General features: G+C 38.1%; 1 protein-coding gene across 6 annotated transcripts; it reads right to left on the bottom strand.

The window, feature by feature from the left end:
• Nucleotides 1–57,535: 57,535 nt before the first annotated feature.
• On the bottom strand, nucleotides 57,536–140,206 carry LOC126248764 (zinc transporter 2-like). 6 transcript variants are annotated; one of them, XR_007545530.1, is made up of 8 exons: nucleotides 139,786–140,206; nucleotides 123,784–123,921; nucleotides 120,757–120,919; nucleotides 114,454–114,607; nucleotides 91,338–91,515; nucleotides 81,950–82,079; nucleotides 81,516–81,697; nucleotides 67,732–67,825 (listed from the first exon to the last, which is right to left on the bottom strand). XR_007545530.1 is itself a non-coding variant. In XM_049950119.1 (7 exons), the coding sequence occupies exons 1-7, from the start codon at nucleotides 139,984–139,986 to the stop codon at nucleotides 57,694–57,696; spliced, it is 1,224 nt and encodes a 407-aa protein (XP_049806076.1). In that variant the 5' UTR covers nucleotides 139,987–140,199; the 3' UTR covers nucleotides 57,536–57,693. The 6 variants fall into 6 exon arrangements, 4 of the variants coding, with proteins under 4 accessions (XP_049806076.1, XP_049806077.1, XP_049806079.1 ...); XM_049950119.1 differs by lacking the exons at nucleotides 81,516–81,697; nucleotides 81,950–82,079 and adding an exon at nucleotides 57,536–57,842 and having other exon boundaries at nucleotides 67,585–67,825; nucleotides 139,786–140,199; XM_049950120.1 differs by lacking the exons at nucleotides 81,516–81,697; nucleotides 81,950–82,079 and adding an exon at nucleotides 57,536–57,842 and having other exon boundaries at nucleotides 67,585–67,825; nucleotides 140,021–140,198.
• Between the last annotated feature and the right edge of the window lie 3,973 nt (nucleotides 140,207–144,179).

Here is a 144,179-nt window from a genome sequence, read left to right as displayed (position 1 = left end):
AAAAAACTTGCATACTTCGTTTACTTTCATTCTATTATGTCATATGGGATCATATTCTGGGGCAACTCATCAAACCGAGCAAAAGCTTTTAGAGTGCAAAAGCATGTGATTAGAATCATTTGTGGTGTAAATTCAAGAACATCTTGTAGAAACCTGTTCAAGGAACTTTGTATTCTAACCAATGCTTCTCAGCATATTTATTCCTTAATGAAATTTGTTTCAAGTAATACATCTATATTTCCAACTAATAGCTCAATACATAGTATCAATACTAGGGATAAGAACAATCTACATAAAGACCTAAAACCACTTTCCTTGGTCCAAAAAGGGGTCCAATATTCAGGAACACACATTTTCAATAAATTGCCAGCAACCATTAAAAACTTGGTTTCAGTTAAAGCATGGTTTAAACAGAGTTTGAAAGACTTTTTGATAGGCAACTCTTTCTACTCCATAGATGAATATCTTAACAGAGACTGTTAATTTAATATAATCCATTATGGAGTCAAGGTAGCAGTTGTCGTTATACTGGTTATCACTGTTAGCATTCAACCGTGGTTGAATGTTAACAGTGATAACCAGAGACTGTTAAGACGGCTTAATTAAAAATATCTGTTAGAGTTCAGTTTTGACAACACTTGGTCACAACAGTCAAGATTAGGTATTTTGTGCATGATAAATTTATTAATAGTGCATAACAGTGTCTCATTCTGACTGTTTGTTAATTCTGTAAATATTAGCTGTTCTAGTTTACTGCATTGTAACCTATTTTGACTATCTCCTGAAAAATTATCACGGTAGTAATTACTATATTCAAATGTTTTATGTTTCTGCGTTATACTTTCTGACATGTTCCACACCCACAAGAATCATCTCATTTTTTGGGTCTATGGAAGGAAAACTGAATCTAATCTAATCTAATCTAAAAATCTTAGCTGAGTGGTAATGTGCGTCTCTGCCATGCAGCGGGCCTGGGCCTGGGCCCGGGTTTGATTCCTAGCTGGGTTGGAGATTTTCACCGCCTGTGGAGTGGGTGTTGTGTTACCCCCATCATCATCTCATCATCACCAACACGCAAGTTGCCCATTGTGGCGTCACCTGAAATAAGACTTACACCTGGTGACTGAACTTCCCAACCACCTATCCCACATGATCATTTCATTTCATTTTGTACTTTGTTAATCATTGTTGCCATAACTGCCTCATGGTTACTAATACCAGTTTCAACATGGTAATCTCCAAAGATGTCAGATTTATTTATTACCACTAGATCTAATATATTTCCATCCTGAGAGGGTTTTGAAACTATCTGTTCTATCTGATTTTCAGAGAAGACATTATGTACTGTTTTGTAAAATGTCTTGACACGCATACCATTTACAGAACTGTAATTATCCCAACTGACTGCTGGATGACTAAAGCCCCTTCCAGTAATGGGATTTCCTCAGAAGTTATCAGTTACATCTATATGTTTCATACCTTATTGCAAGGAACATTTGCTTCCTGAAGCACTCCAAAATGTCTCCATAAATGTACCCCTTTCAACTAAGGAATCAATAGGCTTGGCACTTGTGTAACTAATACCTTGTTAAATTGGAATACATATTATATAGTGTGGTATGTTTCAGTTTTGGTCAGTATAATGGCAGTTTTGCAGCCTTAATTACTACTATGTTTTAAAGAGTAAAAACTCAATGATGAAATCTTGATTTTAGAATGAACAGTAGTTACAAATTTATTACTCCTTTTATTGTGACTGGTATACACTGACATGTTGAATTATGAATTTGTGTAGGAATTTCTTCCCATTCTCTGGTCTATACCCGAACACTAGAGTACTGTTTTGTTTGGCACCTGTCAGATGAAACAGCCATATTCACTTTTGACAATAGTTCATCTGTAGTTTATGGTATAGAGAACACTTTGCATGATAATAACATTGGCAACTTACAGCATAACATTCTCAATTCTTTCTAAAAGTCAAATGTTAGCATTTGTCATACGCCATAGTTAACATTACTTTTCTCTTTTTGCATCTCATTACCTCTGTTCCTTTCCTGTTGGTATTATCAACTCCTGTAGCTTTGCTTTGACTATGCCCACTATATTGTGCAGACTCCTATCTGATTTAAATTTCTGAGACCACCACTTTTTGGTTCTCATTTCTGCTGTTTTTACAATTGTAACCTTTATAGTCAGTTGTTAATATGTTCAGGCTACCAGTTAAGACTGCATTACCATGTACTCCTTTTCTCTTATTCTATGTATTGTCCACTTATAAGACAAAAGTCATTTAACAATTGTGGTACTGTAACACAATAAAATGCATAAAATTTTTAAAATAGCAAACTGTTCCATACAGACCACAGTGACTGTTAGTAATTAATGTACAGATAAACGATTAAAGGTTGCATATATGGCCCATGGTAGTCTCTCTCTCTATTAAATATTTATGTATTTATGAATGCATCAATGTATATTTCACATTCATTAAGCAAGAACCAACCAGATATTTGTAACATAATGTGCTTATCTGTATTTTGCGTCTATTAAGAGAGAACAAGCTGTTTGTAACATGATGTCATAAGTTTTATGTAAACAGGGAGTGGTAGTGGGTGGGAACTACTGAGGTTATCTACCTCCTTCAGCAATACATAGAGAATACTTAGAATTTTGTTTGCAAATGATTTTGACTTGTACTGCTACTAGCACTGAACTTAATTTTATTTTTATTTTCTCGAATAGCTTATAAGGAATTGTTTGATGTTTCCGGTTGTTGTGATTATAGTGGCTCCTAATGTCTATATAAACCTCACAACAGCACAATATTGAAGAATATGCAGTATTTTAATATGAATTTCATTATTCTTTCTGTTTTATTATTCAGTGTAAAAAATATGCCCACACTAGACTGTATTATATTTTGATTTAATAAATTTTGTTGTAAATTTGGAATGTGTAGTTGCAAAAAAGTAAGACACAGGAATATATACCTAAATATCTAAGTTTAAGAATCATTTATCATTTCTATCAGTTCCAGATAAAAGGAGGGATAGAAGTGTTAAGAATTTACAGAAGGCACAAGCAGTCAATGTAGACCCTGAGCTTAGAGTGATGGTAAGATCTATGATGAAAGAAATACAGTGCAAAAGAAGTGAGTAGAGAAACACAAGAGAGGGGTGAAAGAGACGGTCAGATCTATTTCAATTTTAATGCTGGTACAAAATTATATTGCCATTCAGGATCATTTAAGACCAGTCTTTAAAAAAGAATTTTGTCTGTATTTAATGCTATGGGTAAATTTCAGTTATGTCTCAAGGGAGTCATGTGTTAATAAGAAATATAAACGAATGATGTTAATTCAGTATTGCAAATTTACTCTGAAATATCAAGATGTTTGTATCAACATGGCATTGTCCAACTTAAACTACTGTCACTAGAAGCTCTCTTCACAGCCAACACAATGGAAGGATAATCACAAGGCTAATAGCTTCTAGGAAGCAGGAAAGGCAACAGAAATTGTAACTAGAAATCACAGAGGTATTAAAACTGTTACTTTTAGTACAAAAAATGCAAGTAGAGGGAGCAGCAGCCATTTGTAACAACAGTGGTAAGTGGTACAAAGATACCCTGAGTGGTAAAAAATAATCCTGATTGACTGTAAGAATCATTTTAACAATTATTTTATAGATGCTGTTGAAACATATGTCTCGATGAAAAAAATTAACAACAGAAATATGAGGTCAGTGATGGAGAATACTATTGCAAGCTACTGGTAGTACACATTAAAACCACCCTGCACATATTAATATCCTCAGGAAAGTAAAAAAACACTTACGCACATCTGTTCACTTGAACAAACTATCTTAATTTCTATTGTAGAAATGTAACTATGAATTAGGTAAACCAAGAGTGCATATAATGTGTTGTGTTCTTAAAGAAACATGTATGAGAGGAAAAAAGAGAATATTCAGAACTGGGATCTTCTGTGAGCTTGCGAAAGCTTTCCACAGTGTAAATCATTATACATTATTCAGAGAGCCACCATAATATAGCATCAGAGACAACCTGCTTTCTTCACAAGAATATTAATTACACAACAGGAAACAGAGGTGTCCTAACAGGTGTGTAACGCTAAATTCAGAATGCGGAAGTTTATAGTATAGAGGCCTCAGGGCTCAACCATTGGGTCACAGATTTTCTTGGTCTACATTAATCATCTACAAATCCTAATTAATAGTGGGGAAATATTAGTGATGTTTGCTGGAGCTGAAAGTATTCTGATCACTGGGCACAGCTCTTCAATGTAGGTTACAGCAAAAACAATAACTAACCACATACACAAATTGTTCACAGAAAGTGTCCTAACCCTAAATATGTCAAAAACTAATATTATGCAGTGTCAGGCAATAAATAAAAAACTTTAACTTCTTGAAATGGATATTAATGATCAGAAATGTAATGGAATTATATATATAAAATTCCTAAGCCTCCATATGGACAGTCTGTTAAGATGGAATGAGAAAACTGATCACCATCTTTTGCACTAAAGGCTATATCTCATTTTCTTGATAGGGGATATCATCATATTTAGCATATTTCCATTGTGTACTATTCTATAACATAATATCCTGAGGAAATACTGTAAAAATTGAAAAAATTTTTAATCTTCAGGAAACAGCACTGAGAGTAATATATGGGGTTACTAAGAGAACATGCTGAAGGGACAGGTCTCAATATATAGGCCTATATACTTACAAGTCAATACACATAATTACTGATGATGTTTATATGAAAAAATTGGGAATTTTTTCCGGAAAAATTGGGACATTCACAACTGTGATACAAGAAAAAAGAAAGAAAATTCATCAGTGCTCTGTGACTACCACAAAAGTACACAAGAGATTTACTGAAACAGGAAGAAAGTATACAACAAACTCCCTGTCAATATAAAGGAGTAAATTAATAATGCACATGTGTTGAAAAGGAAATGAATAACATTTCTAATAGATCCAACTTTCATAAAATTAATGATCTCTTAGAGTTATAAGGTAAGTCCGAGTATAAGAATGGAAGAAATCAATTTAACATGTACATAAAAGAGGGGAAAAACATCACAAGTAGAAACATGAAACTCAAATAATGAAACATGATAGAAGTGTAAAAATGCCATTAAAAAAACTTGGTAATTTTATTCATTATATGGAGATAGAAATGGTATACTTTTACTTTCAAAGACAAAAATGTGCTTTTTTTAGATCATGAAGATAAATATGTGTATTCTTACTTATTCTCCATTGCTAAGTATTTGCACACAATTGGTTTTTGTAAATTACAGGTTGCAATCTTAAACATGGCCAACTGCGCTTAGTGAACAAGTAATGTTGGATCTTTATGAAGTATAAATGTTTCTTGTAGAAAAAAATGGTATTGTAAAATTGTATTCCCTAATATTGAATATAAACAGTCACAACCACAATAAACTTTTTTTTTAAATATAAGTTTACTGGTTTTGGTCTATTTTAGACTATCTTCAGACTGACACCATGATGTAGATGGTGCCTACGAACTAAGCAGGCATTGCACCTCCACACACATGCTAGTGTGGACATACAGGGCCTGCTTAGTTCAGAACCACCATCTAAATCATGGTGTGGGTCTGAAGATTGTTTAAAACAGACCAGAACTGGTGACCTTATATATATATATATATAAGTCTGTTGCAGTTGTGACTGTTTATATTCAATTTTAAATAATAAATAAACCACTGTACTCCAGAGAGACATGTTCTCTAAAATTACTGTATTCCCTGACAGCTCCATAGTGGTGCGGGCTGTGTTTGCATGGAATGGACTGGGATCTCTCGCCCAACTAAACTAATCAGTGACTGGAAATGATAATGTTCAGCTACTTGGAGATCATTTGCAGCCATTCATGGACTTCATGTTCCAAAAGAGTGTTGGAATTTTAATGGATGACAATGTGCAATGTCAGTCACCACAGTTGTTCACAATTGGTTTGAAGAATATGCTGTAAAATTCAAGCAAATGATTTGGCCACCAAAGTTGCCCGACATGAGTCCCTTCAAATAAATACTTCCCCATAACTGATACATCAGTTCATGCACAAAATCCTGCACCAGCAACACTTTCACAGTTATGGATGACTATAGAGGCAGCATGGCTCAATGTTTCAGCAGAGGACTTTCAACAACTTGCTGAGACCATGCCATGTCGAGAACATCAAGCTGCTGCACTACAACAGCCAAAAGAAGGTCCAACAAGATATTAGGAGGTATCCCATGACTACTTTTGTCACCTCACTGTGTTAGATAACATCTAGACCAACTTCATAAGTGATTAGAGTACTATATCTGCAGTAGTTCAGTTTGTCTGCTGTGTATAAATGTCTAATAACAAGAATCAGTAGTACTGTATCCTCTTTTCTCTCTAAAGCCTCTGTCAAAGTGTTTCAAGGTGTATTTTTACAAGGCTTTGCAAACAGTTTTCTCAGTGAAAAACTCATGCTTTTACCAGAACAGTACATATGAAACATACATGACAGTATTCAGAAATTATGTATGATCATAGAAAAGTAACAGAAAGGAAAAGATCCAGTTTATTGATTTCCAATGACTTTGCATATGCTATAGGCAATAAACACCTCCTTTCTATGAAATGTATGATATTTGCTGGTCAGACAGAGCATTTGGTTTATGCAGAGAGATGTAAAATTGTATCAAACATGCAAGAAACTCATTTTCTGAGTGGCAATGTAATAGTTAATCTAATCTATGTCAATGTCATGTACTTAAACCCAAGGGTACCAAATAAACGAATTGCTGTTGATGAAGGTAGTCTAGTAGCAACCTGTTCTACCTGTATATGGAAGTTTTATAGTTTACTTGTAGATGACAAATTCTCAGGAAAACAGCTGTGCATGTGATAAAATATATCCAGTCTACATCTATTAAGAAAATGAGCTATTATACCTTAATATTGAAACACCAAGGGTTTGTTGTTTGGCTTATTATGTATTTTGTTCCACCATATGAAGTAGTTTGGAGGGTTAGTACATGCCAAACTAATATAAAAATGGCTTTTGTCTTTTATATTAAGTCCATTATTATTATTTAAAAACTGAAATCAATGCATCCCATCCAAATATATTGATTAGTTTTAATTTTGTGACTGTGCTGTATACATATTCCAAACAATTGTTATTTAAAGGAGGCACTAAAGTAACCAATCACACATAAAAAATTCATAACCATGACACAAAGCACATTGTAGATTTGTCTGTGACCGTTATATTGAGAGAACAAACTTACACAAAGTGCTATATTTTCAACTGAAAATATTGGCTGAAGGAAGATTCAAATAGCAGTTTAACCTGTGGCCTATTATGATATTCCCGCATACTTCAAAGTTCGTGTGAACAGAAATTTAGCCAGAAATTTTGTCTTGGCTACAAATGTAGAAATAAATAGTGTGTGTGATATGACTGAAGCATGATATGACTGAAATATTGGAGTATTGTATACACCTACATAATTTTAGTTTGAAAATGACATGGTGATTGTAAATAAGTTTCTGACATTGACCTTGCATGTAAAATTTTGTTATTATCACACAATATTAAATAAAAATAAATAATATAAACAAGGTTAAGTCATTTCAAATTAAATATTAATAGAAGTATGTTTTAAAAGACATTTCCACTGAACAAGACAACTGTCATTTGGTTCAGTACTCTAAAACTGATCACATAATATAACAACAGGTATGACTCAGTTGTAAAAATACTACACCTGAAACATTCACAGAAATGCTCCTTGATTTTGGTGATTAATGCATATCACAGCCTACATATGTTAAATTATGGTCACTGGATGATTATACAAAACGCATTTGATACTATACAATTGTATAAGTACATCAATGAGCTGCCCTAACATATTGCTCATGGCGTAGACAAGCAATTACACATCACTAAATAACTCATATTTAGAGTTCCTAGAGAAAATTTAAAAAACTGATCTAACAGAATCCATACAGACACAGTATTATGTTACATTCATGTGGTGCAACATCCATTACAATCCTAACTACAGTGGTCAATAAAAACATGTTCCACGAAGACCTCAGAAACTTTCCAATATCTTTTAAACTCTGGAGACTTATAGAGAAAGCTTGATACTTAGAACAATGGGATATTTAATGGGGAGTGATGTCTGAAATTATTAATAATGTTTCATATTTTCAGTACCTTTTTTGCTGTTTTCCAAGGTAAGAGATATTGTTGTAAGCAAACTGATGATAACAATTAACAATAATAGTTGTAGTTGCAGTAGTGATGAGAGGGGAAACTTTCATGCTAAATCAATCACCATCCACAGGATCAGCCACACAGTGAATTAGATACAGCAGCATTATCTGCTACAACAACAAACAAGAATGATAGCAGCAAAAAATTTCTTTCAGCTGACATTTAAATATGGAGGGATAAATTCTGATGCTGCATCAAGTATACAAGGTTTCTTTCACACACCACATTATTCTGATATGATACAGTGCCACATAAATATTTCTATTCTAAAGGGTTTACTAGAATTTCTTAGTGCAAAAGTATGATATTTATCTGCTTCTCTAGAGTGACCAGATACATCAGCATATATGCTGTATCATTTAAAGAAAACACAGATTTCCACTTTATGTCTTACAATATTGAAACTGGTTGACCTACAATTCCTGTAACATATTTACTATAGGGTCAACAGAAGACCAACAATATAACCCCCCCTCCCCCCCCCCCCCAAAAAAAAGCAAGCTTAGAACATTTCACTTCAAGGAGTTTGAATTAATGCATACAGCATTTCCAATCATATTCCGCTTGTATATTATCAGCTGTACCCTTATGTTGGTGTAAAGAACCTAAGACAGATGAGTCTTTTTAGCATTAGCTTGTGTGTGTGTGTGTGTGTGTGTGTGTGTGTGTGTGTGTGTTTGTGTGTGTGTGTGTGTGTGTGTGTGTGCTTCATCCAAACTGAATGAAAAATTATAAACATTGTCTTAGTGTTAAAATCCACCTACATGAACTTATTGAATTGAAATTATAAAATAAAGAGGAATGAGACAATTACCTTGACAGCACAATAAAATCTCCATTGGTATAATTTAGGAAAAAAAGTCAGAAAATCTTACAATTATTACATCAACTAAAATTAAAAGTCGATTAAACTGTAAACCAGCCTCTGAACTCTTGTCTGAATATAAAATACAATCACTCCAAATGTGGCGAAATGAAAGTTATACTCCACAAACACTGCACACTGGAGGCTCATGCCAAAAGTTACTGAGGGCATGTATCAAAGGGCAGTGCCCAGTTCACAGGTATTTTAAGAAAATTTTATCTTCCTTGCTTGAGTGTCAGAAAGAAGGAATACTATTGTCAAATCATTGATATCAGCTGCAGTCTGTTGTCCCTCCTTTCTAATCATTCTTCTTCTCAGTAAGGCATGACACAGTGCCTCAATAGCTAGGTCACAACCTGCACATAGCACCACATACTGTATTTTTCAAAGAGATAGTTTTGGCTGCCACAATTGCTTATTTACTTGCCTGAACTTTTGTAACTCCCTTTCCCCTTCCCTTAACATATCCTCCCCCCCCCCCCCCAAATGTCTCTCTCTGTGTGTGTGTGTGTGTGTGTGTGTGTGTGTGTGTGTGTGTGTCCTTCCCTCCTCACTCTCTTCCTCTTTTCTTTGGCTTCCTCTTAGCAGAATCATACTTCTGTTGATAGCCTTTGTAGACTGAGATAGGAATCCAAGATGTACTGTTCTCATGTTTAGGAGTTGTAGGTTTCAAATCGCCATCCAACGATTTGAAATCAAGTTGTCTGAGGCTTTGCTACATCACTCCATGTAATTGCTGCCCCACTTCAAAGAAAGTGTTTATTATAACTATTAATACAGGCTTTGGGAGGCAAACATAGCATTCCTTACTCACAAATAACTTGCCCACATGCAATGATGAGCAAAACTATTGTGGCCACCTGATTAGTAGTGTGTTGATCCACCTCTGGAATGCTACACAGCGGAGATTATGTGTGGTATACTTTTTTTTTCCCCTTGATAGTTTTCTGGAGGTATGTGGCACCAGATATCTATGAACATGCCACACAATTTTCATAAATTATGATCCAGTGTTTGGGCCCTCAAACCACTGTAGTATGATTCTGGTCTTGTGACACAGACTGTTATCCTACTGGAAGATGCTATTGATGTCGGGTAAGACATGAAGCAAGAAGGAATGCAGGTGTTCTGCAATAATGTTCACATATTTATTTATTTATTTATTCATCTGTGGAACAATAAATATTGTATGGATGTCACCAGTTTATAATACATAAGCACACATTTACATTTACAATAAAACAGATTTCTTATATTTTGTGTGGTTTTTATAACTAGTCATACACACATTTATAATTACATAATATTTTGGTGATAATGTCATATGTTGCTAATAATCTACATCTATGTTAAATATTCTTTTACAGTATAACAACTTTTACTTACTAAGAAGGTTTTAAGCTTTTGTCTGAAAGTGAGGGGCTCATTTATTTCTTTGATTTCCTGTGGTAATTTGTTCTACAGTTTTATCCCATTATAAAATATACTTTTTTGCGTCTTTGCCTTGTTCTTTCTATCTAGATGGAGGTGGTGACAGGCTCTTGTTTCATGATCATGTATTAGGCTGTTTGTGTTGTACATGTTGAGATTTTTCTTAATGAACGTTATGTTCTGAAAGATATACTCACAAGAAACAGTTAGAATGCCTAGCTTTCTAAATAATTCTAGACAGTGGGCCCTGTTGGTGCTGTTTGTTATTATCCTTATGGCTCTTTTTTGTACTTTGAACACAGTTTGTATGTTACTGGCACTTGTTCCCCAAAACATGATCCCATAGCTGAGGACTGAGTGTAGATATCCGTAACATGTTATTTTAAGATAGGTATTATTGCATACCGGTGCAAGGATTCTAAGAGCATAGCATGCTGTGGATAATTTCTTTGCCGAAATGTTGACATGGTTTGTCCATTTCAATTGGCTGTCTACATTCATCCCTAAGAATTTGGTACTTGTTACACATTCTAATTCATTATTATTAACTTTTATTCTAGTGGCATTGTGTTTTTTGTTCAATTGGAAGTTAATATAGTTAGTTTTCTTTACATTTAGGGTTACTTTATTTTTTAATGACCAGTTGTGGACATCATTGAGAGCCTCGTTTGTTCTTTCTGACAGCTGTGTTGGATTTTCACCTGTTATTACTATGTTGCTGTCATCAGCAAAAAGTATTTTTTCTCCATGTCTGATACTTTGTGGGAAGTCGTTAATGTATATAAGAAACAATATTGGGCCTAATACACTTCCCTGTGGGACGCCTATATTCACATGTTCTGGGTCAGACAGGTGTTTTACAAGGGAATTGTTTGAAACTTGTGATATCTCAACTCGTTGAACTCTGTTTTCCAAGTATGATTTGAACCACTTCTTTGTCAGACCTCTTATTCCTATTTGCCCTAATTTATGAAGTAAGATTTTGTGGTCAACTGTATCAAAGGCCTTGGACAAGTCTAAAAAGATACCACTTACATTTTCAACTTTGTCCAGTGCTTCTAAAATTACTTTAGTGAACTGTGCTGTAGCAGATTGTGTGCCTTTTCCGGGCCTAAAACCAAATTGGTCATTGGAAAGAAGGTTATATTTATTCAGGTAATTTAGCAGTACACAGTTGTCATGGAACTTTCAATTACTGCTACAGGCCCCAATGGAAGCCCAGATGAATGTTCTCTCTGTAGTGTCATACTGCCACCACTGGCCCATTTACATGGTGCAGTGCATATTTTGAGCATATCTGGACCTGACCTGATCTATCAGGAAACATGATTCATCTGATATGGCAACACATTTCCATTTATCCATGGATCAAACTCTATGATCCTGTGCCCACAGCAATTTTAATTGACAGTGTTGTTGGATGAACATGTAATGGTTGTTTGTTGTGGACCTCCATGTTAAACAACATGCACTGAACAGAGTAGTCCAAAGCACTTGTGCCTGAACCAACAATGTACTCTGTCATCAAATCTACCACAGACCATGGTCTACATGGTTTTACAGAATGGACTAGTGTTACACCTCCATATCTTGTGATGAGGTGTGGACATCCATCCAACATTTTGTTCTCTAGACATGGTTTGACCATCTTTCAACCCCTTTCCAAAGGTGCTCACAACAGTAGCATGCAAACAGCACACCAGCTTCATCATTTTCGAGATGCTCATTTCCAGGTGATGGGCCATAACACTCTTCCCTTTGTCGAAGTCACTTATGTCCATGGATTTCCTTATGTGTGGCCTTGTGACTATTATAAGTCTCCATTTTTCTCTGCTTCACTTTGTGCCACCTGCCTGAAATGCCACCAGGTGGCATTCAGTCAGGCAGTGTGCAGTGGTCTTAATGTTTTTACTTATCACTGTGTGACACACATTGCCAAACCCTCACTTTCCAGCACAGCATAACCAAATCACTGGTGTTTAAACTGCTACAATGGATTTAATGAGTAGGTCACAGCACGCAGCATATAAGGCCTGCTGTAAATGCAGTGAGTGCAAAAGTATTGGAAAATATTAGAAATGTTGCTATCTTAAGAAGGTAGTTCTTTATCTTTTTCGTAATATACTTTCATTAGTGTCAATATATGCTTCCCATTCTCATACCAGTTCAGTTGTCTCTATATATTTGAGGTTGAGTAAGAGTTTGTCAAACCTGGTTTGCCTGAGCAGGATGCTGGTGAAAAGTATTAGTTTTCTATAGCTATAAGCAGTTTTGAAGTACCACTATTAAGCATGCAGTGAAATGTTATGTGTCCTAAAGAGTGGTATTCCTGGCTTAACTATCTGTATTATGTGGATAAGAGCAATCTCTTAAATAAATAGGAAACATCAGTCTTAACATGAGCTACGTGTTGTGCATTCTGATTAGTATTATGCAGTTACAGCTTCGACTCTGATGACAAGGCAAGGGCATGAGCACTTTCAGAATCAATGCCTTTCAACAAGATCCATGCAAGGCACTTTGCTGTTCCACTCAGTGACCATGTTCTAGTGCTACAATTGTGTCTGACAAGAAAGGTTCCCAAGCTAAGAGAAATTATGCAGACATGTATTTATTTATTTATTTATCTTTATCCAACATCAACTGATTAAAAAAAAAAAAGGTTTCTTTGTTCCAGTCTTCTGGATAAGTCAGAGCCTTACTTACTAGGGTTACATATTATTGGTTGGCACTTTTATCTACACAACTTTTTCTAAATTTAGTTCAGAGAACAGAGTTACATATATGGACTATACATAAAAGAAATTGTTATTGCCATACTTAGATTAAGGAATCTACAGTCTGTAACACAGTATTCATATCTGACATTCAAATATTTACAGTTTGTGACACAGTCTAAGATCTGAGATTACATATACTTTTAGATAGATGGTCTTCCATCATACGAGTGTACTAAATGTAGAAACTCATCTATTGAATATACAGGATTGATTAGGAGCCATAATTTTAATTTCATTTTTAGTTTTGTAATGGGCAATTTGGAGATATTAGGATGGAAGCAATTCAGTAGTTTTATGCCTGCATAGTGAGGGCTTTTCTCATAAAGTGTTGTTCTATGAGAGATGATGTGGGGTCTCTCTCTACCTCTATTGTTGTGATCGTGTATTTCTTCATTAAGTGTTGTGTTACTGTTTACTGCCATAATGATTATCTTCAGCACATACAGGCTATGAACAGTTAGTATTTTAAATTCTTTAAACAAATTTCTGCAGGACTCCCTGGCACATTTCTTTCCCATAACTCTAAGTGCCTTCTTTTGTAAAGTAAGTACACTTTTCATATTACCTTTACTGCTGGATCCCCATTCCTCTATCCCATAACTTAGATGGGATTCAAATAGTGCAAAATAGATTTGCCTCAGAGTGCTGATGTTACAAAAAGGTGTCAGTGGTCTTAGGACATATATGGTAGTACATAGCTTTTTGCAAATACCATTCACATGATCAGACCAGTTTAACTCTGCATCTAGTGTCAGGCCAAGAAATTTGGTCGAGTATTGTTTTTTAATGTATTCGTCACCCATTAAGATTTGGTTTTCATGAGTTTTTTGCCTCCCAAGATCAAATTCAATATAGACAGATTTATTTGTGTTTAATTTTAGTTTGTTTTCATTAAAATACTGCAGAATTAAGCCTGCTGCAGTATTGGATTCCACTTCGAGCTGTGAATAGCTTGGATTGCTGCATATTAACGTGGTATCATCTGCATATAAGATAGCTGTTGCATGGTTTGTTATGGACTGAATATCATTTACATAGATAATAAAAAGAAGTGGTCCTAATATTGACCCCTGTGGAATACCAAGCTAGCAGTAGATGCTAATCTGCATATACCAGCTCTAACATACGTATGATGTGAAGACCTATCAGCAATTATGACAGTGAAAACACAAGAAAAAGCAAAAATGAACTTATTAAACTCGATAGACCACTACACCTTCATCACTCAAAGAAGTCACAGCAAATCAAAACTACCATGAACTAAACCAGGCTGTGATACCAGCAAAAGTATCTAACCCAAAAATAGCAAATCAACCAAGTTCCACACCCAAAGATATTCAAGATACAACAAGAAGAACTGTGCACTGGAAACCAGAAGCAGTACCTACAAGAGACCCACTAAGGACAATAGCAGATCCAGTCTCAAAAGTACCACCAAGGAATTCTAATTTTACATGTATCAGTGAACTCCACCAATCAACTACTACCACTCCAGCAACAGGAGGACGATCATCAATTCCAGTGAGAAGAAATGTGAGGTGACCATGTCATCTGCGATTTTTTATTCCCAAAAGGCCTCAAGACCAAATTAGGATAAATAGTACACCTATCAACAACACCTCCAGCAGCAGTCCTTGCAGCAAAAACAGAAACCACATCAACAGCAACCACACAAGAAGAATAACCAAAGAGATGGAGAATTGCCTCTTTTCACCATCAGGACATTTTCTTGTGTCCAACGGAGAAAACCAACTCGTGCTTCAAGATGAGAAGGAAGATTTTCCACATAATTTAAATTCAGGAATAAAGGTAAGTGGTCAACCACGTACAATCAGAACAAACCTAAAATATCACCAGGTCACTCTTCTTCATTAGAATATACAGTCACTTTAGGAATAAGGTAATGGAGCTGGAAATATTGCTATCAAGTGAAATCAGATCTGTTAATATACTTTTCTTAACTGAACAATGGCTGAAAGAAAATTAATTAAAGACAGTGAAAATAATGGATTATGTGTTAGCAGCACAAACTTGTAGAAACCAGTTTACACATGGACGGAACTGCATATACACAAAGAATGATATCAAATTCAATAACTTAGACAATGTTGAATCCTTAAATACTGAGAAAGATTCTGAAATATCAGGCATAGAAATTCCATCATTCAAGTTAATTGTAATTTGTTTATATAGATCTCAAGATAGCCACTTTAAAAAATTCAATACTCAGCTTGATACTTTACTAAATAAAGTAGTAACAAATCAAAAAACAATTCTTATATGTGGAGACCTAAATGTAGACTTTAATAAGCAAGGCAATTCAAAATCTGAGTTGATGAACATGTTAGCAGCCAATAATTTGGAGATTACAAACCACTCCCCTATACGTGAAATGAACCATTCTAGTACTATGATAGACCAAATAATAATTAGCTCCAAAACAAAATATAAACCAGTTGTAATTAAAGGTGGACTGTCAGACCATCATGCACAGGCTATAAGCTTTCGTGTAAACACTAATCCATCCTATAATTATATGAGGAAGACTACACACATGGGCAGAACTTTCTGTGATGTTGCAGTACAAACATTCCAAAATTATCTCCAACAAGAATCCTGGGAGCTAGTGTATAGTACAGAAAATATTTCTGATAAGTTTCAGACATTCTTGAATATATTTAAATATCATTTTGATCTTGCTTTCCAATTGAAAGCTCAAACAACCCAAACCACTAAATGCAACAAGTGGATTACTAGTGGTATAATGAAATCTTGTGCTAGAAAACGGTACCTACACAATATTGCAAGAAGTTACAACACAACTCTGGAGTTTGATAGTTACTTCAAAAAATATAAATCTATCTTAAATAAAATAATAAAGGAGGCAAAGAAACGAGACAACGCAAATACATAGGAAATGCTTCAAACAGACCCAAAGCAATCTGGCAAGTTGCAAAGAAAGAAACCCAATCTGATAAAAATAGAGTCAATAATATTGTATTAAAGGCTGGCTTGGAAAACATTAATAACTCAGAGGAAGTAGCTAATATGTTTAACAACTATTTTATAAATGTAACAGAGAAACTATTACAACAGACCTCTGATAGGCAACAGCATACAGAAACAGAGAAAAAAGTCTGAAGTAAATCAGTGTTTCTGCGCCCAACAAATGTAGAAGAAATACAGGTTACAATAAAAAGTTTCAAAATGAAACAGTCTGCAGGTGTAGATGATGTACCTGATTTCATTATAAAGAAATGTGGGGACTTGATTACGGAGCCCTTAACTCACCTATATAACCTATCTTTTGCTACAGGAACTTTTCCTTCGTGTTTAAAAATAGCAAAAGTAAAGCCATTGTACAAGAATGGAAACAAAGATGATATTTCCAACTACAGACCATTGGCACTTCTGCCTGTTTTCTCAAAAATATTAGAAAAGCCCTTCAATAAGAGACTAACAGACTTCTTAGAGGATAATGACATTCTGTCAGAATCTCAACATGGATTTAAAGCAAACCGTTCAACCAAATCAGCAGTTCACTCCTTTCTGTTAGAGGCATTGACAGCATTAGACAACAAAAAACTTACCATGGACATATTATTACATTTTTCAAAGATGTTTGACACCATTAATCATGTAAAATTGCTACACAAGCTAGAAAAGCTTGGCATTTGGGGAACAGCTAACAACTGGCTCAGCTCTTATCTTAAGAACAGGGACAATATGTGGAAATATATCAGGAAAGGGATAATGTCATTAGGAAATATAGTCCCAAGCTACTGACAGTTAAATATGTTAGGCCACAAGGATCAGTAACGAGTCCTGTTCTGTTCTTACTTTATGTAAATGATCTAAACATAAGAAATGGCAGCAGTAAAATATTTCAATTTGATGATGATACAAGCATTCAAATTATGGGAAACTCAGAAGAAACTCTTGTAAAAAACATAACAGAAACCACTTACAGGCTGTGTTACTTTGATAACAATGACTTAATAATAAACACTGGAAAAACTGTAGCTATGGATATACACACAGCACAAACAAAAAACCTGATATCACCCAATCTAGAGCTATATGGACAGACAATTACCAAAATAGACTGTACCAAATTCCTTGGACTTCATCTACAAGACAACTTGAAATGGAAAGCACATATTGAGCAAATGAACAAAAAATTAAGTACTTCTTGTTTTGTGTTGTGTACATTTAAAAAAATTACCATGTACAACACTCTTCAGTGTGTATATTATGCAGTTGTACAAGAGATTATGTTTTGGGGAAATTCTGGAGATGCCATCAAAAAAAAAAAATTATAAGAATAATGGAAGGGATAGATAATCACAAATCATGTAGACCATTGTTTCGAAAAAGGATGATCCTGCGTCTTCCTTGTACACTCAATACACAGCTATGATACAAGACAAAAATTTGATGTACATGTTCAAAATGCCAACACAAAGGTATTTCAAAACAGCCTTATCCATCCTAGTATCGAACTATACCTTGCCTTACCAGATACCATTAAACACATTCAAAACATTGGCCACTTCAAATTCAAATTGAAGTCATACTTGGATGAATTAGCCGAAAAGTTACAGTTGCCAGGTGATCCAGTAATTTAAAGTTTTCTGTCGTCTGTGACTCACTGTCTGGACATTATAGGCAGGAATCTAACATTACAGCCATGAAGAAAAAAATGTAATAAGTGTGGAAAAAGCCATATCAGCCTTATGCAATATGGGCCATGGAATTTCAAAATATCTCTAGACAATATAATTTTTTGTATGCATCATGCAACATGTAGGCATGGTCCCTCAGTTTTGATGTCATTATCATGTCATTGCATGACAAACAAGTTAAGAGTAGAACATTAGGTTCCAAAAAGCCCTTTCTTGATGAGGTCTTGTAAAATGAGCAAGCATTTGAAGTGGCTGTTTCTGCTCAATAAACATTCAAAGACCACATTGATAACTATAAACACAGTAACAGTTGATGTTTTGATTCAACTGATAACATGCAAGAGTCATTGTCCTGGCCATCAGTTACTGTTTCTTTAAATATGCTACTGCAGAATGTCCAAGCAGTATGGTACAATGTAGCAAGAAAGTTGGCTATAAGCTGCCCATCAAAACATTGACAGACACTTGCAAATGTAATTTTGTAGTGTACCATTGGCCAACAGTTGTCAGTTTGGTACACAAATCATGCCTAACCACCAGATGAAGCACAGCAACTATCAGTGCCCACATAATGATACAAACCATGATGGATGTAATAAACTGTGCATAATAGCCACTGTGTCTAGACAATTAACCATCAGCATCATGGTGCAACATTTCACAGAATATTTAATTACCTATGATACTTAATAACACATTGATGCCACACATCTCCTGAAACCATAGCATCAAGTAGTTTGCTACAGTGGACAGTGGATTCCAGTAAGAGATCAGATCAAAATTAAAGCAACTGATATACATGCAGCTCAAACTTTAAGACAGACCAGTAATTAGTTCAACAATAGAAACTAGCATATGCAGTTTAGAAACAATTATGTTGTTATGGTTTCAAGATAATGACCAAATGTTGTTTCTCTAAGCTGTCATATCATTTATTGATTTAGATAAACTTGAGACATGGCAATGCTATGTTATTTCACTGACCACTCTCAATTAAGAAAGAATACGTACATAGTGTAGTAAGAAGCATAATAGAATGATATATGGTATATCATATACTAAACATGGTCTATCTATAATTTACAATTCATTAGTGCAGACCACATCAAAATCAGTCAAGTGGATAATGAGTAATATGAATTTTGAGTAGTACATCAGGATTCATGGAGATGCACTCAGCTGGGTTTGGCTACTGTTACACAAGTTGGGTCAATGCTGCCTCTAAAGACATGAGGCCTAAACACCAGTCGTGGTTCCACATTTCAAACAAATATTAGGCTCATGCAGATACCATAATATTATGGTATATAAAAGAGATCCACCAGGATATCCTCTTCTGCAGGAGAAAAGCAGGTGGGGAGGATTGGAAACAGTGCTTTCCAAATCAACATGTGGGAACACTCAACATGTGCTACATGCATTAAGGAGTATGAAAATGTATTGTCAAGTTGGAAGAAATGGACATTTTCAAAAATATGTGGAAGTGGTTACAAAAGAGAATCATATGTGATCAGAGCCAGAGAGTGAGTGCAGCTTTCGTACCAGTTCAAGGTCACAGGCAGAGTATTCAAGTGGGGGCACTGAGACAATTAGTTCCCATCAATCTTTTTGGTCCATTGTTGGTGTCTAGAGGAAGTTGCATATACATTTTCATTATATTAGATGTTTTCTCCAAACACATGTGGTTCCATTCAGTCTGCAGAGTGAAAGCCAAAGTGTTATTATTTTGTGCAATCAAAAAACAGTTCTTATATGTGGAGACCTAAATGTAGACTTTAATACTATTGTTAGATAATGGCCCACTGTTTATAGCAAATAATTTTAAGAAATGCTGAAAATAAATAACACTCAATATATCAAGATTTCAATAACCAGAGTGAGTGGGTAATGAAAGAATTGAGCTGGTTATGCTGAACATTTAACCATTTTAGAAACATTGCCTGGGTAAACTTTATTATGGGCTGTGAAGATGTATTTAATAACCTGTGGCAAGAGGCCATGGGATTTGCACCATGTGAATTAATATTTAGTAGAAAACCCATGAATGTCATTGGAGAGGAAGTCAGTTCCCCTTTTGGGCAGTTATCAACCTGAGACTAAATACAGGAATTATCAAAGGAGATAATGTTAAAGAAAGGAAAAGAGAGAAAGAAATGGAATGATGACAAACCGAGCCTACCGTAATTCAGCCTTGCAGTTTGGTGCTAGTGAAGACCAAGAAGCAATCAAGCAAGGACTTGTAAGAACTTCAAAAGGTTTTGTTAGGTTATCGTGATTCTTTCCTGTTAGAAAGTTCTTCACATCCCAATGCCTGATGCTTAGTGTATCCCAAACCAAAAAGGCTTTTTGGTTTGAGAACTTTGCTATACTTAAAAAGAAATATTCAGTAAATGTAGAACCAAAGTGTAGAGTGTTTACTTAGCTTTGGCAAATCACACAGTTGGCTAACTGTGCAAACTCCAGCTGTGTAGAACAATTATTCTTCTCTTTGTTCTACTCTCTTCCATGGCTATTTTCTTTTCTTTTATGTATGTCATAGCAAGTTGTGTTCAGTTTTGTTGTTGAAGGTATGATAAATTTAAAGAATACAATTTGTATTAGTACAAATTTTTGTGGAATATGCATCAGTGTAAAATTCCTATAGTAAGAAAGTGATGGTAAGTAAGGTGCTGGATATTGGTGGTAGGTCAGACAACCTAAGTTGTAAGTTGATTGAGTACTGACCGACCTAAAGATGGTAGTGACCATTGATGTGAACAAGGTTCGAGCATACCAGTTAAAGAATATTGCAAAACAGTTCATTTTAATAGGAAATGAGGCAAGAAACTAAGGTACAGGTAGAATGTTACATGTAGTTACAGAAAGAGTTTTTTGATACCATAAAGCTATCCTTGTTGAGCAACTTGTTAAATGACAAATATAATTATGGAATACATGAAAACAAATTAAGGAGCTATGACAATATATATATATAAGATAATGTGACTTACCGAACGAAAGTGCTGGCAGGTCGATAGACACACAAACAAACACAAACACACATACAAAATTCAAGCTTTCGCAACAAACTGTTGCCTCATCAGGAAAGAGGGAAGGAGAGGCAAAGACGAAAGGATGTGGGTTTTAAGGGAGAGTGTAAGGAGTCATTCCAATCCCGGGAGCGGAAAGACTTACCATCACTTTCTTACTATAGGAATTTTACACTGATGCATATTCCACAAAAATTTGTAGTAATACAAATTGTATTCTTTAAATATGTCTGCTTGTGTCTGTGTATGTGCGGATGGATGTGTGTGTGCGTGCGAGTGTATACCCATCCTTTTTTCCCCCTAAGGTAAGTCTTTCTGCTCCCGGGATTGGAATGACTCCTTACACTCTCCCTTAAAACCCACATACTTTCGTCTTTCCCTCTGCTTCCCTCTTTCCTGATGAGGCAACAGTTTGTTGCAAAAGCTTGAATTTTGTGTGTGTGTTTGTGTTTGTTTGTGTGTCTATCGACCTGCCAAACTTGTTTTCATGTATTCCATAATTATATTTGTCACTTAACAAGTTGCTCAACAAGGATAGCTTTATGAGCTTTATGGTATCAAAAAACTCTTTCTAAGTTTATGTATGTAAGAGAATGGACTAAGCACATATGTACATGAGTGTTAAGTATAAAATAGTTAGGAAATGGCTGAAAGCACTAGTGTAGGTTAAAATCAGTTTGGTGCTGTTGAAATTAAACGGACTGAGCAGTAATGAGTGCCTGTGTAGAATAACAAATTTTGATGTACCTGTAATTAAGGACTGAAGTAAGATAAAAGTGAGCAACAAGAAAGTGTGATATTTATTAAATCCAAAAATTTAATCTAAAAAATGTGAAGTACTCAGGTGAACTGAGTTGCATTTATGGTCATTGGTTATAAAGGTTGAAAATAAACTAGGAAGACTTCTGAATTTTTCTAGATTAGGATGAGTAAAGTCGAGGTGATATCAGGGAAGATAAGCAATGGAAAGTAAACTGGATATAGTTTGCAACTAACTATTGTCACATGGATTGGCAATTAGTGACATTAGGGCACCACTGCAGCACCCAATGCTAAGGTTTGTAAACCTAGCCCACAGCTGCATCATAGGCAAGAAAGATAAAAGATCACAGGCATAGGTTGCAATGATGTGAACAACAGTACTGCTATTGAGTGGCTTAGGGAAGAATAATTCCCCCTGCCATCTGTATTTAAATGCATATTGCCTCCAAAGGAAAAAAAAACAGCTGGAGAGACTATGTCTGAGTAAGAGTAAAGTAGTGCCAATTTATTCAAGGGAATCCCAGAAACTACCAACATATAACATTTTTCCCTCCTGTTATCAAAAATTGTAGAAATAGCTATTAAAAACAAAATTAAGGAACTCATAGAATAATGAAATATCGTGAGTGAAATGCAACATGGATTTAGGAAAGGAAGATGTACAAAAACAGCAGCAGCAAGTTTCATTACACACATAATCAGAACTTTGTAAGAAGAAAAGAAAGTTTCCAGCATATTTCTTGATCTCTAAAAAGCCTTAGGCTGCACATGCTGTACTACTCTGGCAGAAAAATTGCATAGATATGGCATGAAGGGAAATGCATCCAGTCTAATAAAAATCATTTAAAGAAAACAGAGAACTAAGTGTAGAATTAAGATACATTGTAAACAATAAGATTGAAAACTTTTACTCTGATTTTCAATTGGTAAAGTATGGGGTAGCACAAGGCTCAATACTTGGTCCAGTAATGTTTAAATTGTATATGAATGACATGGCAGTACAAGTAAACGAAAATATAATAATGTATGCAGATGATATGTCCGTATTGTAAGAAGTGGCTCAATGAATGATTTAGAAAAAAAAAGAACTGTCATGGACATAGAAAGGGCAAATTAATATTAAAATGAAAACAATCTATTTGTAAATCAAAAGAAACCTACCTACATGGAAACACTTGCAATGAGAACAACAAATGAAGAAAAACTAAATATAAGACTTAGGGGTACATTGCTAATAAAAGGTGATAGCAGCAAGTCCCTGGATTGACAACAGACAGACTTATGACCTGGGAAAATCATACAGAAAAGTTCAGATCAAAAATAAGCAACATTGTATTTTTAATGAAGAAAATACGCCATACAGTTGATGTAGATGCACTGTTAAAGATATACTGTGGACCAATTCATCCACATTTACCATAATGTATAACAATATGGGGTATGGCAGTAAATGTGCATATGAACTGACTGTTACAGCTGCTAAAAAAAAAAGTCAGATGTATTGGAAGGCTATCAGCAAGAGAGTACAGTAAAATCTAATTCAAAGCATATACAAAGTAAAATTATGACCGTACCTTCTATGAATATATATTTGGAAGTATCATGTACCTCAGATTAAACTGTACACCAATGCTAAATGCAGAACTGCAGAATTCCATCACAAGTGCCAAAGATGACTATCATATCAACAGTAACCAACTGGAACTGGATGATAAAGACCTTACAAAAGCTGGGAGCTTACCAATCTGTTCAAACAATATAAAAGCGCTACCAGTTTTCAAAACAAAGCTGAAATACTATGGTACTTAAAAACAGCATGTTTGTACAGTGGTAAGGAATATTTTGAGACCTGTCCAAAAGTATTAGAATGAATTTTCAGTACTAAAGCAATATTTTGAGAACTGTACTACGTACACTGTGTAAATGAAAAATAGACTTCAAAATTGTCTTATGTTTCATCCATTGCAGCAGAAACTGATATTGGTTGCCTACATGTAGAAAATTCAATTAACACTTAAATTTTTGTTAAGCCTGTTTTCATTAATTATTTTGCATATATGCATGAGTGAACTGTAAATAATAATATATGTGCTCGGACTGTAATTTCCCCTGTAGCTGTAATTTTATGTGTATCCTGATATATTTAATATTACTCTAAACAGAAATCAAAGGATTAATGAATGAATAAATAAATAGATAAATATTTCCTCCATAAACTTCTCTACATACATACAATAACCAAAAATACAGGAGACAGAGAATGTTTCATTAATGTGTTATTAGCAAATGAGAGTGCAAAAATAAGTGACACTGCAAGTGTAGTGAAGCAAAAAGAGAAGTAGTGGGAAAGTGGTGTATAGCATTTGAAACTTTGTATATGAGTTGTTATGTGGTTGTTGGTAGTCAGGCCCAGCCTTAGGCATGTGCAGATAGTGCAACCATATAGGCCTCAATGCTTCTAGGGGCCCTGCAAAAAGTATTAGAGATTAATTTTAAAACTATCACCCAAAATGTTGGTATTAAAGATAAACTGAAAAGGTTAAGTGTTTTTAAAACAACTTTTAATTTTAATAAGAATGTAATGTAACTGAAGTATATATCCATTGCAACATGACCATATAGCTACTGTTGTACATCACAGAACACTATCGCTGCATCAGAATTAAGGGAACCATGAACTATGACAGAGATATGTGATAGTAATGTCTATTGTTAACATTTGGTTACAGCTCATCTGTAAATTAAGAGATATGCAAGGCTTCGCAGCTTACCTCTGTGCCTTTGCAACACATTGTTGTGGATAACAGTCAAGCATTGCATTCATCAGTCACTAGGTGACTCACAGTATAATTTGTCCATTTTCACAAGTTTAAAAGTATGTTTCCAGTTCACCCTGCTTCATGTGTTGTGTGTGCATTCTGTGTAAGATATAGAATTTTTCCTGTACTATGGAGTTTAAAGTGCTGACACGGAAATATCTCATGAGAGGCGCAGATTTGGGAAATGCAGTTCAGGTTCTCAGAAGAACAAGAAAAAGACATGTCATGAACAATTTTTGAACTCACAAAAATGTGTTTTCGAAAAGTTTCTTCAACCAAAATCTTCACAAATTAAAAATAAAACTAAAATATGCTTAAATGGTGATGGCATTAACAACAGCCTCTCATTATGTACTGCTTTAGATAAATATGAAAATGAAGTGTTGGAATGTGAACCTCCTGCTATCCCATATTCAGGTATGTGTACTAGCAGCAATTGCAAAATAATCACAATTCTCGACCCATACACATTGTATAATACATTAATATCCTCCATGTCAGATGAAATTGTACAGAAGGGCCCTACAGAATTTTTAAATTTTGATTATCCTTTAAATGAGAACAGAAGATAATTATCTCCTCATTTTCATGTAAGAACTTTACCCAGTGGTGAAAGGAAAGGACTGAAAATGGTTTGTGTATTCGAAATCTACTGACTTTTTTTGTTATTTTTGTAAACTTTTTGGATCTCCTTCATACAAGCTGTCAAGTGATGAGTTTCTGATTGGCTTCATTTAAGAAATTGGCTTCAAGAGCATAAACAATCATTTAATCATACAGAGTGTAAAAAAGGATAGAATGTGAGATACAGTTGAAACAAGAAAGTGTTATTAATCAAACTGACCTTGAACTACTAGGATGAGAGAAGGAACATTGCTATCAGGTTCTAAAGAGAATTACATTCACCATCAGGTACCTGGCTCAGCATAAGAAGTCCTTACGAGGAACCAGTGAAAAGATCTATCAAGATAATAGTGGTAATTTTCTTGGTTTGACTGAAATGAAAGCAGAATTTAACCCTGTTTTGTGGGAACATGTAAGGCAGGTAAAAACTCAGGAAATTCATGACAATTATCTTGTAAAAAATGTTCAAAATAAAATCATAAATTTGTTTGCCAGCAAAGTAAAATAATTGCATTGTTAATTTTATAAAAGAATGTAAATATTTTTCAGACATACTTGAATGTACTCCTGATGCAAACCACAATCAACAAATGACATTGACTGTTAAGTTTGTAACTGTAGAAGAACACTTTCTTGACTTTCTGAAAATCACTTCAACAACAGGAGAAAGTTTGACTAAAACACTTTTGTCGATACTAAATCAACCAGGTCTTAATATTCATGACTGCAGAAGCCAAAGCTACAGTAATGGTTCCAATATGAAAGGTCATCAAAGTGATGTTCAGACACAAATCCTAAAGTGTAATCCAACAGCATTTTATACATCATGTACCAGCCATAGTTTTAATGTTGTATTATCAGATGTGTCAAAATTTACAGCAAAAACAGTCACAATTTTTGGTGTAATTCAAACAGTATACATTGTTTCCATTGCAATCACTCAGAGATGGGAAATCTTACTGCATAGGGTACCAACTTTATCAGTGAAGAAGCTTTCAGATACTCAATGGGAAAGTAGAGTGGAGAGTGTCAAAGCTATAAGGTGAGCAATAGCACTAATGAATTGAAAACAAAGAGTAAAGCACACTCACTTGCTGTGAAGGAATAAGTAAACTTTGAGTTTGTTGAAGGCATTGTCGTATGGTATGATCTCTTTGCCATTAACACAGAAATTAAGGTACTTCAAACAGAAAACATGGATGTGAAAGTAGGAACTATATCCCTCAAAAGTTTAGTGATGTGTATTGAGAATTTCCATGAGGAAGGCTTTGATATTGTTCAGATAACTGCAAAAGAGAGAGCTGAAAGTTTACAGATTCAGCCAAAATTGCAGGAAAAGTGAATTGGCAAGAAGGAAAAGCAGCTGGGTTATGAAAGAGACAACATGTTTTGCAGGACTCACCTTCCAGAGGAAAGATACAAATTGATTTTTTATACCCTGTAGCTGACACAGTGTGAAAAACGTTTGAAAGAAAGCTGTCAGGCTACAGCAGTAGGTCTGCTGTAGTAATAATCTTTTGATATATTGGAATAGAACAGAATAGAATTTAAACTTTATTGCCACATAATATGTCATTCCCAATAAAATGATTGGGATATAGGTGACTCGTCAGTTTAAAGCTACTTTCTAATCAAAAGCATACAGAATAATTAGCAGCTGTTTTGTAATTTTAAGTACAACAGAATGATGTAATATAATCATGTTGAAAGTAAAGTAAAATTAAGAATAAAGGTAGTAAGGTAATAAGTCAAAGACAAGTCATACAGTTCTTTTAATATTTTTTTAGATGTGCTTTTAGGAAATGTCAGCAGGCATAAAACACTACTAAAAAAACAAAAGGAGCATCTCTCTTTATCCCTTCTTGAAGAGTGGTTTGACTTCAGCATATTTCAGTATCTCTGGGAAACAGCACTCTTCAAAACATTGATTTACTATTTGAGCTAGTGGGTTTGCAATTCCATTGTGTACCACTTCAATAACTTTGGTTGGCATATCACCCCAACCAACATATATTTTGTTTCTTAATGTTAGAAAAGCATTTTCTACATCTTCCACAGAAACTTTTGAGAATTTTGTAATGTTTTCAGAGTTTTCACCTAGCCCAAAGGGATTTACTTTGTTGAGATAATCTGTTACATCTACCTCAGACTTTGCTACATTTATAAAGAATTTATTAAAGTACTCTGGTATTTGAGTTGGATTACAATGGTATTTCCTTCAATGGCAATTTTTAAAAATTGTTCATTACAGGCTTTAACTCCTAATTCAGATTTAATGACTGACCGCACAACCTTTGTCTTATTTTTATGTTTTAAAATTAGCCTGCTATTTGCCAGTTGTTTTGCTGCCCTGGCATCTCTTTTAAATATGGTTTTACAAAGTCTAACTGTGGTGTCACCGCCAGACACCACACTTGCTAGGTGGTAGCTTAAATCGGCCGTGGTCCATTAGTACATGTCGGACCCGCGTGTCGCCACTGTGTGATCGCAGACCGAGCGCCACCACAAGGCAGGTCTCGAGAGACTGACTAGCACTCGCCCCAGTTGTACGGACGACATTGCTAGCGACTACACGTACGAAGCCTTTCTCTCAATTGCCGAGAGACAGTTAGAATAGCCTTCAGCTAAGTCCATGGCTACGACCTAGCAAGGCGCCATTTGAACCATTGCATGTATCTCAAGATAGTATCACTTGTATCATCAAGAATGCTGTATACCAAAGGACGATATAAAAGTTAAGTGTTCTAGTAGCTACATTCTTTTCTTTATCACATTCATCACGTATCCTGTTCCAGACTTCGCGCCAGTCGGCGTGTGTGTACGTGTGCCCTTTCGGCTACCCGTCTCTGTGGACTGGCTGCCTTGTCAGTCCACTACACTAACATTATTAAATAATACAATTCAGTTCAATAACAATTCAATAATACAATGGTTATACAAAAGGCTACTACAGTTTATTATTATATAAATGGTTTTTCGCTCTCCTGTCTGCCCAATATGTCTTCATCCTTTCAGATTTTTTTCCTCTTCTTGTAAAATCACTTTTACTCTATTGTTTTTATTGACCATTGTTTATAATCTGGAATGTTTGTCCTGAAGTGTTTTGGTTTTGTTTGTTTTGAATTTTAGGAGTAGTTTGGAGTTTTGTTACACTTTCCTTAATTACTGTCAACCATCATATGTTGCTCAACCTATTCCACAAGTTTTCTGTTATTCTCTTATTAATTTGGTTTTTCTAGAGTTCCAATCAGATTTTGAAAGACTGTGATGCTTTTCTTCCTGATCAGGTTCTTTGTTGCTTCTATTTCCTTGAATACTGTTTCATTTGAAGCTATTCTACTATGCCTGATTACTTATATTGTTTATTTTTACATGTCCTACTTATTCCCCTTTATACACTGCTGTGCATTAAAATTGCTACACCAAGATGAAATGCAGATGATAAATGGGTATTCATTGGACAAATATATTATACTAGAACTGACATGTGAATACATTTTCATCCAAATTGGGTGCATACATCCTGAGAAATCAGTACCTCTGGCCGTAATAATGGCCTTGATATGCCTGGGCATTGTGTCAAACAGAGCTTGAATGGCATGTACAGGTACAGCTGCTCATGCAGCTTCAACACAATACCACAGTTCATCAAAAGTAGTGACCGGCGTATTGTGACGAGCCAGTTGCTCCGCCACCATTAACCAGATGTTTTCAGTAGGTGAGAGATCTGGAGAATGTGCTGGCCAGGACAGCAGTCAAACATTTTCTGTATCCAGAAAGTCCCGTACAGGACATGCAACATGCGGTCGTGCATTATCCTGCTGAAATGTAGGGTTTCGCAGGGATCGAATAAAGGACAAAGCCACGGTAAAGTCCACTGTTCAAAGTGCCGTCAATGCGAACAAGAGGTGACCGAGACATGTAACGAATGGCACCCCATTCCATCACGCCGTGTGATACGCGAGTATGGCGATGAATACACGCTTCCAATGTGTGTTCACTGTGATGTCGCCAAACATGGATGCAACCATCATGATGCTGTAAACCAGGGCTTCACAACATACGTGCTCGCAGAAAAAGCTGTGAGCAGCAAGGTGCAAGCACGGAGCAGTGCGAGCACGCTACCCCCACTACCGGACCATAGCGGAGAGTGGGGAGAGTCACGTGGGGCACACAACAGCTGCCGCCAGTCAATGTAAATCCGCAGCCACCTGCAGGGATATCACTCACGAATTATTACTGCGACAAATGAAACAAATAAAGGAGAATGTACACATGCCACATAATTTTATTAGCTTAGTGTATGCCTCTACATTCGCATTAATTTGTGAACTGTTACACAATAAAAGGTGTCACTAAAGTGTGGGATTCTCGGTTATCTTGTACTTTTTGCCCTTTACAATTGCATCTATGTTCGGAGTAATTGTTCTTGTGCATTTTAGGCGCAGCGTGCAGTTTAAATTTCAATCAGACAATGCGTTTCTCAGGCGCGTCTTGTTACATTTCATTGCAGAGAACAGTTGTTCACAAACATATGTGGAACCGAACATTGATATTATTGTAGCCGCCAGTTTGTGCAAACGAGGAAATCTATCCTGAGGGAAGTGTCTGTAGAATTCCAAAATATTTTTCTGGTTCTGAAATTTGTCTCTGTATTCTCTGTTGCACTGCAGGTCAATAATTTCTTGCTGCAGCTCAGGACGAATCTCTTAAATATTTGCTGAATATGGAGAGAACAGATCAAAATCACTGTCTAGTGCTGTCAGATCTTGAAAGTGATGATCAATTAAACTATGTGAATAACGTTCACAGTCTTTGTGAACATCTTGCATGGATGATAATTTAGGAAAATGAGCTAGGTTTCCTGTTTCCAGCTGATTCACCCAAAGTGTCAATTTCATTTTAAAAGCTCGTATTCGATCTATGAAATGAGTAATTAGCAGATCTTTACCTTGTAGTAAAATGTTCAAAGCATTCAGATGGCTAGTTAAATCTGCTAAGAACGCGAGATCACATTCAAAGATACGCGTGCATTTCCCCTCCCTCCATACTCCGTGACCTTGCACCTGCTCGCGAGCACGTGCCTGAGCAGACGTGAGTACTCGTGCTCAAAACCGACCAGTTGTTAAGCCCTGCTGTAAACAGAACCTGGATTCATCCGAAAAAATGATGTGTTGCCATTCGTGCACCCAGGTTTGTTGTTGAGCACACCATCGCAGGCACTCCTGTCTGTGATGCAGCGTCAAGGGTAACCACAGCCATGGTCTCAGAGCTGATAGTCCATGCTGCTGCAAACGTCGTCAAACTGTTCGTGAAGATGGTTGTTGTATTGCAAACGTCCCCATTTGTTGACTCAGGGATTGAGACATGGCTGCACGATCCATTACAGCCATGCGCATAAGATGCCTGTCATCTCGACTGCTAGTGATACAAGACCACTGGGATCCAGCACGGCATTCCATATTACCCTCCTGAACCCACCGATTCCATATTCTGCTAACAGTCATTGGATCTCACCCAACATGAGCAGCAATGTCACGGTACGATAAACCGCAATCGCGATAGGCTACAATCCGACCTTTATCAAAATCGGAAACGTGATGGTGTGTATTTCTCCTCCTTACACGAGGCGCCACAACAATGTTTCACCAGGCAACGCTGGTCAACTGCTGTCTGTGTATGAGAAATCGGTTGGAAACTTTCCTCATGTCAGCACATTGTAGGTGTCACCACTGGTGCCAACCTTGTGTGAATGCTCTGAGAAGCTAATCATTTGCATATCACAGCATATTCTTCCTGTCAGTTAAATTTCGCATCTGTAGCACGTCATCTTTGTGGTGTAGCAGTTTTAATGGCCAGTAGTGTATATTGAGTATTCTGTTAGTTGCTGCTGTATTGGTAGTTTTGAAGGTGATTTCATCGGTATGTGTTCCTTTTGGATGTCTACGTGTTTTATAATGTTTAATTTTGCAGCTATCAATATACTTTCCCTGTCAGTTGTATTCTGGGTAACTTGATTTGTTTTGTTCAGTTTTTTAAATTCTGTTTTACCATGTTGGTTTCTCATTTAGGTTGTATGTTATTGCCTAACTTAAACATTTAAATTTATCAACAATTTTGATTTATTGTTTTTCTGTTGCAATTTTGCTTGTAAGTGGTGGATAAGTTAGCAAGATTTCTGTTCTCTGAAATGATATCCAAAGCATGATTTTCTGTGCTATTAAATTTAGTGATTTAACTTCTTCTTTCCAGAACATTATTTGCTAGGAGAGCAAATTCATCAATAAACCCCATGTAGTTAAAAATTTTAGCACTTTTCAGAGCTTCTAATTCTTATGTTCTCCATGTTACCCTTTTACCAGTTTCTCATTATATATTCCAGTGATAATTGAATAGTAATGTCCTTAGTCTGTCTTTTCTACTTCAATAACATTCATGTTAATTACAGAAATTTTATCATCAGTGTCACATTTAAATAATTCCACCTTTCTTCTGAGCTTTCTTTTACATCAACAATACTTGATTCTAGTTTTCTTCCTCAAATTTTATTACTTCTTTGACAATTTCAAATTAATTTTTTGTCTATTTCTTTCAAGTTTAGTTCAGAAGTTTCAGTCCTACTTTTAACTACTTCCATTTGAGAATTTAATAGTTTTTACCCTGAGTTGGCAGTGAGTTTTGATTTATTAATTTATGTTCTGATTTCTGCAACTTGGACACCATTATTCTGAAGTTTATATTTTTAGTTCAGTGGTAACTTGTGAAATTTTGTCATTTGTTTCTACTATCTAACAAGTCAGTTTATTTTCCTACTTGTCAGTTTTTTATTAGTTTCTTCTACCTGATAACCCAGTTCACTTTTTGTTTCTGTAGTTTGAATACCCAACTTTTTGTTAATTTTGTCCGCTGACTCATTACTCGATTTCTTCTTTAATTCATCTTTTGATTATTAAATATTATCATTCATTCATCTCAGTTCTCTCATGATTAGTTCTCATATTGCACTCCCTTCTCAAAACAAGCTTCTAAAACTTGACTCCCCCCACCCCCCACCCCCCTCCCGCCCTTCAACCACAGTTGTTGCCACCACATATAGAAACTTTTAATTTCTGCATTCATCATTTTCACATTTCTCTAGTTTCTACAACAACAAAAAAATGAAATGTAATATGCAATATCTTTCCCCACAAGTTTTCACCTCACAAAAATAAAGATATAATGGCTAAGAGAACTTACCTTTTTTATTTCACATGAGCTGACAGGTATTCATACTATCAATTTATTGTCCATCTTTCCCTACCATGTAATTCATTTTACATATTTTAGTTGGATTATGATTTTTATTTTGTCAAATAAATTGTCATTCATTTCTCCTTTTCTGAAAACATGTTGCACGTGGTTAGTATTTCAACTCCATTTTGATGAGAACGCAGATAAAGTGCACATATTCAAATGTAACTCCTCCTGTCTACTGTCAATACATAATTACAATCATGCAGCAGATTATGTTAAGTAGTAGTATTATTCACTTTTCATTAAGACAAGAGGAAAACATTAAATTTTTGAATAACATTCATTGGATGAATTTGGCTCAATGCCTATTTTTAAGTGAAAGGTTCAGATCATATTTTCAAATTACAGAATGGAACATTGATCTTTCTAGGTTGCATAGTCCTGTATTGCCATACAAATTTTTGTCCCAATAAATAATTTGCACTTTTTCATTTCAAACTTTTAAAACATCTTAACAACCACTTCATCAACTCTCTCTACAACTAAATCTTTGCTGTCTCACTGTCCATGTGGTTACAGTTACTGTCACTTATACAGCACCTTTAAAGTGCCTTGAGTTTTCAGTATTATTATAATCTATGTTGGATATTAAGTACAATGAAAAAAGATTAATACATGTAGTTTCACATGGGACATCTACGTCACATTTTAAATAAACTATTTTCTAAAATACAGGGTTTTCTAATGCTAAATTTTGTAAGATATATATTTTTAACAATTAATATTACAGGAAGTATGTTGTAATTACAAATAAATTAATAGTCCATTTGCCTACAACAGTGATAACTCCATTTCTCAATCATCATCATTTTATACAAAATACACTATTGAAAGATTTCATTATTTAATAAGTCTGTATTAAGTTGCTATCTTTTGAAGTCTGATTATTATTTTCCGTGAAATTACACAATGATTGGTGTGAACTGAAAGTTAGAACATGGGCATATGTATGTTTTTACATTGCAAAATTGTCGAGTTTTGTGAGGTACACTGTGAGGGTGATTCAACTATATATAATAATTGCACCAATGTGCTGCACAAGCAGCTCCAAGTGGGACGTTGGAGATGACGGTTGAAGGTTGGTGTGCTAGGGAGGGGGAGCCAGCTAGGGTTGCTGCTGCACTGTTTTCTGGCCTCAGTACAGCCATGAGTGATTAAGAGGTTCCTTAATCTGTCTCACAGCACATAATCATAAAGTTTTTATTCCATGAAGGGGGTCAAGCCATTGGAGATTTTAACTCATTTGAAAACACAGTTTGGGGCCACTACACCATCCCAGAACTGAGAGTTTACTTGCACCAGAGAATTTAAAGGCAGCCAAGGAATTGTAGATAATGTAGGTCATGCTCGACACCCATAGTCAAGTTGCACAAATGACAACATTTGTGCTGTATGAGAGCTTATTGAAGGTGATTGCCAGTGCACTGTTGAAGAAATTACAGCAGAACTGGGTGTCAGCATTGGGAGTGCAAATACCATTATCAGTAAACAGCTTGGCTTCAGAAAAATTGGTGCTTTTGGGTTCCAAAGTTGTTAATGGAACAGCAAAAATGGGTCAGGTTGGAGATTTATGAGAGACTTCTGAATCAATCCTGACAAGAAGAGGAGGATTGTTTGAAGCACATCATCACATGTAGTGAGATATGGTTCCATCATTACACTTTGTTATCCAAAAACAGTGAGTAAGGAGTGGCCAACCCAGTGAAGGCCAAAATCCACCTCTCAACTGGAAAAGTTTTTGCAGTGGTGTTTTTTGACTGCAGACGAATGATACTCAGTGAGTTCCTTCATAATCAGTTTATGGTGAATGTAGCTTATGACTGCATTGTTAATGTCAGCAAAAGCTGCCTACCAAAATAAAAGCTGAGGATGTGTTTCAGAGATGTTATCCTTCCCTTTCACAATGCTAAGCCTCACACTATATGAAACTTCCTGGCAGATTAAAACTGTGTGCCGGACCGAGACTCAAACTCGGGACCTTTGCCTTTCGTGGGCAAGTGCTCTACCGACTGAGCTACCCAAGCATGACTCACAGCCCATCCTCACAGCTTTACTTCTGCCAGTACCTCGTCTCCTACTTTCCAAACTTCACAGAAGTTCTCCTGCGAACCTTGCAGAACTAGCACTCCTGGAAGAAAGGATATTGCGGAGACATGGCTTAGCCACAGCCTGGGGGATGTTTCCAGAATGAGATTTTCAGTCTGCAGCAGAGTGTGCGCTGATATGAGTCGTGCCTGGGTAGCTCAGTTGGCAGAGCACTTGCTTGCAAAAGGCAAAGGTCCCTAGTTCGAGTCTCGGTCCGGCACACAGTCTTAATCTGCCAGGAAGTTTCATATCAGCGCACACTCCACTGCAGAGTGAAAATCTCATTCTGGAAACATCCCCCAGGCTGTGGATAAGCCATGTCTCTGCAATATCCTTTCTTCCAGGAGTGCTAGTTCTGCAAGGTTTGCAGGAGAGCTTCTGTGAAGTTTGGAAAGTAGGAGATGAGGTACTGGCAGAAGTAAAGCTGTGAGGACGGGCCATGAGTCATACTTGAGTAGCTCAGTTGGTAGAGCACTTGCCCGTGAAAGGCAAAGGTCCCAAGTTCGAGTCTCAGTCCCGCACACAGTTTTACTCTGCCAGGAAGTTTCATATCAGCACACATTCTGCTGCAGAGTGAAAATCTCATTCTCACTCTATAGTCCAGATTTGACCCTTCCCCCACCACAACTATTTTTTATTTGCTCCCATGATATAATCACTTGGAAGGGAATGATTCAAAAACAATGAATAGGTCAAAGGCACATGTGTGCAATTGGTTGATGACAAACACTCAAACTTTTTTACGAACAAGGCATGTTCAAGCTTCCAAATCACTGGCAAATGTTGTACAGCATGCAGGAAGCTCTGTAGAGAAAAAATGAAGGTTCCAGTTGTGTAAATTATTAATCAATAAATGTATAAAAAAGAATTACTGCTCCTATTTGAATCACTCTCATAGGAGGACATATCGTAAATCTCAGTATGTTATATTACAATGTACATGGCAAGCCAAACTTGAATGGAGAGCACTGAGTCAAGAAGGAATCAGGTCAAACTACGAGCTGAATCAGTGAATAAGCCAAGAGCCTCACTAATTCCCATTTTTTAAAAATTTGTTGCCTGCCTTTTTCACTTTTGATGAACATTAGTTAAACATATTTTTCAACTGTGTGGTTATTGTAGATAACGAACAAGCTTTTCTCAGTTGTTCTGATTTCTTCTGTCAGATGCTCAGTTTCTAGTATCAACGTATCATCAATGAATAAAAACATACTTGTGATTATTTTACTGCTGTATTTACATTATTATTATTGATCCATTTTGTCAAATGCATATAAAATTTAATCATATATGATATAATTTCAGGTCACCAGCATTGAACAGTGTCATATCCATAATCACTTTAACAATAAAAGAAAGTGAACTCTGAATACAACTCATGCTTGCAATATGGAAGAAGCTCACACAAAGCAATTTTTGTTGCTCAGAAAACTGCTAACAGCTGTAGCTTGAGGTCACTGATTGTGACGAAGCAAGCTGGGATATTTTTAATTCCCCTCTTGTTTTGTCATCTGCCTCCTTAAAATTAATTTTGTCAGTTGTAACTAATTACCATTAATATATGTGAATATAATTTGCATTTCCATAAAAAAGAAAGGTTGGCCCACAGATTTAAAGAATATAACACCAGATCTAATTTCGCACTTAGTTCTATGCATGTAATTCATTTTCCAATTTATTTTGACTACTATTGGTTAGTATCTTTTGTTATAGGGCAAAATCAGTGATTGTTTCATAACTTAAATTCTATTGTTGACATATAAACAAATATAAATTCTGTAATAACAGTAAACATTTGGAAGACGAAATGCTAGCAGTCTTTAAGTATCTATTTGGCTCTATTCGAAAACATGTTAGCAAAACCAGCCCTTCATTAATTCCAAAGTAATTAACAGTTTCCTCAAAAGTATTGTTTGCATAACTACATGTGTTAATTTCATGATTAAAACAAATAATTTGGCTTAATCCTTGTAGTAGAAGAAACTGTTAAAAAGACCCAATTTTTCGATGTATTCAGTTAATTGAGTGAGTTAAGTTTTAATTGTAATTTCTGTTAATTTAACTTTGAACAATGTGTAGTTTAAGCACCTATTGTTGTGATGATATATAAGGGCCTGATTTTTTGGTCACTAGACAGTCAGTCCACAGCCGAGTTTCAGACAAGGAACCTGTGCCGGTTAGAACAACAACGGTGCTTGAACTTAACAGTGTAATAAGTGTTAAACAATTAGGCCACATGTAAAAACAATTAATGTGACTGTTTCCATGTGTACCTATTTATTCTTCAAGAACTGTGAACTTTGCGGTTAGGTTTTATTGCTTGCAGATGTTGAACAGTAAACTATTGTAGCAGTATGTGGAGTGTCGTCTGCTACCTATTAATGAGGCTTATCAAAAGTTAAACAATAGTGCACCGACCATATAACTGTGTATTATTAGGGGGTTGTGAACAGTGAAATTAAAGTACTGAAAAACATAACTGTGCATCTGTTGGCTACAGGATTTACAGTAGTCTGTGTCGGAATGCACAACCCATTTATCAGCCAGTGTAGCATTGCAGTACGATGACGCTGAGGACAGTCAACAACAAACAAAGAAATAAAAGCAGATGGAACCGCCACATAGTGCATGGTGACCCAATCATGAAGGAACCAAAGTACCGTATAGAGTCAGGTAATAAAACTTAATTTGAAAGAAAATAACAAGATATTAGTACAGTGTAGATAATAATAAGAAGAAGAAGGTGATGGCAAAGCAGTGGGTCATATCGGTGACTGACAAAGCAGTGAATTGGCATTTAAAGTGGTGCTTACCTCTCTGTAATACAGATCACATCACACACTCAGGTAACAGTATCGCACAGTGACAGAAAAGGGGGGCGGGGGGCAATACTCACCATATCCATGGTAATCAATACTCCAAAAATACCCAAGCACTTCAGGAAGCCTGAATGGTTTCAGCTAAATATGGGTATAATAAACCCAGTCCCTGATACTTGTAAGCAACCACCATTAATCATGACAGTGTAATCTCTTGGGCACCTACAGCACCACAGTTGTACTAGACTTGCTCGAGTATGTAAGAGACTATGCTTCAGCTGATATGTATTTCCCCTGTACAGTCCTTAAAATACAAGAAACAAAACTCTCAGTGGTTTGTGAGGCGTGACTAAGAGCACAAATATTCACATACTGAAGAAGAACTGACAAAATAGTTGACAAGAGAATTTCAAGTTAACACATCAGTAACACTAACAGCACATAATAATAAAAGCGGAACAGTTGAACACAGGTCTCAGAATCCTTCCTAACAGTAGCTACATACCTACAGGGCGTTTAACTATTGCCTTTTGAGTTTTGAAGTCTAATCCTGTCTTGTGGGTCTGTCTTTATAAAAGATATATAATCTAAAGAGAAGAGGGAGCATTTGAAAAAATGTCCTCTTCCATATTTATAGGGGTTTGTAAAGTATTGTGAGTAACATTAAATATACAGAATGATAGCAAAATGACACCTCGGTGCTACAGTACGCCAAAGGAGCATGGTCCTGTGGATGAAGAATGTAGGACAGTGTCCCTATAGTAGTGAAGAAGCACAACACAATTTACTCCAGCATCGGTGTTGTAAGTAGTAGCAAAATCATGCTGATACACACAACTGAATTACATAAGGGGTTAAAAGTTGAAGGCATCACAGCAGTAAAGAACATAATTAACAAAGTCAGTAGTGATTTACAGGAAGCTGCTGCTTCAATTTTAATTTTTAATTCACTGATACTTCTGGACACATAAAGTCTCCATTCCTACAACTGGAGATAAGGCCGTATGAGCCAAATACAATGTGTTGCTATACATGTCAGAGTGAAACATTCCTTTCATCCATCCTTGAAGCTTCTGTAGCATCATGCAAAATCATAACAATAGACAGACCAGAATCCTTACCCTTTTGGCAGTGTGTGGCACATTAGACAAATCATGTGACATCCTACTCCTCAGATTTAATCAAAAATGTTTATCAAAAGAAGTGAATTAATTTCCTACACATGTAAAATCATTCTAAATAAAAGTCACCACCCTCACTCTGACCCACAAGACAGGGTTAGACTTCAAAACTCAAAAGGCAATAGTTAAACGCCCTGCAGGTATGTAGCTACTGTTAGGAAGGATTCTGAGACCTGTGTTCAACTGACTGATAGGATTTGCAATTGAGAATCACCACAACAACAAAACAGATACAGAAGTGCCCAACTAACAAAGAATTTCATTACTTGAAATTGGTTGTAAAGTATTTACAATGCTACTGCTAAATTCCATGAAACCATTGTTTGAATGAATTTTAAGCCCCTATCAATGTGGCTTCATCCTTGGACGGCTGGTTCTTGACCACATATTTACCCTGAGGTGGCTGACAGAAAAGTTTTGAGAGTTCCATCAGGAATTACATTTTATCTGCATTGATCTTTTATAAGCTTATGACAGCATTAACTGCACCATGTTACAGAAAATATTCCATTGAAATATATCTGACTGATTGCAGCTTGCTACTCTCAATCACCTTGTCAAGATATGGTTCGGCAACCAACTATCGCCACCTTTCAGTAATCAAAATGGACTGAGACAATGATATCCATTGGTACCAACGCTGTTCAACTTGGACTTGGAAAAAGTAAGCCATCACACTGACTGAATCAGAGAAATGGAGATGATGGGAGCAGAAACAAGCATGTGCTCATACTACAAATTTTTGAAGAGATTTCAGGTTTGCAGCCAGTTGTCATAAAATTCACTCCATGATATTTTGACTGGATACCTACTAGTCATCTTCAGGTGAACCATGAAAAACTGACAAACATGTTCTCTGCTCCACCCTGTATAGCACGCTGGGAGTATTGCTGTGTACATGTCAGAGTAATGGTGACAGATTGACCACACAGCCTGGCAGCAGTGTCCTCACTAGTGGAACCATGAAATCAGTTGTCTTTGGCATTGCCACTCACTGCAACCATAAGAGTATTCTGGTGCCTTTGTCTGGAGCAAACCTCAGATATGATAGGATTCCATGCATTACTCAGCTGGTAGCAGCTTTCATGGTTCATTAGATTTTACATGATGCATATTTCAATGGATTCTTTTATAATGGAGTCCTAAAAAGATGTTGCTGTGACCAAAATTAATGTTTTGTCATACTCCACTGGGTGTGCATTAAATAAACACTGTTCCACAACCGCAGACTTTCTGGGTTGCAAAAGGCGAGTGCAACATTTATGTTCTGTGCATCGTTCTTCCACTGTTCCTGTCTTTGTCCTATATAGGCCATACCAGAACTGGCAAGGTATTTCATAAATTCCCACCTTCCACAATAACAAATTATGAATTATCCTTCACTGATCCCAGCAGGTCTGATTCTTAGATAGTTGGTAGAAAATCACTCTCACCTGAAACTTACTAAGGGTTCTTGCTGTTTTAAAGGAAATATTTCCAATGAAGGGAAGAAAAGCTAGGAACATTGTTGGCATGTTCTCCTTTTCATCCCCTTCCGAGTTCTTGGTTTTAGCTGAGAATACCCTGTTAATGTGCTGGGTAGAGTATCCATTGTCTCTGAACATGGTCTTTAAATGTGCAAGCTCCTTAGTGAAACTATCTGCATCCAACACTGTATGAGCTCTGTGTACAAGGGTTTTAAGCTCACTCATCATTTGGGATGAGTGCTGGCAACTTGAAGAGAGTAATTACAAATCAATGTGACTGGGCTTACAATAAACCGAACATCCCAGAGAGCCATTGCTCTTCCATCTAACCAAAACATCCAGAAATGGGAGACAACCATGTTTCTCTAATTCTATAGTAAATCAAATGTTCTCATGAATGGAGTTAAGATGATGTAACAACTCCATTAACCTATCTTCTCCACAGGGCCACAATTTGAAAGTATCATCAGAATGCCGCCAAAATACTGTTGGTTTAAAAACCACTGATTCACGTGCTCTTTCCTCAAAATCCTTCATAAAAAAACTTAGCCACCATGGGAGACAAGAGGCTGCCCATGGTGATGCTGTCAGTCTGTTCAAAATATTCTTGGTTGAACATAAAATGAATTGAGGAAAGAGCATGTCAAAACAAAGCAAAGATACCTACCTGAAACTGTTTAACAATTAGTGCCAAGGAATTGGCAAGAGGCAAGTTTGTAAAAAGAGATACTACACAAAAATTCCCTAAAAGATCTGAGCTACTTAGATGGAGAGCCCCCAGTCTGTTGACAAAATTGGCAGAGTTCCCTATATGATGTGGACATTTACCAACCAATGGTCTCAGCAAGAAAGCAAGATGTTTGGCTAAATCATATGTAAGGGCATCAGTATTACTCACTATAGGCTGTATACCAAGACCATCTTTGTGCACCTTAGGAAGCCCATACAGACTTGATGGTATGCTGCCAAGACTAAGTACTTAGTGATACTATGTACAGGAAGATTGATCATGACCCTACAGCAAGTGTGCAATGTAAGATGTGTACACTTCTGAGTTCTGTCTCATTACCCCAGAGATCATCAAGTTTTTAAGACCATGTGGCAGCATACGACCAAGACTATGGTCTTCCTAAGGTGCACAGAGATGGTTTTGCTATACAGCCTATGCTGAGAAATAATGATGCCCCCCACATATGATTTAGCCAAACATCTTGCTTTCTTGCTGAGACCATTGGTTGGCAAATGTCCACATCAGATACAGAACTCAGCTGATTTTATCAACAGATTAAGAGCTAAGTAATTTGGATCCCTTAATGAATTTTTATGTAGTATCTGTTTTTACAAAGGTACCTCTTGCCGATTCCTTGGCACTAACTGAGAAACAGTTTCAGGTGGGCATCACTGCTTTGTTTCACCATGCTCTTTCCTCAACCTATTTTACGTTCAACAAAGAATATTTTGAACATACTGACAGCATCACCATGGACATCCCCTTGTGGCTAACTTTTTATGGAGGACTTTGAGGAAAGTGCACTTGAATCAGCAGTTTTTAAACCAACTGGTTTTTGGAGGTATGTTCATGATACTTTCGTAGTGTGGCCCCATGGAGAAGATAAATTAATGGAGTTTTTACATCATCTTAACTCCATTCATGAGACCATTTGATTTACTATAGAATTAGAGAAAGATGGTTGTCTCACATTCCTGGACATTTTGGTTAGATGGAAGAGTGACGATCTCTGGTACATTCTGTTTATTGTAAGCCCACTCACACAGATTTGTACTTACTTTCTTCAAGTTGCCATCACTCATACCAAATGACGAGTGAGCTTAAAACCCTTGTACGCATAGCCCATACAGTGTTGGATGTAGATAGTTTACCTAAAAAGCTTGTACATTTAAAGACCATGTTTGAAGACAATGGGTACTCTACCCGGCACATTAACAGGGTATTCTGAGCTAAAACCAAGAACTGGGAAGGGAATGAAGAGGAGAACATGCCAACAATGTTCCTCGCTTTTCTTCCCTTCATTGGAAATATTTCCTTTAAAATAGCAAGAACCCTTAGTAAATTTCAGGTGAAAGTGATTTTCTGCCCAACATCTAAGAATCAGACCTGCTGGGATAAGTGAAGGATAATTTGTTATTGTGGAAGGTAGGAATTTATAAAATACCTTGCCAGTGTGGTATGGCCTATATAGCACAAGTAACAGGCACTGTGGAAGAACAATGCACAGAACATAAATTTTGCACTCACCTTTTGAAATTCAGCATGTTTTCAATTGTGGAATAGTGTACCTCCAATGCACACTCAATGGAGCATGACAAAACACTAACTTTGGCCACAGCAACATCTTTTTGGGTCTCCATTATAAAAGAATCCATTGAAATATGCATCATGTAAAGTCTAATGAACCATGACAGCTGCTACCAGCTGGATAATGCATGGAATCCTGTCATCTCTGAGATTTGCCCCAGACAAAGATACCAAAATGATGGCTGTGGCAAGTGGCAACACCGAAGACAGCTGATTTTCACAGTTCCACCAGTGAGGGCAGTGTGTTTGATCTGTCACCCTGACTCTGACACATGTACAGTAATACTCTCAGTATGCTATATAGGTTGGAGTGGAGATGTCTTTGCCATTCTTTGATGGCTCGCCTCACAATGACTAGCAGGTGTCCAGTCAAAATATTGTGGATTGAAGTTTATGACAACCAGCTGCAATTCTAAAATCTCTTCGAACATTTAATTTGTTTGGAAAATTTTAAATTTCACACTTCCCAACTTCTCCTAATGCAATGAACTTGGGCTGATGGTGAAAGATGATAAAACCAAATATCTCACTGTATCATGCCATCAAGGTCTCCTGCCTCCCATTGTCGTTGATGGGCACATCGTTGAACAAGTTCAAGAATTAAGGTATCTGGGATCCAAATTGACTAATAAGAGTGATGCAAGAAAGAAGTGTGTCAATGAATAACAAGTGCCAATTGCACATTGTTTAGTCTGAACAATTTATTTGAGTCATGACTGATATCACTAAAGAATAAGATCCAGCTGTACGTGACACTAGTATGGACAATGCTTTTATATGGTTGTGAAACTTGGGCGACATCAGCGACAACAGAAGAAACAGTCTGTGCCTTTGAGAGGAAGATACTTCAAAAGCTCTATGGACCCACCTACAATATTGGTGGAAAGTAAATGGGAAAGAATAACTGTACCAGTTGTTTGTAAAGCCATAAATATTAGGACACAAGAGGCTACAGTGGTTTGGCCACATTCTTTGAGTTGGTAGATCCCTCCCATACTCAGTCCTCTATTCTCAGCCTACTAGAAAATGGCCAAGGGGATAGTCAATGTTGTGGTGGAAGGACCAAGTACTGGCAATCCTTAAACAAGTTTAGCTGACAGCAGTGGAAGATGAAGCTAGAGACCAGCAGCAACAGACTACCATCTGCATTACATATCTCCTCTGTTGTGACTGGCTGATCTCCTTTCTTATAATGCTTTTTTGTTATGTGGTCCTTTATAATTCCTTATAATCTGCTGTTTTTTGCTTTGTAGTGTGGTTATTTCTTTTGCCTTTATGCTGTAGGCCTCAGAGCCCCATTAATGCAATAAATGTTATCGATTAACTCTAGCCATGTCCATCACCCTTATCGACCTCCATTCTATAGTCTGTGCCCTTCTTTCACTGCAACACTCACAGAGATGAACAACAATGTAGCTAACCAGAATTCAATGCGTGTACATGGGAATGCACTTTTAAATACTTTGTAGGCTTTCTGTACTGGAAAAGTAACTTGTTTGATCTTGAAGTATCATTAACTCCAGTCTTCAAAAATGATAAACACTTAAAAAACTCAAACTCCACCAACAATGATTTACAACTTGACATCCTAACTCCATCAGGGTTCTCAGGCAACTCTTTGGCTTCATGAGCTCTCCACCTGCTTCCTGAAACTGTTTAGCTTATAGTAATTTCCAGCAGTCAGAATCAGGAGCAGAATGTAGGCATTGTCATTAGTTATTTTCTGCTCCTGCTTAATGTGGTTCTGTAAGGTGCTGCCTCCTGGAAGGACATTAGGAATGTTTCCTGCAATAGATGTAGGAAATATCTGGCATCATGGGCAACTGTGTGCTTAACTGAGACTCAAACCAAAAATTGGTTTTTTACAGGCAATGCTCTTACAACTGACCTATCCAGCCATGGAAGCCATCTGTAAAACATGATAGTCCTTCTCTCAATCTTTCTTTTCTAATAAAACATTTTAAATGGGTGTTGGAAAGGAAAGGTAAGGGAACCTAATAGTTCACCTTCAGAGATATCAAGTTCCGTACCACTCTTTTCATCATCATCAACATGTAAGGCTTCAGTGACTGACTAATCAGGGGGATTTGGGAAATTCTGGCCTATCAGCTGCAACCTAAAGGAAAAATCCCTGTACCGGACATTAGCCCAAGTGACAACAATACAGTTGGGCAGCTAGGAAAAGATATTTTACAAGAGGTATTACCACAACATAACAGTATTTCAAAGAAAGACAGCTTAGAGATGACGCCTGTGAAGAAAGGTCTTCTTGTTTAGCTGTAACCGTCCAGTGTACAGGGAAGAAAGGAAAATTCAAGAAATAAAAGGAAAATGTATGAGGCAGTCTAATGAAGCAAAACAGCATACAAGCTCCAGTATAATCTGCTTTCATGATATTGTTTACATCATCTTTAAGTGACTGAGCGCTTTGCAGAAATACAGACAGCAAATGATACTACCAACACAGGTAACAGCATTCAGGGTAATAAAGCTTTGCTAAATCAAATTCACAGTTCAGAGAAGCCACTAACAGAGCACAGAAGGCTGCAGAACTTAAGCACAAAGTCATAAGACCCAACCTTTACATCTCAAATTACCACAAATAAAGCAGAAAAGAAGAAGGATCCACCAAAGGAAGCATTTGTAAAACCACAAAGAGAATATGACCTATGTTAACTGATGACAAAGATGAGTTCTTGTTATTGATGATGATGAAAAGAGTGGTGGTTATTGTGGTCTTCAGTCCTGAGACTGGTTTGATGCAGCTCTCCATGCTACTCTATCCTGTGCAAGCTTCTTCATCTACCAGTACCTACTGCAACCTACATCCTTCTGAATCTGTTTAGTGTATTCATCTCTTGGTCTCCCTCTACGAAGAGTGGTATGGAACTTGATATATCTGAAAGTGAACTATTAAGTTCCCTTACCTTTCCAACAGCCATTTAAAATGTTTTATCAGAAAAGAAAGATTTGGAGAAGGACTATCATGTTTTACAGATGGCTCCCATGGCTGGATAGGTCAGTTGTAAGAGCATTGCCTGTTAAAAACCAGATTTTTGGTTTGAGTCTCAGTTAAGCACACAGTTTTAATCTGCCAAGTACTCTCAATAGAGTACACACTCTGCTGAACAGTGAAAGATTCATTCTGATGACACAAATTCATTCAAGTTTGGGGACAAATATCCTCGAAGAAAAGATTTGATTTCTACAGGAAAGTGAAATTATGATGGGGTACACAAAAAATTTATTAATGGCCATGGAAGATAGTTTTAACAATCTAGTAACATTACTTAATACATAAGATGTGCTGGCATTTATGTATAAACCTAAGTGGCAAGGAGTGGACTGGACAATTAGGAGAATTTTTGTGCAGCCTAACAACAATAACAATGGGTGGGTGAGAGCTGAAGGTGACTGCTGCCAAATTAATATGCACAGCAGAAGAGGACAAGGAGAGTGGAATTCCATCTCACCTGGGTTTGAAGGAAGGATTTTCCAGGAAAAGGGGCAAGACGAGAAAGAGAGAGAACAAAGAAATATAGTGGACAAATTACCCCTGAAATAGATCCCCCAAATTTTGAAAGATCTGAGAGACTCACTTGATGGTTGAATTAAGTACATTTACAGATCCATAGTGAATTGTCAGTAAATGTACAAATAATATCAAATGTAAACAGAGTCAAAATGAGCATCTTGCAACCTTTACTAAGGTGTATTAAGAAAAAAGAAATACTACTGGAACTGACAGTGGCAAAACTGCAGGTAACAGATGGTAATAACTCAAAGTTGTGTAGGAGGTTATGCAAGGAGTAAGATTTTATATACTGAAAATAGTAGTGCTCGAACAGTATCATCACTGATGTAGATTGGCTAAAGAGTAACTCAGCAGAAATTGATTTATAAGAATGAATACTAGTATTGTAAGTGTTATGAGAGAGAAAAGCATTCAAATCCTCTAACTGGAGAGTAAATAAATAGTTCATGTCACTCATACTTAAAAATAATCAAAGGCAGAAAAGTGGCAAAAGGAATAAAAGTGATGAAGATCACACAAGAGGACACAAAATAAGCAAAATCATCTTTATGTAGAAATTCCTGGCTGGAGCAATACATAAAATAAGGGACAGGCAACCACTCACCTATAATAGAGTAATGCATGGAGCACGGTAACACATAACAGAAAACAGCCTTTGAGCACTAGCTCTTATTCTAGCAATAGTACACACACAAACACACAGACACCCAAATGCGCACTCCCATGGTCATGGCAAGAGTCATTACATTAAGGATACAGGGAACTTTTCCAGCTCAATATTATGTAAAAATCAACACATATTTCTTTCAGGCACTGTTTATGATGTGTATGTTTTACAGATTTTTTGTTGATATCAGGTAATGCAGCACACTTTCCAAACAAATTAGAAGTATTTGGAATATTTTTGAACCTGCTTAGGCTTATTAAAAAAAATACAAAGAAATTGATGCAACTTTTTTTTCCAAAATGCTTCCTCAAATTGAGTTACCATTTAATCCAATGTCACACATTTGAAGGAGACCAAATTTTTACCAGATATGCATGACATGTTGGCTGAGGTACTAGACCTATTTAATTTCACCTAATATGTATATTACAAGGATAAAAAATATCAAATCTTACATTTTAATTTTTATAATTTTTTTCACAATAAAAATATTTTTTCTATAATTTAGTTGATTCTGCTATAAAGCATAGGTCTACTCCATAAGTATGGACCATTGAAAGTTACAGAAAAAATTAGATCAATGCTTTATAAACTTTAGGAAATATGTGTACCTGAATCCTGAAAAATACAACTTGCGGGAAACTGTGAATGAAGACATGAGTCCAATCAAACTGTTCCTCAGAACATTCCTGAAGCATAGTCTTCATCCTGCAGCATTTCTTCATCTTCAAGCTTCCTCTTGGCATTCATTTTAGCACTTCTTTCTTCTTTGGTAACATGAAGAATGAATCTTTCAGCTTCATATATCTGTCATCTGTCACACGCAAGCAATTTATCTTCCATGTTAGAGCCACATTTTATGAGTAAATTTCCTACGTCTTCCAACCTTCCTATCACTCCATCATTGAAACATATCACTTCATCTAGTACACCAACTTTTAATGTATGTAGTCATACAAAAACATTCTTGGGTAATCTTTCCCATAGACGATGGTTGAAACTTTCATTTGTATTTTGAGTGCCCCCTTGAAGACATTTACTAAGAAAAACAGGGTGACTCAGGTCTCTAAAAATTTGTTCTATTTCATTCATAACAGGCTCAGAAAGAGAGTGCTTATGATGGTATATGTGACCACTTTCTTTTGCTTTTTGGGAACCACACCAAGAATCTGCTCCTTTAGGGCAAAGTCTGCAAACAGAGTGGTCATCTATGGACAAGTAGGTGGCCCATACAGCTTTTCTCACTGCTGTACCATTATTCAGAGGTGCAGTTCATCTAATGGCCAGTCCATAATAACTCTGAAGATGGTCTATTTCAGTTTCTGTCAATCTGTCCCAGCCAGACAGAGATTTTTCATCATATAGTATCTTTCCTTTCATTTCTCTTCGTAGCTTCCTCAATATAGCTCCCATCCTCTTTTGCACATGTTCACAACACTCCAGTTTTGTTACCAGGGTATCACTATAAACATTAAACTCATTAATTTTATTGAAAGCTTTAAGAGTACCCATCGCCTAGGTACTTTGTATATCTAATGTTATAAATGGGCACCAACCTCTGAAATATTTGTAGAGCTCCATCACACTCCATACCTCCACTGTAACCACCATAATTCTTAGAACACTGGTGTTCAATATGTTCTTCAGTGTTACTGTGGCAGTACTTAGATAAGCACTCAACATCAACAACTTTTGCATTCTCCAGAGACGTAGCACTTACAACACCATACGAGGAACCATGTCCTCGACATTGCAATGTCCCATCAAGTGCAAAAGCAATACCTCTGGTTCCACTAATATTTACAGTTTCCCCTACTGCACATTTCATAGATGCTTTAGCCACAACTGTCAAGGCACCTAAAAGTATTTTTATCTACTTGCTGAACCTATTGGGAGGAGGAGGAAGGTCCATCAAACCACAAAATGTTTGAGCAGCCTTTTTACCTTTTCCTATTGCACGCATTGCATACACTAACTTCAAACTGACATCATACGAATTATGCACAATATTTTAAGTCATTTTCAAGGTAGATTTATTGCAGGATCTACACAGAACAACTAATTTTGACGCGAAGCCCTTCCTGCTATTTTGTTTTTCAGTTACTTCCAGACAGCCTACGCTATCACATTGTTTACATTTCGCAACTTCCTTTATCAAATAAGATAAGATGCTCACATCAACAACAACAAATCCACTACAAACAGCGTCATTGTTAACACAGAAATTTTAATCACCAGGAGGCATGCCATATGGGAGGTTCTTCCCTGAAGAACTGATACATAGGTTACCTTCAACAGTGTGGCTTGCTTTGTTTGTGAACTGGTTACCACAGAATTTCCTTTTATTGAATTTCTTGATGCGTGGCATAGTTCTCATAGTTCATATTTATTGCCCACTAAAGGATATATACCTCCACAAATAGCTGTAGCACTTGGGCAACAAACATTCAGTATCGCGTGAACAAACTGCTTCAGCAAAACAAAAGTAAATACTAGCAAAGATAATCATTTACAGACACTAGAAACCTGCACTGTTACCAACATATACAATGTATCACATGTGTAATTGCTGGAAACAGAAAGTTCACAGTTCTTTTCGAAATAATACTGGTTTCCGTAACAGAAATAAAGGTGGCGTGGTGGCATACATGACCATAACTTTAAAATTTGGTATATATAGGTCATTTTTCATTCGAAACCCTATAATGTATATATCAATGTAATCAGGAAAGAGTATATAATTTAATAAAGCCATTAAAAAATTGATTTTTCCACAATTTCAAGTACCCTGTATCCTTAAGCAACATACTTCAGTCATTGGCCTTACTCATGATAATCCTCTTTGACAAAGCAGGAGAGTGCACTAGACCAAAGTTCTGCTCCTAGCTTCACTATACATCATACAGCTTTGGCTTCATACATAACAGTAACAAATGTAGCAGCCCACCTCTCAACTGCTTCAAAGTCTTCATTTAATCTGACCTAGTGCAGGTCCCAAATACTCAAATATTATTCAACAATGGGTAGCACTAGTGTCATATATGCAGTCTCCTTTACAGATGAACAATGTTTTCCTAAAATTCTCCCAATAAACTGAAGTCAACCGTTCACCTTCCCTACTACAGTCCTTACATGTCATTCCATTTCATATTGCTTTGCAATGAGATACTTAATTGACGTGACACTGTCAAACAGCACACCACTAATAATGTATTTGAACATTATGGGTTTGCTTTTCCTACTCATCTGCATTAACTTAAATTTTTCTACACACATAGTTAGCTGCCATTCATCATACCACCTAGAAATTTTGGCTAAGTCATCTTGTATCCTCCAACAGTCACTCAACGACAACACCTTCCCATGCACAACAGCATCAACAGTAAACAGCTGCATACTGCTGCTTATCCTGTCCGCCAGATCATTTACGTATGTAGAAACTAACAGCACTCCTGACGATACCCTTGTCTCTGATGAACACTCACCATTGAGGACAACATACATTTGAAGTGTCCCAATTCCATGCACACACAGCTACAGAGTCATCTTCTTCTCTTTTTTTTTTTTTTTTTTTTGTCCTTCATAGACATGTATAATTTGAGAAAGAAACTACCAGTTTTGGCCAACATCAGTCACCTTTAGATTTACAAGATAGACTACAATGAAAATAAGTTTAAAATATGAAACTATATGGAATACATAAAAAATGATGTTGTTGTTGTGGTCTTCAGTCCTGAGACTGGTTTGATGCAGCTCTTCATGCTACTCTATCCTGTGCAAGCTTCTTCATCTCCCAGTACTTACTGCAACCTACATCCTTCTGAATCTGCTTAGTGTATTCATCTCTTGGTCTCCCTCTAAGATTTTTACCCTCCACACTGCCCTTCAAATCTTAAAGTTGTGATCCCTTGATGCCTCAGAACATGTCCTACCAACCGATCCCTTTTTCTTGTCAAGTTGTGCCAGAAACTCCTCTTCTCCCCAATTCTATTCAATACCTCCTCATTAGTTATGTGATCTACCCATCTAATATTCAGCATTCTTCTGTAGCACCACATTTTGAAAGCTTCTACTCTCTTCTTGTCCAAACTATTTATCGTCCATGTTTCAGTTCCATACATGGCTACACTCCATACAAATACTTTCAGAAACGACTTCCCGACACTTAAATCTATACTCGATGTTAACAAATTTCAGAGCTATTTTAAAGTGATTCCCCACTCTACTGCTTCCTGTGCAAATAGAAAAGAAGTCCAGCCAACAATGAATTCTCGTCTCATGGGTATGATCAAGTAGCCTGTTATAAATTACTCTGATATACTGAAAGTGTGGCCTAACAGTTCCTTGGACACACTGTGCATACTAAAGGATAGCATTAATTTAAATTATATGCCTGCATTTAATTCCATTAAGCTGTGAAGGAATTATAAATATGATTCTTTATTCTCAAATATCCTGCTAGAACATTTAATGAAATATAATTAATTACTCCTATAGAAAACAATTTCAGATCACTGAAATACTTACCATGTCAGTGAAGAAAATAAATAATGGGACAATATGTATTACTGGGCTTATTTCTATGTTATATCGTTATCTTTTAACAGTGGTGAAAAGTGTTTTACCTATCAGCATATATGACAGTGGTCTCTACAACAAGATTTACCAGATCACATCTTGTTTGCACCGAGAGCACCACTCTATGCAGGTGAAACTCGCACCAGAGCCAAATTGGTGTGAAACTGTGGTCTCTGGGACTGCATAGGACTAGTGCAGTGAGCTCCAGCATTTGTTTTTGTACACTTAATGTTCATAAGCTACAATCTGGTCACTTCTCTGATAACAACTACTGCTATGCCCAAAGAGTTTCTACAGTTTGTGGTATTGGCTGAATTCTCGTTGGTGCTTCACTGGTAACTACACCTGGACTTGGTTCTGTCCATTGGAATTTTGCTTTCTACAAACTGTTCTCGAGCTTTGTGTTCAATACATAAGATAAGTACATCTTTACAATGGCAATGAGTAGCTCTGACTCAATGTATGTACACTATGAACTAGGCAATTGTGCAGCTGTTAGCACAGCAACAGCAGCAATTAGGTTTCCCACAGAAAATAATGATGGCTTTAAAACAACAGCTCCAACAACCACAACAAAAACAACAGTAGGCCACAACTCGAGAGGAACAACAGCTTTAGCAGATGGCTGCACAACAACAACAGTTAGCAGCATTGTTAGCTGCATCCTCAGCAACACCAGTTGTTCCACCACTCCTATCATTTCAAGACAGAATTGATGACTGGAAAATGCACCTGCATCGACTACATCATCATCATTTTTCCACTTTCAGTGCAAATGAACTTGATTTTCAGAACTCTTTCTTCCCGCCTTGGTTATCTGAGAGAGTAGTGTGTCTTCTTAGAAAATGAACCCCAAATGACAACTCTGATAAGTTGTCATTCTCTAGGATTTGTGAAATTCTTTCAGAATATACCAGTTGCAAAATGCATATAGTATTTTGTAGATTGGGAGTCTAGCACTGCTGGAAATTGTAATCTGAATCATACTGTGACTAGGTGTCAGCTCTTACAGAATTGATTCATCACCACAATTTTGTGTGTGCAAATCAACAATGCAAACAATCTTATCCTGATTCCCTAATCAGGGAGTGTGTTCTTCACAACACACTTAAGAAGGAACTACATTCTCAGATATTAATGTTTCCATATCTGTCTTTGGAAAAAGATTACCAAATTGCACAAGTTTTGCATTCACACAAGAGACTAAAGAGCATTGGCAAACACACACTACATTGTGCGTGGCTATGAGACACAAACAACTATTTTAGTCAGAGAAGAAGCTGGCTGCAGTTAGGAATAGAAATCCTAGACAACTGAGTTAACCAAAATGTTTGCTCCTGGAGCAAAATAGGCAAACTACTTCACAGTATTGCTCAGATTCCGAATCTTCCTCTGGTGATTCTAGTCACTGTTCAGTTATATTCTTGTTCCAAGTGTTTTGTACAGAAATCACAAGTCATGAAAACTGTTAATAGGTTTACCCATTTTAGATAAAACAATAGTATTTCACTTGGACATAGGAGCAGCTGCACCACTTATTAATTTGAATACATATGTAGCTCTTGGATCACCTTCACTGTAACCATTTGCCAAAAAAGTTATGACGTAGTGGTCTCAATTTGCAGATAAAAGCAACATACTAAGCTGAAGTATCATACAAGTATGTAGCTACAAAAATTTCCTTTTTAGTTATTAGTTCTTTCCATACTGATATTTTTTGTCTAGTCCTTTCCAACCATTTGATGAATTATGAGGTCTGCTCAAAAAAATAAAAATAATCTGGAATTTTGCCACAAAATTTTACTACACTTACCTTTTACTCACCTGCGAATTTTCTCTTATCTTGTGTATTGTCACAAATCTTCATCCTTTCAAGGAAGTTTGGTCTCAACATCATAACTGCAGACCCATATCTTATCACCAGTTATCATTCTCTTAAGGAACATCTCATTCTCATTTGCACGATCCAAAAGCTCTGAGGTGAAAGTCTTTCTGGTCTCAACTCATGAGCCAAGGGACGATCTTGGCGACAACAAGATGCATTCCAAGATCCTGTGTCAAGATTTCATGACGTGATCCAACTGCAATGTTACATTCTTCTGCAACCTCTCAGACAATCAGTCTTCGATTGGCATGCACAATTTGATTGATGTTCCCGACATGAGCGTTGTCGGCAGATGGAAGGGCGCCCTGAACAAGCATAATGTTTAACTTACATCCAGCCACTTTTCAAACTGTGTGAAGCATTCCTAACACTGAGTACAGTTAAGAACTTATCACCGTAGGCTTTCTACATTATTTGGTGTAGTCTCTGTAAAGGTTTTCTTGAGTTTCACACAAAATGTATTGCAGACATGTTGCTCCTCTAACTCTGCCATCTTGAAATTCGCAAACAGTGTGACACAATGTTCTACGGGGTGCCAACCACATTTCGCTCCAACACACCATTGGCGAGAAATTGTGAATGTTCTGGAATTTCTTGAACAGACCGCTTATACAGAAACTTCTGATCTTTTCTCTTGTGGTTAGGCTGTGAAAAAAAGACATACAAGCTGAAATTCATGTCAAGCCAACTGCAATTCCCCAGTTTGAAGAAGCCTGACCTATAACCCACAATATGCATGACGGAGTTACAATGAAATATGGCTGCCTACAGAAACATAATGTCATGTCATCTAGTTCCTGGGTGTGTCTGTTAATAATGATTCAGAAGCCAAATGGCTGCCCTAGACTTTATGTGGACTTCAAAGCAGTAAATTCTCCAGTTGTTGTAGATACATTTCCAATTCCTTGTCCCAAAGATTATTTTCCACACTAAAAGGAGGTGATATTACATGTAGGTTGATCCATCCAACATATATTTACAACTTCCAGTGCGTCCAGATTTCCAACAGGCTTTAGTTTGAAACACACCATTTGGGTTAGATAGGTATCAGTATCAAAGACATTCATACAGAATTTCCAGTTTCCCTGTAATTTTTCATGTGCTATCCAGAACAGCTGATCCACAATATTCCTGTTGTTATTTTTCAGACATAACTGTCATGAATGCCAATATACATGAACAGATACAGAACCTGCAGATACTATTTGCTACATTTCAGGATGTGTGCCTGACACGCAGTCTGAAGAAATGTGAATTTTTCCAACTACCTGTGGAATATCTAATTTTCATAATCAACAAAATAGTTATTCTTTCCACATGATAACATGCATAGGCCATTGACAGCATGCCCCCTTCATGTGAAAAGTAAACCATTACAGTGGGTTCATTGTCAATGTAGCACAGATGTGTCACCCCTCAATGCACTTCAGCAGGAGGGAGCACATTTCATATGGCCATTAGCACATGACAGAGCAATTCGTACCCTCAAACACATGTTACAGTCTGCACCTTGTCTATCCTGTACTCTCCAAGGAAACAACTGATACTAGCAACTGATGAATTCTAGTATGATATCAGGGCACTTTCACTCTCCAATGAGACTATATTTGAAGACACTGAACTAGGCCCAGCAGAATTACGCGCAAATAAATAAAAAGTCCTGCAGTTATCTATGCTGTATGCAAATTCCATACATGGTGCCAAGTTTCACCTAATGACCAACCACAAACCACTGTTGGCAACGTTCGTTCATTGATCTCCTTTAGAAGGTAGGGCAGCCCAATGCTTACAATGGTGGGCTCAGTTCTTACCAGCATATGTGTATCACATCAAGGCAATGTTGATGCACTACCTAGGCTTCTGGCTGGTCAAGATAATGATGTCAATTCTCAGGACATCATTTGCTTTAAGATTTACACAGAGGTATAACACATACAAAAATTTTCTATTACCACACTGACAATTGTGGAAGAGGAAAAGGAGGATACCATACTACCAGAAGTCTTGAAAAGGCTGAAGGATGGCTGACAGGACAACTTACGGACACAGAACGATCCCATGTTGAAATGCCTTTTGCTTTAATGCATCACTTAACAGCTCAAGACAGTGAGTTACTATTTGGCACAACAAAACGAGTCCCACAGGATGGCCATTCCATACTCTCTCCACCACTGCCAGATGCAGGACACTGGGGCACAACCCACCTGAAGATACAATTCTGCTGCTATGTCTTTTGGCCAGCAGTAAATAAGGAGATTGAGCTCCTTGCCCGCTCATATTCAGATTGTGCTCCTCAACTAGCTTTTACCCGCAATGTCTTTTCTCCATGGCCTCAACCATTTGGTCCTTGGCATCAGGTTCACATTGATTTCATGAGCCCTTTTTTTAACATGATGACTCTTTCTCAAAATTTCCACACATGCAGCAGATACGTTATACAATGGCAGAGACTGCAATCAAGAAACTGACTTGAACCTTCACCACTGAAGGCCCACCATGGACAGTAATCACAGACAAGGGTCCCCAATTCATGTCTGTCCCTTTCACAGTTTTGCGTTCAGTACCTCCTTACTGTCTTCTTAAACCCAAAATCCAATGGGGACATAGAGCAGACTGTCAGCAACTTGTGAGAAGAAAATTAAGGCAGTGATCCAGTCAATATCCACGGAGGATGGCCTAACAATATTTTTAAATATTTACAGGGCCACACTGATTGATGATAAGAGCCTAGTGGAGCTCCTGCATGCCAGACAGCCATGGATCCTCCTCCATTTGTTTCAGCTGCAGCAGCATGAGTGGAGATGATCATGCCATTTTTCACACATGACCAGCAATCTGTATGGATGCCTGCAACAGACACTGGAGCCCTGTATGCAGCCCCTACTATGTGGATGGCTGTAGGGCACAAGTCACACCCGCCAGGACCTTGCAGTCCATGTGAATTTCAACCTAGATCACTGATGCCTTGTCTACCACCATCACCACTTCATCACCACCTCCAGGAGCAGTGAACCTTGTAGCTGCTGACACTCCATGAGTACGATGGATTGGCTCTCTGCCTCACCCTCATAGCTGGCAGCTGCAGCCTCTGCCCCATTGACTGGTTCTGAAGACCACAGCACCAACACCTCATCAGTGAGCTGGGATGGTTATCCAACTGTAGCTCCACTGTTCAGAAGAGCCTGAGGAGTACTTTCATCCATTTCACTAATGAATACTCCACCTGGCCAATATGAAATGTTAATGATGCTCCTGTTGATATGCAAGTGCCAAGCTTTAAGAGGTAATGATTAGCAAGTGGTCTTATATGGAATGGAAAATATTATTACTTGGTAGGATTTCACATTCAGTAAAAAAAGCAAGGTCATTTAAGTGGCAGCACTAATTCAATCAGACAGAGATAGCACAACCAACATAGCCCAGCAAATGTGATAAGAATTTTCCTGGTGTTCATTTGAAGCAACTAAATAAATCCAAGGAAAGCATGAATTACATTAAACAGAACATGAATTGTACATCCTCTGCTGCCAAATAAACATTAAAGCTACAGTATGACCACTGGTGGGGGTGATGGTGCTGGTGGTGACAGGAATTTTACATGGCAGGATGAAGAGAATAGCAACATGATCAATAGTGAATACTGCTGTGGTTTGGAAAAGTGCTACTTTCTGTGAGTAATGACGGAAACGATTCTGTTGTTGAATGAAGACTGAATACATTATGAAAGGCATTACAGATTTCTCATAAAACATATCTTAGCATCATAACTCAATAACTTCATGCATGTTTTGCACATGCAGAGCAAAGTTCTACATGATGTCATTGACTGCATAGATGTTGCTACATTCTTTTAAAGCCACACCTGGCTTTATCAAGTTTACAACCTAATGTAACTTGACAATTTTATTCCTTTTATTAAGTAGAAGCATAAGAAAGATTAGACAGTGAGTAGATAATTGTACAGTTACTTTATTATATTACTGAACTTGGCATCTTCCACATAATGTTCCCCTTAAGCTGAATTTTCACACTGTTCATTTCTGAAACAATTTGACTTCTTAATTACTTTGATTTTCAGTTTTTGCTTCTAAGAGTTAAATTCCTGTCTTGTGTAATTGTGCTGTAAACTAAATAAATGACCCGAATCAGAGATTGTTGGATGCTGCAGTACCATTTGAGAACTGCTCATTTTTGCTGCACCTATAATTAAGTTCTAGGTACAAATTTAAATTGCACGGATGATGTGTTTTGATATAAATTTTATTCCAGAATGTTTCTTATTACTATTGATGGTTAAAGTACTACCAAATATTACGCATCTGTACTTTCAGGTAAAAGCTCAAACTTATAGGATAAAATGGAAACAAAATATTACACTGAGAGCTATTTCATTCCATCAATGCCCATTTATTAAATAAGCAAACAATAAAAATATTTTGTACATATATTAACTTCCAGTTTAGTGCTGTGTGGTCCTTTTAATTTCAACAAATAAAATTTACAGAATTAAAAAAAAAGTAGAACAATTATTTTCAGCCTTTGTGTTATCTGGATAAAGGCTGACACTTTAAACAACTGGCCATTGTCTCTGATGAAAATTCTTCAATCTGTATGGTAAGGTTATGTATTCCATATTTGTGCCTCATCTTATATGTTGCCCTTTCCAGCACTTTCACCGACTCCACTGATGAATCTATAACAAAATAAAACAAAGTACATAACATAAAAGTCAAATACAACATTAAAAAAGACTTAACTGATAAACATTGAGAAATGTAAAGGAACATTTGTTTTCAACTGATTATCTCTGGAAAAAGGGAGGAGGCTTAAAGTTAAATGCTGCATTAGTGAAAAGTTCATTTGAGATGGACTACAAGCTCAAAGAGGACAAAAATGGGGAAAAAGATTGAGAGTAATTATCATGACATTTGCCTTTATCAGTTTATGAAAATCAAAATCTGGATTCTCTGATGAGGACTTGAACACTGCTAAAATACTAGTCCAATTCTCATACACCTGTAATAACAATTTTACAATGTTGAAGTTACTTTTCATGTGCATAACATCGAATTTAAATCATTTCCACGAGAGTACGTCACAACAGACAGGCTTTCAATAAGTGCTGCCAAAGCAACACCAGCAACACACATCCACAAACTACGCCATGTGAATGTACCATTCAAGCAGTTAATTACTTTCACGGGGTTACATGACACATTCCCATAGCACATGTCAGAGTACACAAACTTTTTAATTATGAAATGATCAAAATCCACTGTGATCACATTGGGCATTTCTTTACCAAGATTTCAGGATGAACACTCCCTACTTCTGGAAGGTGTCAACAGATATTGTGGCATGTATGTCTCCCGTTATAAAACACTGATAGATACAAGCAAATTTTATATTTCCCCCCGTCGTACTGCAACTCAAAATTATGTAAATGAACTGAGAAAATTTGTAGTTGTTCCTGAATAAAAAAATCACATGTGCAAACAATAACAGCAGCTGGTAAAGAACACTGAATGCTTAGAACCAGAGCAACTACTAAATGTTAATATGGTGCCTGGCATATCACTACTTCTGCACCTCACTCATGCACATGGGGGTGAAGCTGATTCCTGCACATGGTGTCCTGCGTAGGTACCTGGTTTAGACTTTCAGGTACTGAACTGAACATCAGCACTCCAGAAGCAATTCAATGGTCAATACGGGTAACAAAAAATGCCCCTCCTCAGATCCACTACTATCCATCATCTTAATGAATACTGAAAGTCTTTCACCTAATAAGCAAGAATTATTAAGTCAGGTGTGTCATGACCAGCATAGTGATTTAATATGCATTCTGAAAACACACAGAGACTTGAGCCCCTGCTGTCCCAAAATCAAAGGGATGAGCCAAGTAGTTGAACATCCTCACTGACAACATGGCACTGCCACCTTTGTCACGCCTCATATTCAGGTCTTCTCCATGGGAATATCAGTGGAAGAACATACAAAAATTCTCATACTAGAGCTGAGTAACTGTTCCACAACATCTGTGTATAAACCTACAGGCTCTGAATTTAGATTTGTGGAATTTAATAGCTTCCAGTACAATATATTAAGTTTGTGATTGGTGACTTAAGTAACTTTAATGCTGTATAAAGATACTCAAATACTGACAGAAGTGGAGAAGCTGTAGCAGAATGGGCAGGTTCTCATGTGACCCCAACCTACTACATGATGACAAACTTCCAGTATCATTCAACAGTGCAATATGGAAGCATGGTTCTAATCCAGATCTCATCCTTGTGAGCAAACAAGTATCCCAATTACTAATGAAATCAGTGCACCTGATAATTCCTTGCACATAACACCATATATAGACACACACACACACACACACACACACACACACACACACACACTGTAATCTGACCACAGACACTTTCTTTTCAAAGAAGGTATAATTTTAAGAAAGCTGAAGTGGAGAAATTCTTCTCAGTGCTGGTCTAGAGCATCCTTACTACTGATTCAATTCCAGACTTGTATGATGACTTTGCAAATTTTGTGGAGCATTGTTCTGTATCTGAATCCCATGAGGCTGCAGATAACACATAAAGGGACTGACTTCAGAAACTTAGAAAAATTTGGGAAACTAACCTGATCTCTTGAATGATGACACTCTGAGTAAAGAGACTCTGCAGGCTGGAAAAGATCTATTAACAGCAATTTCTAAGAACAAGGAAGGTGCTTGGTGTAAATTCATGGAGGAGAGAGATTTGAGCAAGAGTAGCCACAATTTTCTAGCGAATGTAGTTGATTGTTTGATTCATGTTGTAGAGCCAGTTCTAATACAAGAACAAGCAGGTTTCCGATCAGGAGAAAGCTGTACATTTCAGGACCTCAGACTCACATAATTTATTGAGAATGGTTCTGAAACCCAGAAAATTATAGATGTAGCTTTGATTCAACTGACAGCTGCTTCTGACACTTTCAGTCACTGTGCATTGCCACAGAACATCTATGGGATAATGGAAGAGTATGGTTCCACCAATATTGATGATGATGATGATGATGATGATGATGATGAAGTCCCATACCCTGTGATGGAGCGTAGGGGAACGATGCGGGAGACCCGCACCGCCGTACTAGGCAAGGTCCTAGTGGAGGTGGTTTGCCATTGCCTTCCTCCGACCGTAATGGGGATGAATGATGATGATGAAGACGACACAACAACACCCCGTCATCTCGAGGCAGGAAAAATCCCTGACCCCGCCGGGAATCGAACCTGGGACCCCGTGCTCGGGAAGCGAGAACGCTACTGCGAGACCACGAGCAGCGGACCCACCAATATTATTCAAAGTTTATTCCAAAACAGTAGATTTTATGTGGTCTTCCACGGTCAGTGTAGATGATACAGATGTCAAAGGAAATTGCTTACTACAGAGAAGTGCTCTTAACATCTACACAAATCACCAAACACTTCCAGCAAACACAAGGAGTTTCCTTTATGTCGATGACCTGGCATTAGCAAGTCAAGGGAAATCTATAAAATGTTGAATTCCACCTGATATATGAATTGTGGGAGTTGTGTGTCTAATAGTATAACAATCAGTTTTGTCCAAACTTATCTAAAACTCAGTAGTGAATTTTCATCTTAAGCACAATCAGATATGTCACAAAAATAACGTCACATGGCATGGAATATAAGCAGTAAATATGCCCCTTCCAAAATATCTGGGAGTCACTCTGGATGTCACTCTGAAGTAAATGCAGCACTGCAACAATACAAGAATAAAGATGGAAGCCAGAAATAATATCTTTTGCAAGGCTGCTGGTAGCACTTGGTGCTCTAGACCACCAACTTTGAGAACGATAGCAACAGAAACATGCTACTGTGCTGCAGAGTATGCATGCCCAGTGTGGTACAAATCTACCCAAGCAAGCTTGGTGGTGAACATGCTAAATGAGATGTGTAAACTTATTATAGGCTTTTTTAAACCTATACCATTAGTAAAGCTCTATGAGCACGTAGGCATAGTACCTCCAGACATTCATCGTGAATCAGCTGCTAACAGAAAGAACTCATTGGGCTCAATGTGAAACCCATTCATTACAAGTGCATGTCCGAGTAGCCCCAAGATTGAGGTCCTGAAGAATTTTCATCAAGAACACTTTGGTCTCGCAAACAATAGCAGTTATAGCAAGGAAACAACTGTGGATTTCTTGACTTGACAAAAACTCCACCTGGCCTCTACCTTCAGAACTCCTCCCACCTCGGTCTGAACAGAATTGAATCCTGTGGAAGTCACACAGCCGTCTTCATTCTGGAGTTGGAAGATTCAGGAGTACCCTCCAGAAATGACACTTCCCTGTGGATAACACCAACTGTGACTGCAGAGAACCACAGAACATGGAGCACCTTCAGGATTGTCAACTGTATCTTACATCTTGTACAAAACAAGAACTTCTGCTTGTGACTGAGTGCAATTGAAGCAGCACAATTTTGATCAAGGGTAGTGCACCTTGATTATTCTTTCTTTAACTTACTTTTCATGGTAATAACCATCTATTTTATTTCTTTCTGACTCAAATAACCAATAACTCAACAGATTAAAAAGGATATGTTCCCTGACCAAAACTGATCTGCTGTGTATGACATATCATATGTTAAAAGTTTTTCTCAGTGAGGTCCTGAGACTCATTATATTTAGGATGACAGTGAGACAGAAAAGTGTCCAATTTGTAGTTGCTGAGGATGGAACAGCTGCTGATGGACTGAAATACTCACAGTACTCTTTAATTTTTGTGTCTACAAACAGATCCTTTGTTACAATGAAGGCAAGTAGGAAATAAGAGAAAGTGGAGAACCCATGTGCAGATAAAGGAGAGAAGCAGAGAAAACTGCAAATTATACATCAGAGACACTAAAGGAACATCTTATACAGTTAAAGAGACCACAAGAAACAGTATCAGCAGAATGTGAAAAAGGGAGGGGAAATTTGTAAAATGGAGCCAAATAAGGAACCTTCACAGCACACTCGACTTAGTGACTGAAATCACTGAAAGATGTGAAATGAGAAAGGAAACATCACATTCTATTATAGTCACAAGGGAAACTGCCCATTGCACCCCCTCAGATTTAATGGTAAAATGGCCCAGCAGAGAGCCTGTCAAAAACTGAACACATATCAAGCATGAAAACAGGAAGAAGTTGTACTGAACTGTAAAAAAGAAGCAAATTAGAAACAGTGAATGATCCAAGCTCAAGATATGCAATATTGAGCGAGTTGCGAGAAGCACTGTGTCATGGTTGTGCGCTCACTGTGTTGGACTGCAAAGCGAGATATCCGCGTTCAAACCCTCTTGCCCCCCACCCCACCCCCGCCACCTTCACCCTCTTCTTCTTCTTCTTCTTCTTCTTTTTTTTTTCACAAAATTATAGATTTTCCGTCCAGTCACTGATGCATCTGTTCTCCTTCAGTAGTCTTGGCAGTTGTCACATTATACACTGGTTATGGAACACGAGTCGTGGTAAGAATATATTACTGCCATAAGTAAATGTGATGAATAGCAAAAGCAGGCAAGATGCCGCATAGACCTCTCACAGACAAGAATTCAAGAGTCAAAATTTCCCAAACAGAATGCAAGAGTCATAACATGTGGTACTTGTGTAGAATAGGAGGTCCCATCCTTCACCCCATTGTTGCAAACAGATGACGTTACACCATGACACAAATTTAAATACGGTGAACAGATATGTCAATGATCAGATGGACAGTTCATAATTTTGTGAAAAAAAAGTATGGGGGTAGGAGGAAGATTTGAACACAGACATTTCTTTTCACAGTCCAACACCATGACCGCATGACCACTACACTTCGACTACTCATACACGCTCAATGTTGCACATTTTGCACTTGGACAGTTCACTCTTTTGATTTTCCTTTCTTTTTTCACAGTTCACTACACCTTCTTCCTGTTTTCATGCTTGATGTGTGTTCAGTTTTTGACTGTCTGCTGGGCCATCTTACCACTAAATCTGAGGGAGGTGCGATGGATAGTTTCCCTTCTCAGCTTGATGAACAGCGCCAAACTTGGGTTGGAGAATGTGATCGCTGCCATACTCTAAGCAGTATTTTCAATGATGATGGTGATGGTATGATTTTGTGGGCACACGACAGCATGGTCTTTAACACTCACAATAAAACATAAGGACACAGGTGTGGAGGGAATATCATAAAATGACTATAATGAGAACTGCAAATAAAAAACTAAAGAAAGTCTTGGAAAACTTGAACGCGTGCGCGTGCACACACACAAAGCAATGAAAATCACATTGCCAAAACTAACACACTAAAAAAAGGAAAAAGCAATGGAATGTATTAAAATGAAAGTGCTGACAACTGCGCTTGGCTGATTGCTGAACCAGCCACTTTGCAATTCACTAAAATCTCCAGCCTAAAAACTTGGGACACAGTCCAGACACATCACAAAATTTTAAAAGTTTGAGCACACACATCTCATAATCAATTAAAGTAGAGCACAGAGCCCCACTCAAATTTGCTTCCGCCTGCTTGTCACAAAATAAAATGCACCCAATTAAAATGTGGCATTTGCCAACTTGCATGCCACAGGCATCAAAGATAAGGAGGTCCTCTCACTGGAGTACAAAGCCATGTGTGAAGGGACAGTGTCCAATGATCATCAAGAGTAAATGATGCATTTAAAATTCTAAGCTTAGTTTAATGATGTATTTCTTCCCACACCTTGCTGAGATTATAAGTTTATCAGTACTCGCCCAAATTTTCCTGATAGCATGCCAGTGTACATACAATAAAAAAGCACTGGTTGCCTCCTTCTCCATAACTTTGTCCATTTTCACAAATTGCAGTGTAGTGGAGGGGAACAGACCATGCCTAATCTGTCAGTCCTAGTAACCGTTTTGTCTGGAATGCAGTTCTGAGGTTTCCACATCCTGAGAAAAACTCTCTGCATCTAAGGTGGTGCGCCCCCTATGTACTAATGTTTTTAGTACCCCATTCCGCTGTGCAGAATGGTGGCAGCTGTCTGCATGCAAGTACAGGTCAGAGTACATTTTATTCCGATACACACCTTGACCCAGAGTGCCATCGGCTCTTCTCTTGACCTTGATGTCAAGGAATGGTAGTCCTCCTGCCTCAGTCTCCATAATGAATTTGATGTTGGGATGAATGCAGTTCAGATGTGCAAGGAAGTTATTGAGTTTGTCACTTCCCTGGGACCAGATGACAAATGTCGTGTCTATATAATGGAAAAAGCAAGTAGGTTTCCATCTGGACGACTTCAAAGCTTCCTCCTGAAAGTGCTCCATATATAAATTCTCAACCACAGGTGAGAGTGGGCTGTCCATTGTGACTCTCTCTCTGTTTGTTCATAGTTATTGTTGCCATTAGCTAGTTCAGTAACTTCGTGATGTGACCTCTCTGAGTTGACGTGCAACATAAAATCCCAGTATGTTTTTCCATTTCTGCCAATCTCGGGCTTCCTGTGGCCAACTGAATCCCGCTGTCTTTCTTAAGTCCCTGTCCCATCTGTCTGGTGGTCTTCCCCTTGGCCCTTTTTATAAAGTGGGCTCCAATCTACTATTTGATTTGACCAAGTGTCATCCTTTCTTTGGGCCACATGACCAGTCCATTGTCATTTCAAGGTAATTCCTTTTTTCACTATGTCACTGAGCTTCATTGTATGTATGATATTTACTACATCTTTCTGTAGCCCAACACTGATCTTCTCATTCCTCTTTGAGCTGCCAGGAGTTTTCTGATAATAAATTCACCCATATCTCACAGCTGTAAGTTGTTATCGGTACTACGCATTGGTCAAAAACGCTTTTCTTCAGCTCAGTCAACATCTTAAAACTTGAAAATTAAATAGTACCTTCCATAAGCCAATTTAACACATCAAAATATTTCTGGTTTTAAGTAATTTTTCGTGTTTAAAAGTTTACTCAGATAGATATGTTCCGTGACCACTTGTAGTTCTGTACTTCTAGCACATGCATTTCCTTCTGGTGTCAACTCATTTGGTTTTATCATAATTAGTTCAGCACAACATGCTTGGCACAACATCTCTTCACAAATGTTAGAGCCCTTATCAGACGGCATCTTGTTACCACAAGGACCACCTGCCTGGGTAGCCAAGCATGTTAATGGGATCCCTTCCATGACACATAGGTATGCCGGTCTCAGATCAAATCCGCCTGGTGGGTTAACGATGAGGGGTCAGTGTTCCAGCCAGGCTGGATGTGGTTGTTAGGCAGTGTAGAGTAAATTCTGTATGCAAGTGTGAGAAAGTATTTTAAATGTTTGCATAGTGTGTATCTGAAGTGGAACATGGGAACCAGCACACTACTCACCTAGTGGGATGTGGGGAACTGCCTAACAACCACATCCAGCCTGGCCGGAACACTGACCCCACATCTTTAACCCACCAGGCGGATTTGATCTGAGACCGGCATACCTATGTGTCATGGAAGGGATCCCATTAACATGCTTGGCTACCCAGGCAGGTGGTCCTTGTGGTAACAAGATGCCGTCTGATAAGGGCTCTAACATTTCTGAAGAGATGTTGTGTCAAGCATGTTGTGCTGAACTTTGCTAAGGTGACACCTCATATAAATTCAGTGGAAGCCAGGGGAATCAGGGAGCAGGCCAGCCTTACCTTGGTATGTATGAGGAGCATTGAGAACAACTCCCAGGAACTATATCTACACTGGCCACTAATTTTAATCCTTTCCCTCTCCCTGTCCTCCCCAGGAGGCCAGTTTGTTAGTGAATATGATGATGATGATATGTCTGATACCCAAAATAGTATGTCCATAGGACACTATGAACTGACAGTACACCTGTCGATTGTTTGACCGACAAATATCAGCCAGAGAAACTGAAGAATCACGTTGCCTCTAACAGTTTGTCACTTTTTCTAGTTTGACAATTTCATGGTCACTCACTAATGTTTAAATTAGTCATCATTCACAGTGCTTCACTATAGTCCAATTTAAACTAGTTAGCATTTGACAGTGATCAGGCTTGATTGACTTGACCAGCAGTAGATAAATGGGAGCCTGCCATTGTCGGTTCCCACTGAACTGCCACTTCCACTGCACAAACCATTAATGTCTGCCATTTATTAGTTGGCTGTTGCAGTAAGGGCCTGTCAATTTCTGGTGGAAGTAGGTAAAAGAGGAGCATAAGAGAAACCCTTTAAACTTTATATTTGTTACAAGCTAAACATTAACAAAACTGCAAGAATAATTCCATCTTCTGAGGCTTATACATATAAAACACAATGCAATACACAACTCTTGAAAGGTCTGTTGTTGAGAGATACTGAGAGATCAACAGTTTTTGTGACTTGACATGATAAGTTTGAAGCTGTTTTCTGGACTGGAAATTTTCACTTGTATAAATAAATAAATAAACAAATAAAAACTTAAAATATCTCTGAGCTTAATGAACATTAAGTATAGACTTTTTTACATGCTTAGAGGCATTCATTAATTTCACATTATTTCAGATTATTAAGTGATTTTCTAAAACCATGGAGAATGGAGCACTATGCCAACTGCCAGCAGACAGTACCTGTCATGGTAATGCCACAGCTTTGAACCTCGAAAGTCAGATGCCAATGAATTTGTATCAGATCATAATTACCAGAAAATGTATTAGCTACAAACTGACATTACCATTCTCAAAAACTATTGGTTGTGTGTGTTGATGAAAGTTTGTGTAAACAATGTTGCAGGAACTAAGTGGAAAACGCATCAACCTCACTGTATCTTCCACAACTGTACTTGTTCTGCCTCACACTAAAGGGCAAAAACTTCACATCTGTTAACCAAAATCAAATACACATAACAATACAGTAGGATAAGAAGGAATCTGATTTTGATCTTTTTTAAGATCCTATCTGTGTTGAAAAGTTAGTTGCGCCCATTGAGTGGTTATTAGTTTGCATACACTAGCAGCTTTAATGTAATTACTTAACTACAGCACAAATGCATTGCATTGGAATATTATGAGATAATAAGTGAAATGACATAAGAAACACAGAGACCATTTAGAGATCATGTTTGTGCTTTAAGGCAACTAATGTCATCCCCTCTGCCTAAATTTCAATGTTTCCAAGATACCATTAACCAATTTCTGAACATTAAAAAATTGAATATTATACATGAGAAGGCTATAGTGTAAAGTGTGGTGGTGGCAGGAGTTAGGATGTGGTACACACACCTTCATAAATATACTATTATCAGTATTACAACTAATGCAAGTACATTTCTTTAGTACAACTCAATGATTAACAAATTAGATCACCAACTAAAGGAATATTGAATTGTCGTCTGTCCCAGCCACAGCTCTCAATAGTTCCATTAATACACATTATATGTTTCACAAAAAATTTCTTACCTATAGCGAGATGAACAGTTAAAACCGCTTTGTTGACAGACAAGAGCCACACATGTAAGTCGTGTACATTCCGTACACCATCAATGTTGTTAAGTGTCTGCATAATTGTTTCATAATTTAGATGCTTTGGAAAACCCTCCAAGAGAATACGCACGGTTTCCATGAATACTGACACAGTTGTTGTCAACACCAGAATGGAAAACACAAATGTACATAAGGGATCAGCTATCTTAGCCCCAGGCTGAAACAGAAAATGGTTATCATCTGCTAAATGATTATCAGCTGACAAGTGATATAAACAATTACAAATAATAATAGTGGACATTTATGAAGCCAATTAAATCAGCAGGCTTCTGAAAAAAATTAACTCATACATCTATCCACATATTTTTAATTTATAGTTCAGTAGTTACAAAACAGAAATAAGATACAGTAGCTTTCACAAAGAGTATTTCCTTCATCCACCAGAAACACCAAACATGTCACAATGTTTTGTGTCAATAAGAAAGACTGAATATAATCTTATCCAGCATAGTCTTAGATTTCCTCCCGTTTTGCATACATGAAATTCATACGGACATACCTTTTCCCTCTTTCTTCTATTCCTCTCTTACCTTTCATTCTTTATGGTTTTCCCTTTCTCTGTTCATTTTTTTTTTTTAATTTAATGTCCTTTGAAAGTCCTAGCTTGAGTATTTTATGTTTCAACTCTATAAAAGTCGCTTAATTTTAATGGCATGCTGGCAACAACACAAAGGCGTGCAACCGTTTTACACTATTTATCTGAATTTGTTTTTCGATAAGTTCTATCTTGAGCAAACAATTTTTTCTCCTTTCTAGATAAACATGTTTTGCTGAAGTTACAGCATCATCAATTGGTTTTCAATTTTCTTTCTTGTTAGCACAAGCTGTGATGTTCTGTATTCTGAATTGTAGATTTTTTTCTTTTACGTTTCCCCATTAATTTTCACAGTGAAAATGCACTTTTAAACTTTAGCTGTGTCACTGTTTACAAGCTACAGAAAAAAAAAAAGAAAAATTGTGTTTCTCAACACGGAATAATCCACAAACAAATTTATTAGTAAGCCAACATGAATACAGAGAGTGAGCTTCAACATCAAGATGAAATCTTTGTTTCTTTTTTGGATACTGTGTCAGATATGTAGGTACATTCTCTGAAATGTAATGCTATCCTATTGTGTGCTATCACATAACCCTGACAGAGTTCTAAGATGGGATCTTGGCCTCTGCTTTCTGTCTCCTCATCTCAGCTTTGTCTCTCAAAATATAACTTATTTTTCACAGACATAATCTATTTTTTGGTGCATTTTGTATCAATTAATAATTTTTCCTTACAAAGGTACCTTCAATTAACATGTCTGCAAGAATTAAACTATGCTTCTTACTGAAGTAGCTGAACTGTAAACTTAACAACAGAAGCATTAGAGTGCCATTGAAGTTAACTTTTTTCCTTTTTTGCTGAATTTGATTTATTCTGCTTCACTTTTTGATTCATCAATAATTGATAAATTAGTGTCATAAAAGTGAGATTTCATTGTTTTTCAGATGCCATTAGTAAACAAGGGTGTAGATCTCAACCACTTTTGATTTGGAATAATGAAACAGATGTAACAGTTTATAAATGGCACATGCTGACCTGTCTTACACTAGAGAGACCGTTACCTTCTAAATAATACAGATTTCCTTTATTTTATCTGTATTTCAATACTGCAGTTTAAAAAATTCCATTTCAGCCAATGAAGTGCCCAATAAAAAGTGTAAAATCTACTTCTTTGTCTTCTTCCTGGTCTTTATCCCATATCTTCATGGGGTGGGTTTGTTAATTTCTGGAGTTTTCAATGTTACTGGTTGAAGGTGGCCCCTATGCCATTGCTGTCGCCATACTGATCATACTTCCAAACTCTATCATTAATGGTAAGTACATGCAATTTGGCAAGACACAACTCTTGTCATCTGAAGAGTTTTAATGATAACATACAGAGTAATTATTTGAGCCATTATCCACCTGCTCACAAAACGAGGTTACTTTATATTTCCTTGTAGAGCATTCAAGGTCTTTTAATGCAAGATGAAATATTTTATGAAGTATGCAAACTGCACAATTGTAATTGTTCCAGACTGAAGCTAGAACATGTACTGTACCTAAACCATACGGCAGGTGGCAGAAGATGAAAAATAGTAATACTAAACAGGAGGAGGAGGAGGACAAGCAAGATTCGAAAAGCTGTTTTGTACTACAATTCAAACAGGTTACATCAGATCTCTGCTGGTATTACTAAAATGTATATACTGGAGAGAAAACAGTGAAGATGACGCAACACAGCAAAATGCATAGACATATGAGAATAAAATACATATTACATCAGAATGAAATATTCAGTTTTCATAAAATTATAAGAGGACAAAATGCCAGCCAGGAATTACCTTCAGAATGGGAAATTCAAAGCAATGCCCACAGACCAAAAAAGAAAGAAAGAAATTCTATTCTTGTTTTCACATCTGTTAGTTCCTTCTTCATAGAGAAAAAGTAGTATAGACTGGACACCACTAGAAATAAGGGGCAACAATCACTCAGACTACAGGATGAGAGGGATCCACCTGATGTGAGAACAAGAGGACACAAATATGAAAGGGGAGGCATTTTTCATGAGAAATATTGTCAATGCTTATTAGCTATTATTCACACTTAGTCCCGAGGTATCAGTGACCTGGAGGCAGACCACTCTATTGTCACCATCCTCCCTGTGGTACTAGATCATGAGAAGTATGGGGCACAGGGGCTTCACCACCCCTCAGACAACTCTACATATAAAACTGTTCCCAATGACCCCGTGAAAACTGAGCTGCAGAAATTTTTTAAAATCCAAGATCTCTCACACGGACTCACAACTATTTCCACAAAACCACATACCCCTACATTCTCACTACTTCCCAAAATTCACAAAAGCTTTACACAAGACACACTAACAATTACCTAGAATGTCTCAGACCCTTTCCCATCCCTCTCCCACATGCAACCTTTCTCATCACTATTGATGCAACCTCATTCTACACAGACATCCCACATACACATGGTCTTTCAGCCCTAGAACAATGCCTCTCCTAACACCTAGCAGAAAGTCTCCCTAAAACTTCATTTATTGCCATCAAAACCAATTTCATTCTTGCCCACACCAACATTAAAGATGGTCAGACCAACATACAAATCAGAGGACTATCATGGGAACCTGCATGGCCCAGTCCTATATCAATCTTTTCAATGGACTGCCAGAAGAGGCATTCCTAAGGATCAAGATCTGAGACCCCTGGTTTGGTACATAATTTATCGATGGCATCTTTGTAGCCTTGACTTGTGGCGCAGAAGAACTCTTTTTTTTCTCCATTCAAATCAATCAGGTCATTTTTCAAATCCAAAACCACCTTCCTTGATGCTGACCTCCATATAACTGAAGGACATATGCAAACATCAGTCCATACAGAGCCAACCAATAAGCACCAATACTGCCACACTAACAACCGCCACAAATCTAACATCACACCAAATGCTGCCTTCCCAATAGCCTCAGTATCTGTGGCACATGGGTCTTCTACATCTCTGACTCCCTCAACACCTACACCAATAACCTCTCTCAGGCTTTCCTCTCCTGCATCTACCCCACAGATGTTAGCCACAAATAAATCTCCTCGGTCACTGCTCCCACGAATGAACTCAGAACACTTTCCTTATCACTGAGTGCCACTCAAGCCGTGAATGCCTCAATAAATTACATTGCCACAGTTATGAATTTCTCAAGTCAAGCCTTGAAATGAGATCCTGTCTATCAGATACCCTCCCCACAATACCCACTGTCACCTTCCACTGTTCTCCTAACCTCTGCAACATCCTTACAAACAGTATGAAAACTCCAGACTGCTATCCCTACCCCAAGGTTCCTAATCTTGCAATAACTCTCACTATAAAATCTGCTCCATCCACCCAGCCACAACCGTTTACTCCAGCCACATCACTCATACACATTGCAACATCAGAGCAGAGTAACATGTGAAGCCAAACACTTCCACTTTCCTCCTAGTTCTTAATTGCACTAATCATTTCAATTCTCGTTTTTATTCCTCTCAATCCATCGTTACTTTTCATTCTGTCTTTTCACCTCTGGACTGAAGCTAATACAGTGCTTACCAATGCACAATATTTGACCTCCTACTTTCTCTGACATCTCCCCTTCATCATAGTCCCCTCTTGTCCTTACAAGAGGTGGCATCATGTGACCTGTCCCTCCTTTTTAACCTTACTCATCATACCTCTGTTACCTTCATGAGAAAGGAACTTGGACTAGGATACTTCTTTGTATGTTGGTGTATGTCTAACAGCAGTACTTAATACACTCCTGGAAATTGAAATAAGAACACCGTGAATTCATTGTCCCAGGAAGGGGAAACTTTATTGACACATTCCTGGGGTCAGATACATCACATGATCACACTGACAGAACCACAGGCACATAGACACAGGCAACAGAGCATGCACAATGTCGGCACTAGTACAGTGTATATCCACCTTTCGCAGCAATGCAGGCTGCTATTCTCCCATGGAGACGATCGTAGAGATGCTGGATGTAGTCCTGTGGAACGGCTTGCCATGCCATTTCCACCTGGCGCCTCAGTTGGACCAGCGTTCGTGCTGGACGTGCAGACCGCGTGAGACGACGCTTCATCCAGTCCCAAACATGCTCAATGGGGGACAGATCCGGAGATCTTGCTGGCCAGGGGAGTTGACTTACACCTTCTAGAGCACGTTGGGTGGCATGGGATACATGCGGACGTGCATTGTCCTGTTGGAACAGCAAGTTCCCTTGCCGGTCTAGGAATGGTAGAATGATGGGTTCGATGACGGTTTGGATGTACCGTGCACTATTCAGTGTCCCCTCGATGATCACCAGTGGTGTACGGCCAGTGTAGGAGATCGCTCCCCACACCATGATGCCGGGTGTTGGCCCTGTGTGCCTCGGTCGTATGCAGTCCTGATTGTGGCGCTCACTTGCACGGCGCCAAACACGCATACGACCATCATTGGCACCAAGGCAGAAGCGACTCTCATCGCTGAAGACGACACGTCTCCATTCGTCCCTCCATTCACGCCTGTCGCGACACCACTGGAGGCGGGCTGCACGATGTTGGGGCGTGAGCGGAAGATGGCCTAACGGTTTGCGGGACCGTAGCCCAGCTTCATGGAGACGGTTGCGAATGGTCCTCGCCGATACCCCAGGAGCAACAGTGTCCCTAATTTGCTGGGAAGTGGCGGTGCGGTCCCCTACGGCACTGCGTAGGATCCTACGGTCTTGGCGTGCATCCGTGCGTCGCTGCGGTCCGGTCCCAGGTCGACGGGCACGTGCACCTTCCGCCGACCACTGGCGACAACATCGATGTACTGTGGAGACCTCACGCCCCACGTGTTGAGCAATTCGGCGGTACGTCCACCCGGCCTCCCGCATGCCCACTATACGCCCTCGCTCAAAGTCCGTCAACTGCACATACGGTTCACGTCCACGCTGTCGCGGCATGCTACCAGTGTTAAAGACTGCGATGGAGCTCCGTATGCCACGGCAAACTGGCTGACACTGACGGCGGCGGTGCACAAATGCTGCACAGCTAGCGCCATTCGACGGCCAACACCGCGGTTCCTGGTGTGTCCGCTGTGCCGTGCGTGTGATCATTGCTTGTACAGCCCTCTCGCAGTGTCCGGAGCAAGTATGGTGGGTCTGACACACCGGTGTCAATGTGTTCTTTTTTCCATTTCCAGGAGTGTATTTTGCCTGTCTCCTTGTAATTTTATAAATTTCTCAAGTGTATTTTCCTTTCCACAACATTAGTTTTCAGATTACTTATTGCAAAGACTGTACCACAATACGCTTGTGGGTCACAATAAAAGTAAAACCGTCCTCAACCTGAAGATTGGTTTTGAACACCACAGTGCTTCTCAAATGGATGTTACACGTTTTTTCTGTCTTATAGAGGGAATTACTCAGTCACTTATGGAGAAAAAAAAAAAAAAAAAAAAAAAAAAAAAAAAAAAAAAAAAAAAAACTCCTCCCGAACAGGCCATGAAGGCCCAATGGTGCTGACCAGCCACCGTGTCATCCTCAGCCCACAGGCGTCACTGGATGAGGATACGGAGGGGCATGTGGTCAGCACACCGCTCTCCCGGCCATATGTCAGTTTCCGAGACTGGAGCTGCTACTTCTCAATTAAGTAGCTCCTCAGTTTGCCTCACAAGGGCTGAGTGCACCCCGCTTGCCAACAGCGCTAGGCAGACTGGATGGTCACCCATTCAAGTGCTAGCCCAACCCGACAGCACTTAACTTCAGTGATCTGACGGGAACCGGTGTTACCACTGCAGCAAGGCCATTGGCCACTTATGGGGAAGCTACAGTTTAATGTGGACTTCAAAAAATGCTACATCTTGATATTTTTCACATATACCAATCACTGATAATAGTGAAAGAAATGATAACTTAAAAAAAAAAAAATCTGTGGACTGACCAGGATTAAATCCTAACCATTGGATTTTTAGTATGACATCCACTCAGTCAAAGTGCCATATATGGACCACAAATACACACAATTTTATTATTTGCAATAGAGGCATGTACTACTTTCTTTAACGGTGTCAGCCTAAAGAGGGGAAATATTTTTAAAATTGTGTATAACAGCTGAAAAAGATGTGACTGGAGGTAATTAATAATTTTTTGAAACACTTTTTTAAGTTGTTGTACGTATAATGCACATGGTATCATTTTTTTGAATATCAATGAAAAAACATGGAATGAATGAAATCATACAAGTTTGTCAGTATTTCACAGAATAAAACCAGACTTGTCACTAACAGAATTTACCAGTTCAGTTTCCCTGTATAATCAAAGAACACTATGAAAAAGCTTGATTAAGAAAGGTTACCATGTGGAAATTCTGCATTGACAAAGTAACTTGTGCAGACTAATACTACATATAGTGAACATAACATTTTAAAGAGGACAATGGCTGCACTTGTGCCAATGCTATTTTATACTAAAAAAAAAAAAAAAACTGAAATAAAGAGCAACTTGTTGCCATATGCATATTTAGTTACAAAGTTACACCCACAAGGCTCCAGTTTGTTCTGAAAGCTGGAAGAAAGTTTCACCAATTAAAACTTTCTTCATAGTACAAGGTAGTTTAAAGGATAGTCTCTTGGCTGTTTCCATATAGATTACCTTGAATTAATGTGGCTCATAGAAGATCTGGTCTTGCACTTTATCTTCACCCCTTCGACCATTTGCTTCTCCATAGCCCACAGCAAGTATGTTAGGAGGTTGTAACAATAAGCAAGTGTTGCATATGGCTCAATTAAGATTAAGAGAGGACATAGTGGCATATCTTGGGATTCATGAGAAATTTCAGGAGGCTCTTTCCTTCCAAGATTTATGGGCAGGGCTATCAGAGCATTATCAGAGGAAAAATATATTTAGATACCATTGGAAACAGCTGAACAGCATATCTCAAAGACAGCGAGAGCCATAGAAAATTTTGTAGGTAGGATTAGGAAACTGAATATCAACACTTAACTGACAATGATAGCACTCATAAAGCCCTACTACATGAAGCAAAACAAAGATAGCTACACACACTCCTGTGGGGCTTGCTGCTGGAGTTTCATGAAAGGTGCAAACAAAATTTTCTAAATCAGTGAATAAAGTTGTGGTGACTGCAATGGCTGTGTCAAAAACAGAGGCAGTGGGTGGACCTAAAGAGAAAATGTTAATATTTAACACTGAAGTTAAGAGTAAATGACATCTCAGCTAAAGGGATAGTAGGAAGATGCAACCAATACAAACTAAAACTGGTGGGGAGAGAGAGGCAGTTATGTTGAATGTGTTTTTCACATCTATTTTAAGTACGGTTATGAGATTTTTGATTACATACAGTAATGGACATAAGTGTGTTTGCAAAGCAAGAGTTCTCCAGAAATAAGGGATCAGTTACTGATGGTTGATTTAACTGTAACAGTATGATGTAAAACCAAAAGCACCAAACATGATTTTTTCCTGTGTTTAGTACTGTGTGTAATTTTTTTCTACGTTTTTTCTATACAAGTCTTCTAATATTTAATGCTCTAATACAGCTGAATGTAAATACCCACTGGCACACACTGACGCTGTTGCATAGAACCACAGTAAGACAGCAGTACTAGGAATTTAAGTGTTGTATGAAACAGTGTCAACAACTGATTTTGTTGATCAATCTACATATTTTAAATAAGTGTGAAAATAGTATAAAATTGCAGCCCAGAACATCAGGTGTTCAAGTGTATATACATAACAGCTAATGTAGTCTCTTTTACAAGCATCCATTTAATAGTTTCTCAGGAACCAGTCCCAAGGTAGAATTCGTCGATTTAATTCCCTGAAGAGGAAAAGAACATGTGATATAATATTGTATCACACTTTCCACATTTGTTACTGAACATTGCACACAGCTAACAATTTCAGTGGTGCACTGATCACTACAAGTATTATTGCAGCATTATGGCAAGCCATCAGGATGGGTGCCAAATCAGTATTGCAGCTACCAGTTCTGTATGAAGCCACTGCAAACAGCAGCAAAACAAACTACCACCAAGGCATTTATGAATTCCCAACCAGTAAACAGGGCATCAAGCTATTCAGCCACTCAATCTGTCCAGTCACCGTCTGGCTCTAAGCAGTGTAGTGTAGACAGCCAGCTGCCATCACATGAGCTCTCAGCTGGAGCCTGACATAACACTGTGTAAGGTGCCTCCATCCCACAGCCACTTCCCAAGCTGGGTCCTCATGTTTCCTGCAATGTCCAAAGAGCCACACTCCACATGGTCTGGGGAATGATAACAGATCACAGTTTCAGGATGTGGGTGCCTGTTTGAATCCAGCAATGTTCTACCCTGTTGTTAATATGAGAATTTGTGCAGTTGCTGGCATCTCACTGACTGGACCAAGACCACCACAACCATCGTTCAAATGAAACACGCCTGGATAGTGCGATGCCATCCTGATCAAGAAAAGATGGCTTTGCACCCCTCCAGTAGCAGTCTTACAAACCTCACTACTACACATACAACACACAATTATGACACATTTCTTTATTTGTCATGGAAATGAAAATATCAAGTTTAAATTAAGTGATTACAATACAGAAGAACGGACTACTATGCACACCTGACAAGAGCAATACGTAAACATTTTGCTACTACTGCAATGTGGATACTTCTAAAATGTTATAGCATGTCCACATATTATTGTTATTAAGTGGGTATACTGTTCCATTCCACTGTGTTTTAGTACCTTCATGGAAACTCTACATTTGAACTTTGATGACAAATAAGGGAGGAACATATGACAACATAGCAGCTTCTATTTTGAGCACTACAGCTCTGCAAGGTTTTTGCCAAATAATACCTTATTTATGGCTTGTAAATCTGATGACCATAATTATTCCCTACTGCACTCATGGTCAGGAAAAAATAGAACACCTCAAATGACTAGAGATAGGAGATTCATATTCACAGGACATGTACATTAGTATGTTCTGCAGAAATGATTAACATTTCACTCACCTCCATTCTGCATGTGTCCTGTTGCCTAGTAGGCACAGGGTCCACCACGGGCCCTAATAACTTGTAATATGCATGATGGCATTGATGTATATAAAGCATGAATAGCGCCCTGTGGTATAGCCATCCATACTGCATTCACCTAGTTCCAAAGTTCATCTGTGGTGGTTGGCACTGGGTCACAGCACAGCATCCATCGTTTCACCATATTCCACATATTTTTGACTGGCAACAAGTCTGATGATTCGGCAGGCCAGGGCAAATGGCTGACAGCCTGTGACACCATGAAGGCACGTGTTCATGCAGTAACATGTGGTCGTGCATTGTCATACTGAAAAATGACACCTGGGGTACTGCATAGAAACAGTATGGCTACTGGTCACAGGATGTCATTCACATAGGGCACACTGGTCACAGTGCCCTGGACACATACCAACAGTGATTTGTGGTTGTACCCAATAGCACCCCACATCATAAGGCCATGAGTTGGCACTGTATGTCTTGCATCAATGCAATCCCTCTGATTCCGCTCCCCTTGTCTGTGGCAAAACAAAATGCGGTCATCGTTTTCAAATAATCAGAATCTGGATTCATCCAACAACACTGTATGATGCCATTCTTGTCCCCAGTGACGTGGTTCCATCCACCGTTGCTGCCTAGCACATTTCTGAACATCTGTCAATGGTACGTGGAGAAGTGGAGGACACGCACGTAACCCATGCTATAATAAATGGCTGTGGGTGGTCACCCCTGATACTGTATGATGTGTTACACTGTTTCAATGTTGCATCAGAGCTGAGGAGGATGCAGATCTGTCCTACAATGCTATTCAGATGAGGTGTCGATCTTCTTGCAGGGGGGTCTGGGTGCTGTGACCTGACCCCTTTCGTCATATTCTACGACCTTCAGTGAACCATTCTGTGCACACAAGTTGCACTGCTGAAACACTTCATTCCACATGAGTAGCAATTTCCCAGATGGATGCATCATATTCTCTCATGTCAATAATTTGTTCTCTTTCAAACTCACTGATTTGATGGTACGGTTCGTGTATATGTCTGCTCAAGTCACACTGATTCATTACCTTTGGTTTATAGCGACAAAGAGAGTCACAGTCACATTTTACTGGTAGGTGGTGTTGCACTGTGATATCGATGTTGACCTTGAACCCGCAGGTTGACATGGTTCAAATGTTAATCATTTCTGCAGAACATACTAATGTGCATGTCCTGTGAATATGAATGTCCTATCTCTAAACATTCAAGGTGTTCTGTTTTTCTTCCTGAACATGAGTATACATGGTACAACTTCTTCAGCAACCTGTGCCTCTGTTAGTCTTTAGATTTGTTAACTTTCAAACACTTTTGTACACAGATGCAGAGTCTTACAGATACATTACCTTGACATATGCTATAACAAACACATCTCTGTATTTCTAAATAGTTTTTACTTTGTTTTATCTATTCAAGCTGGGGAATTCCCTTGTTACTTTTTTGTAACGAAATTATTGTTTTGCAAATCATATGCACAAAACATGGACATACAATTTTCAATCTTCAGACAAGATTTATATCTTAATAACTAAAAATAATAATTGGATCCATTGTAATGATCTGTTTATAAAGTTAAGGAGTCTAACTGTGCCATGTGAAAACATCCAACAATCTATTACGAACATTACTATAAAACATGCACCAATTCTAACCATGATCTTGGAGCACAAGACAGCTTTATTTTCATTCAACAAGGAAAAAATAAATGATAAACTCAAAACAACATTTTCTACCAGGGAATATAACTATGCAACAAGATTACTTGGGTAACTAAAACAAACATATTTAAGATGATAGTAAAAGAGTATCTTTACAAAATACATTCTACGCAAACAGAGTGATTATAATTAAAGTTCCACTTTTAAAAAACTGTAAAGAAAGAACCACTGCCCCAGAATATCATCAAATTTGAACAGGATATTATCAAAGAAGGGTGAAACATTATGGAAACAAAAAAAAAAAAATTAACAAAAATTTTACCACTAGATGGCAGTGCAAGTGGCAGAAAGATGCGAGGTACATGGCTGTTCCTCTGTTTGCACCTGAGACATTTACCATGACTGTCTAAATGCAGGATCATGCACTGCCAGTAAAATTCTTTCACAAGAATGATGACGGTGTGCCAACAGCTCTACAGAAGTTCTGGAAGCTTGAGGGAATGAAAAAAGGAATAGGTTCAATATCTGCCAAGGGTTTGGAAAAAATTATTACAAAATTTGAAAAGACAGGTTCTTCTGAAGTGAAATGTAGCAGAGGGAAGAAAACAATTGATCCAATGCCAGTAGATGACATATCCACAGAATAGCAGGAGGGGTCGAGCAGTGATGCACAAATATCGACTGCGTGGGGAACTGCCCCAGCTTTGAACACATGTGTGAGCTCTGTGCATAAAATTCTACAGAACATCCTGCATTGTTATCCATACAAAATTATCCATGTTCAGGAGTTGCTTCATACTGACCTGCCAGTAAGACTAGTGTTTGCTCCAGAATATCTTGCTCTCATGAAAGTGGACAATGAATAGCTATGTAACATTCTGTGAACAGGCAAAACCCATTTCAGTCTACAAGAGCATGTCAATACACAGAACTGCAGAATATGGGCAACATGAAATCCTCTTGCACATCAATTGTTGCTGCTTCATTTTGCAAAGGTAACTGTGTGCTGCAGGTTGACGGAATCATTTATCATAGGGTAGAGAGACTTCCACGCACTACCATCATTCCAATCCTTCAACAGTATGGATGTATGGATAGGATCACTTTTTAGCAAGATGGCGCTCCTCCACACATTGCACAGGCAGTGAAGCAGCTGCTACAGAGGCGTTTTGGGAATGATAGAATTATCGGCCAGCCAGCCTGGCCATCCAGATCACTTTTTAGCAAGATGGCGCTCCTCCACACATTGCACAGGCAGTGAAGCAGCTGCTACAGAGGCATTTTGGGAATGATCTTAATCTTGGGAATGATCTTAATCTTGGGAATGATCTTAATCTTGGGAATGATCTTAATCTTGGGAATGATCTTAATCCGTGTGACTTCTGGCTGTTGGGTTATCTGAAAGATGCTGTGTTCAGTGCTCTGATTCCAAAAGCAGCTGAACTGAAGGTACACATTGTGCAACATATTCTGAGCGAGACCCCCTGTGACACTCTAATCTGTTATGGGACATGTTGTTTCCTGATTTCAATTTGTGACAGAAAACTGTGGACACCATGCTGAACAGGTCTTGCACCAGTCTGATGACAATTAGAAACTGATTTCATTGTTGATTTCCATGCAGTTTATAGCCTCGGAACGATTAAAAACTTATGTCATTGTTCCTTCTACGTGTTTTTGACCTCGGGGCAATTAAAAACTTGTTTTTCCCATTTGATGTGGTATGACCTTGGCATGGTGGGCAGGCTTACCTAACAGTGCCACAACTGTTGAATGCCAAACTTGTGCAACTCACATCTTGGCCATCTTATTGTGACCCATCTGTCATTTGTAGCCAAATCCATTCATGTTATGATGCTTACAGTGGCATCTAGTGTGAAAATTTTTGTCAATATCTTTTTTTTCCCTTCTTACAGCAATTTTGAAAGTGGAACTTTAATTATAATCACTCTGTATTCAAGTTATTTAGATAACATACAATAGAGGTTGGTAAAAAAGTAACATAAATAAAATATTAATCACCTTTGTCATTCTAAACTATATCTTCACAGCAAAACACATCATATAAAAAACTATATTACTTGTGATGTATAATAATGATCTTCTTTCATCTTTCTGAACTGAACATTTCATTCATTGTGGAGGGATGGTGGCCCAATCAACCAGATAGAAAAATACAAAACCTCGAAGGTCATAACCAAAAAAGCATGAGTATTGAGTACTGTCAGGACCATGAGATTAGCACAGAGAAAGAGAGAGAGAGAGAGAGAGAGAGAGAGAGAGAGAGAGAGAGAGAGAATGTGGGGGCACTGAGTAATTAGTGATCACGTGTGACTGAATAATGAAAAAATAATTTTGACATTCTCAGATAATTTGTTTGTAGCTACGTAAATGCAAAAAAGCCGACCTGTAAGTAATTAAAAGCCTGTAAGTATGAATTAACTAGTTTTTCATTATGTTTTCTCTTTATGTTAAGCTGATATATTATTACTGCAAAAATAATTCACGGGTAAGTACACAATTACTATTTATACCTTTTACACTCTTGCAGACTGCATTGTTTTCTTTTTCTCTCACCTTCTGAGAAAGTGCATCTACTATTTTGTTTTTCCTGTTACTCATCAAAATTCTTCTGCAACACCACTATCCAATTAAATATGTAGGAAGTTTCATAATATGCACATTTATCTTGGCAGTATACTTGAATGGGGTTTCTTTTATGGTGAATGAACCACATATCTGCAACTACTTGCTGGTTCCTGGAGGAGATTTATGTTAGCTGGCATTATTTCATTTCTCTTTGACAAATGATATTTTTTGATTCCTGCATATTAATCGATATGGCAAGTTCTAATTACTGTAGATTATAGCATATAACTTATTTCACATATACTACACAAGTCATTTCAGACTGGAAGACCTCCCCAGTTATTGAACAATCTGTTAAAACCAGCCATGGTAAAACCATTAAGCGGATGTGGTAAAATTTGTAATTGAATCCTACCACTCACCACACAGATCGTGGATGCATAGTTCTTGCTGGTTCATAAACAAGCTTTTATTTTTTCATGTCAGCTAGTCATGTCACCCTGCCTGGACTCTGTGGTAAGTGGCAGCTTCCAGTTTATATCACAAAGTGGTCTGGAAGAACAGACATTGTGGTAAGATTATTTGAAAACACCTTGAAACAGCAGGAAATGTTTTATCCATACCTATGAGACCTGGAAATTTTTATGTGAAAGAAGTCAGTAAGTTGAAAGAGTGAGAAAACATTCTAGTTCTTGATACGGGTAAATATCACCGAATTTCAGTAAATCAAGTTCATAATAGTTGGATTATCGCCATAAGAATACATGCATTAATGGTTGTGAAGAAATGTTTCCATACATTGGCTTCAGAAATACAGACAATCTAATGTTCTCATGTGTTAGTTACCATTACAGTTGTAGCTATAGACATAAGAAAATGTATCTGCAATATTGCTTTCAATCAAGGGAAACAAAATTAAATCACTGATTTCAAGAAATTTCAAAATTTTGTGTAGCCCTCCCCACCTCCCCCTTCATCATTCTATTGCATATGTTGCACTTCATCTTAAATGTTAATGAAATCTTTCTTCTCAGTCATTGTTTATTACATCAAGAGTTCCTCATTATTGCCGTAAAGCATATACCAGTGGCACAGCTAGCAGTCTCAACAGTATAAGCATTGAGTACAGAAGAAAGTACATAAGGAGACTAAAACAGCTTTTATCTCATCTTGCACATTTAATATTTGTATTATGCAGGACAAGATACACCATGTAGCATGTAAGTCACAAGGTATTAGCACCATTTGTCCCCTACCTAGTCCACAAATCAATTAGATGGTGAGTATGAACGAATTATAATGACTGCCAGTACATGAGCCTGTACTATTTCAATCATTACATGACAGGTTCGTGGACCATATGCCAGGGTAGTAATATGTTCATGGATGGCATGGTCTCTGGAAACTACATATTGCACACTATTGGCTATTAAAATTGCAACATCAGAAAGGATAGAAAATAATGAATTTTTTTTACTGTGCATACACAGTATAGTACGAAAAATACATGATTATACACTGACTGACAAAAAAAGTGAAGCACCCAAAAGACATGGTCGGGTGTCAATGTAACTCTGTACAACTACATACCCTTGGTGGCTATGTAAATGATTAGAGGCTATTGTCTGTGATGGGTAGAACTGCCACCAGTTCATTAGTTTATTCAGTTTAATTGTTGTTACCAGGCCTGATAGGGTATATAAGGGGAATGAACAGCATCAGATGTTGACTGATCACTGTGAAGGACACAGAGGTGTCTTGTACTTGTTTGTGACAGTGTTATCAGCACCTAACAGAGTTTTAAAGGGGCCTCATTGTGAGTCTCCTTTTGGATGGCTGGTCGAATCAAGCAAGATCAAGATTTGATGGGTATTCAGATGTGACAGTGACTCGATGTTGGACTGCATGGGAACATGAGGGAGCCATACTCGTCAAAAAGTTCTGGTCAATCACATCTGACCACCACAAGGAAGATGTGCAACAAGCACATTATAGCCCTTCACGTCTGCACCTGCCATCCGAGAGCAACTAATAGACTTCCAGCAACATTCTGTCATTCCACATCATTGGTTAGAGAGTAGCAGTGACAAGATTAGGGAACTATTGTCCTATGCACAGGCTGCCGTTAACACCACAACACAATGGCTGTGTTTGGGATGGTGCCATGACTGAGAAGCATGGCCTACTGATGAACTGCGTCAAATTGTGTTCAGCAAAGAATCATGGTTCTGCACTACCTCGTATGACCACTGTCGGTGAGTATGCTGGTGACCTGAGGAGAGGTCCCATTCTTCCAATGTTTTGGAGAAGCACAATGGTGTTGTGGTGTAGGGAGCTATTGGGTATGACTTCAGGTCATGGCTGACAGCGACTGAGGGAACTCTGATAGCACAACAGTACAGCATGGGCATCCTGAGCCCTCATGTGTTGCTCACATGTAACATTATTGCAGTACCATTTTTCAAAAGGATAATGCTTGTAAACATATGACATGTCTCTTTGTCAAATGTTTGAGTGATGTTGAGGAACTCCTGTGGCCAGTACGAACCTGAGATCATCTCCGATAGAACATGTGTGGCATCAGCTTGGATGCAAATTCTGCCTCATACCAGTGCCCCAGATATCAAGGACCAGTTACAACAGCTGCAGGCCAGCTTGTCTCAGGGAAGGATACAATGGCTTTATCAGGGTGTATATGCAGATGAGGAAAATAAATTCCTGGATTTTTCAAGATTTCCCAGTTGAAAATACACTTTCTTCCCGGGGGAAATACACTTTTCCCATGTTAGGCGATGGTATACTTTTCCTCTGAACTGTAAAACTTATCAATCCATTGAATCGTTATGGTCTTATAAATGGGAGAAAAAACACGTTTTGGAAAGATCTGTTATGTGCAGCAACATGTATGCTGCACATTTTCATATTATGAAAGTATAAATTCTAATTCCACCACACACCACATGTTACTTTCCGAAGCATTGAAATCGAGATTGCCGTTCGCTTTTGTAAGCCAGTCATAGCTCATGTCACTTGATCTCGCCAGCTGATTATGGCGGATATTCAGAGCATAGGACACGTGATGTAATCAGCCAATAGCAACATCACTATTAAGTAGGGAGACCACACAAATAGGAAACGTTAATGATTTAAATTGATATACATAGTGTTGCTACAAGAAAAGCAAAGCTTTCACACGTAATATTGGTCTCTAAGATTATTCGGCTGCAAATTTAAGCTTTCATGCATAATGTTGATCTTTTTTGAGCATTACAGTTTAAGATACATTACACAAATGTGCCAGTAAAATGTTTAATAACGACATTAATGTCTGATCAACTGGGCTAGAAATTCTTCAAATGATTATCCTCACAGAGTTGATTTTTAAATGAGAGTCAAATGCTCTGTGATTTAAGAAATTCATTATACATTCTCACACACAGTTCATCTTGTGTAATAGGAAATTTACTTTGAAAGTAACGCTTTTCACCATTCCCAATATTTCCCAGTGACCTGTTAGAAATAAGTTCGTTTCATCAGTTGCCAGAGAGTGCCAGGTAACAGCACTTGCACAGCTACGATGAAGCAGGTAGCCCACATGATCATACATGTAAAACATTGAAGGATCTTATATTACGCCATAAAAGGAACAAGACATCAGAGGATACTCCAAGAGCATCGGAATTTTGTGAACCATACTAAAATGCATAATTCGGCTTAAATTGCACATTCGGATGTAAATTTTCTTGGAGTACCAGTACTATATTATCTCGTGTTTGGTACTTTATTATGGCATAATGCCATACGTGCTAGAAGATGAAAACGTGCACTTGAAATGCAACGAACAGTTGAAAGCAGCCAGTAGTATGGAATTAAACACTTCATTTCAAATAAATGGATTGTCTCAGTGGAAAAAGGATAATAAAAGCAAAATTTCTTTAGCAAATCGGCAAAAATAACTTCATTGTTCTGCAAGGCAACTAATGGTTGACAGTTAGAAAGGTGGAAATAAAATAAAATCTGAATCTAATAACTTATTTTGGCCTTCCGTAATTATGTGAATGTATTTTAATTCACTTGATAGCTCCCGGCCACAGAAATTTGTTTTGTTTTCATTTGATGTGACAGAAATAAATGAAGAGGAAACAGCAAAGTCACTACACGTAAACACAGGTCACGTGGAGACTACCCACCTCCCCACTACAACTTAAGAGAGTCCTCTGTCACGGATCTACGATATTTCTGAAGCGGGGCAATACTAGATAGTGGCGCCATCCCTCACCCCCCTTCCCCCAGCATTTGAGGTAGGACACTGAAAATTAAATCGCCTTTCCAAAAAATGTTCGTTTTATCGCGCATATCTTTCTGCAGAGTCTGATACATAAAACATGTGTCTTTGAAGAAATGTAAGACATGTTATTTGGTCTTTAGTGTGCCACAGTGCAGTGTCATGCCACTTCACACAGCATTCTTTCATCGCACTTCACTGTATTTTGCTCTGTTGAATTCAAACGTGTATATTTTGTAATAGATGCCATCAACCTATATTCAGGACAGTGGAAATTAAAATGTCCTGTGGTGCCTAACCTCCCCCATCAGCCGGTTTCACATCCTGCACTTCTTTTTTTTTTTTTTTTAACCCTTGCAATTAATACTGGATGGGATTATTTGTAACCAGGAGAGAACAAGAACTCTTCAGAAAATTTGCACTCTTTATTGCCTATTAGCTAACAACTTGTAGTTTTGTGTGACATAAAAGTAAATATAGGATACATAAAACCAGTAAAAACAAAAGACAAGTAAGACACAGTACACATTTCTCCAATCCTTAAGTCCTAGGGTTTTTTTTCTCTCTAATCGTGCTACGGCTTTACATGGCATGCTTTCCTTTCTGCAAAAGAATTTATTACCTCATCGAAGTTTGTCAAACCTTTTGCCATATGAAAAAACGAAATGTCGTCGTCTAATACTGAAAAAGCTGTTAATACAAATAGTACCCAAGACTGGTGTTGTTTCTGGAGCTGATTACATGTATTTTGTCAATGTCTGCTAGATAAAACAAAATAGGCGTGTCTAATATTGCAGCAATTGTAATACACCCCACATAATCGAGACTGTTTTGGAGCAAATGGTCATTTTTACAACACGACAGAATATAATTCACGAAGAACCACTATCATACACCCAATAGGCCTACTACAAGCAAAAAGCTTTATGTTAGGAAATAGTTTCACATTTCATTCATGCGCTCCAGCTTCTCATCTTCTCCTTCCTCGTTCTAACAATCAATCTTTTCATCAGTAATTCTGTAGCTATTTCTACCTGTGTCAAAACTTATTCTCCGGTTAATTTCACTAACCCTACTACAATTACCGGTTTAGTTATCCCACATTTATTCTCTGGTTAGGCGTCATTATGTGTTCGCACAACACTTTTTCCGTGCTACTCCCAGAATAGAACTTAAGGCCTGCTGGCCGGGGACTGTACAACTGGCCCTTACTAGTGTAGCGGTCTGGCCAAAAACTTTCTATCAAAATTTCATTTTCTTGGATACACCGAGAAGATAACAAGTAATCTTTCTTACCTGTTATTCCTGTTAATCATTTATTTCCACTCTGGTAGTCTGAATCTTTGGCTTTCACTAGTAATTTTAACAACACCGATCATTTGCAAACCCAGTCAACCACACAAACATTGGCATTCACCCGTTCAGCTTCATTCCACTCAGCTTGTATGGCCCCGTCCCCTTTTGTCCGCAGGGAAGTTTACTTCTAGATTCAGCGGGGATTCCCCTGGCAGCAACATCACGTACACTATGCACGCATTCAAAAATCAGCTTATGATTCATTCAGAAATCAACTCGGAATGCATTCAAAAATTTCAAAAACCAACAGGGGTGTGTTTCAAAATCATGTGGATAATTGATAGACCAACGTGCGCTGGATGCTAGTCACTTCGTGAAACAAGGTTTTTTCCTCCCCCCCCCCCCCCCCCCCCCACTCCACACCCTGAAATTGCAGCCCAGGGCAGACGGCAGACACCCCAGTTTGTCCCTCCCCTCTTCTGTCCCCTAGATCTGGGCCTGTTGTGCAAGAGTGAATTTGGCAGCTTGGGCGCGCCAGTAAAATTTTTCCATGTAGCATCTGGCTGCTTGATGCTACTGCTTATATAGCTAACAACCACACTTCCATAGCCAGAAGCGGTAGAAGGTACTACTCATACATGGCTCAACTGTGCATGCTCATGAGCCTGCTCGCAACTGCTCAAAGGAATCAAATGTAAACAGTTGTGACATCACGCTCATCAGTGGTAATTTGTTGTTCTGAAACATTGCATAGTCTTCCTAAAGCCTTAGACACATTTTGCTGTTGTCAGATGCTTGCATGAGCACTGTGTTTTGTTGTTGTATATGGGGCATTTCACTTGTAACTTAAGTTTTATTTTCTTTTTTTTCTCTCATTCATGTCTTATTGCTGCAGTATTATTCTGCAGTACCAGCATACAGTAATATCCTTTGTTAGAATATTGGTTCTTACCAGCCAAATTTACGAAAATCTAATTGAAAACTAAAACAATGAAAAATTCCTTGAATTCTGCAGAATTCCCAGGCTTTTCCCCTTTTCTCCCGGATGAAAAAATTCCCAGATTTTTGCCGGATCTCCTGGTTGTCCCGGGTCGTATACACCCTGTTTATGGCACTTCACAAATGAATCAGTGCACGCATCCAGGATAGATGGGGTGTATCATGTAAAGCTTTGTAAATGTGACTCAAGTTTATAACCACTGAAATAACATCACATGCCCTCTCAACCTATGGAATTTCATTTTGTTCCCTACTCTCCTTGTGGGGTGCCTCACCTTTTTTGTCAGGTAGTGTATTTGTAGCCGATTTTGGGGTCTACAAGGTGTGGAATTTGTGACACAGAACTATCACTTCTGGCAGTTAACGATGACATTAACCCATCTGGGCAGTGAGTCAAACTGTGTGTGAATGACAAATATGGGTATGTCAATCCATGCTGTTTGAACTCTATGCCAGAATTCATTAATCATGGTGGCTTTTGAGCTAGTCTCTAAGGAATACATGATCAGTTATTTTCAGTGGGTTAGAGATATGGAAAACATGCTGATCAAGATGACAGTTGAACACCCTCTGCATTGAGGTAGGTCATGACAGCATGGGAAACATGTAGTCTTAAATTACCTTGTTGAAACAATGTTACAGAGACCTCAAATACGGGGCACACACCCACTGGCTTTAAAATGTCAGAAATGTTAATATCTTCTGTCCAGATTAAAACCTATGCAAACCAGAGGTGATTATGTTGTGTACCCAATGGCATCTCATATCATACACCAGGTGCTGGACCTGTACTACAATGATGAATGCAGTTTGAAAACGTTCATTCTCCTTGGACCTCTATACCAGTATACACTCATCATGGTGTTGTATGCAGAATGAGAACGTATCTGAAAAGACAACATGGTGCCACTCCAGAGGACAGTGTTGTCATATGATGCGCCACTGTCAGCATGACTCACACTGCTGTTATTCCAAGTGAAGCTGCAACAGTGGTTCATGGTGCTCTAGACATTGTTATCTTATCCGTGAGGATACTTTTCCATTTTACAACTCAGGGTATTCCAAATTCATAAGACAGCCATGAGATCCTAAACAACATACAACAACAACAATAAACCAGTCTTGATAGACCACAAACCTGCCACTATGGAATTCCAATTCCGACACACACACACACACACACACACACACACACACACACACACACACACACACACACCGGTAGCTGTTTCTCCTTCCACACGAGGCAGCATAACATTCTCACGAACAACCAACATTCAAATGCGTTTAAATTTCTGAATGAGTAATCTTTACTTACACATAGGATGTACATAGCTTTACTCTTACCTACTTTGTCCAGCTGTGTTGGAACGTTTATCATTTGTGTATCCCAAGTATGCACGACACTATGTGCCAATTTGACATTTGTTGCAAATTGTCTTCATAGTGTTGCAATTTTAATGGTTAGCAGTGTATGTAGCTTCTCTCTCAGCACATAGTCGATCACTTTTATTACTCTCTGCTGATAACAAAATAAACCCATGCAAAATTATGTAACTCTTCTTTGTACCATTTCCCTGTGAGAAAACAGGGAGATGCTACATGGAAGAGGAACATTATGAATGTAATGTGGTAAGACATGGAGACAGGGAAACAATACTCAACAACAGGTCTTACATGTGTTCTGAATATAATTTCTTCAGAGATTTGTAAAGCTTCGTAGAAACTCGCTCAACGATTCTCTGTCTCATGATTACTTTCTTCATTAAGAGATTTTTGTGACTGCTCCATATTGTCCCCTGCTCATTGCACCTAATTCATAAACACAAGCAGCTATCTAATTTTATACTCATTAAAGATTGTGGAATGTTGACAGACTGCAATAAATACCTTTAATTGCATAATGATAGAAATATGCCATATAAAAATTTTATACTTGGGGAAGCAACTACAAGATCTTACCACACACATTATTGGGTAATTGGTACATTGATGCGTGCCACATAAAGTCTACTTATGCAATACATTTCTCACTAAACAACCATTTCTTTCAAACTTCTTGCAAGATTAAAACTGTGTGCCAGACCGTGACTCAAACTTGGGATCTTTGCCTCTCATGGGGCAAGTACTCTACAACTCAGCTAACCAAGTACGACACACAACCAGTCCTCACAGCCTTACTTCCATCAGTACCTCATCTCTCACCTTCCCAACTTCACAGATGCTCTCCTGTGAAACTTGCAACACTAGTACTTCTGGAAGAAAGACTACTGCAGAGACATGGCTTACCTACAGCATGGGAGATGCTTCCAGTATGAAATATTCACTCTGCAGCAGAGTGTACAGTGATATGAAACTTCCTGGCAGATTAAAACTGTGTCCGGCAACTCTCTCGCATACACACGACCATTGCACTCCACTATATGATGAGTAGCAATCTATCTTTTTCATAATATTGTCATTATTCTATCCCAGATTTTCCACTGTTTCTTGGTGTTACAATAATTGTGATTTTAACATTTTTTATCTAACTGGAAAAGCTCAAATAACAGTGTTATTTCTCTGAGTGAAAGACTGAGATCCTCACCAAAACTACAGAAATACAGTTAGTGAAAATGAATATAAAAACAAAAGGCCATATATGTCATCTATTGCTAAGTTCATTTTTCTAACTAAAAGCTGAGATATGGGATATAAAAAACAGCAAAATAAAAATAACCACTGTACATAGCTGAAATGTATCTTCTAGAATGCAATACAAATTAATGACATCACATGCGGTGATCACAAATGACAATCACTCAGGCACTCATGCCCAAACACGAGGGGAACAGTTTTTTACATGCTTTTTCCTTTTCCACATATGACAATTCACCTCACTGAAGAACCGTTTTTCTTGTTTTGTTTCAAACATCATAAAAGTCTACAAAGTGATGGAGCAATTACAATGACAAGGTACATGAAATTGTAAATCAGTAGGAAACAATGGCAGCAATTAATTTAGACCTAAAATCAAATTTCTGAGAACAACTACTTCTAAAATAGAGGCTTCCAAAGCAAAGCAAAGCAAAGCAAAGAGTTTCAGAAAACATATTTCATAGCAGAGCCAGAACTGGAGATACAAATGTTCAGCGAGAAAAAATACATTCAAATAACCTCTGAATCCTTAAAATATGTTTAAAAAAGTGCAGTATGTTGAATAAAACCAGAATATATAAACTGTAACTCACATAAAAATGTATTACAACTGCTGATACAAAAACACCTATGCTCTGGAGCAAGTCTCCAATTACATGTATCACTGCTGCCCTGACGTTTATGCCAGATCTGCTATGGCTGAATTCACTGTGGGAGTGCCCGTGTGCACCTCTGAGACTGTTACAGGATCCATGCAGCACCAATCCCATGCTAAAACAAAATTAAATCATAAATATCCTCTCCACAACTTTCCATATCAACTGCAATAAACCACCGTATTTCATACCATATTTTAATTATTCAAATAACTCTTTAAATAAATCATTCATAAATAAATTAATCTTTTGAGAGTTTTAAAAATGGCACAGACCTAGTGGGAGTACTGTTTCCAATAGAAACACAGAAAGACAAAATTCCAAGCTTATAAAAACTACACCATCGAGAGCCACAAGGGGAAACAATGTGGAAGATAAGGGCTGAGTAGCTGCAATGATGAATGTGACCAAAAGTCGGTAATTACAAAGTAAAAACCTTCTTTGTCTTTACCCCTCCCCCCCCCCCACACACACAAAAATAAAATAAAACCACACACAAAGAGATGAATGCAGCAGTCAACTACTTCAGAAATTATTAGCAAGATTTGTCTAATCTAATAAACCTGCCACATGCATTAACAGTAGCAGAATTTAATAGAAGGGCTGGATGAGTATCCAATGGGGCTGTGACACAATGATTAACTTCCATGAAATACAAGATCGTAAGTATCTTAAAAGGGTTGCATGAGCTCAGAAAGTCACTTTTCGATCCACAAAGGATTTCCTACAAATATTAATTCATGACTGACTCTCTGAAGGGATGTTTGGAGAACATCTGACCCCCCCCCCCCCCCCCCCCCCAATTTAATCCAGTTGGCATATCCGCAAAATGCTGTGATAAATAATAAAAAAGAAGGATACACTTATTCACAAGCAAGGCATTTCCAAATGCTCAAAACTAGCCTGGAACACTACCATGGCATGAAAACCACATTTTTTCTAATTTGAACCCACATAACCTTTTAAAAATTGTGTTACAGAGATCGGTTTATGTTAGATGACTTTGTCTTACAGTGTCAGGCTACTGCTGGAAACTATTGAAATGCTATAGCTCAGTATTTTTTATATTTCTTCCATCCACTTGTTGAGGTAATAATACACACCAAATATGGCTCTCTGTCAAGCTGACTGAAGACATATGTGCTATCAGGTACTTATTCCATAACATCTCCATCCTGTCAATGTCCTATCATTTATATTTTCATTTTAGCTGTTCTATTTGTTCATACGTATACACTTTAGTGATGATATAATAACCACTTACTAAAACTGTAAGTAAGTGTTTCCCATCTGCACTATGCACAACAGCCAGAAAAGGTGTTCGAGAGAGATGTCTGATGCTGACATGTCTTCGTGGGTGTATGGAGCTAAGTTGTCTGTAGAGCTACCCACAACTGATGAAGGCTGTGATGTGAATGATTCACAAAGTGAACATGACACAGGTACAAAGTACCTTCCAAAATGCACTGTACGGTGGCTTCCCGAGTATATGAGTAGGCGATGTGGTCCCACAGATGTTCAATGGGTCAAGATCTGACATTCCCTGGTATACATACATCCTTGACCAGTAACACATCTACATATGTAGTCTGCAAATCACTGAACAGTGCATGACGGAGGGTACTGTGTACCAATATTTATTGCTTCCTTTCTTATTCAGTTTGCAGATGAAGCATGGGAAAAAGAAGAGTCAGTATGTTTCCAAATTCACTGAAATTTGTGTTATTTATTCCAATGGTGCCAAAGCACGATATATGATGCAGTAGAACTGTTACACAGAGTACACTGAATAATGGTTTTCTAAAGTTACCAACAGGGTTTCAAAGGAAATAATGTCAATGCCTTTCATCAGGACTACTTGATAAGTAATTACATACTTAAATTATATGCTTAGCTGTCACATCTAGGCAGTTGTAATAATAATGAGAGCCGAGAGTGTCCTTTGTTTTGGCAGTTTATTTTAATATTGCCCATGCTCTTCCTGATTTCATGACTGTTCTGATATTTTGAGGAGATTATAATTATGTAAGGCAAGCAGTTAACCTAGGATGTGACACACTTCTTGCTGTTACAGCTTTTTCTTACCTAAATTCTACAGGTGACAGATTTGACAAGCAGCAGCTCCAAAAAAGTTTTTAAGTTTCCAGAAATATGAGGCTGAGTATTCAGCTATACCTCAATGTATTTACTCTGCTAGCAGCCTTAGCACATCTGAGAGATGGTACTTTACGCATACTCTCACTTAGCCCGATTCCTGCTCCAGCCACAGATACTGTTGGGGGAAGAATAGCTTTTAGTAAGCCTCAGTGCGAGTTCAAATCATTTTACTTTCATTGCATTTTCATGAGATTATGTAAGTTGACTATTATGAAAGTACACTCTTGGAATTTTAACAGTAAACCACATCACGGCGCAGTGCTCGTCTCTTTGTAATATCTGCTACTGAAGTTGGATAAATATTTTCATTATACTTTTGCACTTACTGAGTCAACCCATGATGAAATGTCATGCTCTTCCTTGTATCTTGTCTATTTCCCCTCTCAATACTACAGTGAAACCCCGCTTTTACACTTTTCAAGGGACTTTTAAAAAAAATGTGTAAAATGCGGGGAAAATAATGTTTTAAGCTGTGAAAGTTACGTATAGGATACCACTTGTATTTTAGCACTTTGTGTATGTGCACATAACAGGTATCAAAATACTTGTCAGGGACTTGTTTATTATCTAATAAAATGGGAACTGATAATTGGGATGCAGAAATGTTTGCCTCAATTTCATATGTCATTATCAATGTTTTTGGAATGCCTACAGCTGTTATTCATTATTTAAATAATGAAACTCTGCGTCAGTTACATATTTTTTCATGCTTAGCACAGTGTGTTTTGAGAATTTTTTCTCGATATCAAGTGCAAATATTTACATAAGTATTTTGTGTGGTGTTTGCATATGTGGTGTTCTGTGTCTGTTGAACTGTAGTCATCTTTTTCATGTTATCTGGTACTGGGCTTCTTCAGTTATGTTGGAAACCACAAACACACAAACTATCATTCACATTGTTTTTTGTGTAACATCACAAAAAATACATACATAAATATTGCACTTGACAAAGAGAATAAATCTTTGAAACATGTTTTGCTCAGCATAAGAATACACATAATTCGCGCTGTGTTTAAACCAAAAAGATCTGAGCAATGCAAACTGAATGAAGGTGTCAACGAGCGCTACAAGCAGCCAAACGAAAAAACACACTAAATATGGTTCAACAGAGGTGTGATGATGATTACGACAATCACAAAACTGTGCATGCACTGTAGAGACAATTTGGAAATGGTTGTGATTGGTCATTATGCCTTTATTCATACGAACCTAGTTACTTCTATCCATCACCATGCAGAGTAGAGTTTGGCAGTGGGAGGAGATACAGCATGAATTGTTCCAACTTATACATGTTTAGCAGTTTAAATCTGCTAAGTAGAGCACCCTGGTGTCAAGAAACTTAACCACACAATGTCTGTAAACACTACTTGAAGGCCAACAACATACCAGCGTCATTTTATGTCAGTTTTTTTCCCCATGAACATTTTTTCATAACACATAAATCGTGGGAAAATTATAAATATGTTGATGCAAAATCAGGCATGAATTAACATTGTTGACATAGGAAATTTGACGGGAGCAATAAAAAATGTCATAAACGGCGGGAAAATGTTAATTCTGGGAACATAAAACCAAACTTATACTGCACCTAGTAAGGGCCCTGGACTCAGGAGCAGTACTCAAACTTCTGTCGGATGACGGTTTTGTATGGTCTCTCTCCTTTATGGGTAGACTACATTTACTGAGGATTCTTCCAATGAATCTCAGTCTGCCTTCCCTACAATTAGTTTTATGTGGTCAAACCACTTAAAATCACTCTGCACATATACTCCCAGATATTAAAAGGATGTGACCGTTCAGCAACCATGTAATCAAACAACAACAGATCTTCCTGCATACTTAGCATAGTACATTTCATTTGTTTATGTTGAGGGTCAACTGAAGATCCCAGCACCAAGTATCAAGTCCCTGCAGATCTTCCGGCATGGTGTTACAATTTTCTATCATTGCTATTTCTCTATATACAACAGCATCATCTGTAAAAAGCCTCTTAGAGCTTCTAATGTTATCCACCAGGTCATTTATGTAAACTGCAAACTCTAATGTTTTTCTTGATTCAAAAAACTTTACCAACAGCTGTATGTTTTGTTTATTTTATTTTATATCTCAAATGCTACCAGTTTTGGCAATTCAATATTGCCATCTTCAGGACCTATACACTATTATTGTATTAACAATCTTATTGAATGGTGCCAGTGTCACCTATTGGAGTTCGTGTCACCTGTTCACAGGAATCTTTTGCATGACGCTCAGATTTACGATTCGAGTTTTATGGCACCATTCGATAAGATTGTTAATATGGTAATAGTGTATGGGGCCTGAAGATGGAAATAATGAGTTGTCGAAACTGTTAGTATTTGAGATATAAAATAAAATAAACCAAAACATATGGCTGTTGGTAAAGTTTTTGGAACGAAGAAAAATATACCAGCCAATGGCCCCAGGCCATAATGGACTGACAGAAATAGCAAACTCTAATGGTCGTTCACATTTGACTGGGGGTAGGTTGAAAGATACTTTTACATCAGAACCGAGTGAGATGACATAGTGGTTAGCAGACTGGACTTGCATTCGGGAGAACAGTGATTCAAATCCGTATCCAGCCATTGTGATTCCCCTACATTGCTCCAGGCAAATGCTGGGATGGTTCCTTTGAAAGGCCGTGGTCAATTTTCTTCCCCATCCTTGAAACAATCCAAGCTTGTGCTCCGTTGCTAATGACCTCAATGTCGATTGGATATTAAACCCGAATCTTTCTTCTTTTTTACAACAGATTTCTCTGCATTAAGAGTGATGGATTTTCTACACACTCTTTAGGTCAATCACAATTCTGATATGATTTTTCTTATGCTTATATTCTGTTCATTACTATTACTAAGCACCAACTGCACATAAATTTATCATTATGAACATGTCGTTTTGTATATTCGAAGTATGGAGTTCCATTACATACTATGATGGATCACTAATCTAAATAAACAAGTATTTTCTTTAAAGCCAGAATCAGGAGGAAACAACAATAAAAAAGCAACCAGAATATTATCTATATGTCTCGTCTAGAATTTCTGGAGGGAAAATTGACAGGTAATTTTTGGTGTGACATTGTGTGCGCTGGACTGCTGTCAAAACTGCTCATCAATATTCTTAAAGTTTTAGTCTTCAGTTACTTATTTTAAAATTTATTTGTGTTAATATTTGCTGTAAACTTATCAGTGGATTTTCATTAATCTCAGTCTTTCTTCCTGTTTTAGTGACTCGAGTAGTCTGTTATTTGTGAGTGTGCTTACGTCGTTCGTCCAAGCCTCACAACTCAGTAGTGTGTTTACATTTTGTGGCATGCAGTTGCACCTGTAGTGCTCATAAAGCTAAGTACTGACAAAGTTATTTGTGCACTGTTATGCAATTATTAAATTTAATAGTTTTTAGTGGTGTTTGTGGTGAAATAACAACTTAATAAACTTTTGGAAATGTTTGCTTGTTGTTTTTTTTTTGAATTTTCTGTGTGTTGAAGTTGTTTAGTAAATTTCATGCTTTAGTTTTCAGCTGATGTTTCTTACTGTTTCTTGTGAAATATTTCAGTAAAATTTTCATTCAGTGTTTTAACTTTGTTGCGTGTTCCAGTGGCCGCTTGAATTTTTGGTTTTAGCTAATAATTTTGTGAAGTTTTGTTGGTGTTGGTATTAGTTGTGGTTTAGTAGTATTAATACAAGTAGTAGCTTTCTTAGTAGAGACAGAATTTTGAGACCGCTATTGTTAGTTCTATAAATAGTTCTACTGGTGTAACTGAACATATGTAACGAACACGTATCGTTTATTTTTCAGTAACTAGAATTTTACCATGAGTGAGAAGTGTGGGCTCTTTTGTAGGTTTGTGAGTAGTGGGTTACGGTGTGGGATTTGTTCAAAGTATTTGCATTGGGGGGAATGCAGTGGGGAAGCCTGTGGGCATTCTACCGCTCTCCTCTCCTGGGAATGCAGAATTTGTAGTAGAAATAAGTTGATAGAGGAGCAAGAGCGTAAGATCTGTGGCCTTCAGGTGCAGTTACAACACGCAGAGAAGGAACTAGATAGGTTGAAGAGGGTGAAGGGTGCTGGGAAACGGGAACTGGCAGTTGGCAAGAAAGCAGCTAGGAGGAGGTGGTATTCAGACAGTTATACCTTGTGTATATGCAATACATTTGACCAACTGTCAGAGTTGAGTGGAGAGGAGCCTCTTGTAACTGTAGGTGTATGAAACATTTTGTATATGATGGTGCAATAAAAATGATGTTGGTAAATGTCCTAAACTAATATGATCTGATGCAGACTGTGTTTTTTCCAACTAGGGTACAGGGGAACAGTAGCACAGCCATAGACAATATTTTTATCCATTCTTCATTACTAGATGGGAATTCTGTTAGTAAAAGGGTGAATGGCCTTTCAGACCATGATGCACAAATTTTAACACTAAAAGGCTTTTGTACTCAAACCAATGTCATATTTAATTACAAACTGTGTAGGAAAGTTAATCCAACAGCAATAGAGAGTTTTTTAAACCTTGTCAAGGAACAAGAATGACAGAATGTTTATAGTGTCGATAACTTAGATGATAAATACACTATTGGCCATTAAAATTGCTACACCACGAAGATGACGTGCTACAGACGCAAAATTTAACCAACAGGAAGAAGATGCTGTGATATGCAAATGATTAGCTTTTCAGAGCATTCACACAAGGTTGGCGCTGGCGACACCAACAATGTGCTGACATGAGGAAAGTTTCCAACCGATTTCTCATACACAAACAGCAGTTGACCGGCACTGCCTGGTGAAACGTTGTTGTGATGCCTTGTGTAAGGAGGAGAAATGCGTACCATCACATTTCCGACTTTGATAAAGGTCGGATTGTAGCCTATCACGATTGCGGTTTATCACATCGCAACATTGCTGCTCGCGTTGGTCGAGATCCAATCACTCTTCGCAGAATATGGAATCAGTGGATTCAGGAGGGTAATACAGAACGCCGTGCTGGATCCCAACAGCCTCGTATCACTAGCAGTCGAGATGACAGGCATCTTATCCGCATGGCTGTAACGGATCGTGCAGCACGTCTCGATCCCTGAGACAACAGACGGGGACATTTGCAAGACAACAACCACCTGCATAAACAGTTCAACGACATTTACGGCAGCATGGACTATCAGCTCTGAGACCATGGCTGCGGTTACCCTTGATGCTGCATCACAGACAGGAGCGCCTGCAATGCTGTACTCAACAACGAACCTGCGTGCACAAATGGCAAAATGTCATTTTTCGGATGAATCCAGGTTCTGTTTACAGCATCACGATGGTCGCATCCATGTTTGGCGACATTGCAGTGAACGCACATTGGAAGCGTGTATTCGTCATCGTCATACTGGCGTATCACCAGGCGTGATGGTATGGGGTGCCATTGGAAACACATCTCAGTCACCTCTTGTTCACATTGATGGCACTTTCAGCAGTGGATGCTACATTTCAGATGTGTTACGACCCGTGGCTCTACCCTTCATTCGATCCCTGCGAAACCATACATTTCAGCAGGTCGTGTATGGGCCTTTCTGGATACAGAAAATGTTCTACTGCTGCCCCGGCCAGCACATTCTCCAGATCTCTCACCAATTGAAAACGTCTGGTCAATGGTGGCAGAGCAACTGGCTCGTCACAATATGCCAGTCACTACTCTTGATGAACTGTGGTATTGTGTTGAAGCTGCATGGGCAGCTTTACCTGTACACGCCATTCAAGCTGTTTGACTCAATGCCTAGGCGTATCAAGGCCGTTATTACGGCCAGAAGTGGTTGTTCTGGGTACTGATTTCTCAGGATCTATGCACCCAAATTGAATGAAAATGTAATCACATGTCAGTTCTAGTATAATATATTTGTCCAATGAATACCCGTTTGTCATCTGCATTTCTTCTTGGTGTAGCAATTTTAATGGCCAGTAGTGTACAATGCATTCCTTAACACATTTCTCATGCTCTTTGAGAGTTGCTTTACATTAGAACACTTTTAATGGGGTATTAGCTGTAATGGGCAGCCCAGGTGGGTGACTAGTGGGATTAGGATATCATGTAGAACAAAGTGGGAATTATATCAAAATGTTAGACGTAGTCACAATCAAGCTACAGTAGCCCATTACAAACAGTATTGTAAGGTGCTTAAAAATGTTCTTAGGAAGGCAAAGAGTATGTGGTATGCAAATAGACTAGCTAATGCACAGGCTAAAATCAAAACCATATGGCTAGTTGTGAAGGAAGTGTGTGGTCAGCAGCACAAGGTTGACAATATAAAGTCAGTTCACAGTAAAAATGTGTCTGTTACTGATAAATCAGATATATGTACAGTATTTAACAATTGTTTTCTGAGCATTGCTGGTGAATTAAATAAAATTTAGTTTCTACAGGAAATCATATAACTTTCTTCGCAAATGCCTTTCTGAGATTGATGTCTGAAATACTCCTCTGTAATACAGACAAGAGGGAGATTGAGTCAATAACTAAATCAATGAAGATTAAGGACTCTCATGGTTATGATGGAGTGTCTAGCAGAATATTCAAGTACTGTGCTGCACATGGTAGCCCTATATTTAGCCATATTTGTTATTTTTCCTTTAGGAGTGGTCAGTTTCCTGAGCGATTAAAGTACTCAGTAGTAAACCCGCTTTATAAAAAGGGAGAAAGGGATAATGTAGATAATTTTAGACCTATTTCTATGCCATCAGTGTTTGCAAAAGTTATTGAAAAGGCTGTGTATGTAAGGATAAATGATCATTTTATATCACAAGATTTGCTATCAAATGTACATATTGGCTTTAGATGTCGTTTAACAACTGAAAATGCTATATTCTCTTTTCTCTGTAAGGTACTGGATGGGCTAAACAAAAAGGTTTTGAACGCTTGGCATATTTTTTGATTTAACTAAGGCATTTGTGTTGATCACAAAATATTGCTCCAGGTGTTGGACCACTACGGAAAACGGGGAGTAGCTCACAATTGGTTCACCTCTTACTTTAGCAACAGGCAGCAGAAGGTCATTTTTCACAATGTTGATAATGACTGTGATGTGGGGTATCAGTGGGGTACAGTCAAGTGGGGGGTGCCCCAGGGATCAGTGTTGGGGCCACTCTTGTTCCTTATTTATATAGATGATATGCCCACTAGTATTACAGGTAACTCTGAAATATTTGTGTTTGCTGATGACACTAGCTTGATAGTAAAGGATGTTGTGCGCAACATTTGCTTGGTTTCAAATAGTGCAGTTTACAGTTTCTAACACACAATTCAACAAATCCTGACATTTTAATTTCACAGATTAGACATACAATTAGTGAAACTGAACAGTTCAAATTTCTAGGTGTTCAGATACATAGTAAACTGTCGTGGAAAGTCCATGTTCACGATCTTGTTCAAAGACTTAATGCTGCAATTTTTACTGCTGGAACAGTATCTGAAGTGAGTGATCGTTCAACACAAAGATTAGTCTACTTTGCTTATTTTCATTCACTTATGTAATATGGTATTATATTTTGGGTAACTCTTCCCATTCTAAAAGGATATTTTTGGCTCAGAAATGGGTGGTTTGGGCAATAAGTGGTATAAGTTCACGAACCACTTTTAGACCCCTGTTCACGAGCCTGGATATTTTGACATCGTCCTCTCAATATATATATTCCTTACTGGCATTTCTTGTTAACAATATTAACTTATTCCCACGAATAATCAACTTTCACTCAGTTAATACTTGCCAGAAATCAAACCTGCATTTGGATCAGACTTCGTTAACTCTCATGCAGGAAGGTGTGCAGTATACTGCAGCATCCATTTTCAATAAGCTACCACCAGAATTAAAAAATCTTAGCAGTAATCCATGTGCTTTCAAATCGAAACTGAAGAGTTTCCTCATGGGTCACTCCTCTTATTCTGTCGAGGAGTTCCTTGAAAAATTAAGCTGATTCTTGTCATATTGTTGATTGTGTTTACTTACCAAACTTATGGCTTGACTTTTTTTAGGTTCATAAACATAATATTTTTATCTGTTATTACTTTTAAGTTGTAATTTCATGTATTGACACATTCCATGACCTTGGAGATTTGCTCCTCAATTTGGTCTTATGGAACTTTTTTGAAGTGTAAATAATAAATGAATAAAGTGGTTAACCATTTTGACATACTTCACAAAGCCAACGTAACACAACAAAAATTTTTGTACAAATTTGCACCATGCAAAAGTAATGACAATTATTAGTGCTAAATAATGCAGATTTACACTATGATTATGATGATCATGGTGCTGAAACTGTTATTTGTTTTCAGTGTCCCATTTGTCAGTAGCATATGAAATATTATGCAAGCAATTGCCTTACTCACTATGTCATTTCTCTTGGCAAAAGTTCTTTAATGAAGATTAATTGCTTCCTTCTACATGCAGTACTTAAAAAGATCCTCTTTCATCCCATTTTGTTGTATGTGCTGCTTTTCCATCAATTGAAGCAAATTTATGATGGTTTTTGACAATTTTTAATTTTTATGCACATCACAACATCCTGATATTTACACCCACCTCTGCTACTAGATCCAAAGAACCACTTGCAAAATTCCTGCAATTTCTGATGAAAACCTAAGTAAGACATAAAAAGACATACAAGTATTTCTCAGTAACCTGAAACCTTTTCTCCCTGGAAAGTGACCTGAAGGGAGTTAGCACAAAAAGTTTAAGTGAAGAATTATGTGTCATTAACAGAATAGCTACTGAGTCAATGGACCATGGCTCGTCACAAGAAAACGCTATACACACAATGTTCTGTTGTGTTAGCAACTTACTAGTTCTCTCCGATTTTAATAAATGTATGGGCAATATCAGTACATATTAATACTTGCTATTTCTACAGAGACAGCAGTTTTACATTCCATAGTACGGCAAGTGTTTGTATGATATTTATCTGAGCTTGGTTGTCGGTATGGTTCTTTCCTTTAATCCAGTTTGTTTATTATGGTCTATGGTACTTTATGAATCTGACAGCATTTCAAATTCCCCACCCAGCCCACATACTGATATCAACGTTCAGTCAGAAATAATTAGGTTGTCCAGCCTGTCTGTTCTAGTGGTCTCTGTGGAACTGTTCAGTGCAAATTCTCACGGACATGAAATTTGTTTCCACCTATTCTCGAGTAGGATAGACAAGTGGGAATGAGAACATCCCTCACTGTGTAACCAGTCAGCGTTCAGCTTAAGTCCTGAGTTTCTGAAGTTGTGTCAGCAGCAGTGGAATTGCATCAGCAAATGTTCCAACAGCAGTTTACCAACCAACAAGAACAGCATGGAGAACAGAAAGTGACATTAGCAGCAAGTGGGAACTGCAACAGCAGCAGATATTGTAGCAGCAGCTAGCAAACCAATAGCAAAACAGTGGCAGATGTTAAAACTGCTATAACAGCAGCAGCACAACAACAACAACAACCACAACCTACTTTGGTGAAACGAAGAAGAGTTGGATGGTCTACATGCATAATTTTTTTATTCATTGCAAGGTAAGTCGAATAACTTAGCCTGATCATTAGAGTACCCTTTTACTGTTTTCTTATAACAAAATGTATGAAGCGATAAAGAAATTACGGTTGCTCTTGGACCCCAGGAGTTTTTCTAATGTGTATGGTTAGCTGACTGACTGCTAAGGCCACCAAACCCCAGTGGTGGTGACTAGTCTCAAATTTAATCAGTGTGTTAAGCAATGTATACAAACATACACAGAATGGGCTGCAGATCCGCGAGACTTAGTATGTAAGCAGAGGTAGAGTTGCAGAAGCTCACATTAGTACTGGAAGTCACCAGTGAAGGCCAGACTTTCAGTTGGACACAGGCACAGATGAATGTTCGATTAACATGAAAATGTACTCACTCACTGATTCATCACGGCTGTAGTACATTCAGCACGAAGTGTTGACATACGATAGGCAGTCAATTCCATTACAGGACCAAATGTCAATCCAAATGAAGAAAACAAAAGCTAGACATCTAAACTTGTGGGTACTACATTCTTGGACAGTAACTAATATTATTGGGACAGATACTTTTGCACTTTTTGGCTTTCAAATTCAAGACCACGTAAATATAGCTTCAACCATGATTCTATTCCAGGCATATGATTTTGTATGTGCACAGTTCACGCAACTGTTCAAAACTACATTATGGTGTGCATGGTATTTTCAAGCACACACAGCATTAAAGCTATCTGCAGCACCTAAGTTTTGCAGAGCATGCCTAGAGCCATTCATCATGCTTGATTAAGTTAAGGCAGAAGTAGATACATTAAAAAACACTGGAGTAATATACCTGATTTCTTCTTCAGTATCCAACAGTGATTCGTACTCCCTACCCACCCCAAGTATCGATATGGAGGAAAGATCAAGGATACTTGAGCTTCATACCATGGCTGCACAGTGCAATTGCAGGTATGTAATATGGGCCCGTCCACTGACGTGACAGTGTCCATAAATATCATGGCACCACACTTGTCTGGCAGCTCTCACTAATCTCTGAAGCTTTCAATACTCGCCACTGATGGCAGACTGCTTTACCTGCTTACGTTTCTCAAATCAGGTCACTCTCTAGAAAGTTTGTTTATGCTTTTGATGACTTTCACTGTACTCTGAACTTTTCTTCTAGTTAGCCATTCACTTTGTGAACTCCGCTGTCATTGAAAAATGGAACTGACTGTTTGTTCCACGGGTTTCTGCGTTACCATAAGTGCGAATGCTCATAATCTGTGTTCTACCTATGCTGAGATGCACATGATATTCTTCAAGCCAGTGGCCAAATCAAATGGTAGTCATAAAAATGCCTAATGGCTCAATCAGAACATGTGGTCATTATAATTCTAATGTTAATCTCCAATTACACACATATTTGCATCAAATTCCTAGGTTAGAGGTATTGTTAACCAGTTTGGGTCTAAAACAGATCTTTCTTATGCTTATTTACAGTTGTCTGTCAATAGCAGGACTAAACAAATTGAAGTAATTAATATGCTATTCACTAATGTACCAGTGCACCTGATTATCTTTTGAGGTTCAAAGTACCCATGCAATATTTAAGACAGGCAGCCAAAACATCAGCTCGCAAGCCCTGCCCTGGTCCATGTGACATAGCACTCAGCCAGGATGAACACTTCCACCATTGTCACACCACACTGTTTGTGTGGGAGGAGGGGGACGAGGGGAAAACTGCAAATATGCTGTATTTAGATGGCAATGCAGTTGCATTGTATATAACTCCGTTTCCTATTTCATACTCCTCAACAACATAGATCACAAAGAAACAAATTTTCAGACAGTCACAGACAATTTCACAGATTTTTGCACTCAGGTTGCCACGTAATTGTAACTGACTTAGTTGCGTGACAGAGAAAGGTTCTTCCACACACTTATGTTAACTGAAATATTGTAGCACTTTTGCAACCTCATTATGGAGTTGTGAAAATGCTACCTGAGGAAAACAATTTTGATGTCCTGGGCAGTTTTAACATAAAACTATTTGTGTTTAAAACGAGAGTTACAGTGCAGATCAATTAATTACATCTGCAAGTGCACAGGAGTGCTTCCAACTGAGATGGCAAATCGTCTTGAAAACAGCTTCGAAACACACACAAGATGAGCAGTGTCCTCAAAATATTAGTAAACTATTGTTGTAATTCTTTCAAGGCTACAATGAATTTTCATATCTTCTTTTTTCTTTAATACCATTAAGCTTAGGGAACTGGACTGTTTTTGTCAGAATGTGCCTCTTCTACAACACAATTTTCTTTTTAAATGCATCCTCATGAAATCAGAAAGAAGTTGTTTCCCATCTTGCAATGTGTGATGGTGGGCAGTGTGCAGTCAAGTCCACTTAAAATGTGCGGTCTGTAGTCCATTCCACATGTTCTAATTTTCATTCCTGCACTCCTCCTTCTTTCATAAATTCAACAATAACGAATGGTCAGCAGTGCTGACAGCACAATTCTACTGAACAGAAATGAGTTGTGTCAACCAAAAAACGGCACCCTGCAATACTAAATGAAATGGCACATCATGGCCAGCCCTGATTTAAGAGGTACCCCAACTACCAATTCATGGCATTCCAAACTTTGCAAATTGATTAGATGACATAATGGTAATGGGGTCATGTGGGAGCAGCATTTGCAAAGTCTAGTAGCATTATTTGACCGACTTCAAGTCTATGGTCTGCATTTTCAGCTATTTTCTTTTTACAATGAGTGTAAAATACTGGTGGAGCATGTTGAGTAGCCGGCCGAAGTGGCCGTGCGGTTAAAGGCGCTGCAGTCTGGAACCGCAAGACCGCTTCGGTCGCAGGTTCGAATCCTGCCTCGGGCATGGATGTTTGTGATGTCCTTAGGTTAGTTAGGTTTAACTAGTTCTAAGTTCTAGGGGACTAATGACCTCAGCAGTTGAGTCCCATAGTGCTCAGAGCCATTTTTGAGCCATGTTGAGTAAGAAAGAGCTAATGCTCATGCAGGTCCAGGCAGCTGCAATAAACTTACCAGTTCATAAGAATTTAAAAGAGTTACAGCCATTTCTACGAGAAGTTAATTATTACAGGCTGCCCAAATCTCCCATTTCCTCATCAATGAAGTAAAAAGGGGTTCACATTTTTTTGGACAGAAACATGTAAGAAAGCATTTTATAACCTTAAAATAGAACTATGAGCTTCCACCTACCAATGACTTGGATACTGGCACAGTGTTATCTAACAAATATACCAATGACACATAAAAGCAAATGCATTCACTTTGAAAATGTTAACTGCAGCTCAACAAAACTTCAAAAACTGAAGTGGTGTTAAGATTCATACACAGTATCATCAAATTTCACATTTATCTATATACAACAAAATTATATCTGAATGCACATCACAAGTCCCTAGTTGCTGTGTTTGACCACCAATCTACGCTCTCTGATAACACAGCCTAATGACTACATGAGTACGGCTTATTTCTTAGTAATTACAATTACAAAATCCACTATCGACCCCACACACAGCACGCAAATTCAGATGCACTTTAACATGTGCCTTGCAGACCAGACATAAATTTGACAGGCACAAAGCACAGTGTTCTGCCTTGGACATAACCAGCCATGCATCCCTGAAAAATTCCCAATCACAGCACACTAAGTAACAAAAGACACAGACTGCAGCTTGAAGCTTTAATGTTCACTAAGAAGTGTCCAGATATTTTTGAATAGATAGTGTAACGGTCCATCCGTGCCAACAGATGAAGTTCAGCTGAAGTATGCTATGGGCATGGATCACATACTCTCAACATACTGCTGCACCTGGACCAGTGAGCCCATTGTTCATGCACAGTCATATTACAATGCAGTCTCCCACAGATGGGTTCATACATGGTCACAAATGTTTGAAGTTGTGGCTAGTCCAAACATTAGAACTGGCTCTGCAGTCATCAACCACAGCAAGCACCACAGCCGCATCTCTGATTCCTCCACAACAGACTTGGGCCCATAGACACAGACACAACCACAACAAAACCACACTGCTTTCCCAACCTCCCCTATAGCCTGCCTGTCACTATCATTATACTCCTGCCCCTAGCACCAGTGATAAAAGGGGTCAACAACAACCCCCGCTGGGAGCTGATGGAGGTGCAACCATTGCCATCCCCTAAGCTTCTTCTCGTTCCCACCACCGAAGACCTTCTTGACAAAGCAGAAAATGGAGTGGAAATCAAATGTTAAGACAATGAGATGTCTGCAGACACAGAGCAGCTGCTGCTGCTGCTGCCCACCAAGGCACTACTGACATCCACTTCCCTGCAGGTATGTCCAAGTAGTTCCCCACAGGCAATCAGCCACTACTACTTACTACCCATGGTCCTCACACTGATATCTGATCTCGTCAACACAACAGAAACGCCATGAGTCCCTCTGCTGGGGAATCCAGCATCTTTCTCTCACCTTCTTTGGTGGGTCAGTTGCAAATATGTCCATCTCAAGTCCTACATGCCACTTTAAGGGGGAGGTGTTTAATATCTGATAGCGACTCAGATTCCCTGTCCAGCCAGAGTACTGATATTGATGCACAGTAAGAGATACTCAGACTGCCCAGTCAGTAAGCTGTCCCGTACAGCCGTGGAGGGCACAACTGATGTGTCACAACACAAGCAATAAATACTGCAAACACAGACAGCTCAGGCACTCTGTTGTCTTCTATGAAACTACAGATATCGCACCTCACATAGAGTCCTCTGCTGATAATTTATTATTGATCTCCCTATGGATCACACAATGTACACACTTATCATGCTTTACTCCAATATTCTGTGTGTTCTGGATTTTGCTTCTGACCAACCATTCACTCTGCCACTGTTAACTGACTGGACCTGCCTGTCAGTTCCACCAGTCTCTGTATCACTGTCTATGTGGCTAATCACAGGCCTTGTTTCTATCAACTCACAAGACAGAAAACTCCTCAAAATTAATTTTTTAAGCTCATGATGAGCAAGCTGTTATAACACACACATTGTAGCCCAATCACGTCAAAAACCCATTGAGTCACATGTAGTACCAACACTGTTCGAGTGCTCCAACACACTTTTTTAGCTTGATTTTCTCAATAAATTTATAAAATGTTGATCTTAAAGCTACTGGTGAACTATTTATTCAATAGAAAAGGAGAAACATCATCAAAACCTGCAACCTGAGGGCACTGATTAGTTGAAATGACAACTGCAGGCTGCCTGCAAAAGTTCATCTCATTTTCACTATCATGTCTATATTCACATATTGGCTTCTGGTGTTTCTCATGATGCTAGTATTCTATGGAACTTCCTGATATATCTTGTTTATCTCTTAGCGGGATCCTCTTTGTTTATGTGCAATGGTTCCAGTTTAATTTTTGCCTTCATTTTGGCGTTTTAATTGTATTCTGTCTACAAGTTTGGTTTAGAGTAGATTGTGTCCTTAGAGTTTGTTTTATTTTTTTTTTTCATCCTGTTTTGCTTTCTTCATAATTTCTACACATCATTTTAGTGGTTGTGTGTTTCTTTCCATTTTATGGATGAAACAACAAGGGTAAATGAAACTAGAATACGCACAAAATAAATAAGAAATTTTAAAAATTCCAGGAGATTTATTTTAAAGTCTGAGTTGCAGTTGCTATGTGGCAACATGTTAATATATATGCTCATCATCCTAAAGCTTGTAATTATGCAATATTGATGCCCTATAATCTTTACTACATCCACTGACACCCATAAATAAAATTACTGATGCTGTTTTGTATAAATTTGCAGATATTTCAGTTTTTGCAGGGATCTTGTTGTATCCATTTATTTTCAGTATTAGATTTCCTTTGTTCTGATTGAAGTTTATTTGAGAATTTTGTATATAGTGTGCCCTAGAGGTATTGACAATATTGAAGGATGTGACAGGAATGATCATTCAAAATAAAAAGTTAAGTAAACATGGGTTCTCAAAATGCATACCTTTCTGAAACATATCTCTTCTACTGATTACTTGCTGATTGCTTTTAAGGGGTGAATTTTGAAGCTCATGTTTACTAGACCTTTTTGCTTGAAATGGTCATTCCTGTCATATCCCTGAATACTGACCATTCCTCCTGGTACACCATGTATACTCAGAAGACATAATTATAACATCTCTCAAAAGGTTAGTCATCCAGGGAGTCTTATGGTCTATTAAAATAGAACTTACACCTTTGAAAGTTATCTTTGCTACATTATAGTCCTCAGTCGTACATTGGAACCAAGTGTGGCAAGCGAGTTGTTCTGAGGTATGGTTAAGTTACGGACTGTGGTGGCAATGTACTGAATTTGTTACGAGCAGCATTTGCTGTTAATGTAATTACTTCAAGAGTTTGACAAGTTTATATGAAATGATTTGTGAACTTTATGGATGTGGCATCAAAGCATGTAATAAAAATGTCGAGATCTAAGAAAAGTACTTCAGTCATTTTGTAGCAAGCTCATTTTTGGAATATCTCCATGGAATTTAGCTGCCCCTGGACACTTACACCTCAGCAAGATAAGTTGAAACGGTCTTTTTATTTTTTTAATTTATGAAGTCAGTATCACACATGAAATCATCTTCAATTGGATAGATTAGTAGTTTCGGCCAACATCTAGCCGTCTTCAGATATAAGCTAGATTTTATAGTATGTTACCCACATACAACAGCTTACAGAACTGTACATAATATTGTAGTATGGTTCAAGAATATATTCCAATAAAACGTTCTTGATTAGTGGTGGTGACACTGCAGCTTCACACTTCATTAAAATCTTTCTTAAAATGACAACACCCATGTATGACAGGTACAAACAGCTTTTCAATCATTCGTGGCCAGGGTAATTGAACAATGGTCATAAAACTGGAAATTTACATTAATATAAAGAAGATGCAGTGCAAATAAAAGAACAATATTTGCATATGTAACTACTCACTAAAATGACTTCATGTAAAAAGTTTTGTCTTCTGTAATTAATTCATGGATATACTGTAGAACCCTATTAAAATCTTACATGCAGTTCTATAAACTGTTGTATGCTGCTTACATGTGAAAAAATCTGTTTTTATCTTAGATCTGAAGATGGCTAAATGTTAGCCGAAACTAGTAATCCATTCAAATAAAGAAGATATCACGTGCAATCTTGACTTCATGGGTTTCCAATCCCTCACATAAATAAAAATATGGTTGACGATCAAACACTCTATCTTTTTTCTCCTTTCTTCCACCATTACTGTTATAATATTCATGCCATTGCAAAATGGTATAAACATAATATGCAATGCTGATAATTCATCTACACAATTCATTGTTAATTACTGCTTGACAGTAGTCAGGGTTTAGGAGCCTAATTTATCTTCTTCTCTTCATCTAAACCTTTCTTTACTATCTGTGAGTAATTCACTTTTTCAGATGCCATCAGCTCCAATCATTTAGGAACAGTTCCCTTTTATTCAAAACTGTATTCCCCTTCTTTTTCTAACACAATAATGAAGTAATAGTTGCAGAGGCTAAATGCTGTAGCTGTAATTCGGTAGGTCCATGTTAAAATTCTGTTCTAGCCTTTTAGCACCATCTCACATGGTTCCTTTCAAATGACTGAAGCATCCATCAACGTTTAAATTAAAACTGTGCCACACATCCCCCCCCCCCTTCCCAATAATAGTGTTGTGGCTGATGTGAACACTCAACAGAGATGAACTGGAAAGAAAAAGATGTGTCAAAGGAATGGGTTTGACTCTTGAAGAAATAGTTCACGGGTGAATGAGTTGATATCAGTGTCCAATGGGCACAATGTTTCGGCAAGCAACCACATTCCCATCATCAGGTGCACTGATGAACTGAGCACTGGGGGGGACCCACAAATATCTATTCCTCCCTTCCTTCCGATCTGCCGTTCTATGCACCGCCCATGCCCAGCATCTCCTCACCCACTCTTCCCACCAACACATTGCTCTGTCCTAGGTTCACGCTCAGGTACATTTGCTGTTGGCACTTCTGCTGTTCCTCCACCTGCCCCTAAAGTCAGTTTGTAGTGGAATATCTCCTTCCTAAGGCAAATTGTGGGTACCCTGACTTTAAGAAGGATGTAGCCACTCTCAGGACTGATCAGTGGTTCCCTTACTTGAATTTTGATAGATTAAATAATGACACAGTTAAATGTCTGTGTCAGAACCACGGTGTGGTCATAATCTATTTTGTATAATTTGGGAAGGCTAGGTTCTGCGACTGCCAACTTGTTAGGGTGGTGGAATCCGGTGTGCCGTTGATGCTCTCTGGAACAATCTTTGACAGTTCACACCATATGTTCTACATATGCTTGCCACATTGGCAGAGTATCTGACATACGCAAGAGATGTTCACATTCTTAGTTGAGACTTTGTCAGAGGGAATACGAGCCCTATAAACACATGTTTTGAGCATGCCATTCCTCTGTGCCCGATGGCGGCAACTGCCTGAATATGGGATCTGTTCAAAAAATTATGGAATGTTCATAATTTCAGGCCACTGGTGTGTTTGAGCGAAAGCGGTTGGCAACCCCTGCATGTGCCTGTGTTTGAAGTGTAGCTGCCAAAACTTTCATTGTTGTGTGTTACTGTTCAGTACTGTATTGAGTAAAATGTTGTGTCGCACAGTTTGAGAATTTTGAGAGGGCAGAGTTAGAGGAGCAATGCATCTACATTAAATTTTGCGTGAAACTCAAGAAAACCTTTACAGATACACACCAAATGATGCAGGAAGCCTACGATGATGAGTGCTTAATCCATACTCGGTGTTACAAATGGTTCACACAATTTACAAATGGTCAGCTGGAGTCAATGATGACCTTCATTCAGGGCGCCCTTCGGCGTCTACCAACGATGCTCATGTTAGTAACGTCAATGAAACTGTGCATGCCAATTGAAGATTGACAGTCAGCAAGATTGCAGAAGAATGTAACATTTCAGCTTGATTATGTCATGAAATCCTGACACAGCATCTTGAGATGCATCGTCTTGCAGTCAAGTTCATTGCACAGCTCATGAGTCAGGACCAAAAATACCTTTCCTCGCAATCTGTGAAGAGGTTTTGGATCATGCTAATGAGAATGAGATGTTCCTTAAGATAATTGTATGGCCCCTGCAGACTTTTTTTTTTTTTTAATTTCCAAAGTTGAAAATCTTGTTGAAAGGATGAAGATTTGCAATGACAGACGAGATAAAAGAAAATTCGCAAATGGCACTTCGCACAATCCAGCAAGAGGCATACCAAGAATGCTTCTGGAAGTGGAAACCGCATTGGGAGCAGTGTATCAATTGTGGAGGAGAATGTTTCGCAGGAGACTATGGACAGTAAGTTAAAGTAAGTGTAGAAAAATTTTGTGGACAAAGTTACAGGATTTTTTGAAAAGGCCTCGTATAAGTATAGGTTGGTGTGTGTCTTCTTCCGGTACACAATACAGCCCAATGTGCCTGCCACTCTTCATTTTAACAATACTTCCAGAAAGGGGAGCACTCCATCCACTTTCACTTCCATGGTAAAACTGATGTTTGGGTGTATGGAACTGAGATGAATGATGAAGTAATTCAGCTTCTCTATTCCATATAGCCATATTACAATGGTGTCATCTACATACCAGAAGAAAAAGGCAGCCAATTGGGTGGAGTCCAGGGTTTCCTCCTCAAAACATTCCACATACATGTTGGCAAAACTGATGGAAGTGGACACTCCATGGCTACTAGTTCCGTCTGCTCGTAGTAGCCACAGTCGAAAAAAGAAAGTATATCAACACCAAAACACGCATAAAAAGGTTGGTCTTCTCTATGTCAAATTTATGGCCAATAAGTTCAAAGGATTCTTGTAAAGGCACTTGCACTCTAATCAAAACAGACACAAAATCAAAGCTTTCGAGGATGTTGGTGTCCTTAAAATTAATGCTGTTAAGGTGTCCCACAAAATCCACATAGTAGAGAATGCGATGTGAACACTTCCTGACATAAGTGTTAAGCAAATTCTTCAGGTATTTAGTGAGTAGGTACATTGGGGCACCATTGTTACTAATAATGAGGCATAAAGGTACCCCATATTTGTGAACTTTCGGCAGTCGCTAAAGTCCCAGTGGAAATGATGCTCTGTTGCAGCTTCTTAACAACCTTGCCTGAAAAGTCAGATTCTTGGAGAAGTGCCATGGTCTTCCTCTCCGCCTTCTTCATAGAATTTTGTCGATTTTCCAGTATGCACCGTCTTCTAGCAGGCCAAACATTTTCTCAATCTAATCTTTGTGAGATAGGACAACAGTTGCTTTGCCTTTGATGACTGATAAAAGTGCATATTTGAATCTCCTCTTAATTCCCATAAGGCTGCCCACTCCCTGCAACAGACAATCAGTTTCCCATGTCTTGTTTATGTGACAGCACAATAGGTTTCACGATGCACTTCTTCAGCTGCTTCAGGTGAAATGCATGTGGTTGCCTGTTCCACTGCACTGATGATGTCCACGATAGGTGCGAATTTAGGAGTGGGTGCAAAATGGAGACCTTTCTTAAGAACTGAAACCACAACCTCATCCAGTTGCTTGGCCGTGAGATTGCTGATAATCTTACAGGGAGCATCAGAAGGTTCTCTCTCTTATGTGTTCCAATTTTGATGTTTCATGTCTGGTGGCCTTCCTTTGTGCGGAGTCCTTTGTGGCCCATGTGACAGCACCAATCCATTTCAGGTCCAGGAACTGAACTACTGCTACAGCTGTAGATGTAATTTAAAAAGTTCTTTGTTAGTCGAGTCCAGGCTGCAGCAAGTGGCTAGGCTGGTGTGTTTATCAATTCTTATGGCTGTCTCTGAGTCGATGTGATGTGTTACCTTGGTGAAGTTCAGCACCAGATGTTCTTCACAGCATCTCATAAGAAATACAAATGCACTCAGCAAGTGGCTCATCTGGTGGTGCAGCTTGTCAAGTCTTTACATGCTGCAATACATTTCCTCCCAACAGAATTATGTGATGACTCTTTTTCTGATACTTTCTTACATCAACATGAAGAAATTTTAACACAATTTGCCATTTATTAATTAAGTTACAATTTTAATTGTGAATGTACACTACTACTTCAAATGAAGTATGTATAATTATACTAAACATGAAATTGTTCACATGGAAACATTAATGCTTTCACCAGAAAATGAATTCACACACAGTTATCCAAAACCTCAGTGCTCCATGTAGTATGTCGGTCAGGCATAAGACTAATCTGACTTTCCCTCATTTCATTATTTTGAAACTGTCTAAATAATGTGTACATTAATTATTTCAGGAAGAGGGACACATTCAGAATAAGGTAATATTTCATAATATATACTTACACTGCATTTACCACAATTCCTAATCCTGCTACCAGCATCATTGTTTGTGTTTTTATTGTATATTTCCCACTTAACATTCGATGTACTGCCAAGTACACAAAAACTGCAGTTATTAACCATATGAGCAGTATGCTTGCAAGGGCACATAAAATTTCTGAAAAAGGAAAAAAAGTCAGTACCTTCAGTTGAAACAACTACACTACTCCATATCAATAGCCAAAAATAAACCCCAACACAAATTAAACAAGTTAGAAATTGTGTAATTTTCCTTAATGAATATAATGCACACAAAAGCTTTGAATAAATTACTGACATTAATTCTTTTGTAACACATTTCAACTGTTTAAGACTTCAACTTCAATGTAGAATCCTCCTGTAGAATACAGGGTACTTCAACAAAGCAAAACCATGCTCTTCACAATACAAGATATAGTTTATGGCATAAAATCAAATCAGTGTATACCAAGGAAATTGTTTTAAGGGGAGCCGGAATGATCCATCTCCTCCATGTTAATTTTAGCAAATAGAAAGAACATTTTTTTCTAAAACCATTAAATATATTGCTCTGAAATTTGGACTAACATGTTCAGTGAATATTTATCTACAAAGTTATACTGCCATGTTAAGAAATATTTATTGGTTTTTGTTTTACAATTTTTTTAAACAGATGTTTATTTTTTTCTCTAAAATTTTGCACTGTTTCTTCTATAACTCTTGAATTATACAATATAAATTTCATTGATATACTGTCAGCAGTTTTTGAGAAAATGTTCCTCAAAGATGAACATTTTAAAGTTACAGGAAATGGCTTCCAAAGTTTTTTAATACATTCCTGCCCCCATATGATGGGCATCCTCTTCTTTTTCTAGTGTTAGGTTCCTTTTCACTGGTGTTTTCTTTCATTTTCCTGCAAGTTGTAGGTTTTGTCTCTTCTTCCTGCACATCTTAGTCTTTCTTCATCAATTAGGCGCATTGTGGAAATGATGGTGTGTTCTGGTTGGAAACCGAAACATTTCAGTGCATCACATTTGATAATGTTTCCTTCATTGTATGTTGCCACTGCATCATACACTCCAAAATGCAATGTTTTTATCTGTACAAACACACTTTTGGTAATCCTAATCCAAATTAAATTATTTGCACTTTCATTTGGATTTTGTGTTTTCCCATGTAAACACTTTTCCAATAAACTTGGCTGTGATAAATCTCTGAATATGGGATTAATTACATCAATTACAGCATTTGGCAAACTGTTTTTACAGGCATCTTCCTTTCCTGATTGGTACTTACACCATGAGTCATCACCTGTGGGGCACAGTGCATGTTGTGGGTGCTCATTTGTTGATGCAGTATGAAAAAATAATGCCCATACTGCTCTCCTCATATGCTCAATGTTTTTTGTATTTTGCCTAATTGCTCGCCCATAATACTTCTGCAATCTATTGCTTGATCTGTCAATCTTACTCTTCCTCCAAGGGTCTTACCATCACTAAGCTTCTGGGATCCTAATGTCTGCTTTAGTTTGCGCAAGCGAGCCCCCATGTGTTTCTGCACATGTCCAATGCACTCCTGTTTTTTAATGTGAATTTCATTGCAATAAGGTTTGGGTTCCTCTAAGCTTTATATCCCTTAGAATCACCATCTCCTACATAGTTAGTGTATCATACATTATACCGCTCCTGTGATCCGGAAAAAATTGCTTTCACTCCCTCTACTTCATCGCTCCACTTGTGCCATAAAAATTTGCTTCACAGCTTTCACTATGTTCGAGCTTGGAATTGCCCTTACATCTACAATGTTTTGAGAGAATAGCAACATTAATTACTTTGCAACTGTCTCCACTGGTAGCTGTCACAAATCCATTTAGAGATTTATGACCTCTACATTGCCATGATCCATCTAAAGCAACAGTTAAATCTCTACAATTCCCATTATCTGTCACAGCTTCTTCAACTGCTTTCTTCATTGTTGTTTGAGCAATATCTTCAGCAGAAGATCCCACCAATTCATTATAAAATCTAAACTTTGTTGGTGATTTTGGGAAGTTCATAATTCCACATAACATTGTCCCTGCAGCACTGCCCTTGCCAATGCAACACAAGCCATACACTAGCCTAAAATTTATATCATACACCTTCTTTCCACTATTACCACTATGAGGAATACTGTTAGAATTAGAAAATGAAACTTCTGAAGCACATTTGTTACACTTCAATAACGTTTTACATGCCAAACCATTGTATGAAGTTATTTTCAATTCCAGTCCTATTTCTTTGCAAACTTGGCATAATACATTATGTTTCAAAATATTAGAAAGCAAGGAAATGTTAATTATTTCATTCACATAATTACTGTCACTTTCATAGTTTTCAAATTTTTCTCTGCTGTCACAAAGTTTCTTGCTGGAAGAAGTTCTATCACATTCATTTGGAGTAGTCGGTGAAGCAGTCTGAGCAGCATCTCCCTTCGATACAACAAAATATTTCTTCTTCCACTCATTGTGCCTTTTCTTAAGCACTCGATTGCTGAAACGGGGCATATTGATATCCACAAACCAAATACGTAAAACAGGTACGAGCAAAATTCGTCAAATACGCAAAATTGAACAGCTAAACAATACAAAGCAAACTCTACAAGTAAACACACACGGTATAGTGTTTATGTTTACTGATATGCAACAGTCACTTGTCACAGAGATAAATCCATACAACACTGGAAAACAAAACACTGTCTAATTCCGCAAAGATACCCTGCTTGCAGCCAGCGAGCAGCGGCGTCAGAGGTGACACACAAAGTCGCTACAACCGTTTACACGACGCGTCAACTTTGCAACGATAAAAAACACACTTAGAATTCACTTAGAAGAGTGAAACTTGATTTGTTTTACTCAGAAAACTCCAAATAATTTTACAATGAAAAAACCAAAAAACGTTAATTTTGTCATTTTCATTGTTCCGGCTCCCCGTAACTTACTGATCATTGTGATAAAAAAATTAAAAAAGGAAAAGCATTGCTATAGTGCAGGTTCCAAATTCATAACACCCACAAGGCAAAAATTATACAAGACAATTAAATAGAGTAATACAGAAAGAAACACATTAATGAGGATACTCACTAAGGAAATCATTAAACAGGCCAAACAAACATGACATCCAATGTAAAATTCAGAGGAATGCTTTCAGAGTCCTTCAAGATAAAAGCCAGAGTCAGGCAGGAAGATGGGGGATCTTCCCCTTACTCTTTAATTACATCCTTGATAAAATGTCAGGGAATGGATATGAAAAATGAAAGGAATGGATGGAATTTGATTTGGGTGCAAGAAAAAAGGAAACAAAGACAGACTGTCCGACACGACTGTGGTAGTCAAAAGTACTCAGCTCCATAGACGAGGCTAAGCAAGTTTACAGATCTCTCCTCAGAAGATATGTATATAACCAACATCAAGACAGCTCCTAGATGGATGACATTATGAATAGAGAAATCCCTAAGCAAAGGGATAGAAACTAGTCTGACAGAAAAAGCAGCTGTGTGGACACAATGAATTTAGCATACAAGCTCATTGTGAACATCTACTAGATTAGATTAGATACACTTTGTTACATTGATCCATGAAGAGAAGATCATCAAGGTTGTAGAACACATCATAAAACAAGCATATATAACTCATATTTATAAAAAAAAAAAAATAAGGTAATGTCCGTTTAACAAATCCTAAGTGAAATGGTCATTATGAATGTAGAATAAATCAAAAAATATTTTTGCTCAATAGGTAATACCAAACTTGTTTAAAAGAATTCGTTTGATCGATGCAACATTATGACATTACCAGACAGTGGGCTGCTATGAAGTCTTATAAACAGCAGGAAGTCTGAATCTAATAAGAACAAGATTGCTTTGGAGGATAGCAACTGTCTAACACAAACTCACAGCAGGATATTGAAATCTTAAAGAACAGCAAACAGTGAAATCAAGAATAATATACCCAATTAGAGAGAAAGTTGAACACCATCAAGAAAAGAAGGAATATGTTTTTACTGTCGTACTCAGTGCAGGTACCAAAAGTTTAGTTTCACTCAGCAGGAAGTGAAGCAGTGGCTTGTGGAACTAATGACATTTCCAAGTGATTGGTAAGCACAAAGTTCACTTAGTTAATGGCTGTTAGAAACAGAGTCCAAACCAGTGCAATGTTGTCATAAGTGTACAAGATCAGTCCAGAGCGAACACCAAAAGATCAAGAACTACAAAACAATGACCCTACAGTGTATCAAATGGTGTGAACTGAAGGCTACAAGTGATATCAGGTAAATAGCAGTATGCGACTATGTCCATGTATTTAAGGGCAGAATGCCGCTAGAGGGCATGCTCATGCTCATTGTACTCTCACGCTCACTGTACTCTTGGCTTGTGCCATCTGCAGAGACACAAGGAACTGTATCTACTTGCTGGCTGCTGTATTTCAGACCCCTTGGTGAACGTGCAGTTTGATGGGAATCTGCATTAGCCCGATACAAAAACGTTAAATGGACATGTCCTTAGAAAGGACCACAGCAGGGAAACAACAGATATTAAAATTTCTGGCGAGTAAGAGAAACAAACTACACTGGATTCAACAGGTTAAAAGGGATTTGAAAGAAATGTGATTTCAGGAAACAGATTTACAACAAGGTAAGTTTCAAACACAAATTAAGGCTGTCATAGGTTTTCAGGGCAGAATTAGATCAGGACAAAAACAACATGCACAAAAGAGCAAAGTAAGTTCCAAAGTATGAGAATGAAAGAATACTAGACATGGACAAAGACTATAAGAAAATAAGCTGACACGATGAAACAGCCAGAATAAAACAATGTGATATTTTAGAAAAATGTTCAGAAGAGTGAAGAAGCAGTCAGTACATGCTCAGTTCCCAAGAAAGTATGAACATTCTGGGTAACATATAATTTGATTTTTTCATGCTGGAATATAGTGCTGATGTGAGCAACCATTATCCATTTAACCAAAATAAATGTTGATATTCTGTGATGTCCTACCTAACCACTACTTTTAATTCTATACAATGCAGCCAAATACAGTGTGAATCAGTTATGGCAAGGGCGTTGCTGCAGCCCGTATTTTAACATGTTGCATTAGACAAGTACAACTACACGACACACAATTTGAAATTATCGACAATCCTGCCTGTTTGAATTAGATATCAGCTATTGCTTTGGAGAAGTTTTAACAAATCACAGGAATCTGCTTCAGTAAACACCACAAACTATACTTTTCAAGTCTCCTTAAGAGCTCAAAAGACACTATTTCTTGTCTAGCCTGCTCATATGGCGTGAATGAGTATGAAAAACTGTGAGGTACAATGTAAAAGTCAATATAGACTATCGATATACTATCAGCAGATGCGGTTTCTTGTTTTGTTTCACAAGATTCTGTAGGCTCACTTTAAGATTAATTGGTCACAGTCACAATTACCAGTTTTAAAAACAAAGTGATGTGTTAACTCAAGACATCCTATGAATATGGGCATTCTAACTACAAAATGGCTCTCATGAGCCCTGAACTGTTACCCTGTGTCTCATTTTGTTATGACCTTCAAAATGATGTTGATATTGCCTTTTAGACAATAAAAACATGTGCAAATATGCAGATGTATTTGTGTCAACAGCCAAAAGAAATCAATGAAAAGTAGAAGACCCTGTTAACCACCAGTTGTGCAAATGTTTCAAAATGCATGGGAATTAAATTTTTGGCACAATTCATTTTCATATTACTGCTTCAGATACAACTGTAACACAGAAACTGCTACATTTCTATATCACAATAGGTTTAAGGCTGTGATCTGCTTTATGAACACCATAGTTTTTCCAGACAACAAGCCACATATCAGTAGTACTGAGGTACCTTCAGAGAGAATGTGTTTGTTGTCTAACCTGCAAATATTTCCAATGGGAGAAAACTATTACATTATCTGTTAGATGACAATTTTATCTACACTATATGATAAAAAATGTTAGCTTGCCATATGTTAACCTACCTGGTTCTGAGTTCTTAGTATAGGGGATGGGGTGAACAAAACTGGCAGTTAGGAAGGAAAATATGCAACTAAACAACAGTAACTAGTAGGCTTTAATCCTGGTTCAGGCAATGTCAAAGTTCATTCTGTTATATAAATCTTTGAAGTGCATCCAGAAGAGATAAAAATAGTTTCTGCCAATTTACTGTTTGCTATATGATTTGGGAACATGAAGATCATTGCTATGTTTTCTGAATTTTTGCTTAGATTGAACAAATAATGTATATGAGAAGTTTACCTGCCCTGAAGAATCCAAAAGTAAATTTCCTTGTAGGAGAATGTCTGCTCAACCAGATAGCAAATAAACTCACAAGGAATGCAACAACATCAGACATAAGATGCACTGCATCTGTCATGACAGCTAAGCTCCCAGCTGCATAGCCACCTATTATTTCTGCAACCTGCAAAATCAAATGCCATTACAACAAACATGTTGATATAAAATGCGATGCTTAATTTGTAGTAATTATTGTACAAAATGAGTATAATGTATCCATCCACAAGTCATACCATCAAAAACAACAGATCCTCTTTTAGGTGGTGTAACGATAAAATACTGAGCCTTTATTTGAGAGCAGTACAAATCTCAATATGATTGTTCTGACTAACATTTATAGTCATTAAAATACTCAAGATATGAAATGAAAATTCTTGAAGGTAATATCTGTTCTCCAACAGTTCCCAAACTGGCGTGTGTTCTGTTCCTGTAGTCCAAGCCATCAATGATACATCCTACTATAAGAAATAAAGAGAGTGAAACATTCCAAATTTAACATTATTTCTTTATTAATGAGTTTGCTTTGTCCACTTTTATCTCGATCCCACACAGTATGAATTCTCATATGGCTTCTCCTCTCCTTTTTGGCAGCATGAAACAAACTGAAACTACATGGCAAATTAAAACTGTGTGCCAGACTAAGACTCGTACTCTGGACCCCTGCCTTTTGTGAGCAAGTGCTCTACCAACTGAGCTACCCAGGCCTGACTCACAACCCATCTTTGCAGCTTTACTTCCACCACTACCTAATCTCCTACCTTCCAAACTTCACAGAAGCTCCCCTAGAAACCTGCAAAACCAGTGCTCCTGGAAGCAAGGATATTGTGGAGACATGGCTTAGCCACAGCCTGCAGGATGTTTCCAGAATGAAATTCTCACTATGCAGCAGAGTTACACTGATATGAACCTTGATGCCGAATTAAATCTGTGTGCTAGATTGAGACTCGAACTCGGGACCCATCCTCACACCTTTAGGTTCACCAGAACCTCATCTCCTACCTTCAATATTTTTTAAAACAACCTCACAATTCAACCTGGAGAACTGTGATCAAGTACAACTGGTTTATGAACAATCTACACATTGAGTACAGATAAAATTTGTCTTACAATCAGAATACAATCTGGATTTTACAGCCATATAAAAAGGTCACTGTACTTTCTTTTTTCTTCCTGTCCATGCTCCTGCATTTGGCTATACTATAAAGATGTAACCAACTGTATCAGAAAAGGCTGCATGCGCCAGAACAAAAGCCAGCAGAAAGAGCATTTGGAGTTTCGGTGATAGCTGCAATTGGGTGATATCTTGGTCTTACTTCTCAAGTCTTAATTGAAACACAATAGAAGCACTAAGCTAGGAAGAAAGATTAAGGTTTCAAGCCCCTTGGACAATAAAATCATACAAGATGGAGCACAAGCTCGGATTTAGTAGAGATGGGGAAGGAAAGTGGATATGTTCCTTGAGCATACAAGAAACTGAACTAGAGGATTACAGGCACTTGGGCAAGTCTCACATGTCTGGGATGTGTGATGGAGGGAGGGAGGGAGGGAGGGAGGGAGGGAGGGAGAGAATGAACTTCACACAGCTTGGTGGAAATGGTTGAAGATGGCAAATACTACCTTATCTAATGACAGTGCTGAGTGCTCAGTGCATATGGCCATGCGCACTCGCTCGTATGTGCCCACTTGCGCATATGTTGCGAAATCTCATGGGCAAAATGTGCTTCAGTTACTCACCGCAACACTTTACACTGCACGGTTAACACCAGCGTTTTATATACCGGTACTGAAATCAATACAGTCCATTCCACATGTAGACATAGATTTTACAATAACCACCATTCTTTTAAATATTTATGGTGTTATCAAGATTGAGGCCATTAAATACAGAATATTTGTCAATATCTATATCTTATTGCCAGGAAGTTTAATATCTATATGGGTCGCAAAATAAAATGTTCATGGCCTTGCAAAAGGATCTAATGCTGTGGTTACCTCAACTGGTTAGCAAACAATGAGAGAATTCTATATGCTGACGTGGCAAAAATCATGGGATAATTCCTAATATTGTGTTGGATCTCCTTTTACCTGGCATAGTGCAGCAACTCAGTGTGGCATGGATTCAACAAGGTGCATGTAAACACAGTCCACATCATTATGGAGCCACCACCAGCTTGCACAGTGCCTTACTGACAACCTGGGTCTATGCCTTCATGGAATCTGCACCACACTCTAACCCTACCATCAGCTCTGGACTGAAATTGGGACTTGTCTGACCAGGTCACATTTTTGCAGTCATTCAGGGTCCAACCATTTGAGCCCAGGAGAGGTACTGCTGCAAATGTCATGCTGTCAGCAATGGCACTCACATCAGTCATCTGCTGCCATAGCCCATGAACGCCAAATTTCGTGGCACTGTCCTAACGGATACATTCGTAATGCGTCCCACATTGATTTCTGCGGTTAATTCACACAGTGTTGCTTTCTGTTAGCACTGACAACTCTACGCAAATTCCGCTGCTCTCAGTTGTTAAGTGACGGCTGTTTGCCACTGTGTTGTCCATGGTGAGAGGTAATGCTTCAAATCTGGTATTCTCTGTAGACTCTCGAAATAATGAATTCCCGAACGATGTCCAAGATGGAATATCCCTCAAGTCTAGCTTCAACTGCAATTCCATGTTCAAAGTTTGTTAATTCCCATCATGCTGCCATAATCACGCCAGAAACCTTTCCACATGAATTACCTGAGTACTAACAACAGCTCTCCCAATGCACTGCCCTGTTATACCTTGTGTACACGATATGACCAGCATCTGTATGTGTGCATATCACTATCCCATAATTTTTATCACCTCATTATATTCTACTACTATGTTATTATCTGACTGGCAGCAGCAGACGTAAAGAAGAACTTGTTGCTCTGAATAAAAAATACAGATACAGGATATTGTAGAAATGAAGATGCAGTCCCTTAACAAATTCACTACTTACCATGAAGACAACGCACATGCCAGTAGCCAACAACAGTTTCCTGCATTCTGATGAAGTATAAGGTTGCGATGAAACATGATGACAGTGTGTTGTCTCACAAGGTGTGAATGTTGTGATGTTGCTGTCGCCATTAGAAAACTGAAAATAAGAGAACAGAGCTATAGCCAGTTTAGTGAAAGCAGCCACTAAAAAACAAACCTCACATACAACAAAAACAAAAAGTACGACACATGATGAAGAAATTATCTCAATGGGATGGAAATCAGTATATGTGAAGTACATGTACACACAAACAAATGATTACAATTTCAGAAAACTTGGATGATTTACTCAAGAGAAAGAGCTTGACAAATTGAGCAAGTCAATAGCATGTTAATCCAGCTCTGGCCCTTGTGCAAGCACATATTCAGTTTGGCATTGACGGATAGAGCTGTTGGATGCCTTACTGAGGGAAATCGTGTCAAATTCTGACCAATTGGCATTTTAGATCAACAAATCCAAAGCTGGTTGGAGGGCCTTGCCCATACTGTTCCAAACATTGTCAACTGGGGAGAGATTGGCAACCTTGTTGGACATGGTAGAGTTTGTCAAGCATGAAGACTGGCTGAAGAAACTAACCGTGTGCAGGCATGCACCATCTTACTGAAATGTAAGCCCAGGATGGCTTGCCATGAAGGGCAATGAAACAAGGCGTCGAATATTTTCAACATACCGCTGTGCCGTATGAGTGCTGTGGATGACAAGGAAAAGGGTTTTGCTATGAAATGTGCTGTCCTGTAAGAGTGCTGTGGATGACAACCAAAGGGATCCTGCTATGAAACATAATGGCACCCCACACCATGATTCCCAGTTGTCAGGCCGTATGGTGGGCAACAGTCAGGTTGTTATCCCACTGCTGCCCACAGTGTCTCCAGACATCTCTGGTCTGGAATCTCCCTGACTGAAGTAAAATTGTCTTCAATGGTGAGTCACAAGCTGATACCCGAAGATCAGAGAAAATATGCCAGGATATGCCCGAGACGGTGGTGGGTACCAACCTGACTGTCACCCGCCACAAGCCCAACAACAAGGAGTGATGCTCTAGGGTGCCACTTCATTTCATAGCAGGATCTCTTTGATTGTCATTTGCAGTACTCTTACAGCACAACAGTATGTCAATAATATTTAATGCCCTGTTTTGTTGCCCTTCACGGCAAGCCATCATGGGCTTACATATCACCAAGATGCCCTTCCACAAATGGCAAGGATTTCTACTGCATGTCTACACGTTTGCCAAACCCTACCTTGGTCAAGAAGGTCACTGGATCTCTCGTCAACTGGAACTTTACAAGCATGGCCCTCCAACCATCTCAGTATTTTGATGATCTAACATGCCAATTGGGTAGAATTTGACATAATAGCTCTCAGGAGGGCATCCAACAACTCTAACTATCAATGCCAAGTCGAATAACTGCTTGCAAAAGGGCCAGAGATGGACGAACACATCACTGACTTGCTCAATTTGTGACACACTTCCTCTTGGATGAATCATCCATTTTTTCTGAAATTGTATCATTTGTTTGTCTGTACATTAACATGACATCTACTGATTTCCATCCCATTTGGATAATTCCTTCATGGAGCATCATCTTTCTTTTTGTCTTACACTGTATATCAATTCTGTAACAGGCACCATCCATAAATTTTCACCTTCCTGTTGCATTTACATTTATCTGAAACTTTGGAGTTTCATACACTTAAATATTGTACAGCATAACTGCAAGAATTATTCAGGGCAAGAAATATCTTAACAGGACTCACATGGAGTATTCAAAATAAAGTCTGAATTGAATGAATATCTCTCTGGAATTGCTTTTGCTTTGTACTGCTAACGGGTAACAACTGCGACTCTTAAAATTTTCTTGGACGATTAAATGGTGTGCTATTTTTTGGGCATGCATCAAGAACATAATTATGTTCTGAAATTCTGGGCCTATACCTTTCTGCCACAGCCACGATAAAGCTGTGACGGACCTCTGACATGAATTTACACTTCAAAGTCAGTTATGGATTTGATAAGATTATGTTTGCAAGATTTTCTGCTTAAATAATGGAAGAAGAAACAAAATGTTCCACTTCCATGCCTGACTTCTGGTGAAACAAGTACTGGTACATCTTGGCATCCAGAATGTAAGACCACATACAGTCATTACCAAGTTGTTGTTAACATACGCTCCAGAGGGGGCAAAATATACAGGTATTGGCACATTACACAGGCATTCACAGTAACTACAATGAGTTAAATGCAAACATCTTTAGTAATGGGTGTAGTATTGGTTGGAAATAATAAATTACATGTCATGAGAGGTGTAGTTGTTTATCAGCTTGTATTTACTGGCCACTAGAGGGTGACCCAAACGAATGATCAATATTCTAGGACATCAATGAAAGCAAAAATCACGCAGAAATATGCTCTATTCCAAATATGTCTAAGTCAGAACACATTTAATTTATATCTTTTTCCACTATTGATGTGGGACTTTTATTTTGTCAGGCTATTGGCCTATTCTTTGCTTTGTACGTGTGTGATCAGAATATCTTTTCTGCCATGAAACTCTGCAATCAAATTCACATCAACTGTTGTTTGTTTTGAATAAACGAGTTTGACTGATTACAAACTCATCAGAGGGAAATAACAGGTTACTCTGTATCTCCAGCATGGTGGAATTTAACAGGTCAGCAACTTTCATGTTATTATAAAACTGTTAAACTGTCTTCAGTTATGCTGGAATTTTATTTATTTCCTGATGGCTAGTTTCGGGCAGTTCATCCATTATCAAATCATCCAGAGGAAAAAACAATAGATGTTACAATAAATCATAATAGAGACATTATAAAATTCCAACACTGTCCAAAGGTACGTAACATACCATTGTATGCAAGTCTTGTGTTACAACTAGATGTGCATTACAGGCTACAAAACATTTAAACATTGCACTATACTGCTCTAACAGTCCACAGGTGTACTGCCGGTCCATAGTGTCCAATGAGCTCTATACATGTGGACTGTTCGAGCAAAAACTACGCCAGGAGAAACTGAAGAATCACACTGCACTAAACTGATTGCACACTTTTACTTGGTCCCTGAGCAGAGGATCCTGGGAGTGGAAGCTTGCGACTAGCTCACAGCACATACACTGCTGAGAAAAGCTCCGCCTCCTTCTGCCACAGTAGCCAGCTTATAGCTTATAAAAGATATGAATATGGAATGGATTAATGTGTCGCAAAGTGATACAAAAGATCATGGCCAGTTGGTAGCATGTCCAGGTATAGCCTATCCGCTCATTTCTGTAAATGATATTAACAATCAGTATGCATAACACTGCACATGGATAAACTCTGCATTCATAACTGTTACTTATTGTTACAGCACACATTTCTGTTTCACAGTTAAGGCTGCCACTGAGCATAAACATTCCAGAGTGCCACAAAGCCAGTCGACTTCCACTGATCACAAAGGAGAAAAGTAAAAGTGTGTGATCAGTACCACGTAGTGTCAGCATGTGAACATTGCCGTATGTCAGAATGTAAACTGATACTGAGGAGTACCTCCAGTGAACATATAAGCTAGGCCGGAGGCCGCTAGTGGCGGCACATATCAATGGATTGGGGGCTTTATACTAAAATAACTGAAGTTTACAAAATAATTGGTAAAGTACAATATTAACAAATTGCGAAGAGTCTACACAATAAAATGTTATAAGATATAAAAATGAATGAACATTAGGTAATCTGATGCCACACGTGGTGTACTCTAAAACTGTCACACAAGGGAAGGCTTTATGGCAGATCAGCTACACTAGAAACAGATTAACAAAACATAGACTGATGTAAGGTGTTTGTATTGTGTGGGTGTGATGTCCCATATTATACAAACTTGCACAGTTGTAGTTATGTTCTTCATTAATATCAAACATAAACACAACAAAATATCATTCTAACTACAGAAGTAAGTACATGAAATGAGAAAATTATAAAAATAAAAAGAAGGGTTATTGTAGCACTTGTACAAAAGGGTTTGTATGTTTGACAAAGATAAGAGTCATCTAAGTGGAAGCGTTACACTAACAGTACTGTTAAGACATAAAATTACGAAGCTACTGTTGAAGCGGAACAACCCGCCACGTTAGCCGAGAGCGCTAATACGCTGCTTCCTGGACTCTGATAGGCGCGCCGGCCCCAGATCAAATCCACCTGGTGGACTGAAGACGAGGGCCGGTGTGCCGGCCAGCCTGGATACGGTTTTTAGGCAGTTTTCCACATCCCACTAGGTGAATACCGGGCTGGTCCCCACATACTGTCTCAGTTACATGCCTTGCAGACATTTGAAAAACGTTCGCACTCTTTCATGGTTACACTAGACGCAGACAGCTGGGGTACACTATTGCCGTCCCAAGGGGGTATGGGGTGGCGGCAGGAAGGGGATCTGGCCACCCCTTAAAATTAGCCATGTCAAATCTGTGCTTAACCCTGTCGACCATGCGCACAATTCGGGACACAGGTAGTAGCAAAAGACTGTTGAAGCAGAACTGCAAAAATTACTGGGGTTACAAAGGAGTATAATACCAGACTATGAAATCTGCATAAAAGTATTGTATGCCACACAGCAGTATTTTTTATAAAACATTATATAATAAACTGAAACGGTAGAATACACTGAAACCCAGATAATGCAAAGGTGCACATCTGTAACTACATTGTACGGCTGTGTGCGACTTTGCTTAACCATATGTATTGTATATGATATTGTCATCCCCTCCCCTTCTGTTATGTTATCTCTCCACATATGTTTGGACACATAGAAGGTTTACAGTATTAACATATACCGCTTTATTGTATAGTGTATTAAAAAAACGCTGCCGTGCAGCATACAATGCTTTTTATGTAAATGTCTTAGTCTGCAGTTATACTCCTTTGTAACTCTCAGTAATTTTTGCATTCTGCTTCAACAGTAGCAATGCAATTTTTTGTCTCCATGTTTTGTACTGTAAGAACAATGCTTCAGCAAAGATTACTTGTTATCTCCGTCAAACATACAAACAAACAAACCCTATTGTGCAAGGGCTACCATAACCCTTAATTTTACCATTTTGTATATTTAACTTCTGTAGTCAAGATGGAATATTGTTCCATTTATATTTGATGTACGTGAAGAATGTAACTGCATCCATGCCGTTTTGTATAGTGTGAAACACCATGCCTACATTATACAAATGCCTTACATCAGGCTACGATTCGTTAATCTGTTCATATTGTAGTTGATCCGCCATAAAGTGTTACCTTGTTTCCCAGTGTGATAGTTTTAAGAGTACACTGTGCGCTGTCAGTGTACCTGATGTACATTTATTCTTTAATTCTATAACGTTTTATCACATAGACTCTATGCAACTTGTTGAGATTGTACTTTATCAATGATTTTGGAAACTGTAATTGTGTTACGATAAAGTACCCCAATTCTTTGATGTTTACTGCCACTAGTGGCCTCCGACTAGTTTACATGGTCACTGGAGGTACTCCTCTGTATAGGTTTACATTCTGACATACAACAATGTTCATATGTTGATGCAACATCTACATATTTTGTGGCCCCCATGAACCATAGACCTTGCCATTGGTGCAGAGGCTTGCGATACAGACAGCTGTACCGTAGGTGCAACCACAATGGAGGGGTATCTGTTGAGAGGCCAGACAAATGTGTGGTTCCTGAAGAGGGGCAGCAGCCTTTTCAGTAGTTGCAGGGGCAGCAGTCTGGATGACTGACTGATCTGGCCTTGTAACACTAACCAAGACAGCCTTGCTGTGTTGGTATCGCCAATGGCTGAAAGCAAGGGGACACTACAGCCGTAATTTTTCCTGAGGGCATGCAGCTTTACTGTATGGTTAAATGATGATTGCGTCCTCTTGGGTGAAATATTCCGGAGGTAAAATAGTCCCTCATTCGGATCTCTGGGCGGGGACTACTCAAGAGGACGTCATTATCAGGAGAAAGAAAACTGGCATTCTTGGATCAGAGCATGGAATGTCAGATCCCTTAATCAGGTAGGTAGGTTAGAAAATTTAAAAAGGGAAATGGATAGGTTAAAGTTAAATATAGTGGGAATTAGTGAAGTTCGGTGGCAGGAGGAACAAGACTTTTGGTCAGGTGAATACAGGGTTATAAATACAAAATCAAATAGGGGTAATGCAGGAGTAGGTTCAATAATGAATTAAAAAAATAGAAGTGTGGGTAAGCTACTACAAGTAGCATAGTGAACACCTTATTGCGGCCAAGATAGACATGAAGCCCACGCCTACTACAGTAGTACAAGTTTATATGCCAACTAGCTCTGCAGATGACGAAGAAATTGAAGAAATGTATGATGAGAAAAAACAAAATTATTCAGATAGTGAAGGGAGACAAAAATTTAATAGTCATGGGTGACTGGAATTCGATGGTAGGAAAAGGAAGAGAAGGAAACGTGGTAGGTGAATATGGGTTGGGGGTAAGAAATGAAAGAGGAAGCAGTCTGGTAGAATTTTCAACAGAGCATAACTTAATCATAGCTAACACTTGGTTCAAGAATCATGAAAGAAGGTTGTATACATGGAAGAAGCCTGGAGATCCTAGAAGGTATCAGAGAGATTATATAATGGTAAGACAGAGATTTAGGAACCAGGTTTTAAATTGTAAGACATTTCCAGGGGCAAATGTGGACTCTGACCACAATCTATCAAGTAGGTAAAAAGACGAGGGCTCGTAAAAATCCTTGGGTAACAGAAAAAATATTGAATTTAACTGATGAAAGGAGAAAATATAAAAATGCAGTAAATGAAGCAGGCAAAAAGGATTACAAATGTCTCAAAAATGAGATTGACAGGAAGTACAAAATTGCTAAGCAGGGATGGCTAGAGGACAAATTTAAGGATGTAGAGGCTTATCTCACTAGGGGTAAGATAGATACTGCCTACAGGAAAATTAAAGAGACCTTTGTAGAAAAGAGAACCACTTGTATGAATATCAAGAGCTCAGATGGAAACCCAGTTCTAAGCAAAGAAGGGAAAGCAGAAAGGTGGAAGGAGTACATAGAGGGTCTATACAAGGGCGATGTACTTGAGGACAATATTATGGAAATGAAAGAGGATGTAGATGAAGATGAAATGGGAGATATGATACAGTGTGAAGAGTTTGACAGAGCACTGAAAAACCTAAGTCGAAACAAGGCCCCAGGAGTAGACAACATTCCATTAGAACTACTGACAGCCTTGGGAGAGCCTGACCTGACAAAACTCTACCATCTGGTGAGCAAGATGTATGAGACAGGTGAAATATAAGAATATAATAATTCCAATCCCAAAGAAAGCAGGTGTTAACAGATGTGAAAATTACCGAACTATCAGTTTAATAAGTCCCGGCTGCAAAATACTAACGCTAATTCTTTACAGACGAACGGAAAAACTGGTAGAAGTTGACCTCGGGGAAGATCAGTTTGGATTCAGTAGAAATACTGGAACACATGAGGCAATACTGACCCTATGACTTATCTTAGAAGCTAGATTAAGGAAAAGCAAACCTACGTTTCTAGCAATTGTGGACTTAGAGAAAGCTTTTGACAATGTTGATTGGAATATTCTTTCAAATTCTGAAGGTGGCAGGGGTAAAATACAAGGAGCAAAAGGCTATTTACAATTTGTACAGAAACCAGATGGCAGTTATAAGAGTCGAGGGTCATGAAAGGGAAGCAGGGGTTGGGAAGTGGGTGAGACAGGGTTGTAGCCTCTCCCCGATGTTATTCGATCTGTATATTGAGCAAGCAGTGAAGGAAACAAAAGAAAAATTTGTAGTAGGTATTAAAATCCATGGAGAAGAAATAAAAACTTTGAGGTTTGCCGATGACATTGTAATTCTGTCAGACACATCAAAGGACCTGGAAGAGCAGCTGAACGGAATGGACAGTGTCTTGAAAGGAGGATATAAGATGAACATCAACAAAAGCAAAACGAGGATAATGGAATGTAGTCAAATTAAATTGGGTTATGCTGAGGGAATTGGATTAGGAAATGAGACACTTAAAGTAGAAAAGGAGTTTTGCTATTTGGGGAGCAAAATAACTGATGATGGTCGAAGTAGAGAGGATATAAAATGTAGACTGGCAATGGCATGGAAAGCGTTTCTCAAGAAGAGAAATTTGTTAACAGAGTATAGATTTAAGTGTCAGGAAGTCGTTTCTGGAAGTATGTGTATGGAAGTGAAACGTGGATGATAAATAGTTTGGACGAGAAAAGAATAGGAGCTTTCGAAATGTGGTGCTACAGAAGAATGCTGAAGATTAGATGGGTACATCACATAACTAATGAGGAGGTATTGAATAGAATTGGGGAGAAGAGGAGTTTGTGGCACAACTTGACTAGAAGAAGGGATCGGTTGGTAGGACGTATTCTGAGGCATCAAGGGATCACCAATTTAGTATTGGAGGGCAGCGTGGAGGGTAAAAATCATAGAGGGAGACCAAGAGATGAATACACTAACCAGATTCAGAAGGATGTAGGCTGCAGTACGTACTGGGAGATGAAGCAGCTTGCGCAGCATCGAGTATCATGGAGAGCTGCACGAAACCAGTCTCAGGACCGAAGACCACAACAACAACAACAACAACAACACAAGTCTGGTTGTAATACAAGACTTATGTACATGGTATGTTATCTACCTTTGGACAGTACTGGAATTTTATTTTGCCTTCGCTACTGCATATTGTAACATTTACTGTATTTTTTCTTCAGGATGATTTTTTAACAGACAAGCTGCCCAAAAGTAGTCATCAGTGAATAAACTTCCTACAAAACTTAAGATGGTTTCTTTAAGAGTTAATGTAACAACAGGTAATTGTTGGTAGAAGTTGAAAATAAAATTACACCCCTCCACTATGTGGAATAGATGGATATGGTTTATGTTTACAATGTCCACTTTGAAAATGCTTTTGCTGCTGTAGATGAAAACCATCAACATAGAGTAACTTCTTGTGTTTCAGATCACAAAGTGTTTTCCACAGTTTTCAGTACACTGAAGGAGGTAGGTTGCAACATGAAGTATGTTGTTGGTTAAATGTCACTGATGTTCTACTGTTAACACTATTTACTTATGAGCTCATATTTATACAGGAAGGGATCAATATTAACATGTCATAACAATAGGCAGTTACAGGACAACCCACATGACACAGCAATACCAAACTTCCAAGTTTATTTCTCAGTTAATGTGTGATGACAAAATCAGTGATATTTTCATAGATCCCACTAATCTGGAAGAACAAATAGCAGGACATTATTACTTGAATTTTTTTTGAGAAGCCCTTAATGTGCCTGCACAGTATGATCAAGCATAGTGTGGATAACTGAGATGAGCTATTAGGCCACAGTGTGTTGAGATTAAGAAACGTAGAGCTGCACTACAAGAAGCATCACAATACACTCTCCTGAGAGCACAAAAACCTCACTTAAACTAAACCTGGATTCTTTGAAAACTTTATGTAAACTGTTTAAAATTTACTTTGAAATACTGAATATTCAGAATTGTGATAAATGTGTTATGAACAACTGTAAATTTGTTATCTGACAAATAATGAACAATGGAGTAACATTATTTTGTAATGATGATGAACATTTATAAGCATTTTTGTCAGGAGACACTTGAGTATCATACATCTATATTAACTTTTGTGCTTCTGTAAATCTCTCAAAATATGACCCCTCTTGCTCAAAACAAAACCACAATCACTGTACTTTAGTAAACATACACAGACCTTTTGCCCAGGATGCCTAGTTTCAAGAAATGGGCCAGAAAATTGGTTTCCAGTCCTTTGTAAATAAAAATGTGTGTAGATAAAAGTTCTTGACAGCATGCAGATACAATAGAAGCTTTTCTTGTCACCAACAACAATTCAATCTGCAGGACTGTGTATGATTTTCAGGAAGCACATTCTTCATTTCTTTTTTTAAGGACAGTTTAATTTTTACCTTCGAAAAATCTTGGCGATCACTTTGGAACCATTCATACATATAAGCAAGATTATGCTCCAATGCAGTGGGCAGTGAAGAGCCATCCATCAAACAGGGCCAAGCAACTGTTACATTTCTTGCAGTGACTTTTACCATTATTCAAATGACAGCATATAAGAAAATGAATTGACACACTAGCACTACACCAGAAGAAGAGAGGAGAAAATGTGCTTCTAAAATATCTGCGGACACACACTGTTACAGTCCTGTGAAGCTTTTATACCAATGTTGTGGTGCCACACAGGTTTTTGTGGCCAGTGTTTATTTCCATTGTGACACCTTAATTGTGAGATTTAGCTGTGGTCTATGGCATATGTTTCTGTCTAAGATGTTGTCATCTGCTGCAAGAGACTTTGTCAAATTACCTAGATGTACCTACATACTCTGTAAGCCACCATATGGTGAATAACAGAGGATACTTTGTACCACTACTTGTCATTCCCTTTCCCATTACACTTGCAAATGGAGCACGGGAAAAACGACTGTCTATATGCCTCGGTATAAGTGTGAAATTCTCTGATCTCGTCTTTGCAGTCCTAACACAAAGTGTACATTGGTGGCAGTAGAATAGTTCTGCAGCCAGCTGCAAATGTCGGTTATCTAAATTTGACCATCTGTCTTTTCACAAAAAGAACATTGTCTTCCCTCCATAGATACCCATTTGAGTTCACAAAGCATCTTTGAAATACTCATGTGTTGGCTGTACCTCCTGGTATCAAATATAACAGCATGCCTCTGAATTACCATGACATCCTTTAAAGAGACCTGGCGGGGACCCCAAACTCTTAAGCAGTACTCAAGATTTAGTTGCAGTGGTGTTCTATGTGCTTTTCTCCTTTATAGGTTAGCTAAACTTTCCTAGAATTCTCCCAGTAAACTGAAATCGACCCTTCACCTTTTTAGTACCAACCTTACAAGTTCATTCCATTTCATATCACTTTGCAATATAATGCCTATATAATTTTATCAACATAATTGTGTCAAGCTGCACATCACTAATACTGTTTTTGAACAACACAGATTTATTTTTCCTACTCATTAACTTACATTTTTCTACATTTAGAAGCTGTCATCCACCACACCAACTAGAAACTTTGTCTATATCATCTCATATCCTCCTACAGTCACTCAAGAATGATACCTTCCCACACACCACAACAATACCAGCAAACTGTAACAGGTTGCTGCTCACACTATCCATCAGATCATTTATGTATACGGAGAATAAGAGCGGTCCTGTCACACTTTCCTGGGCACTCCTGACAATACACTTGTCCCTGATGAACACTCGCTGCCCAGGACAACATACTTGGTTCTATTATGTAATAAGTATCTGAGCCCCTCACATGTCTGAGAACCTATTCTATATGCCTGGATATTCTTAACAGTCTGTGAGTTATATTAAATTTAATTGCATGATTGTACTCATTGCTGGTGTGCTTAATATCTATAACTGATACATACAGAATTCATGACCCAATTCTTATCAGTTATGAAGCTACCATAAAACATCATATATACAGCATATCATTTGTGCCTTTATTAATATTGTCTCAGTTCTACACTTAAAAACAGTCACAAATGAGCAGATATATGAACAATTTTACTTTCTCATTTTAAGATGGCTAAGATGATTTGTATCATACAAATCAGATCAGCTGAAATATCTACATCCATCTACACCTACATCTATACTCCGCAAGCCACCTGATGGTGTGTGGCAGAGGGTACTTTGAGTACCTCTATTAGTTCTGCTTTCTATTCCAGTCTTGTATTGTTCGTGGAAAGAAAGACTGTCGGTATGCCTCTGTGTGGGCTCTAATCTCTCTGATTTTATCCCCATGGTCTCTTCATGAGATATATATAGGAGGGAGCAATATACTGCTTGACTCCTCGGTGAAGGTATGTTCTCGAAACTTTAACAAAAGCCCATACAGAGCTACTGAGCGTCTCTCCTGCAGAGTCTTCCACTGGAGTTTATCTATAATCTTAACGCTTTCGCGATTACTAAATGATCCTATAACGAAGCGTGCTGCTCTCCGTTGGATCTTCTCTATCTCTTTTATCAACCCTATCTAGTACGGATCCCACACTGGTGAGCAGTATTCAAGCAGTTGGTGAACAAGTGTACTGTAACCTACTTCCTTTGTTTTCAGACAGCATTTCCTTAGGACTCTTCCAATGAATCTCAGTCTGGCATCTGCTTTACCGACGATTAATTGTATATGGTCATTCCATTTTAAATCACTCCTAATGCCTACTACCAGATAATTTAGGGAATTAACTGCTTCCAGTTGCTGACCTGCTATATTATAGCTAAATGATAAAGGATCTTTCTTTCTATGTATTCACAGCACATTACACTTGTCTACACTTAGATTCAATTGCCAGTCCCTGCACCATGCGTCAATTTGTTGCAGATCCTCCTGCATTTCAGTACAATTTTCCATTGTTACAACCTCTCGATATACAACAGCATCATCCGCAAATAGCCTCTGTGAACTTCCGATGTTATCCACAAGGTCATTTATATATACATTGTGAATAGCAACGGTCCTATGACACTCCTCTGTGGCACACCCGAAATCACTCTTACTTCAGAAGACTTCTCTCCATTGAGAATGACATGCTGCGTTCTGTTATCAAGGAACTCTACAATCCAATCACACAATTCCGACCATTCCACTATTTCCTTAAGGGGCTCCATCACCCGCCTAACATTGGAGCTCCCAACCACTAAAAACCTTTCCCCCCGTGTGCCTGCTCGGACCACACTGAAGGAGCAGCCACATGTCTACTCACAGGCAGAGCCGGCGATGCCACATGGCCAGCCTCCACATTGATCCTCCGCCTCCCCTTGGGGAGAGGATGGCCCAACCACGACCAGTACCTGCGAAGATGTCTCAACAGCAGGGACCGTGGGTGAAGCATGCAACACCTGGGGTGTGCCATGCGACGCACCAGACTCCCCACTGCTGCTACACTCCGAGGCAGCCTGAAGACGGCTGACCATGGCCATCAGCACGTTCAGCTGTTCGCGAACAGAGGCCAGCTCCTCCTGCGTCCGTACACAGCAGTCACACATCCTATCCATCCTAAGAAATCAACAATTTACTGTAGAGAGTTAAGTAATCAACTTTTAACTAGACTGCTAATTCAGTAAAGGCGGCTGATAGCTGACTAAACTGCACTTACTAGACACTTCTTGTTGGAAACAATGAAAATAAGCACTATCTGTCTCTGGACTGTATTCAAAACAAACACGAAATCTATGGAACACTATTACTATTACTTGAAAATTAAAGCTTCCTAAAAGCAAAAACACACAGAAAAAGAAGTGACTAGTAAGAAAAACACAGTTAATACTTAAATTTATGTAGCTTGCTGAACAGGAGATGTGAAGCAGACGGCAGTTACGATGACACTTGGAAGTTCTACATGTAATAAGCTTTCACATACCAACATTAAGTTAACCAGGCAATATATGGAAAACTTTTAGCATAGATGTAAATATTTTAAAACAGAAAATACCTCACATTATGTGGGGAGGTATAAGATCTGTACCAACTTTCCCAGAATCTAAAAGTTCAAAATAAATTCCTTAAAATATATACATCTATCGCATATCTCTGAATATGTATGGGCTATGATTCAACTGGAGTAGAGAATGAAAGAGAGAGCCTTATGAGTCTAAAATAAATATCTTCACTGTAAAAACAAATAAATATCAGTACGTTTGAATGTGCATACCTTTGCACATCTATGAAATAAAAATCTGCTGCCGAGTAATGTTCAATACTGAGTTGCTACATCTCATGCATTGTAACAAGATTGGCCCTTGTCCTTGTAGGCATACTGTCTACAAGGTTGTTGATATATTGCCATTCTTTGATTATGGTCCTCCTGAGGCCATTTAATGTGAAGACAGTTCCTGTGACAATGCATTGCACATTACAACTGGTTCCAAGCACGCTCAATTGGGTTCATGACAGCAGATTCTATAGGCTTTTTCATTTATTCTCCCTGGAGAAATGTGGTGATGAGATGGATGTGTTGTGATCACGTCTTATCTTGAAAGATGAATCCATTGCCAAAATGTCAACAGCATGGCTGGAAAATAGATTGGAGGACCCTGAACAAACACTGCACAACCCCCAGAATACTCTAAAGAGCAATTACAATATCCAACATCTGTACATGATACACGCTCAAAACATGACTGATCCCTCCTTGCTGTACCTGTGGGTTTGTGTGTCAGAGAACTGCACTCAAACCTGAATGCCTCCATAAACTTCTATGATGTTCAACAGGTGCCAGACTAACACAATTGCCAGTGGAACAAACATGGTGTCATTGATCCAGGGCCCGTTCTAGGTGTTCCTTGTTCACCTTATTTACGAATGACAGCACTAGGGGCATCTAATGATACTTAGAACGGATGCCTAGAAGCTATATTAATTGTATGAAGACAGTTGCATACTGTCCAGGTTGGCACAGCTTTCCCATATGCCTCCAGTAAGGCAGCACATAGTTCTGTTGCATCTTGCTCAATATACCCACCAGTCATAATTTGTAGATAACAGTCACTGAATGATCTTTTTTACAATGTGCAACCACTACAAGGTAAACCTACAATGTTTTGGGTGCCACAAAGCAGTGGAATATTCAAATGCTGTCACTGTGATATGTACCAGTTTGATGGACAACTTGCCACACAGACAACCTTTCTTACTGTAAAGTGACTATGCAGACATGCTCTAAGCTTGAAATGACCCTGTGAGCCACACTCACAGACTAAACAAGGTACACAAGTCACTTTCTCCCATTCGCAACTGGAGACAGTGTTCTACTGAACTGCTCTGAGAATGAAGTTAGCTTCACAGGTGGCAACACATAGCCATCTTCAGTGGTTGACACAATACTGAGAAAGAGGTTCAATATAACCATGCAATGATTGTCATAATCACTGGTGCAGCTTCCAGGTTGGAACTTTTTCAATTCTGACATTTTGTCCAACGTAGCATTGGACATCTTTAGAGGTGTTCCCTATTCTGCAGAGTTGACAAGACTCCATGGATCCAGGAGAACCTCTAAGGATGTCCCATGAAACAACCTGGAAGATCCTTAGCAGCTATTTCAATATTGGTTGATTTGTATGTGTCACGAAAGCCACCTTGCTGTCCTACAGTAGAATTTATGTAATAAGTTACTCAAAAATAAAGTTTTTACTGATCAATATACTTATAACTTCATATTGCCTCAAGAAACACAATATGAGCATGTGCCTAATGTACACTCATTACACAACTCCTGCCTTTCTGAAAGTTCAGCTGCCAAGGTCCGCCAGGCATTACAACAATGTGTCTGCATCCAAATGAATGCTATGTCAAGCAATACATTTCCTAAGGCAATTGAGACATTTCTGTCACTGAATTAAACTCTCTGATGACTTAGTTCTCTTAAGTTAAACCACGTTTGCAACATTACATCCAAAAACGAAGTGTGTGCCAAGTAAAACTAACATGCAAATGCCATATTATCATCATTTAATTAATGTGTACTAATGTTCTACAGAGCCACATTCCACTGCAAGATGCATTAGGAGTCAGCGAATGCAAATATTGATATTGTGTATGTAGCTGTTAAATTTACGTCCAGTGTCATTACATATTACTATCATGCAAATCACTCACTATATACACAATGACTTCTGAGTACAGAGTAATGTTAATGCGGACGTAAGTGTATGTTGACAAGTAGGTCACGAACGGACTACGAAATTACGTGGCTTGATGAAACATGCTATCCAACTCAGTGGATTTAGTATGTAAATAATTTTGAACGACGTTACTCATATGACCCTCTGTTACAAACAAATGACAACTAGGGAATAATAACAATTATGTTACAAATGGGGCGTCTGCTACTAACAAGATTTTTGTCATTCGTGTCTTCCGCGCTCGAAGCACATACGTTATTGACGCTCACACACAAGTGTCTACTACTCTTGCCTTCTGAACATCTCATGCAAAAACTCGCTTCTTCCGTTTTAAGCAGAGGATTAGAAAGCGACGCGTCCTCCTCGAAAGTTTCTTCGTCTGATGAATTGTCAGCATGCTGTTGTTCATACATTCCAGTTAGTCATGTAACAATGATGTTAACACACATTTACTGTTACGGGGTCATACTAATTCCACTAAATGCAAGCACATACGATCAAAATACTTTTTACACGCACTCACTATAAAGTATTTGTTTTTAAACCACGACACTAGACTTGGCCACTGTTTCTACGTTTCGATACAGTGTATCGATACGTGGAATTGTTTCAGTGTTTCGGAACGGCTGTGGTTCACTGTTTCGAAACAGTGGTGTTTCATTCCGCCCCTGTCTCGGATAACCCGACCAGATTCGATCTCGAGCCAGACACAGAAACTGTATCGTTGTTTCAAAATAAGACTGTTTCAGTCCACCTGTTCTTGGAACGGACTAATTGTATCGGAACAGTGATGTTTCATTCCGCTCCGTGTCGGATGAGATTCGGGCTCGGCACAGGTACTGAAACACAACGCACTACTTCGTGAAACACTTTCAAGAGTGTCGAAATCTTTTTGACAAGCAATAGCATGAAGCTTAAGATATCCGAAAATAAAGCTTCGTTTCTAGCTGACTGTCCTATTCCGAAATGGCGTAACATCTGCTTTATGAACACTAACCAAACAATAAAAAAACGCATACCATTCACATTCAAAATAATAAACATGTGAAAATCATTCAGTTAAATTACACTTTTTTTATAACATACGCTTCTCTGTTCATGTACAGTAATCATATTAAGAAACGCAAGTAAGCCTACAACATTTTGAATAAAAAAAGGCGTAGAGTGACAGTTGTTAGACATATACATAAATATGATGTAGGTATAATTACAAACAATCTGTTTGACATATCACTGATAGTGTAATGGTGAACGGGAAGTGCTGGGAAGCATGGTGAATTTTTAGTAACGGTTCTAAACACCTTGAAAGACAAAAAATTTTTCTGTTACATTTTGTTATTTATTCGAATTATTTGGCATTATTTGTGAGTCTATAGTGACTGTGCTTATTATACACAATGATTCCCTTTGTATGCACGGAAATTAGCAGGATGGGTATATTACCCATACTAACGGAATGTGGGAATCCCCGTAGCATATCCGTTGTTTCTGCAGTTCCGTTCGTGGTGGTTCTTCTATCTTCAGCTATGGCTGTCCTCAGCCAATTGAAAAGTATGAAAATCACATAACACGAAAGCAGCGAATTTGCTGCAGGAAATACGAAACTGCCAAGACGCCTAAGTGATAGTTTCATACTTTCTGCGATATGATCAGCGCTCTCGCACCTCATTTGTGTTTATATGGACATACAGTAGACATTCAAGATGATAAAATGTGTAGGTTTATTAGATTACAAAACACATACTGTTTCACTGTTTCGAAACAGCGTATCGAAACATTACAGTGTACTGTTTCATTTGTTTTGAAACAGTTACGTGTTTCAGTTTGCCCATCTCTACTGACGACACCAAAATACACCAGAGAAATATATGCAATAATATGCATTCAAAGATATTACTGCAAAAGGTGGCCTTTTAAATATATCTACACGAAGCTTTGTTAACTACAGTTTCATTTCTGCCTTTATAAGACATTTCGTCAGTAAGAGCGGGATGAAAACATTATGTTCTCTCTATTAAGTAGGCATCGTTTTACCAGAAGTCAACATCGCGTAACAGCTAACTACCCACACAAGGGACTGATTGACCCCGCTGCTTGGTACCCTCCCCCAAATCATCCAACCAACCATACAAATCTGAATCAGAGTACAATTTATAACATGTTAATCTACACGTTTCCTCAATAGTGTACTCCAGCAGTCTCAAATATTGAGCTATATGAGCCTTGCAAATGGTAAAGAATACGTTATGGAAAGATAAGTTTGTTTGGAGATTGTAAATACTATGTTCGTTAGTGGCTCAAGAGTAGTAGACCAAGCGCTGGATATATACGTACCTAGTAGAACAGTTCATAATGGAAAGGATAATTCATGATATACACTGTTAAGAAACTTCTAAATAGACAACTATTACTGTATAGCGTCATAGGGCTACAACGCTGAATGAAACGCATTTGGATCTCAAAATGGTAATACGCAAAGTCCTGTGCTCATCGTTGCTGAATCTCATCAAAAGATCTCTGACAAAACCCAAAGAAATTTTGTTTGTTTGTAAAGGACATTAACGGTAACAAAATTAGTGTAAAGACTAGTCAAATGAAGCTATATGGCTCCAGAGACCTTTTCAAGACTCAATCATATATTATGTATATATGCTGACTGAAGCGACGAATGATAATTTATACCAAGCCCATGTTAGAATGCTGGCCTTGGTACAAATTTTCATTTGTCGCTTCAATCTGCATATATACGTCATCGTGTAAAGACATTCATGAATGACAGAGAAACCGAAACTGAGTGAATCAAAGTGAAAGCAGAAACGCTGAACTCCATTTTCAAATGTTCGCTTAGAAAGAAGGTACACTTGCAGTACCTCAGTTTAGTTCTCGCACCACTGCAAAGATAGGGATACAGATATTAGATGCAAGGCGTTCAAAAATAGTTGCAAGTAAACAAGGTTCCAGGGTCCGATATAATACCTCTCAGATACTACACTGAATTAACCGTTGAAGTAGCTCTCATTTCTGCCATAGTATACCATAGATCACTTGAACAAAAAATCTCGCCCACTTGTTGAGAGAATGCACAGGTCATCTCTGTCTTCAAGAAGGGTAGCAGAAGTGATCCATGAAACTACTGTCAAAATCTCTTTGACACTCCTCTGATGAAGAACACATTCTTAGCTGAAAAGTTGTGAGGTATATAGAGCGGCCTGAAGACCACACATGAAAGCATGCAGTGTTTCTTGACATCCCAAAACTTTTAACCAGATACTAAACCAACTTTTATTAACAAAAGTACAATCACATGGAGCATCAAATTAAATTTATTGCTGGATTGAGAACGATTTCATAGGAAGGCCGCAGTAACAGAAGCAGAAGTAACTTCAGGTTTGCCTCAGAAAAGTGTACTTGGATTCTTATTGTTCAAATTTATATTAATGACTTCAAACTTTTTGCAAATGCTGCATTCTTTGTAATTAAGTATTACTGGTGAACGAAAAAAGCTGCACAGTGAGCCACTGACAGGGTTTGAAAATGGTGGAAAGATTGGCAATTTGCTTTAAATGTACAGAAATGTAAAGCTGCGCTCTGCACAAAATGAAGAAAGTAGTATCCTATGGCTACAACAGCAATGAATCACACCTAGAATGAGTCACATCATACAAATACATCGCTGCAACCATTTTATGGATTTGAAATTCAATGATCATGTACGCTCAGTCATAAGTGCAGTAGGTGACTTTCTTTAGTATATTGGCAGAATGCTGGGAAAAGGCAGCCAGTCTATAGAGGCGATTGAAAATGAAATACTCATTCGACCAATCCTACAGTACTGTTCAAATGTATGAGAAATATACCAAATAGGACTAACTGGATATACTGAAAGTGTTCAAAGAAGGGCATCAAGGATGCTCACATGCGTGTTTGACTCACTGGATAGTATCACAGAAATACCGAAGAATAAGAACTGGCTAAAATTTGAAGACAGGCGTAAATTATTCACTGAAAACCTAATTACAAATTTTCAAAAACTAGCATTAACTGAAGACTCTAGAGATATACATCAGCCCCCTAGAATCGCTCCTCTAGGGACCGAGAAGACAAGGTTAAACAAAGTACAGCGCACACAGAATCATTTGGGTAATCATTCTCCTCATGCTCCACACGCCATCGGAACGGGATGGACCTTACCAATGGTACAGCACTAAGTACGATCAACTATGTATTTCATAGTCGTTTGCAGATTACATGTGTAAACAAGGACTGTTAATTGTTTGATCACTTATATTCACAATAATTATGTAGTGAAGCTACATTTCTGGAACAGCTCAGACAGTTCATCAAAATTGATTTTATATACAAGCCATTGACGGAATGCTGATTGAAAAACTAGATGTAAGGCTCTGTCAGTTCGTTTTCTGTCTGTCTGTCTCTCTCTCTCTCTCTCTCTCTCTCTCTCTCTCTCTCTCTCACACACACACACACACACACACACACACACACACATACCCACTTATTCATAACATTTCTATAATGGAAATCATTTTTAGAGAAATCATTCATGATGCTGATAGATTCTGTAAATGAAGAACACCTTCATTAATTG

Source organism: Schistocerca nitens, chromosome 3 (assembly GCF_023898315.1).
Source record: "Schistocerca nitens isolate TAMUIC-IGC-003100 chromosome 3, iqSchNite1.1, whole genome shotgun sequence".
Classification (NCBI taxonomy): domain Eukaryota; kingdom Metazoa; phylum Arthropoda; class Insecta; order Orthoptera; family Acrididae; genus Schistocerca; species Schistocerca nitens.
This window is presented reverse-complemented; position numbering and strand designations above follow the sequence as displayed.

Excerpts from the sequence above, each read along its gene's own strand:
- LOC126248764 (XM_049950119.1), bottom strand. The coding sequence starts at position 139,986 with ATGTATGAACAACAGCATGCTGACAATTCATCAGACGAAGAAACTTTC. Across the intron at positions 120,920-123,783 it reads GCATGTGCGTTGTCTTCATG|GTTGCAGAAATAATAGGTGG; the intron begins GTAAGTAGTGAA and ends TTGATTTTGCAG. Across the intron at positions 114,608-120,756 it reads TTTTGGATTCTTCAGGGCAG|AAATTTTATGTGCCCTTGCA; the intron begins GTAAACTTCTCA and ends TTCCTTTTTCAG.